The following is a 108854-nucleotide window of genomic DNA, read 5'->3' on the forward strand; positions in this document are numbered from 1 at the left end:
GTCAGGTTTAGATGTAATACAAATCTAGAGGGGGCGGGGCTTGTCCACACACACTCAAATGTTATAAGCATACCAGTTGGCTCCAAAAATCGTCTAAAAAAAATGTGCACAATGCAATTTTATTTCTTTTTAAATAAGTTGCACCTGAGTATAAGTCGCACCCCCAACCAAAATATGCACACAAAAAACAACCTGATTCTGACCCTAAAAAATACTGTAGTTGGAATGTTTTTTAGTTCATGCTAGCGTTTTGATCACAACAGTGTTCTTGAGTTATATAGATCTTTTAGTGAAGGAATACTTAAAGTCCCATTTCAGTTATCTTTTGATCTATTACAAAATCATCCGCAGTGGTCTTTTAATTATAATTAGAGTGGTTTTAGGCAAAATATAAAACAAAACCGTTTTTTTAGGACTTAGGCCAAATCTGAATTCTTCCCCTATCCTACGACTTCTCCCTACCCCTGCATTTAGCCCTCCTAATGGACAGTTTATAGAAAAATAGTTTCTTCTAATCCAGACGTCACTCCCACTAAATTATGTAATCCATAGTTGCCTGTGAGCTACGTTAGCGCGTAGATGCCAGCGCTCGAAAAAAGGCATAGCAACATCAGTTTCATAACTTTAAAAAGTCTTGCTAAAACAAAAAGTCAATACATACATTTACAGTACATGTAAACTTCTGTGCTTGAGAGCATACCCACGTGAAATGCGACGCAGTTCACCCTCACCCTCACCCTCTGCCGCTTAGGTTTCTCAAATCAAGTTTAGTGCACTGGGTCATTTCCCAGTGTGATTACACCCATAAACGTGCATGGATCTATTTATCTACTAGTTCAGGGGTTCTCAAAGTTTTTGTAGGAACTCGACATTAGACTGGGGGCCAGTTTTGGTAAAAAAAAAAAATTAAAAAAAGGATAAACAGAAAAAGGTGTTTTTAATAACTTTAATGACCAAGTGTCACTTACAGTTAACCAGGCCCTCCAGATGTTTTCCCAGTTGCAGTCAGAGGTTGCTGCCCAGATCTTCTACTCGTCTAGTAATTGTATCATTTGACAAACAATGTCAGCTACTTTCAGTATACATTGTTTTTACAAACTCCCCGTTACTTAAGGGCTACGCCGGGCCATTTCCAAAGCCACAACGTAGCTAGCTTCTCTCACAGCTTCACTGGACTTAGCCATTTTTGTAAACATTATCTACTGTGCGGCATAGCCTCGTTGTAATTGTCGGAGCTTATTGTTGCGCTCCTTGCCGGTACATTGGTCATAGGTTTTATGATTTGTAACATAGTGATGATTTATATTGAATTCTTTGAACATTGCATTTACCTGCTTGCAAATCCGGCACATGACTTTATCCAAACCATGAGGTGCGACAAAGCATTTAGTGGACAAAGAATTTGTCCACTTAGCTTGACAGAGCCTTTTCTCCTTGCCAACACGTTTTTTCTTCAAAGGAACCTGCTCTGGCTCTCTCTCCTTTCGCAGAGGCAGTGACATCGAAAATTTTGTCTGTCCTCTTGTGGTGAAATTAATACACTGTACCGTTGATAACCAAGTGTAATCATCTTTTTTCCTGCAGATGTCGCCAGAAACCACGAAACAATATTTTTCCAAGCAATGTAAAGCTGGCTTTAACAACCATCAATTAGGATTTATTGAGGGCTACAAAAAATCGGCCATTGGCCCCCCGGCCGCACTTTGAGAAACCCTGTACTAGTGGATACATCAGGATGGAGCAGAGCAGGAAGCTTCTGGCTTACCGTAGTAGCACCTACGTCACTGCTAGGCTTTTTTCAACTTTTTGTCCGCTCCTGATTGACAACGATTTTAATTGGAAAAAAAAGTAGAAATTGAGTTTTAATCATGATTTTCTTAATATGTGGTGAATGCTCCATTATAAACATGATTTGCATTGGGGTCTTTAAAAGAAAGAAATTAGATGCTCTTTTTTTAAACTTGTGATAATAAATGGGATCTGGAGGTAAACAAAGGACATTTTAGTGACCTAATTGACAACAAAAAAGAAAGGAGTGCATCATAGTACATGAAGCAAATTGTACTAAGAATGTTACTTTATTAACCGTTGTACTTGTAGTCTTGTAAAGTACTTTGGGCGAAAAGACTAATTTTTCATGGAAAACCAGTTTGAATAAAGATTTTATAACAATATCGATGGAAGACGAAAATCAAAATCTGGGTATTCATGAATGTTCCTGGGAGGAAATGAATGGGCAGTGGGTAGTGAAGGTGTGTCCACGCAGCGTGAGTGTGGTTGCCCACAGTGGTGTGCTGCAGTCCTCTCCCCGCCACTGTGGAGTAAACTGTTCGGACATTAGCGGCGCCGACCGCCGAGCTGGAGCGGATTAACGCGGCCGAGGAGAGCCTTTCCACCGCCGACCGCACAACCCGGAGGACCGCCGCGGCGACGCAGCAAAAGCCAAAAAAGCGGCGCGGAAACTCGGCTGGACCGCACATCGTGACTGGATCGCACAGAGGACAAACTCGGCGGGAATGGCTTCATCTCCGTGCAGCAACACTAACTTTGATTCCGGCCTGGAAATCAAAACTCGCTCGGTGGAGCAGACTCTTATCCCGTTAGTAACGCAGGTGAGGACCACAAACGGCGGCATTTAGACCGGAACTTCCACTGTGTGCAGCTTCCCAACTCTATGGTGCTTAGAAACACGCGAGGCTAACTTTAGAGTTTACCTGTTTGTGAAAGACTGCTGCGTGTTTTCTTCACGTGTTGCGTTTAAAGCCCCCCTTGTTGTGTGGGGAATTTAGAGAACAGTTACGACCATTGATAGTTTGAATACTCATGATGAAAAAACGTTAGTTCTGAAGTCTGCAGCCGACAAAAAAGTGAATATATGTTAAATTAGGTTATATTGGTGAAAACAAGTATTAATTAACTAGTATTATCTATCTTTAAAGCGATAATGAATGAGATGCTTGTGTAGGACTTTGTTTCCCATAAATTAGTTGTTCAGTTAATTGAATACTAGATTAAGATGATTGACTTCATGATAGACCTTTGTTAAAGTCTTCTATCTTCTCTTCAAAATTAAAAACAAAGAAAACTTTTTTTTTTAAACTTCAGCTTAGTCCATTAATTTGCATCCAGATTTTTTCTTCTTAACAAAACCATTGGAAGCCGTTCACAAATACTTAATTGATTTGCATTATATCACTTGTTTGCGCTGGAACCCAAACGTTTCCCAGATTCACTAATTGGCCACAAATCCTGCAGAGCAAAGACATGTTTGGGAAGCAATCATCTGGTAGAACCTAAAATCGGAACCATTGACTGTATATGAGCACTGGACTGAGTGACACCCCCACCCCTTGCGCTTTTAAAACAGGAAGTACCTGCTGATCGTAAATTACTGTAGACTTCTTATACTATAGACTTATGTTGGGGGAAAAAACTTTCTTACTTTCTCGTAATATTTGTCAGAATAATAGGGGTGTAACAATTAATCGAATAATTGATTATTGGACTTATCCAACCAGATTGATCTGTCTGGGAATGGTAAATCTGACAAATATAATGACTTAGTAATAGCTGTTTGTTTCTCAATAGAGGTCCGTTGGATTTTGGGTTCTTGAAGCCAATGAGTACTTCCTGTTTGGAAGCCAGGGGGAGGGGCCCCTTAGTCCAGTTACCTTGTACAGTCAATGTTTACTCATCCAATTTGGCACTATGAGGCACATGCTTTGTTTGACAATAACACCAAAATAAAACTGTATTATGACCCCTGCACTCTTTCAGTGGCTCTTGTCCAACTTAAGCTTTTATCAAGTTTAGGTCAGTCCGTCAGTGAATAATGTGAAATTATTGCATCAGAGAGTTCCTAAGATGTTTTCTGACATATTCATTCTTAACTTAAAATAAAGTTTATTTTATTTTAGCAACATTAGCAGATACTTTTTTTAAACCGTTGGCTTCCATTTTGTTTACAGTAATTGTTGAGTTCCAGGAATGGGGAAATGAACGGCTGCAATGCAGATGTTAATGCCCTCTTCCAGAGAGGAAGGGAAAAGGTGAAGGGACTTTCACATTTGGGCAGAGAAAAGCACCTCACTGTTAGTTTAGCAGGCCAGGAAGGGGGTAAAGCATGTGTCCGTGTTCCTTTCGGGGATGTGCGGTGACCATGACACTGTGCTCCTCTTGTGTGCTCTGACAACCAGCTTCCTCCCTCTCACTGCTCTGGCTCATTTGAAAGATAAGGTCATCATGTACTGAATGAATGGATTAGTTATCAGAACAGTACATCTCACCGAGCCCGTGCTTTCCATGTGAGCTTTTCTCCTATTTCTTTTTTTTCAGGATGTTCTGTCAGTTATAACTGTATAAAAAATAACTGTTCAACTAGAGTTTTCTCCTTAAAAGTTTAAAGCAAGTTATATCAAGATTATACAAACAATTTTATTAGTGTCTAATTCTCTAGTTGTTAGTGTTCTCAGATCACAACAAAAAGGCTCTGGTTCAAATCTGGGACCTTCCTATATGGAGTTTGCATGTTCTCTGGCTTCCTCCAAAAGTCCCGAAACATGCTTCACAGGTTCAGTGCTGTCTCAAAAATTGTCCTTAGGTGATTGTGTGAGTGTGTGGAGCAGCCGGATGGTCTTAGTTGGTCAAGCGCAGGACTAGCATATGGGAATGAGGTGCTACTGCCTAACTATGTAGCATGGAGCTTAACAACCTTCATTTAATTATAACTCTCTTCGGATCTAATAATGAGGACTTTACCTGCTTGCCTTCACCTTTCTTTCGTCTCTTTTCGGGAGTGGGGTATGTGGAGTCCAGCATACACGAGGAGGCTGAAGTTTGGATCTCCCTGTGCCGGTCCCCAGCCTGGATTAAATACAAGGTTGTGTCAGGAAGGGCATTCGGCATAAAAAAAACCTCTGCCAAACCACCAGTGCAAATCAGTGAAAGCTGATTGGCTGTAGTGGTCCCTGAAGGGGTAAGCCAAAAGGGGATCAACAAGTGTGTGATTGTGTGGCCTTGCAGCATAATGGTGACCTGTTCGGGGTGTACCCTACCTTCACGCACCAGTAGCTTGGTTGGCTCCAGCAACCCCCTGACCCTGGAAGATGGATAGATGGAGATGGATAGAATTCACGTTTCAATGAAAGGAAAATTGTCAAATGTAATAATGCATTTTAAAAAATCCTAAAAGTGTTTTGCAAATGAACAGATTTCTCCAGAAAAGGCTAACGGTAAATAGTGTATACTTATATAGCGCTTTTCTACCTACAAGGCCCAAAGCACTTTATAGTCACAGTCCCATTCACCCAGTCACACACACTGGTGGCAGCTCCGCTGCCGAACACAGGCGCCCGCCTACCACCAAAGGCAAGGTGGGGTTCAGTGTCTTGCCCAAGGACGCATCGACTCATGGGCGTGCAAGGCAGGAATTGAACCTGCAATCTTGCGATCATGGGTTGACCGCCCTACCACTGCCCCACGGCCACCCCTAATGGGGTCCCAGAATGCAGCATCGAAGGAAGAGTTTCTGGGGCACTCAGTGAATCATGCTCTACTGTAAAATAGATGGCCTAAAGTACATAGACACCTAAAGTACAATGTTTCTTAATTTTCTTTCTTTTTACTGTGAGATATGTCCTAATGGTAATTTTAGATGGTCTCATTTTCACTTGAGTGCCTCCCATTCTTAGTAGTGCCTGTTATATCTCCCCATTATGTAAGATGGACTTTATATTTATTTATATACACACAGTACATAGCACTCTGTCAAAGTGTCGGTCTGTTTGTTGTATGAGTTGCAAATAAGGTTGGGTGTTTTGTAAATATGCTAATGGGCAAACGTGTAGCGATGTTTTTCCACGAGTTACTAAAAAGGTTTTGAGTTGGCATCGTCCCAGTAACATTTGTTTTAGCGATATCAACCATTTTTTTAATGTGTTGCACACAAAGGTTGGGAGTTACAGCTATTGTGAATACGGTAACTTGGCTAACTCTTCTCATGTGGCTAACGTACTACAAAAAAGTTCTAGAGTTACTGTGAACGCAGTTATTAAAGTCTGACTGACTGATAAAAAGTCACCGCCTAATAATTCTGTGCACCTCATCTATGACATAAGCTTGAAAATAGAGCATTCATTGACAGTGCGCCTTATAATAGGTGCGCCTGATAATGCGGAAAATACGGTAGCTACTTTTAAAAAACTTGGAAACCTTAAAATTTGTCATATCTACAAAATGTAACTGCCACTGTGGATTTTTAGCAACTTTGGATGTGTGTATGTATGAGGTTTTTGTGTTTTATTTTTTGTCATCAGATATCTATCAAGAAGGAAATGAAAACAGCACATTTAATAAGAAAAAACATCAGTGTCTGATAAAAGGTTTAGCTGTATACCATCTCCTTTTCTTGTGCATCTATTCTCAATGATTTTCATCTTGTCAGGCTTTGGCTATCAGCTTTACTCTCACTAAGCTATAATTACAGGCCTGGTAGTTCCCAGCAGTACAATACTTACATGCACACACACCAAGGTGTAACAAGCCACTCATGGCTTTCCCCCCATGTTTTTATGTTAGGCTGTCATACTGGTTTTGCATGTTTTAACCATGTAAAAATATAACTTTCTCTACCATATGAAATTTCTTTGTTTTTCATTCAAGGGCTTGTTGAAAAGTTATTGATTTCATCTTTGTACTGTCTTTGTACTCTTAATCAGCCTACAGTTCTACTGTGTTAGATACTGTTACTTTTATCAACAGAAGTTTATTTGAAAGGCACAAGGAAGAAAATTAATAGCTGTGGTAGTAGTCAAAATCTACTGAGCATGACTCAAAGCTTTTGGAGCAAAAAAAAAATACGGTTTGTGTGTCCCACCTGTGTGGTATGTAAACCATCTGGAAGGTAATTTGTCATAATCTGGCAACTTTTTCTGGGAGATGAAGTAGCAGTAACATAAGGGTTTACCTTTTAAAGCTACATTCACACTGGCCTTGGCAACGTGTGTTCAAGCGACCACTTTCGATGAAAAGTCTATGTAAAAGCTTATATGTGAGTTTCGAGCTTCTTCGTTCAAAACTCTTGTATTAACACATCTTTATGCAAGTTTTAAATACTGTTTTCGGGCTCGACATACAAAGCACACTTCCATTGAATGCGCGCTGAAAGTTAAACTAGTTGTATTTTGACCAATGAGGGACTCAGATTTGGTAGTAACGTATGGGCGGTGTCCCTTTTCATTCACGGAAGAGCCAACTGTTTGAAAATTGATTATGGAGGAAGAAATGTATAATTTTGTTTTTTTCCCCTATTGGAGTTATATGATACCAAGTCTTTCATGTATTAGAATAGAGCTGTGAAAGTAAGATTTGTTAGATTTGGACCGCTTCAACATTTTGCACCAACTGCAGGTACATGTGCTAGTATTGGGTAGCGGCTGTCCAATGGGAACATTATGTGCGAAACGCGTAGAAGAACTTGGATTCTAGAACATGCCTTCTTGAACGCACATTCTTCAACATGTGCCACATACCCATTGTGAACGTAGCTTTAGGCCTTTATATTTGACGTGGGCTTTCTTTTTAAGAACATCTTGGTCTGTGTACAGACGCGGTGGTCCTTACTGACGAGGTGTGAAGTTCTTCGGTATGGGAAAGAAAGCAAGGCAGTTACTGCTGATACTTTGATCAGCCTGGTTCACATTTGAACACTCATGACACTGCTGCTTTGTGATTACACGGCACTGCTGTCTCCATCATTTTTCTGCTGGACTAAGCTTGGAGATTTTTCTGCTATAATTGGGGCCTGGAAAATCTGTTCTCTGTCCAAGTTTGTTAGCAGTGACCTTTTTTTTTCCTTGCTTCCAGGATACTTCGAGTTTTGCCTACTGATGTTTTACAGAGGAATGTGACTAAAAAAATTGTCCATGTTCTTTTCTCACAAATGGGATTAGAATGGTGTATTTCTTACATAAAACAAAGGCTCTTTTCCCGCTTCTAGTCAATACTTTCTTCAAAGCTTCAACAATTTTCAAACAGAATTCCATTTTAGGTGAAAAACGGATGTCAAAACTCTCCGTAAACCCTTTCAAAAATGTATCAGATCTTCAGCACAAGATTTCATCTACCATTTGAAAGCTCAATTGGGAAATATAGTTGTATATAGACATTAGTTCTCACTTAACAGTACATTTTTTATGATAAAAATAACATAACATAAAATAACAAAATAAGTGTGCAGATAAAAATATTTTTTGTTTATTCCAGGTCAGAGAGGACGTTTTGTTGCCTTGAGCCATGAAAGGTCTTCCACCTCTAACTGTATGATAAAAGTGAAGACAAATATCTCAGTGTATGAATTTGCCCGCTAATTAACAAAGTAAAGCACACTAACCTCATGAGATTGGGATACAATAAGCCTTTGTTGTATTAGAATGTGTGAACATGGTGGGTGGTTTAAATTGCAGTTTGTGTTTCTGAGTGTTGGGTATTTTCTTATCTGATTGATGAAGGGTTACAGAAACTAAACATTGCAGTGATAAAGAGGCTGTAGTTGAATGTGTTGTCACCACCAGCATGAAGAACTTATTGATCCAACCATTGACTCTATATGAGAAGTGTGACGTCAACCATAGAAAATGATTTCACTTCCAGCTCCAACAAACTTAAGTTAGATCAGCTGCCATTTTTTTTTACAGTTCAGACGCCGACATGTTGGAACCAAAAATTGTCAGGAAGCAATGATTGGTCTGGGTTGGTTTGAGTCATGTTTCTGTGGCAACCACTCTCACTTGTCAGGAGCGGCTTGATGTTACAAATAAAATAAGAAAAGCATTCTGGAGGCCCACAACATTGCAGTTAAATGTTTATAATGAGGGTATATTACACTTTTATAAACCCAGTTGACCTGGGTTTTTAAAACATTGTCGCTTCAAATAATGTGTTCACAAAAGATTACTTTAAGTTAAATTGTAATATTTTATGTCTTATTCGGAATTGTAAAAATAATCTTATTCTGTCCTTAAGGAGAAAAGTGTGTTTACATGTAAATGTCCTATCCTGTAAATTAGCTTATTATTGATAATAAATCCAAAAATGTCAACATTGTCTTTCCTCTCAAAATTGGCAACTTTATCTTTAAGTATAACTGTATCGTCATTTACTATTATGCAACTTTGCCAAAGTTGTTTAAACAACTAAGCAGTCAGTTTAACTGCAAACAATGCCATAGCATATGGTTTGTGGTGATTGTAGAGACACATACCCAGTTTTTTTTGGCTGTATACTTTTTCCTTTTGAAAACTTTATTTGAGAAGTTGTAAGACCTTTAAATAAAGTAATTTAGTGATCAATTTTTATACTAGTAGATAATCAGTACTAGATATGAAAAGTTGTCTTAAGCGTAAAAATCCTGCCTAAGATCCTTTCACAAGTATACAAATAGAAAATGTGACAACCTAAAAAAGATGAGCCGAAAAACAAAAGGAAATTGGGAAATGCTACCTTAAAGTTGTCCATCTTTTAGAAGTTTTTAAAGACAATATGACCCTTTTAATGTTTGACCTTGTATCGTCAATCAGGTCAACAGAAAACGGAACCCTGCTGTTGCTGGATTAAAAATGTATCTATAACTGTTTTAATCTTTTTAAGGATCAATTACATATTATAAGTTTGACATCAATGAGCCTGATGGTAAATTTCATTGTGCAATGGACAATGACAATAAAAGCAAATCTATCTACCTAAATATTTTAAGTAAATGAGTGTCTTATTCATTCTTTGAAGAGGTACAGAGTAAACAGTCAAACACCCTCTTTGTCAAACTGAAATGAGATGGTCACCCAGATATCTTTGTTCAGTCACATTGTTAGCAATCTTTGTTCAGTCTCCTTCTTTATGACTCCTCTCAGACCACTAACCAGCACAACATCACTGTTGGTTGTGTGTTTGGGAAAACTGGATTGCCCAATATTTACCCCATGTCCCCTCTGTATTCTTATCACTAGTGCTTTTAGGAAAGCCTTTTCGTAACACTTTTCCCTCGAATTGCACATAAAACGGTCAAATCGTTTGCATCTATTGAACTTGCTTCAACTTGTTTACTTCTAGATCTGAGAAGTGTTTGTTTTAGTTGAAAGTGAGACATTTCTCTTGTAATTACTTAGCCCTAAGGGATCAATGATCTAAAAATAACTTAATAGGGAAATAGAAAATTGAACTTGTTTGTAAGCTAAAACCAATAGCCTAAACTTATCTTAATTGTCACAATAAGAATTCTGGCCTCTAAAAAAGATGTATAGCTTTTGCTTAAAGGCTGACTAGATATTGATTGAACAAGTGACATTACCTATGCTTACATTGCTCAGAGCCCCCCTTATTGGGGAAATTGAAAACAGTTCTACAAAGTTTTTTTTACTTTGTGGTCTTGAGTCACTCAATTTACTCAACGCCAAAGGTCATGGTCCTTCCATTTCTTGAGATATCTCATTTTCTTTTTTTATTTTCAAGACTACATATGTAATTATCTTTTTTTCTTAGATAAAATGACAACTTATAAACAATGTTAAGCCTTAGTCACATGCACCTATATGAGCGGTTGACCAATATGGATGCTGTGGATTTTTGAGTTGTCCGGGCCAATTGAGGGTCATAGAGAGGAGTGGTTGCATCTTAAGCTGAGCCAGGGTGTGTCTTGCAGTTCCCTTGAGGCTCGTATGGCCACCTCAAAGGTCGTCATGAGAATGGAATGTACAATTGCTGTTCGTGTGGTAAGTGTATCGTGAAGTATTTGTAAGTTGTACACACTTATGGCATACGGGTGATGCTTTCGTAGTTTCCCTATAATCGTCAATGAGGTGTAAGTACTGGTCCCTCACTGATCCTGTGTGAATTCCACTTACACTGGGTGTGCCAGTGATATGCAAGTGCTTGTAGGATGCCCACATGAACCATGAACCACTTTCTGGTAGTCTAACTTTCTAATTTACAGGATTTACAGGACACAGGTGATTTACAACTTTTAAAGCATCTTAAGCAAAAGCTACGGTGGCCCTGAAGTGCAAACCATTAAACAAATCACTCGATACAAAAACATTTTTAAGATCACAGCAACAATTTAAAAAGCAGTATTACATTTTAGAAAACAAAACAAAATTTCAGAAACCAAAACATAAAAAAGAAAAAAAGATTTCAGAAAACAAAATTAATTTCCAGAAAAAAAAAAGAAATATTACAAAATTAAAACATTTCAGGAAAAAAAATAATTTCCAGAAAACAAAATGAAATACAAAAAAATGAAAAACATTTCAGAAAAAAAATGAAATTTTAAAAAATGAAAAACATTTCAGAACACAGAATGAATTTCCAGAAAACAAAACGAAATCTTCAAAAATGAAAAACATTTCCAAACCGGAAGAAGCAGGTACTATGGGACAACGCTGATTGGATGATGATTTTTGTCAATCATTTGAACTGAAAAGTATTTTAAATGAAGCGATGACGGATTTTATCGTCCAAACAACAATGTACTATAATAATCCACGTATTTCCCATTTACATATTAAATCAAAAATGCAGCAAATAGATAATGAAGGTTTAAATTATTTTTTTAATATTTCGTCTGAAGCAGAGCGGTCACCCGGAAGTAGTTTGTGTGGATGACGTCCGTTCTGCAGGTAAACAAAGAAAGGGACGGTAAAACGTTAACATAAACGTTAATCTTTGAATATTTAGCGGATGTGATCACAGAACGCACGCAGAAATATCAACACCAACCAGGTTTACAAATGTTTCGAAATGTCGTGAGAGGATTCTGTCTAAAGCAGCAGCTGCGAAGAAACGGGTGTTAAAGACGGCGCACATCAGGAAATGCAGTCCCGCCATCCACAGATAAGGTATGGAGGCACATTTGTTTGATCTAATAAATGTAGCGTTAAACGTGATTTCTAGATGGGTGTTTACAGACAGATCCAAGATCCTTCAGTCATACGTTAATGACAGGTTACCTCATCAGCTGGAGAGGGGGGTCACGTGGGCAGGATTCTCAGACAGGTGTACCAGCAGCATAAATCAGCAAAGCTGTCAGGTAAACTGCAGCAGTTTGTGTCTCAGAATAACATTTATGAATGCTTCTTATTCACACTATTAAGATCTGTGACTTTAGAGTGTGTCAGTGCACAGAAACATGACAGTAAATGACTGGATGTGCACATCATCAGACACGTCCAGGTGTGTAACTAACGGTGGCAAAGTCTTTAGTCTAAAAAAAATCTTATAAAAAAAATTTAGTCTTTCAGGCAGAGGAGGAATACCAAAGTGTTTTAGAATGTATTTTTATAAGACTGAAATAATGTATTTTATTCTGAGTTTGGTGTTTTGACCCCTCCCTAATGAATTTCTGGTTTAACCCATTTTCTCCTCATTTTGATGAACTCAACTTTTTCCTGAATGAAAGATGAACGGCAGCTGATGTTTTTCTGTCAGGAATTTTTAATTTATTAATTTATTTCCGTCAGGGATTTCAATGGCGCTGGAGTCCAGTGCAGAGGAAGCTGCAAGCATGTACGAGCAGGAACTGGGGTCCCTTACCTGTGCATCTTCCTCTGGATGTGATGCTGAGCAGCAATTTGGACAAACCTTCCCTGACATGACTCTTTTTGATATAGTTGTTAAGCACAAACAGACTTTCCCAGATGCATTTTTTCCTCTAATAAATGTGACTGACAGGTACGCTGAGTTAATGCTGATTGTAAGCACAACATTTGATTGACTGCATGAAGAAGCCCATAAAGGAAAATCCACAACCGTTTCTTTGTTTCTTTTACTGAATAACGTATTCATGTTAAGTTTTCAATAAATATACTGCATTGCTATGAAACAAATTTGTTTATTTTCATATCCATTATTACAATCCTCACGTCAGCATTCAGTTTTTTCATTGACAAAGAAACATTTATAAACAACAGCTTTGAAAATCAAACATCATCTTTGTTAATACACCTTTAAAACCTAAAATGGTAAACATGGAAAAACTCCTAAATGAAGCAAGCCTAATATGAACATTTTAAACTGGAGTTTTGCTTAAAGGAACATTAAGTTGTTTGGAGTTGTACAAGTGTTTGATGCGATTCCTCATAGATGTGATTTCCAGATCATCAGCCCGACGCTAAAGCCAGGAATTGTGCTTCGTTTTTCACTCCCCACTGCATCATTTACAACTAATCAGGCTTATGCAGCAGGTTAAAGACTTTTTTTTAAAGGACCTGCAATTTAAAAAAAAAAATTAGATATTAAGGTTAAATAATATTTATTGATTACATTGCACATAAATCATGGTGACTTGCCTGTACACTGCACAATGATATGAATGACTTTAGTCTTTTTGAATTCCCATGTAGAGCTGCCATCTGTTCTTCTGCAGCACAAACCTTTCTGGAACTTCGCTTTGAGTAACTTCACCTGCAGAAATATCACATGTTAATTCAATTAAGTATTTTATAAACTTTTAAAGTTCATTTTTAAGTTTCAGTATATGTGTATATGCATGGTTCAAAAATATACAATGCACTTAAATATTATTTCCCATAAGAACTTGTTTACTGATTTCAGTCTTAAAGTCGATTTTTAGCAACACTGATGCCATGTAATTACTGTATAAATCACAGAATCAGGCTGGCTCGGAGCTTTTTCTCTCATGTTGTCACCGAAAACGGGAACGGCTATCATGTGAAGACGGTTCGTCTCCATCGGGTTCCTTTTGCGCATGCGCAAGATAAAAGGAAATTATCTTTTCAAAACAGCACTTTAACATCCTAAAATTAACATCCTTAGAGACATGTGACTGACAAAAGAAAAGATCACAGACTTGATTCTTACCTAAAGATGATTGACAGCGTGAACCTCGCAGCCGTAGACATTAGCGCACAGCGTTCAAAGTAAAAGTGCTCACAAATTACTTCCGGGTGACCGTGTGTCAGGCGAAATGTTAAAATTTTTTTTTTAAAGTTCATTAACAGTTTGCTGCATTTTTTATTTGATATATAAATGGGAAATACGTGGATTATTATAGTACATTGTTGTTTGGACGATAAAATCCGGCATCGCTTCATTTAAAATACTTTTCAGTTCAAATGATTGACAAAAATCATCATCCAATCAGCGTTGTCCCATAGAACCTGCCTCTTCAGGTTTGGAAATGTTTTTCATTTTTGAAGATTTCGTTTTGTTTTCTGGAAATTCATTCTGTGTTCTGAAATGTTTTTCATTTTTTAAAATTTCATTTTTTTTCTGAAATGTTTTTCATTTTTTAATAATTCATTTTTTTTCTGGAAATTATTTTTTTTCTGAAATGTTTTCATTTTTTAATATTTCTTTTTTTTCCTGGAAATTAATTTTGTTTTCTGAAATGTTTTTTTTTTGTCATTTTTGTTTTTCGAGTTTTGGTTTTTTGAAATTTTGTTTTGTTTTCTAAAATGTAATGCTGCTTTTTAAATTTTTTTTTTTTTTTTAATTGTTGTTGTGATCTTAAAAATGTTTTTGTATCGAGTGATTTGTTGAATGCTTTGCACTTCAGGGCCACCGTAAAAAGCAGACCTTTCAGCGGAGACCTGGTGTCTAATGCAGTGTAACATTGTGTTATGCAGCCTCATTGAAAAATATAAATTGATTGAAACAGATTATAACAATACTACAGATGAAAACAAGGATATATTCTTTCACATGGATTTGCTGCCAGTGAAATATTTCAAACAAAGAACGCTTTAAGTCCTGATGCCATGATTCAACTTCAAGATGCCACCTGGATGAACGCTAACTTTTATCAACATAATCTAGGAAAACCTAAATGATATGATTGGACTTAAAAAAATTTTTGCACATCCTGGTTTGGTCCAGCAGGAAACCTTTTTAAATGCTGAAAAATTAAACAAAATGCATCAACAAAAATGCAGCTGGTTCTTGTCCCTTTTTTGTGTTTATTATCAGCAAGCAGAGATTTACTGTCATTGGTTATGTTAAAAAGTTGGTGTGGAACAAGCCAGCAAAAACAACATCAAGTGTGGCATGGCTAATATTAACTTTTTTGCTCTAGTAGTGTTGCTTGAGTTTCAACATTTAAATATTTGGGATTCTGGACAACTATGTGCCCATGCAGATTTATTGACATCACTGATGGTCTTGTCTTATTTATTATTAGATTGCTCAAATAATCTCTTCCTTTAGCTGTAAATATTTCAAACAACGGTACATTGGAAATCGGTGCATGTGTCAATTAGTTGTAACAATTTCCTCTCTGCTCTATAAGCATTAAAGATTAAGGCTTCTCTCCTGAGAAAGTGTTTTTTGCTTTAGAGAAACTTATCTTGTATGATCGAAATTCAGAATTCAAGCCCAAATTACAACCAGGTACTACAATGTAAGCCCAATTTTGGTTTTTGTCATCTCATGATTGAATTGGAAATGTGATTTAATTTTATAGTCCCAAAAAATATCTCATTAATATCTGAAGAACAGCTGATAATTTGCCCTACTAGTGTGATGAGGAAGCACTCACGTTGTCACAGTCTCCAAATGACTGGCGCCTACGAATGAAAGGTGGGGGCTCGACACACAGAACAAACTGCCTGCTCTTAGTGGCACAAACTAGGAGCCATCACTTATAAATAAGTTGTAGTCACTCACCTTCTTTAAAAAATATGTGGTTGTTAAGTATATTTATTTCTTGTTTCCAAGAACTGCTGAAGTGCTAAAGGAAACTTTGCATGTAATGGACACAAAGCCTTCTCTTGTGGTGAATAAATATTTTTATGATTAGGGCCTAATCTCTGGTACTAAAATGAAGTTTACACACACACACACACACACACACACACACACACACACACACACACACACACACACAAATATATATATATATATATATATATAAATGGTTTTGCTTGGAGTCTTGTAGAGAAAGTATCTCATTGATGTGTTTGTGTGCCAGTGTAGTAAAATATGTAGTCAGAAGGGCAGCATTCCTTCAAGTGCTCATATTTCAAGCTCTTCCTCGTGCAATAGTGTGTGTAGTGTCTGAAATTGTTCATGTGTATCCTTTATTGGGGTATCAAAACTTAGGTCAAGAGTTAAAAAAGGTCACACTCTCCACGCTAGAATTGCAGGAATTGTTTCCAGGGTATTGGAGATAATTTCTTTATTCCTGACAACTTCTATTTGGGCATAGTCCTATCTAGCTGTGGTCCCTCTCTAGTGAGTTCTCTGACATCTTCTATCACACATTTTGTTGTATAAATATTAGCTTTAAAAAAAACTTTTCAGACAACTTTTTAAAAAATGTCTTTTCTTAACCCTTTAAAATTTGAGATATCATCGGCAACATTGACATAACACGCTGTGTGGCGCAAATCTTTGACAGTTTACGCGATCAACGTGAATCAACTGAGGAAAGCGGCTTTTCATACTGGCTTTGTACCGTAATGCCATACTTTATGTTTGTAAAGTGTTGCATACCTGTACAAAGCCACTTTTGTTCGCGACACAATCAGCTGATTTACGTTGATTGCGTAAACACTTCACATTACTGTTGCATATCAGCGCAAGGCTGCTTTTCTCAACCTCAGAATCAATTGGAATTACGATCATTGTGTCAAAGGTTGAAGAGTTACAGTGGTCCAAAGAATGTCAACACTGGAACAAAAGTTCCAGTGTAAAAGGGTAAGGTTTTGTGCTCTGACACGGATTAACACTTTAACATTTTAAATGTCACTGGCAATACATAAGTAACACATGTTCTTTGTACTTCTGTTTCTGTAACTCTTCAACTGTTCACGCGATCAATGTAATTCCAATGGATTATGGCTCAGAGAAAAGGGTCAGCTATGCAACTCTTATCTAATGTAAAGTGTTAACTATCTGAACAAGGCTGCTTTTCTTTGTTTCAGAATCTGCTAGATTGATGTTAATTGCGTAAACAGTTGAAGATTAAGGTTAGTCAAAAACAATGTAAACACTTGAGCTAAAGCTCTAGTATAAAAGAGTGTGACAACTCCCACAGTTGTCATGAATGGAAAACAAAGCAATAAGTATAAAAGACACTATAAATGAGCTGTTTTTTAGTGTTAAATCTGACTTTTTAACATGGAAGTCAGATAAAAGAATTGCTCCCTTTAGGGCCTGCCTCCAGTGGTCTTTTGTGGAACTGCAACATGGGGTAGGATTGTGTCAAATTCGGGAACAGAAGGTGGGGCTTGGCCCTACTCTAAAAAGAAGGGCATTTTAAAATCAACACGACACAGCATATTTTTGTTTGTCACCTCAGCAAAAGTTTAAGTAAGTATAGAAATAAGTAAACCAAGCAGGCTAATGCTGAGAAGCTGTCATAAAGTCTAGTTGAGCCACTTTCACACTTCATTCACCATGCACTATTATTTGTCAATTACTTGCAATTATCCATCATGATGACTGATGGAATGTTGGCAAGCTTAGAGTTGTCCTGTTGAGGACTTTATACAATTAACCAGTCTATGAACATGGCTCAGTATGAGAACAACCTAGTCTGGAGGTAGACAACGGGCACTGCTGTTGTTTTGTAATCTTCCCGAACCTTTACTGAGCAGACGGGCTGCTGTTTCACCTTCCAAAATTCTTTCTTCTTTAGCTATTGTGATTCTGTGCTACAGTCAGGACCATAAATATTTGGACAGACACACATTTTTCCTAATTTAGTTTCTGTACATTACTACAGTGATTTTTAAATAAAACAACTCAGATGCCATTGAAGTGCAGACTTTCAGCTTTTATTCCATGGGTTGAACAAAAAGATTGCATAAAAATGTGAAAAACAAAAGCATTTTTAAACACAATCCCTTCATTTCATGGGGTCGTAAGTAATTGGACAAATGAAATAACTGAAAACAAAATGGTCATTACTAATATTTGGTTGAAAACCCTTTGTTGGCAATGACAGCCTGAAGTCTTGAACTCATGGACATCACCAGATGCTGGGTTTTCTCCTTCTGAATGCTCTGCCAGGCCTTTACTGCAGCAGCTTTCAGTTGCTGTTTGTTTGTGGGCTTTTCTGTCTGAAGTTTAGTCTTCAACAAGTGAAATGCATGCTCAATTGGGCTAAGATCATGTGACTGACTTGGCCATTCAAGAATATTTCACTTCTTTGCTTTAATAAACTCCTTAGTTGCTTTGGCTGTATGTTTTGGGTCGTTGTATTATGAAACGCCGCCCAATCAGTTTGGCTGCATTCACCTGGATCTGTGCAAACAGTATGTCTCTGAACTCCTCAGAATTCATTGGGCTGCTTCTGTCCTGTGTCACGTCATCAATAAACACCAGTGTCCCAGTGCCACTAGCAGCCATGTACGCCCAGGCCATCACACTGCCTCCACCGTGTTTTACTGATGATGTAGTGTGCTTTGGATCATGAGCTTCTCCACGCCTTCTCCATACTTTTCTTTGCCATCATTCTGGTATAGGTTGATTTTGGTTTCATCTGTCCAAAGAATGTTTTTCCAGAACTGTGTTGGCTTTTGGACATGCTTTTTTAGCAAAGTCCAATCTAGCCTTCCTATTCTTTAGGCTTATGAGTGGCTTGCATCTTGCAATGTATCCTCTGTATCTACTTTCATGCAGTCTTCTTTTTATGGTAGACTTGGATATTGATACGCCTACCTCCTGGAGAGTGTTTTTCACTTGGTTGGCTGTTGTGACATCATGGACACCATGAAAATGATTGTGTCATCATCCACCACTGTTGTCTTCCGTGGACGTCCAGGTCTTTTTGCGTTGCTTAGTTCACCAGTGCTTTCTTTCTTTCTTTCTTTCTTTCTCAGGATGTACCTCACTGTTGATTTTGCCACTCCTAATACTGTAGCAATTTCTGCCAGTTTTTTTCTGTTTTCTCAGCTCAATGATGGCTCCTTTCACCTGCATGGAGAGCTCCTTTGACCGCATGTCTGTTCACAGCAAAATCTTCAAAATGCAAGCACGAGTCCTCTAATCAACTCCAGGCCTTTTATCTGCTTCACTCATAATGACATAACAAGGGAATTGCCCACACCTGCCCATGCAATAGCATGGAAGTCAATTGTCCAATTACTTACGAGCCCATGAAATGAAGGGATTGTGTTTAAAAATGCTTTAGTTTTTCACATATTTATGCAATCTTTTTGATCAACCCATGGAATGAAACCTGAAAGTCTGCACTTCAACGGCATCTGAGTTGTTTTATTTATAATTCACTGTGGTAATGTACAGAAACTAAATTAGAAAGAATGTGTCTCTGTAGAAAATATTCATGGTCCTGACTGCATGTAGCAAGCAGTTAAAGGGAGTTTCAGAATCTCCAATATGACGTTTTACTCAAATGAAGTGTCTATATCTGTGTTTCCATTTCACACACAGTGTATGTGCAAAGCTTTATAGAAATTCTAGAAAGGTCAAAAAGCAATAATTCACAATTACATTGTTTCCATTAAATCGTACTTATGTGAATAAACACAAACCAACTTAAGCGATAAGCCATTAAAAAATATGGCAATGGATGTGAACAATACTTTGATTTACAACAGATTTATCCAAATTTCTGCCACAGCACTAGCGCTCATCATCATCTATCAAAGGAGACATCGGCGTCTTATTCAGGCCATGGAGGGGCAGGCTCCTTACACGTGGGAGGGGCTATAGATGAAGCAATTTTGGGATATCGTGGTTGGTGATTTTACAGAGGAGCTGTGGATCCAACAATTCTGCGCAACAACTGTACAACTCAAAACAACGAATTCAGAATGGTGAGAAGACAAATTGGCAGCTGAGAAATATGATTGTGCTTTGGGTTATATCTTTTGGTTGCAAATTGTGGGTTTTGGTTCTCAAAATAGCATTTTGATTCGCGGATTTGGAGTTTTGATTCGCGTCTTTTCGGTTTTGATGCGCAATACATTAGGCACTGAATTGACACCATAGACACGCTCCACTTTTGATGAGCTGTGTGATGCTGTGGGCCGTCGTCTGGCGCCTGCTGTGCAGTGCCCAAGGGAGCCAGTTCCCACCAAGAGGCGCATTGCCAACCGGTTGTTGGTCATGTGACTCATTGAATTTGTAAAAAGCATTTCCAATACATGCATTAAATGCACTTGCATTTTTTCAAGAAATGCAAGTTTTTTTCAAAATTGTTGTGTTTCCAATTTGTCAAATTTATGATTGCAAATCCTATTTGCCCAATTTCATAGTCAACAGAAACGCTGCTTTTGTTAGGTTTGCTTTAATATTGAAACCAAACTTTACTGATCCTTTTGGGATGACCTACAGGGAAATTGATGTCTAACATCTATAGAGTTACAATAAAGCAATGGTAATACACTGATAGCTATCAAAAAAGAGAGAAAAAAAAGGCAAATGTACAAAAAGTAAAATTCTGAAAAGTAGAAAATTTATAAAGAACAAACATAGATAATGAGTCAAGAATTTTTGGACACTATAAATGTTTTTGTGAATATTTATCTTGTCTTTAAAGGTTTTGCATGTTCTGATTAGGATTTTTGAAATAAGTAGAGAACAGCGTAAAAATATAAAAGAACCCTGTCTTGTGCACTTAAATTTCAACATAACAAAGGAGACATGGGTGTGTACAATCAATGTTCAGGTTGAAAGAGCAAAGAGTGCCTTTGGCCATAGTGTCCTTTTCCAGATCGTATGGTTCCAGACAAAATGATATGTTACAACTTGTGCTATTTTTCTTCTGCTAGATTTACTACAAAGGAGATTAATGGCAAATAATGCTTCGAATTCGAGCTCTAAAAGATTTACTGTAGACTTAAATCCAGGGTTTGACTTTGAGCTGCTTTTCTGCTCTTAGTTTGTTTGCTACTTATTTGTTGCATATTTTTTGTCTTTTTATAAGTTAAAAGTCACATTCTAAATTATTTCAGTCTTCAATCCTTTTGAAATGAAAAGAGACTCTTGTCTTTGCAGTGAAACAAAGTACTGCGGCAGACTATGTCATGAATATTATCAGTATTCTTCAAAGCAGATGACAGACGTAATGTTTTGCTTTGGAATCCCCATGCTTTAGTTACTTTTGATTGTTTTGTTGGGTTGTTCTTGTTCATTTTGAAGTTTTCTTAGGCAGAATAACGACCTAACTACCCCAAAAAGGAGACCCTAAAGAGGCCTGTGGGTCAGATCTCAAACGATTATAAAATATGTCTTTTATGTAAATCTTGAATGCTATAAAAAAATTTGATTTAAAAATTTGTGTCAGTGCTTTAAAAGAAAACTAAAACTTTATGAATAGCCAAGTTGTAAGGCCTGTTTTTTAATGAGTCATTGAAACACTGCAGGTAAGGGTGTAAGTTTACAATGCAAGATAAGATCTAGTAAATTGCTTTATGCATTTTAGTTTATGCATTAAATAATATATGAAAAGATAAAAATTGGCCTGCAGGAAAGCAGGGACTTGTTTTGTTTTATACTACAGACTAATAGCAGTTAGTAATTGACTGCTTGGTATATTTTCATTTTCTAACAAAAGATTAAATAAATAAAATTGTATAAAAATTTGATCTGGATGTAAATTGCATTTTTTAAATACAAGGTTGTGTCTGGAAGGGCATTTGGCGTAAGTATTTCTGCCAAACCACCTGTGTGAATCAGTTAAAAGCTGATTCGCTGAGGCATATCCCTGAAGGGATATGCCGAAAGGTGAACAATAACCTTTTAAAATAAACAATTCAATTCGATTATATTTGTATAGCCCAAAATCACAACAACAGTCGACTCAATGGGCTTTGTACCGGTAATCGTAAAATAAACATAAAACCAAAGGGTCATGAATACATAGAATTCATTAGAAAAATACTAAAGTGAACTAACTAAATAGACTAAACTAAACTGGGTATCCCTGCTCTTAGACCCTCCTTCATGGTAAGGAAAAACTCCAAAAAAATGTATTCCGGAAAAAAAACGGAGAAGGATGAACGGGCGATGTACCTGAACTCTTAGAGAAGAATTAGCTTATCTAACTCTACAACTACATGTTTAAATAGTCCAGCAGATGAGCTTCATCCAGATGAAGTTTGGGGACAACTGGGGGCACGAGATGAGCCAGAGGCAGGATCCACAACCAAGTGTTGGAGCAGTAGTAGAGACGAGGTACACGGTCAGGTACTGGAGCACGAACGAGCCAACTGGAATCTGGAAGCATTCCTTTTTCCCGGAGGGAAGTGGGAAAGAGGGAGATTACATGAATCCCACCTAACCAAACAGAGGCATGGAGAACGGTAGGGCAGTCGACCCATGATCATAAGATTGCAGGTTCGATTCCTGCCTTGCACACCAATGTGTCAAAGTGTCCTTGGGTAAGACACTGAACCCCGCCTTGTCTCTGGTGGGAGGTTGGCGCCAGTGTTCAGGAGCAGAGCCACCATCAGTGTGTGAATGTGACTGGGTGAATGGTTCTGTGACTGTAAAGCACTTTGGGCCTTTGAAAGAGGGTGGAAAGCGCTATATATACACCATTTACCATTCAGAACAGAATAGTGCAAATACATCTCAATCATATTGCTGGCTTGTATTTCAGTGTGTTCCTTTGTAAACAAAATGTCTTGATTTTTCTCTTGATCTCTTTGAAAGTCGGTTATCTTGAACTGCGGTCTAGAGAACACGGATTGGTGCACAGCCGTGTTTGTTCAACGTCAATGAAAGTGTCGTTTCCCTCTCGCTGTCTCACAGCGTCTGACTGCAGCGTCACTTCCAACAATATCATAAAAAGGTTTCTAGATAAGACAGACTGTTGGTTTGTTGATTCGTTGCCATAGCAGCTCCTGGCAGATGTGCTTTATTATTCTTGGCCTCTGTGACCAACCCTTTTTTTACTGTATGTCCTCTGCCATACTTCTGTATATCTATCTCTTCATCATGGCTGCCCATCTGCTTTTGTCCCTGGTTTATCATTCACTCTTATCAGCTTCTGGTTCCCCTACTCTTCCTGTACCTCATTTCATCCTGAATGATTACACTGTGGCAGCGCTTTACTGTCACAAGAAAACATATGTTTACATTTGGATCTGTGCTAACAGTCTTAAAGAGTGTGTTTGTTTCTCATTCTTTAGATTTGCATCTTTTTAAAACCTTGTACTTTCCAGAGTATAAATCACAGGAGCCAAAAAAAAAAGCACAATAAAGAAGAAAAAGCCATATATAATTCACACTTTTGGGAGAAAAGTCCAATTCTTCTGAACAAATCCACCATACCTGGTGTAATGCTGCATTCATTTACGATTTACGCTTAAAATTCGCATATGCTGCCTCTTTTGACACAAAATGCGTTCATAAATTAGATGCTCCTGTTGCATGTAGGAGAAGCTAACGTCAAGTTTTTAGCCTCATCTCTACATGGAAGCATTGACTATATGGTCGAAAGATCAGGTTTATTTGTTTTGAAGAGCTCTACAAAAGCGTTTGAAGGCACATCTCTGTGTCTGGGTTTACGAGATCATTTAGTTTTGTTTTTTGTTTTTTTCGGGAGAAGTTTTACCTTCTACTGTAGGAGCTGCATCTGAATGACGGCGCTTTCAGCGATACTTACTGTCTCTGTAACCCAGTTTGGTGACGTGCTGTCCCGCATTAGTCCAAAAATATGATAAAATTGTTTTGGACAGCGCCTCTTCCTGGTGTGTTTATCAGTATCATATACTGATAAACACACCTTCATTGCCCCCTATTGGCTGTTAGTGGGAAACAACCGCAGACGGGCAACCTGTAATTGGTGGAAAAATGACGAATATATGAGCCAATTTTTTTTTTAACCCTTGTGCTATCCTATGACCCACCCTTACATTGACGTGTTCTCCCTACCATGACAAAGGTGGATAAAGGTGGAAAGATTTCATGTAATCCGTGGACACCAGTGAATATCACAAATCATCGAAGAAAAAAGGTTCAGCGCACTGTCTAGTGGGTCTAGATGACCCAACTCCCAATGTCAAAGTGCCTAGGATAGCACAAGGGTTAAATAAGATGCTACTGATTAAAAGTCGATCTTCTGGCCAAACTATGCAAAAACTGCAACTTTTACTCTAAAAAAACCTGGTATGTTAGAGAATGGCTAAAAATGTCAGTTTTACCATTCCTTTGATTAGCCATGCCAGAGTTCGTCACTCATAAAAACTGCCCTAACCTCAAGTCAGAGTGACTCTGGAGAGCTTTCTGCCCTTTACACTGAAAGGGGCCACTTAAGACCTGATAGATTTTCAATTATTTTTAGACAGCAGTGATAGAGTACCAGGTAGCTTGCATCTCTCTCTCTGCTTCTTCTTTGAACTTGTTGAGTGAAAACTTTAAAACTTTGACAGATTAAAACAAGCTGCTGCAAAACCCCAAAGATTAATACCTCTTTATGTGAAATAGTCACAACATTTAATCCCTAACAGTCATAATTCCTCTCTGCTGCTTAAAAATGTCTCTAGATAGCGACCCAACTGCAATAGATTACTGAGGATTGATGCCAAGTGGTAATGCAAGAAAAAAAGTTGCATTATATTTGTTGTTCTGACAATCAAAACGCTCCTGGAAAACACAAGTTAAAATTTTCTTTTTCTCCTATGTGCCAAATTTTCAAAGCATTTTAATATTTTTGTGTTGCTTTCTTCTGTTTGCACTTACTGAGGTAGGTTCCTTTCATAGTTGTAGGATTACCCACCGAACCAAATTCAAGATGTTTATATAGAGAATTTTATAATCTAGCAAATATTTTTGCTTTTATTTCTAGATGTCTGACTCAAAGAATACATGCATTTTGGCAGACAAGGTTCTCTATTTTGCCTTTAATCCATTTTTAACATAAAATGTGTCATTTTTGTGTTTGAGTGTTTTTTTTTAAGTGAACTGAAAGATATTTGCATTGAGTCTGCTTATCTGGCTAAGACGGAGCTCATTAATGCAGAAGCGATGATGCACTCTGCAACAACTCTGGTGTTGTGCTGCGGTGTAACAAATGCTGTAGATCTTCCACTTTCGGCTTCTCCCATCAGGGGTCGCCACAGCGAACGAGTCGCATGGTAAATTTGGCAATGTTTTACGCCGGATGCCCTTCCTGACACAACCTTCTCAAACCGGGCTTGGAACCGGCAGAGGTAGAGAAGGGAACAGGGAGCAGCCCGGAGTCGAACCCGAGTTTCACGGACGGAAGGCGCCGCAAACCAGCACGAGCTAAACTGGCTCCCGTAACAAACAAATGCTGTAGCATGAGGAGAAAAAGCTCAGTCTGACACATTGCAATGCTGAGCCACTAAAACAGGGGTGTCAGACTCAAATTCACAGTGGGCGAAAAAGAAGCAGTGAAGTAAAGTCATGGGCCAAACTTAATACTTATTGAAAAATTAACTGCAATTGATATGTGATGTTTAACCTTTTCAAATGGAAACAAACTTTAGTTTTGCATAAACACAGAATCTGGAACAACAAAAGCTTGATATTACAAACACATGAGAAATGATGTCTCATGTCGTCCATCTTTCGTTTGGCCATTTTTGTTGAGGTTGACAATAATTTGTCCGATATACTGGAGCATGCCTGTCAGTGACTGTCAACAGAAAAAAGGAGCGCTTGCCGGTTTTGACTGCGCGCCAAAATACTAGCAAAGCATTGTGGGAGTAGTAGTATTAGCGGAACAGTATCTACCGCAGGCTAGCTCTAATGCACATCTGACATGATGTTGTGGGCCAACACAGGGGGCCTGAGTTTGACACACGTGCACTAAAAGAAACGCTTGTGTTGTCCATTCAAGGGTTAGATGGCATTTTAGGTAAACTTGAGAAATGGTATCATTGACAAAGATTTAATTGAGAACAGAGGACAGTTTAGCCTCTACATTATAGGTATGGATCAGAAAATATATATTATCATAACCATAAAATATTCAAATTGCTAAAAAAAAAAGATTGTCCTTTTTGAGTTAAGGGTGTATTTATACTGGTTAGCGTAAAGTGAACTAGAGTTCATTTTCCCTGATATTCTGAAACAAATTTTCAGTCTGAATACATCTAAGTGGACCGTGGTCCGGGACCAGGAACCCACTCTGACCCATCTTTGGAGGTGGCCTTGGTTCATTTCCAATAGGACTGAGCTTTGGTTCGCTCTGAGATTCCTCCTCTAAATGCAATCCATTCCCAGAGGGGAACAATTGAACCAAAACGGCCACCGTAACCGATCGTCACTGATGTAAACAGAGTAAGAACCAATGCGCCGCAGACAAATGAATGTCGTGTCATCTGGGTGAAGCTCATCTGCTGGAATATTCAAACATGTAGTTGTAGAGTTAGATGAGCTAAATCTTCTCTAAGAGTTCCGGTACATCGCCTGCCCGTTCTGGGGGAGGATCCCTCCTTCATGTGGACATCCTTGAGTTTTTTCTTTTTTTTTTCCCGTATTCTGTTTTTTTGGGGGGGGATTTCTTACCGAGAACAAGGGGCTAAGGGCGGGGATGCCCAGTCTAGTTTAGTCTGTTTAGAATTTACCTATTGAATTGTATGACTTGTATGATCCTTGTGATTTTGTGTTTACGATACATTTGAAACCTACTGAGACGACTGTTGTTGTGATATTGGGCCATATAACCGGTATATAAAATTAAATTGATTTAAAGCATCAAACATAAAAAGAGTCCAACTGTTTTATTTGTTAGAACATTTATTTTAACACAGCTGAAAATGGCTCTCGCATACTTTCTGTGTCTCGTTATGTGGCACGCACCTGGAGCTGCTGTGACGTCACCCTTAAAGCTACGGTGTAGCTCTTTAATAGAGTTAAGTTTAAAAAATGCCATAGCGCCACAACACTGGGACACAGCAACTCACTGAAATGTGGTTGGATAAATGCCGGCTCATTAAAGCAACTTTTAACGTAGACACATTGGTTCTCACTGTTATACCAACAATCTATGTGTAATAAATATGTGTCATCTGCCTGGCAGCTGCCTTGCATACCAAAAAGTAGTACCATACCTGCCATACCAAACGTAGCAGTAAAAAGTGTTCAGCCTGACATTTATACCGACGTTTAAAAATAAAGTTTGTATGAGTAAACTATTCCAACAAGGATTGCAAAGCAAAGGACTTCCAGTTGCTTTGCCCCGCCCTCATAATTCCTGGCCAATGAGTTAAGAGGTCTTTAGTCACATGGTTTGAAACAGGAATAGTCTGAATACAGACCAAACTTAAGGTTCAGGACTCGGTCTGAACCAAATGATTTTGTACATGCGCGTTTTACGCATCTGCATTCAAAGCTCTCACATTCATGCGTCGCTACACACATTTTTACGTTTTCAGGATTTGATTAAACAAGGCGTGGCTATTGAACGTGTGTTAACAGCTAAACCAGTTGAACCTCAACCAGTCAAGTTTTATATTTGGTATTAGCATATGGATAATTTTTTCTCTATTTTACCAACATTTTATCTACATCCTTTCAACGTGAAGCCTAGCTGTTAACTGCAACACCTCTAAACCACAAGAGTTTTGTCATTTAAGTTAAAAATAACTTTGGCTTTGTTGTGAGAATTCTTAGAATTCTGCCAAAAAAGGAATTTTGCCAGTACTAAGAAATGTATGCAATAACAGTGTGTGCTACTTTAAGTTTATTTATCTTTATTAGCAGTATACCCCCATTCACAGTAACAATTAAGATTGCTTTAATGTAATATTTACCTGAACATTATTATTAATTTACAGCTGCAAAATATTGCAAGTGGAGTTGAGCTCTTGTAGGCCTATGGTGACCATTAAAATAAAGTAAAATGAAACGGCATATAAAATGTTAATTCAAGAGATAATTCAAGATTACTAATGTAAATCTAATGTAGAAGTAAATTAAGTAAAAGATCTATTTTAAGTCATAATTATCGTTAAGGCATTGGGAACTTTAACAGTTTTGTTAGGTAATAAAACACCGGAAAGGGAATTTCTGGGACCACAGAAGTTCCCTTTTCTGTGAAATAATTAAAAAGTCTTTAAAGAAAACTCTAATTATTCAGATAAAAGTATGAAACATGCATAGTTCTATTGATAGGCGTTTGTCCTTGGTAGGTAGGTATAAGCTCAGTGAATGGGATTCAGCTATTTATTATTCCATAAAACCTTGCCCGTGCATTCTGCACGCATTCAAATGTCAGCTCTGATTGCTGAACCCAAGTTGAAGGCCAAACAGTGCCCTTTTTCTCAGACATCTTTGGTGGGTAAGGGTGGATACAACTATTTTCCACTCAGACTATCTTTGAAATGTGTGAGTCCTTTTGTGTGCTTCTCTTAGGGATGCTGCTTTCCATTCCTCTCTAGCTGACTCGTGCACAGTCCATGTTCTTTATTCAGCTGGATCCTACAAGAAGTCTCCATTGTTAGCAAAACGACTAATAATATGCAACACATAAAACAAATCACTGATGGTAAAGGCAGATGGAAGGTCAGAGATGTTAGACCTTATAAACAGAAGCTGAAACTGTTTAAATCTATGATTTATGAAATAAACAAGCACAATATAAGCTTAACATTTTTAGTAGAGTTTTTCCTCACAATATCGGGGTTCACCTTTGCTGTCTTGCTGTTTCACTGATTGTTTTTCAGTGCAAAGTTTGCAGCCTTCTTTATCTTTTTTTAAACGGCCTAAACCAAAATCTTTTTTATTTGAGCTTTTAGGTGTATTGTAATGTTCATTCCTCACTAAATAGAAACCCCACAGTGGTATTTTGATCCATTCACACATTTCTGAGTATTCTTCTAAAAACCGGATCTCTAAGCACCAGCCCCCTCCCAACCCGCAAAGAAGAGCGGATTCATTATGACGTAGATAAGTAAAGAAGCGGCCCTTCCAGGTGGCGTCTTTGCTAGCCGCACCGCCCCTGGGCTAAAACACACCCACTTTCTCAGCAGGGCTAGCGGTAATGGGCAAAAACGCTTTAAGGTAATCTGCACACTATGCACAGCCATCTTCCCATAAGTTTGGATGTTGTTTGTTTTTGTGGGCAAGATGCCGACATGCTGCCGAGTCTGCCTTCAGGTTAACATCATGAAATGGGCGGCACCCAAAAGCTGGTGCTTCGGAGATCAATCATCTTACGTTCGAGTTGGAAAGTAACTCATGTTTAATAAAGAAATCATTATTTTGTGTGCTATAAGTAATATTTTATTATATACATGCATGTTGTTTACTATAAAAGGCTTAAGAATAGCATCATATAACCCATTTAAGCAAGACACTGGATTTTGAATTCGGATTGGCTGTAGACCTTGTCAAACAATCTCCTCCATGCCGTGTCACCTGTACAGAATCAGTTTGCCACATTTACTTAATTCTTTGATCACGATCAGATCTTTGTTTCCGTTCTATGACATTCGACTTTTTTTTTAATAAAGGTTTGAGCTTTGAAGTTTCAAGTCCCATGCTGATAATCTTTTGCTCTATTTTAAAAATGTTCCCAGTGGTTTTAGCCAAAATAAAAGAAAAATGTGTCGTTTTCTAGGACATAGTTTCTGCAGAGCGGCAGTAGATCATTAGGCGGGACCATTGCAGTACATTGCACTTCTACTTCCCGCCATCCGTCATTTACACTCTTTACAGCCCCTCGTGCACCCAAGCTAACATTAGCGGTGTATACAGTTATTGTATCTTTATCACTGTAGTGTAATTTCAAACTGTTATATCACAGTTTTTGATGCCGTATAACCTACAATTATTCCTCAAAAATTCACCAGCTAAGCACAAGTCCCATGCTAAATGCTTCAGAGCAGTGTTTTGTCTTAAAGGGGAAGTTGCCGATTGCAACTTTGCCAGATGAAAGTCAGTGGTTGCCAAGAAGGGGAAACTCCTTGGGTTGTAGTAACATGACAAGATGGTCAAAGGAAATCACATGTCATTTGATATCATTTTAGGAATACAATGAGCTGCTCCTGGGTCATTTTGATTGAAGAGAATTAAAAAGTAATTGGTTGACTGCTATAAAACATTTAACCCATTGTTTTCCTGGTTCTCTTTCTTTAGTATAGCATCTTCCGACTTTTTTTGCCGCTTAACTCCATCTACAATTTTCCAGCTATTTTAACCATTCAACTGTTAAAATGTTCAGATCTTTCAGCTTTTTCCAGCTATGACTTTTGGTTCTTTTAAATCCTTGGACTTCTCAAGATTTTCCAGGATTTTTGCCTCCACTGAAATACATGGGGAATCCTTGGTGCTAAAGCTCGCTGGTTCGATACTCGCCGCTGGCATTTTTCACAAAAATATCTTTTTTGTTATTGTGCTGTTTTCAATTTATTTATGGTCAAGTTCGATAATTTATTTATTTATTGCCAATTATTACCCTTTAAGTTTCATTTTTATTCAGCAATATAGCATTCAACACTGCATTTTCTTCTGGAAATGCAGATCCTTCTAGTTGGGTTTGCATTCCGCTGTTGGTTAAGGAACTTTTATTTCGGTTGTGGATGACATTAAAAATCATACATTGTTAGACATGTTGTTAAGTGGCCATTGGCCTGCTTTATTTCATGTGTGATTTTCTTTTTTTTGCTTCAAAGAATTTGCCACACTCATTGCACCTCCCAGTTTTATGTCAGTGTGTTCACCCTTGACCTGAAATGAGAAGAGATAGGTTTGCTCAAGTCACTGGGGACTTAAAGGGCATATTTTTCCCCTTAGTTGTATATTTTTGATGTGAAAGTTGGATGATACATTAGCGCTTCTCTTTCACATTTCTGCTTTCCTGCACACAAGATTCATAGTGTTCCCTTTAGGATGCAGCTTAAACACTGCAAGCTGTTCCTGTTCTGCTGCAGTCAAGCCTTTGGGAAACACTTAGATCACTTTTTTACACTGAAAAGGAGGATTAATGTTGGAGAGATGCAGCCAGACAGCTGAAGTCACAAGGGAAGATGAATTCTGAAAGAGCAGCACGCCACTAGATTTTCAAAAACCAAGAAAAAAATAAACTACGACAAGATGATGAGAGATGTGCTCGCTTGCGTATCCCACATTTTACAGTTCTCCCAAATTTGTTCTTTAAAAGTTCCAAAGTTTCTCTTGTCTACTTTTCACTGTCTTGTCAAAAAAAAAAAAAAACTACTATATATACTTAGGTGCATTGTAGTTTATATACATATATACATATACATACTTACATAAATAGGTTCATTTTTATATGCTTTTTTCCAAAACTAATAATCAGAAATTACTATTTTTACTATATCCCTTATTCTTCCGCAACCACCACCATGGTCAAAGCTGCATGTGACAAATTGTTAAAAAAAAAAGGAAAAGCGTTTCAAAAATGGCGGCTTTTCTGTTGGTTTTATGTCCATAGCAACCATTACATTTTTTTGGTTGACGAACAGATCTCTGCAAATTTTAGAAGATTAGGCAAACGTAATTTTTTTCCTTGGCAACAGAGGTTGTTTTTTCTGTTAGCCATGTCCACATTTCTAATATGTTCATGTTGTTTCAAGTCAGGGATTTGTGTATGAAATGTTTACAATTCATTCATCTTCTAATCCGTTTGTTCACTTTCGTGGTCACGGGGCTACCGGAGCCTATCCCAGCCACTCATGGCCGAAGGCTGGGGACATCCTGGAAAGGGCGGCAGAATGTCATCATTTTTTTCTAGGGGGCAGGGGGTCAAAAGGGCTCAGTTCTTTGCTCAAACAGAAAATAAGAAAGAGAAATTGTGAGAACAACATGGTCGTAGCAGTCCAGGACTGCAACAAACCATAATAGGAACATTTCTGAAGAAGCTCAGCTTGGTAAAGGATTCTTTGTGGGTTCGACAAGGATTTTTTTTGTGCCATGAGCTAAAACTTACCTGCAAATGTTCTTTATTCTCTTTTTTTCACCCAGGATCCTGTTGTGTAAGAGCTGTGTGACAACCAAGAGCTGATTTTCATCAAGCGCTGACTCAAAATCCTATTTAAACTAAATGAAATGATGCCGATGGGTTTATTTATCCTGCATTCAGACTCTATCATCACACTGGAACCCTTTCATATCTTTTTTTTTCTCTTTTTATTTGGAAAAAAGTGAGGCTTTTACCTCAAACACTAAAATATATTTCGGCAAATGATTGCATTTGCCAACCTAATGCAAAACTACTTGCTTTCAAAGCTAAATTAGATGCTGTAGATGACGAGAAAAAGCTTCACACTCTTATTTTCACACTTGCTAAAACTGTAAGTATGCAGAGATTGAGTGAATTCATGATTTCTGCTTCATAAAGAAGAGCGGTGTGTACCACCTTTCTTATGGATCATATAGAGCTCAATAAATAACCATAAATCTCTCCCATAAATGTCTCCGTCACTACTTGCTACCTTTAAAACTAATATTTTTCCGTTTTTCTAGGAAAAGATTGACGCAAACAGCCCGAAAAAACAAACTCTAATGGTGAGACAGACAGGACTGATCACATCAACATTTCTCCTAGCTTTACCATTCACAGCAAACCAAGTGTGTCTCCATGGGAGGCAGCCACACATGCTTCCAGCTTTTGTTCTTCTAATTTATAGTCTGTGTCCTTGAGGTTCAAGTCTGAATTTCCTGCTAACCAGTGAGTGGACTTGGTTAAGAATTTTTGTTATTCACAGTGGGGCATTTATGTGTTTTTTTTTCTCTCTATCGGCCTTGTAATCGTCGCCCTAATTATTCGCCACCAAGAGAGTGAAAGTCAAGCAAATGTACGGTTTGCATACCAAAGGGAAAAGCTCTGCTGGTGTCATTGCAAAGGCTGTTTTGCATTCATTGGGATATTTTTTAGACTCTATTTAGATCAGTAAATCGATTGTGATAAATTACTGATAAAAATCCCTGAAATTCGTTTTTCCATCACTGAAACATATGAAATTGTTGGGGTTTTTTAACCATATTTTCAAAATTAGACTACTTCCAGTGTCCCAGTAGTAATATCACGTGCATGGTTACACGTTGGTATTCTGCTCCTTTTGAGGCAAGGTTGGACAAACATTGCGCTACAGTGTAACTTTACCAAACTAAGTTTACTTTTCTGACAGCTGTTAAAAGATTATGCATTTTTCTCTGTCTTTTTGCAAAAACAAAAAAAAAGTTCCATTGATTCATTCACAAAGGGTTCTCCTATGTGATTCCACTGTTTCAATATTATGCTTTCTCCACCCTGCTCTGTTCCTGTTTGCACAGGCCAGTAAATGCACCACCTCCTAGACCTTAAAAGAGGAAATCCCAGCCCCTGGTTCTCTGCTGTGCCTTAAAAAAATCACAAGATAGGTTTTCTTACTTACTGGTTGTAAGAAAACACAACAATAGCTAGCCACAGTGATCATTTTGTTAGACTAACTTTGGTATTTTTGGAGTTACAAAAGATTTTCCATGCAAAAAGTGTAAAGTTTTCCTTTATACTGTATCTTCTGCAATCATTGCCCCTCTTTTCCTCTTTCTTGGTTTCATTGAGATGTGTGTGCATGCTGCAGACAGAAACAGATACCACACGTCAAAAAAATATTAATCGGGTCTCTTGCATAACACTGTGTCTGCGTGTGACGTAGGTTTGAGCCACAGTGCCCCAATTCCCCTTTGGCAGCTGCACAATGTCCAGCCAGCTGGCGGTAGGGTTTTCTTAGCATTATCCCACTCTTTGTTGATGAGTCAGTGAGAAACACCAAGCTTGCGAGAAAGAAGCTTCAAGACTGAGATAATGAAGGCCTACTCGTTCAAAAAAATGAGTGACACTTTAAAAGAAGTGCTTAATGAGCACCTAAGGCTATGTGGTGATTTTAGCGTGTAACAATAGTTGAGCATTCAGACAGAAAATAGCAATTTGACAGGTAACAGCTGTGATATCTGTGTTGACATTTTGTTTGTAATAGGAAAATGACAGGTACACCTCAATTTAAAGGGCCTATATCATGCAAAATCGACTTTTATGAGCTTTTGAGTGTATTATAATGCTAATTCCTCATAAAAAACAATCCCAAAGCGGTACTTTGATCCATTCGTGCATTTCTGAGTATTCCTCTAAAAACCTGCTCACGGAGCACCAGCCCCTCCGAATCCACAAAAACAAGTGGGTCCTCACATTGTGATGTAAACAAATGAGAACAGCCCCTTCCAGGAAGAGTCTGTGCTGCCAGCTCCGCCCCCAGACTAACAAACACTCCCACTTTCTCTGCCGAGCTAATGGTCTCTAATAGTGCCGGGCTCCTTTAAGAAGAGCAAACGATTTGCAAACGATAAGCACAGAAAGCGAGTGACGAATTAGAAGAACAGGTTTTAACATGGATTATTGAGCAGAGACAGAGCGGTGTGCATGTCTCCAGTAAAATGATCCAGGAGACAGAAATCATCGCAGCTAGTGCTAATTGGAGCATAATACAATGATCTCATCATTTCACTAAATCCTGAAATGTTTATCAGGTGTTGTCTTCATTTTGTGAGCACATTTTACTGTAAAATAAACCCGTTAACCATCACCATTCTGTCTGTGATGAAATAAAAAGCGGGGCTACTAAAGGAAGATAAACGGGATGCACATTCATCTTTGCAAAAGTTTAGATGTTTTTTGTTTTCGTGGGAGAAATGCAATAACCCGTGACCGGCACTGGCTTGACGTCATGAAATAGGCGGCACCTACAAGGAGTGAAAGGCGGAGCCTCAGAGATCGAGTCGTCTTAGTTCCGGGTGGTCAAAGAATTCATGAAAGTAACTTATATTGCATAAATAATGTGTTCTTTAATGCGCCAAAGGTAATATATACTTATATATAAGGATACAATTTACCCTGAAAGACTTAAGAATAGCATGGTATAGGGCCTTTAAAGGAGACAATAAATAAATAAATAGGAAGACAAACTGTAGGTAAACCTACAGCAAAGTAACAATGCATGTGTGCTAAACCAGTGGTCCCCAACCTTTTTAACACCACGGAACGGAATGAAGTCACACAAAACTTTCACGGACCGGTTTCACACTTGTCGGCGTATACCGGTAACTATTGTAACAATACTACGATGAAGAATGAATAGGGACGTGACAAGACAAACCCTGAGCTTTTATTTTGAAAAGCATGACATTGTACATCGTACAGGTGTCATCATCCTCTGCCCTTCTCACACTCAAAAAGAAGTGCTGTCTATTAAATGTAGCTTTCTTTTTTTTGGTAGTGGAAGGCTCCTCTTCTGTCTCCTGGCTGAGCATTTTCCCCTTGGCGAAGACGTTTGTTTGTATCCTTTTTGCTAGCTCCTGGGTTTTATTTTAGCAGTAACCTATCACGTGGCCGAGAAGAGCGCCTTGGCCTGCGTCAAAAGTGACATAGACGGATGTAACACGGAATCGGGCAATTTTTCAAAAGAAAACATCTTTCAGATTCCGAAATAAATACAACGGAAGTAATCCAAGTTATTTATTCTTTCTGTGTTGGGGACCGCTGTGCTAAAGGACTGGGACAAGAATAGTTCCCCCTGGATGGAAGAGCTATGGCTAGAAAGTGACTTTTAAGATTTTTTGATGCATGATTCTAAATTCAGTAATAGATTTTCAGAGAAAGAATCAAAAACCAATAGAGCTGTAGATAGTAAGCTGATTTTTTTATTTTATTTTAAACACAAAATGAAAATAAACACAAGAGTTAAAAATAGACAAAGCTTAATTTTAATTTTGAATTTTAAGCTGAATTTTAAAATGAACTAATGTAGATATTACATTATGTTGAAGTACAACCAATTCTCTATTTTTTGGGAAGAAAGCAACAGCTCTTTTAGTTATGAGCCAAAATGCAGTTCTTGAAGACACAATCTGAGCTCAGTAGAAACATGTGTCCCAAAGCCCTTACTGTAACATTTTCCTTTCTTGGACCACCTACAGGCTCAGACCAATTAAAAGAGCCACCCACAATGAACCAACACATGCACACACTCACTCACTCACTTAAATCCTCTAGGCGGTTCTAGAGAGAGTTAAAACAATTAATAAATATTTGATCAACTCTACCTATTCATAATTAATATCTTCAATTATCACTAAAAGGTCCTGTCTGAGTTATGTGTATATTTTTTTCATGAATGTTTCAGCTAACTCCTCTTTTATTAGAATAGTATAGTAATATAGTAATATTACTATAATAGTAATATTATATTATATTCATATAAATAGTAATATTTAGTAAAATAGTGCATCAATGTTTTTGATTGGAAAAAGTATAACTTCAGCCATATATTTATTGATATTCATTTTTTGGGTTGGGTCCCTTCCAAGTCTATTATTGTATGCGATTATTTTTAGTTAAGCTTAACAGCCAGATAGATAACAGTTACAGCCTCATGACTGTATCACCTGTTTTGACAAAATAATTTTTGGTCATATTACCAGTCTTCCTTCAGCAATAACACTTTCGCAAATCATCATACTTCTTCTACCATGTTTCAAAGTTGTCTGTTATGATTTATTAAGTTTCTGTAGCCTAATGACCGTAGTTTAGGTCCCTAAAATAATGTTACATATTAGATAGATCATCTCTAAAGTCTCTAAAGTCTAAGGCCTGCACTGCACTGTGGCGCAGGGGTTAGCGCTCTTGCTCTACAGCAAATCCCCGGTCGGGACCTTTCTGTGTGGAGTTTACATGTTCTCTTCTGCGTGGCTTTTCTCCGGGGATTCCAGCTTCCTCCGACAGTCCAAAAACAATCGACTCTAAATTGTCCCTAGGTGTGAATGTGTGTGCCGATTGTGGCCCTGTGACAGACTGGCAACCATTCTAGAGTGTACAATGCCATCGGCCAACAGTAGCTGGGTTGGGCTCTGGCAGCCCCGTGACCTCGTAAGGGATAAAAAAAAAGAGAATAGAAAATGGATTGATGGATCACTAATTTCCTCTATTGGATTCTGAACGAAAAAAATAAAGCCTAGGGGAACTGGACATTGACTGGAGTTTATTCCACATTTTTCAATAATGTTCCAAAAAACGCAACCCTAAAATGTTTTGTCCAACATTTGTGGCATGCTCGCAAAACAAAAAATGACCCGTGTTTGGTCATGGATAGAAAAAAGGCAATATAAATAAAGGAGGCTGTAAATAGGTTTACTTTTGGCATAAAATCTGACTTTAGTTTTGGATTAAATGGAAAATTGTTCCCTTCTGACACCTGCCAACAGTGGTATTTTTGAGAAATTGGTATTTGTGGTACATTTGGTACTTTTTTGTTAGTGTCAAATTCAAGGTGGAGGTTTGGTCTCACCAAAACTTTGTGGTTTGTTTGTTTAGATGCACGGTTCAACCTTAAAGCCTTATATATACGTTCACACCAGCCTCCGCAGCAGACGTTCAATCAACCACATCCAATGAAAGTCTGTGTACACAAGTTTTTAAGACCGTTTTTAGGCTCTATGTACAAAACATGTGGCCATTGAAAGCATGTTGAAAGTTTGACCATTTGAACTTTGACCAATCCAGACTCAGATTTGATAGTGACATATGGATGCCGTCCCCTTCTCATACTTTGAAGTGCCAACCATGTAAAATTTGAATGGTTATAAATGCCTGAATCACTCCTTCACCCATTACCCTTGTGATTTGTAGACGTGTCCACTACGACCTGTCCCCCGTTGCATGATCATAGAAAAAATGTACATGAACAGTTTTACTCTACGGGCTCGCCGAGTGGTCTGCAGCGGGCTCACCGAGAGGTCTACGACCTGATATTTTGAGCGTGCCACCTGCTGCTCTGTACAAGTTTGCCCATTTATTTCCCACAGACAACCCATATCTAACTGTAAGGGAAGTTGTGATAAAGGCTTAAGATTGTTCCTTTATTATTTTTTTGTATACGGCTTCTATTGTTTCATTTGATTAAACAACTTTATCTCCTCTAAAACAAAGGGGAGTGAAAAATACAAAGTTGTGCTTTATTTTTCCTATGGCTGAATAAAAGCAGACTCTGTATCCCCAAGTTAGAATCTTGCAACACAGATAGTTTGTACATATTACAATCAGTTTTGCCACGGTACTTATCAGAGATTTGTTTTTAAAGACTTTTCGTCATTTGTCTAATCTGCAGTGAATCTCTGTCTTTTTGAAACCATTAGGTTGGTTTTTTTGTTTGATATTACCATCCTGCTCTCCTTTTACCTTTCAGATTACCACTTTAATAAACCACAAAGACAAGCCAAAGAAGTCAGAGCGCACCTTGACAGCCATTCACAGGGTAGGTCAAGCTGTGAATGTGGCAGTTGGACGCTTTGTAGCTGTCGGGGAAGCCATCGCTTCAGAGAATCAAGAGCTGAAGGATGAGATGGGTCAAGCCTGCTTTGAGGCACGAAGGGCAGGTAAGAACTAAGCAGAGCTTAAACAATTTAAGGAATCTTCAATCTAATGCTTAGGAATTTCATTATCTTGTTCTAGAGCTGCTTCTAGGGGTATACCTAACGAAGATTATTCAGGAAATCCATAATCCATAATTTCAAATAGGAAAGATGAAGTTCTCATTCATGTACACAAATCAATCGAAACATTACTTGATTCCAAGAATAGGTTTCGCATATCCCACCACTTTTGTTCTACTCACTACATTCTTTAACATCATTGTCCACAGTAGAACACTGACACTCAAATGAGCACCAGTGTCATCTCACCTAGGGTGGCAGTGGTGCAGAGGTAGGGCGGTCGACCTCCGATTGGATGATTGCAGGTTCGGTTCCCACCTTACCCGCCCATGTGTTGAAGCGTTTTTGGGCAAGACACTGAGCCCCACATTGCCCCTGGTACAGCAGTAATAGGTTGGGGTTGGAAGGCAGAGCCACCATCAATGCGTGGATGTGTGTGTGCATAGGTGAATGGGCCTGTGACTGTAAAGCACTTTGGGGTTTTCTAAGAACATGAATCAGCTGATTCTGGTTTTTAATTAACATCAAGTGTTGCAAAATGGTGCAAAGCTGCTATTCTCTGCTTCAGAATCTGCACAAATTACCTTAATTGTGTGAAGAATTAACGATAGTCCAAAGAGTGTCAACACTGTAGGTGGAGCTTCAGTGTTGAAGGGTTAATCATCCTTCAACTTCTTTACCCCCCTATCTTGTACCTATGTCCCCATCTCTATAAATTTATTCCCCCTCTGTCTTGCGTCCAAAAAAATTGCACATACATTTAATAAAATAGCGTTTAGCCTCAAATACAAAAGAGGTTTATGCAAATATGCACCTTGTGTGTTTGGATCTACATGAAACCCCCATTTTCAGGACAACACTGAGGCCCTCAGTCTAATCTGTTTGATCAGCTGCTGGACAAGACAAATAAAAAATTAAGGATGAAAAAAAATAACTTCAGGCCTCGCAGTGTTTTCAACTTCTAGTAAATTTCAATTAAGCTGCTCAGTTGTCAAATAGTGTTCCATCAAAAGCCCCCTAAAGCCATCTTAAGACATTCCTTTCAGCAGGTTTGGCATTTTGCTTGGAAAAAAACAAGCAGCTTCCACAGATGTTGACCACAGAGTGAAAGTCTCCTTAAGATCTCAGAAAGATTCATCAAAACTGACAAGTCATCATTGCTAAGAAAGTATAATTGCACAAGTCCATGCTGTTCTAAAAAATTGTAAACGATTTTTAAAGTACACCTAGATACTAACATTCTGAGATCCGTGATCAATCAAAAAATATGTATGAGTTGTCATCAGTAAAAGTACAGTATTGTTAAACTGTGACAAATGCAAGTATCTAAAAGAATAAGCAGCAGACTTGAAAAGTTCATGTATTGTAAAAAGTGTTACTTTTGGTCTAATTATTGGCTCTCATTGGTTCCATATTTTTGCATAAATGACAGTTTTCTCTCCTTGAGAAAGTTCTTTTGTGGCTCACAACAGAATTAACTGCCTGTTATGGGGATGTGTACCAATGATCTTGAGCAAAAATGTCTCATTTCTGTTGACACATCTTTGGAGCATTGCAGAAAATCAATCAGCTGTTTCCTCTCTGTCTTTTCAATTCCTGTTAGTAAAAGGTTGCAGACTCAGCTCCACAGTAAAAAGATCAAATTAAAAGAATTGTAAAATCTCCCCAACCCCTACAAAAAAGAAAAACTTAGCAATAACTTTAAAAACAATAGGGATTTCTGACAAACACAAACATTACTTTTACTGCATCAAGTTTATGTTTCTCCTAGTCAATCATTAATTTTTTTGATTTGATTTGAAATGGTTTATTTCAAGCAATTAAGTAGAAATAAGACACAACAGCAATATAATCATCAGTTATACATTCGTACAGTAACTTATCAAACTTAGGATAATTAGACATATTAATAAATATTGCTTGAAAGGGAGTGGAAGGAAGCGAACTTATATAATCCCACCCCGTTATACTGTAACCATTTTATTACATGATTTATCAATATCCGGTTCCCAGTTTTTATCAGACAGAATTAAAAATCATAAGATATCAATAAAGCACATGACAAAGATGAATTACTTAAGTATTACGTCAAAAATAACTATTTTAGAAATCAACATGGCAAATGCAGATCAGTCATCTGAAATATATGCAGATTATGTTACTTATAAAAGCCATTCATATGAATAAAACATAATACTTTATCAGTAAAGTAGACAACACTGTTTCAGGAATTTTCATAGCAAAAATTTCATCAAGTATCAAAAGTTAAAAACGTGCAAAATTATGCTACATTAGGAAAGAATTTTGAATCAATTTATCAATTTTTGGAGAAAGTGAAGTAATATCATTAAAAGTCAATCAATTTAACAATTTTCAATAAGTGATTAATCATTTGTTTTACTTTTTTTTAATATTTTTTTTGTATTTTTATTTTTTTTTATAATAAAGTAATGCTGTAGGGGAAAATTAAAAAGGGTCCATAACTGTCGATTGTCCAAGGTTGGTATTTCTTCTTTTACTGATAACAGCCGTTCTTCTGGGTTCAAAACAGAGTTAATAGTTCTCTTCGATGTTATGACTGCAGACATTAGATTCAGGTCCATATCCTTCTTCAGCTGATATCAGCGACGTTTAAAGTTGAGGTCAAGATGTCTGCAGGTCAGAACTCTGCTGTTATTCAGGTTACGTCAGACATACAGAGAAAGTGAGGAATCCACTTCCCACTTAATCTCCCCCATTAGATTTAGAAACCTTCGTGTCTGCTTTGAAGGTTCACAACACAATAACTTACCTCACAACACATTAACTCACAACACAACACAATAACTTACCTCACAATACATTAACTCACAACACAACACAATAACTCACAACACAACACATTAACTCACAACACAACACATTGACTATCAATGGAAATAAAGCTGCAATGGAAGTGCTTTTATTCTGAAATTTCCACTGGGCTGAGTGGCTAACTAACAGAAAGTAACGTCACAGTGAGCTGTGGAGGGAGCACATTTTTTCTATAAGAGAAGCTAGCAGCAGTGTTGCCAGATTGGGCAGTTTCGGTTCTAAATTTGCGGGTAAAAATGGCTTTGGGCGGGTATGCATAATTTGGGTTCTGTCAACTAACCTGTTGTTGGGGGGTGTGCAACGCCCCGCCCCGCCTCTTAGAAATTATGTTCTCTAAAGCTTGATTCCGCGGCCGCATGTGGGAGGAGCTACCAGCTAAAGGTATGGTCTGATCGCTACATGGAGCGGTGTCTGTGTATATCAATGCATGGTAGACACTGAGAATGTGGAGGGATCGGGTTTATTATTTTGAAGAGTTCTGCATGGTAATCATGTTTCCATGTTTGAGTTCATAAAATCATCCCAGAGAGAGTCTCTGCTTCAACTCCCACAGTTAATGTGTTGCAAGGAAAGTTATTGTGTTGTGTTGTGACCCTTCTGGGCCACCGTAGCTTTGTGCTTCCTAAATAAAACGATGACGTTTCCGTCATAAACTCTGCAACACACTGGCGACATGTACAGGGTGTACCCCACCTTCGCCCAACAGTAACCGAGACAGGCTCCGGCGACCCTGAAAGGGATACAACGGGTTGCCCGTTGAGACAACTGTGTTTTAATATTGTGCTATGTAAATAAATCTGAAATTAATTGAAGACAATGGGTGGAGTTTCTTTCACAAGTTGCTGGATGGCTCAATTGGCTGTGTATTGGTGAATGGGAAACCAGGGTTGTTTCCCTGGTGGCACGATGAGCTGAATCCACTTTGGTTCTTAGGCGAGACCCCTAATGGTACCCCCCCCCCCCCCCCCCACACACACACACACGTATGTAGCCATAAGGGGGGGACCAAGCCTTGGTCTTCCTTTGTCGGTCCCCAGCCCGGATAAAATAATAAAACTGTCCCTGAGGGGACATATCGAAGGGTGAACAACAACATGGAGGCTCCTTCTCAAAATAAACTTTGAAATCTTTCCTTAGAAATACCCAAACTATTCATTTATATCCCTTAATTATTACAACAAGACAACTGAAGCCTAGAAAAAAGACTTTCCAAAGAACTAGTTGATCAGAATTAGCAAAGACCAAGAAGCCGTTCTTTGCTTTATAAGAGCATTATTTTAAAGTTTGTGATGGTCTGTGTCCTGCAGAGGACTGGAAGAATCTTGGTGGTTTTTCGTACTGGGATGGATTCTTTATCTATATCTATATCTATATCTATATATATATATATATATATATATATATATATATATATATAAATATATACATAAGAAAGGATTTTCCTTTAATCTAAACCATATTCAACTGTTACTATTTTTCTTCATTAAAGCAAAAATAAAACATGATGAAAAAAAACGTCAGATTTTGGTTTAAAAAATTTCTTTATGTCAGCCACCTTTTATTCTTATTAGGGTGAAAATATTTTACCTTCTAGACTGCAAACTGGAAACAATATCTCCCTGGATACAAACTTACACACTGCTCCGTAATAATAGGCCTTTGTCTGTGCTATTAGTTTGTATTACAAAACATTTAATCCTGGCAGCGTCCTGATTTGTAAAGATATCTACAACTCAAAGAGGGAACTGGTGGGAAGAGAACAGACCATGGAGAAAATGTGCGTGTGAATGTGTGTTTGCATTGTTTCGCCTAAATAAAGTACATCTGAGGGCACCCATATGATAATGTGTGGCTTTCAGAGCACCAACCACTCCTTTTTGCCTTTGTTTTCTGTGTTTTCAAATGAAGGAAATCTTTAAAAAAAATAAATTTTTAGAACTTGGGAAAGTAAAGCAGCACTTAAGGAAGAACAGACATTCTTTAGTCACTGGGAGGGCTTTATCAGTCCAGACTAAATCCTATGAATGAAGGAATGACTGAAAAAGAAGCAGGCATTGGTTTGATTAAGCTCCACACATCCAGTAAATGGTTAGAAAATCCATTAAGACACATTCTTAAAGACCTTTTTTGTCTGTTCTCACATTCTCATCCTTTCTGGAAAAAGGATAAGTTTCAGACTGGACCATACTTTTCAAGAAGAAACACATTTGTTCTCATATTCAGGTTTATTTACAACAATGGTCAGCTCTCACAGCTTTTTTAATTGAGTTTTTAGGTAATGTTTTCCCTATAATTTTTTATTTTATTTTACTTATACATGTGGCAAATCCAATATGAGGTTTTGGTCATGCAACAAACTGGTGACTTGTTCAGGGTGTACCCTTCCTTCGCCTAACAGTAAGCTCCAGCCGCCTCATGCCTCCTTAAAGAGATACAGCAAATTCTGAAGATGGATGGATGCAAAATAAATTCTGTTTCTGTTAAAATAGATTTTTTAAAATTGAAAAATACATTTATTTTTAGCACTTTACTTTGTGGGCCTGTGCATAGTGGTGCCTGGCATCTTCCCTGTTTTACAAACTGTTCTCCAGAGGACTTTTTTTACCCCTTGTGCTATCTTAGAGGACCCCACCCTTACATTGACGTGTTCTTCCTGACAAAGGTGGATAAAGGTGGAAAGATTTCATGTAATCCATGGACACCAGTGAAGATCACAAATCATTGAAGAAAAAAGGTTCAGAGCACTGTCTAGTGGGTCTAGATGACCACACCCAATGGTAAAGTGTCTAGGATAGCACAAGCACAAAAGAGGTATTTCACAGTTACTTGTCTACACATGTCCTTTCAGATATCAAGAACCTGTCAAACTGTGGTTTTCTTACAAGGAATGATTTGACCAAAGTTAAATATCCAACTTTTAGCATTTCACTTTTTTAGCTTGGGCCTAATTCTCAGTAGAGATTTCTTTCCGTGTATTACAAATTTCATTGTGGGTAACGCAAACCAGACTTAGTCCAGATGCTACAGCCATCCAGTTTGTTCTTATTATACTTCAGAAAGTTATTATTTTTACATTGTCTGACAAATTCAATTAGTTTCATTTCACCTCAGATTTCATCATTCTTACCTCTCCTAATGTGATTTTTTTCCTTTACAATAGAGTTAGTAGAAAAACACAAACCAGGTTAGTATAAATTAACTTTACAGAATTCTTTATAAGAATTATGATCTGGTGGTGTTTGTACAATTCAATGTTTCCAACATTCATCCAACAGGATACAATCACAGAGCTCTGCAGTCAACCAGCAGCCTCAACAACAACCCATAGCATAAAAAGTTAGCCAAATTTCTTCATTTAGTTACCTTTTGTAAAACTACAAATTTGTTTTAAAATTCAATTGAAAGTTGAGGTTTTTGATATTTAATAATAAATAGGGGACTGTAACTCAATTAACCTGTAAGTCCTCAAAAAAATATTATAGAGACCTAGTGTCTACATCAAATTTGAGATGATAAATAAATATATAAAACCTATTGTGGTAAATATTGTGCACTTATACAGCGCTTTATTACCCTCGTTGAATGTCCTAAGGGTTTACAGTCACTAACTGCGTTTCCCTTGACTTTGAAGTTGCGCAAATTAGATTTGGGATACTAAATTTGTCTAATGGAAACACAGTAATTTCATAAAAACTTGCATTTATCAAACTAAAGTTTTTTGCGCTTGGAGGAGGTGGTTTTAGAGGTGTATGGAAATGGACATATTTCACAAAACTACAACGGAAACACTCTTTTTTGTTAAATGAGTCAGGTGACCAACAACCAGATACCACTGGCTGCCTTGGGCACTGCACAGCGGGCGCCACAAGAGGTCCCACAGCATCACACAGCTCATCAAAAGTTGAGCGTGTCATGCGGATTTGTTGGATCCACAGCTCCTCTTCAAAATCACCAACCACGATTTCCCGCTCCCACGTGTAAGGAACTTCCCGCTCCGTGGCCTGAATAAGACGCCAACGTCTCCTTTCCATACAAATTTGCGCTTATGTGGAATGAAAACCCAACTACAGTCCCATTCACCCACGCACACACACATTCACACACTGATGGTGTCTCCACTGCCTAACACTGATGCCAACCTAGAACCACCGGGGCCAGTATGGGGTTCAGTGTTTGCTCAAGGGCACTTCAACACACGGACAGGGAAGGCGCAAACTGAAAAAATCCTTCGATTAGAGGTTGACCGCTCTGCTTTATCACCACGACCGCCCTGCTATATCCAAATAATTTTACAGTTGCAATGTTTAGCTCAGGTTTTGTTTTTCCGGGTAGTTTACTTTTAACCCACCTTCAATTCTACCTTAAAACACTTTTGACAGAATTACAGCTAAAATAGTGCCAATTTTGAATAACGCAACAATTTTTTCCCTGTCATTTGTTGTAGGGGATGCTATAGCTCAGCTCACAGATGTGGGATCAGACACTCCAGCGCCCTCAGATGACCGCGTCACAGTGTTCAGTGACAGGACAGCAATGGTGAAGGCTGCACGCATGCTGCTTTCGTCTGTCACCAAAGTCCTAGTCCTCGCCGACCGCATCGTAATCAAACAGATCATCACCTCACGCAACAAGGTGAGGCACTAAGCTGCAAGAACCAGCATTGAATCGCACTCACGCATCGCTTGAAGGTATCCTCATTCACCGGCGGAACTGAGTCTTTTTCTTTCTAGATAAGCACTAGCTCTCTGAAAGAACTCTCTGATCGGAAGCAGCTCTTTAAGCAGCCACAGAAAAGCAAACTCTCTTTCTCCTGTTTGTGTTTGAGAAGGCCCCCCCCTAAACAGTGTGATATGGATGTAGTTTCAGAGGGAGCCAAGAAAGGGAAGATGAGGCCTAATTAGGACTGATAGGCTTTTGTTAGGATAACACACTGTCCACCGTGTCCATGTGAACACAATTAGACATTCTTCATCTTTGTACATCGCTGATAAAAGCTGCTGTTCTTGCTGCATTTTTCTGATGATATAGGATATATTTGAGAACAGAATTCATTTCCGAGTATTTCTAGATTCAAAATAGTTGAAAAAGCTGTCGAAAATTTGCTGGGCGTGCTACAAGCTTCTTGCTCCAAGCTCTCCATAATGGGGAAGGGTAGGGGGGGTCAGGGTTACTACGCCCAAAACAGTTTTGCCCACAACTCAGAGGTGAATTTCTAATGAACTTCTGCTGCTCTGCAGAAACTATATCCTCGAAAACACTGATTTTTTTTTAAATGTTGGCTTAAAAAAGCATAATCATGGTTAAACTGGGAACACTATGAAAATAGTGTAAAAGATGATCAGAGTGAGACATTATCTAAGGCTTCATCCAAGCTATGTTGTAATTACATATTTTTGAAAGGTAGTCTGGGAGGAGGATTTACAGTCATCACACGCTGACTGAAGAAAATTCTGATAAAACCCTCTCTGGTCCAAAACTTTAAATATCTTGGAAAGTAAATGTTAAGTTCTCAGATGCAGACATTGATTCTTTTTCCTGTTTTAATCCTTACTTGACTGTGATCCCCCCCCCTCACTCATTTCAGGTTCTGGTAACCCTCGACCATCTGGAAAGAGTGAGCACCTTCCAGGAGTTTGTACAGATTTTCAGCCAGTTTGGCAATGAGATGGTTGAGTTTGCGCACCTAACAGGAGACAGGCAGAACGTGAGTAGCAATGACACAGTTTTCCTGGAATTGACTGTCATAATTGACAGTGTACTGAAAATCTCTTTAGGTTAAACAAGAGCAGTTGCATGAAATCATTTTCAGGGTTGGTGGAAAAACCTGGTAAGTCTTTGGAAATTGAAAATGCAATTTCTAGGTCTTTGAAAAGTTTATGAAAAACAAAATCTTCTGTAAAGTTTTGGAAAAGTCCTGAAATTGGAATATTGTGGATGCAATAAATATAAAAAGTAAAATAGTTTAGCATGAGATTGGAATTTAAATTGTGGCAGAAGTTAAATCTCCCGCTAGTGTGGATGGGAGTTTACGTTACCGTAAAGCAGTCTGAGTTGTCGTCAGTTCAGCGCGTGGCGCTTTCAGCTTTTTACCGTGAAAAGCTATGAAATGCCTCGGAAATGTAGCTTTACCAACAAGTGGCTTTTCAAGGAGAGGTGTCAACTGTGGCGACTGAAAGACCCCGAAAGACATTTTGGACCAGAAATGTGCTAAATGACTTTGCTCCGAGTCCCTCGACATGAGCAGCATGAGAGAACTGGGGCTGGTGAGCCACATGAAAGGGAAGAAACAGCGACGGCTGCCGAAAGCTGCAGAAGCTAGTCGATCAGAGAATTTTTTTATTATGGAATGATGGCTTGACTATGTACAACAGAGTTTTAGAGCCACCTAATATTTTTTAAGAACTACAAAAGCAAAGAACAGCAAACAGGCTGGCCACTAACCTCATCTGCTCATGAAAACTATAAGTTGAGCTACAATTAAAAGTTGAAAAGCCACAATGCGTCCGTGCCATTGACATGGGCAGCTGTGGTGCAGCGGTAGGGTGTCGATCGGATGATTCCAGGTTCTTGCCCAAGTGTCCTTGGAGAAGACAATAAACACCATTTGCCTCTGGTGGAAGGTTGGCGCCAGTGTTCGTCAGAGGAGACGCCATCAGTGTGTGAATGTGTGTGTGACTGTAAAGTGCTTTGGGCCTTTGAAGAAGGTAGAAAAGCGCCATACAAGTATACCCCATTTACCACGATCCGTTTAGTCGTGATATAGTCACTTTGTTTTGTTCTTCCTACTTACTTTATCCACAATCATTACATAACAAAACGTTGGGAAAATATTAAATAATGACCAAGATGAACAATTTATTTATTTATTTCATTTGTGAAAATTGGGAAAAAAGCAACAAAGTCAGTGGGTGAGCTGCTGACCGCTCACGTTGTGGTCAACTTTGTCAACTTCGCTATCGTTTTTTCTGATTTTTGCTAGAAATTATTTTAGAATTCGCTTTGATATTTTTAGCGTGGACATGAGGACGCGTCTAAACCTTGCATTACTTGAACATGCTGGTTCACTATAAGAGAGAGAGTGTTGTTTTGTGCAGTTGTTTTGTCAGTTTATTTGAGGGTGCACCCACCCCCGGTTAGTGCGCACGTCACTACACTTGGCCAAAAAACTCCGGCTTTCTTCCCATCACTCAGTTGGATGCCACAACGAGTTTGGTGGGATAATTCCAGTAAGCGACGAACGATGAATATTTGGAGTCTTTGTCATGGGAGAAGAGCACGGCGGCATGTCTGTCACCTTCCTTCTTCCTCCTTTGCGCACCTTTTCCAACCCAATTTAATAATCTTAGGGCATCTCTGCCATGCGTCAGGTAAATAGTCCATAAAATAAATAAAGGTGAAAATCATAAAAAGACCACATCCAGCATTTTCATCTAATAACAGTCATCACACACAGAAAACACGTCTATCCCCCCATATAAAAAAAAAACAGGTAGGGCTAATGGGTTTTTATTCCATAGTCATAATGTGACCCTGTCACAGTATTGGGATTTGAATGGGAAACTGGAGATTTTTTAACCAATTGGTTGTGATTAGTTATTAGTCATGAATTTGGGGCAATTTGAACAGTATATTGTAAGTTGGCTGCTAAAATTTGAGCTCTATAAATGTTTGGCTGTCTGCCATCATTTATAAAGAGTTGTGGTCGATTCAATACAGAAAAACAGTAAAAAATGATCAACAAAGGTAAAATTATATTTTCCAGCCATGTTCTGTAGCCAAGGGTGAAAAGCAAAGATGCGGCTAAGACGTTCTGCTCGGGGATTTCTGGATGGGAGAGGATCAGAGGTATAAATAGATTTGTCAGTGTTCTTCAAAACGTCAAAAAAAAGGAGGAAGTCTTTCTTAGTGTGCTCAGATTTTCCTCTTCGTGTTTCATTCACTCCTACATGAACAGTAATTCTTGGGATTGTCTGTGAAAGCTTGGGAAGGAGGAGGAGGAGGTAATAACTGAGACGGTTGCCCCAGGATAGCAGCAGGTATTGGATTTTGCAAAGCGGATGTTTTTTATTATGGAATCTCCTATTATCAATGTTGTATGGGGGAAGATGGGGGAAAGACATGAGTGAGGCGCTGTCACCTGTTGATGTCCGGCAGAGAGTTGTCCTGAGATGGTGCCTGGTTTTGTGGAGATCGGCGAGCGTGATTACCGAAGAGGTTTGCTTGAGCGCCGGATCACAGCTGGCGGTGCGGGATGGCAGGGGCCATGCTGGCAGGTGAAGATGTGCCCCGTTCTTAGCCAAGCCCGAGCCCGAATGGAATGGCTATTTGATTGATTTTTCCAGTCTGAATACCCCCTAAGACTCATTGTACATTACGGTATATGGAATGATGCGAGTCTTTCACCCAAATACAATTGCCTCCTTATCCCAAAAGAAATTGTGTTGTGAAACAAACACTGTGTATAGGCTACGACATACACTTGAGTTTTTGAGTGGTGTATGTGCATTTGTCCTTGGAGCCTTAAGAAAGGAAGCACAGGTTAGCTGTCAATCAACCCTCCTGACATTTCAGATGGGAAGTAAAACATGCTTTCTGAATCCCACCAGTAAAGCAGAGAAACTAAACCTCTGGTAGGAACTTAAGGAACACTTCCCACACATGGGAAGTGCAGCAGCGGCCATAACTGTACAGGGACCAGAAGATAGGGGTGTGTGTGTGTGTTGGGGGGGGTGTTCAATTGTTGCTATAGCTGAATTTTACCTGGACTTGCATTTTGCACACTAATCACAAATCTCCATATTCCTCATTGTTGCCGTTGTTCCCTCTCCTCATTTGTCATGCTACTTTCTTTTTTTTGGGTGGGTGCGTTTTCACTCCTGCACTCTCATGCCTGTACAAGCGTGCATCTTTACAGAAAAGCTGCCATCTTTCCCCACTGAAGGCAGGAGAGGAATGCGCAGGCTAAAATTACGACAGATAATCACATCGGCTTTGTAATCTATGGCAAAGTGCCTGGAGAAAAGTTGATTCAGCTGCGATTAAGGAAAGAACAACAACAAAACAAGCTTTTTGTGTTACTGTCTATTTCTGTTGCAAACAAATTCACTGGGTAGTATCTTCCTTTATAATCTGGTGCACTCTGCCTTGTGCCTTTGCAAGAGTATGTATGTAAACAAGCACATGAATCAGGTCATTTGAGGTTTCTAATAAATTATGGTTAGTTTTATTTGCTGACGACACAAATGTTTTTTTTGTGATGGGGATGATCTGCAGCAACTCATAAAAATTGTTATGAAGGAGATGGAAAACTGAAGCTGTGGATTGATGTAAATAAACTTTCACTAAATTTAAGTAAAACAAAAATGATGTTATTTGGTCACCATAAAGGTAAAAATATTAATATTGACATGCACATAAATGGGGTGAAACTTGAAAGAATTTATGAAAATACATTTCTTGGGGTCATAATTGACAAAAAAACTAACCTGGAAAGCACATATTAGGTACTTACAAATTAAACTATCCAAAAGTATTTCTGTTTTGAATAAAGCTAAACTGGTTCTGGACCACAAATCACTCCACATGTTATACTGTTCATTGGTCTTACCATATATTTCTTATTATGTAGAGGTTTTGGGGAACAACTATAAAACGTTACATTCACTTTCAATACTTCAGAAGAGAGCAATACGAATCATACACAAAGTCAGTTACCTTGAGCACACAAACAAATTATTCATGCAATCAAAATTACTCAAATTTTATGATCTAGTAGAGTATTGTACAGCTCAAATAATATTAAAGGCCGAAAACAATTTATTACCGACGAATATCCAAAGGTTATTTATTAAAAGAGAGGAAAAATACAATTTTAGGGGGGGGAAAATACATTTCTCATACATAAAGCACATACAAATAAAAAATGATTTTGTGTTTCAATTCGTGGAGTGAAGTTGTGGAACAGAACCAGTAAATGCTTGAAACAATGTCCAAACATAAAAGAATTTAAGTATAAATACAGAAATATGATCATTGATAAATATGTACAAATACAAAATAATACAGAACATCAGCATTTGTAAATCTGCATACTTAGAAAATACGTTTTGTCATTCATTTGCATGTTTTTTGAAAACAAGAATTACATGTGCACTGTAACGGAATATAAACTTAAGTAGGGCACTGGACTTTGATGGTGGGTGTACTGGGTTTAGTTAGGAAAGTAAGAACTGAAGGTAAAGGGGGTGAGAGTTTATAAGATTTTTCTTCTCACTCCCTTTTGGACTTGTGTTTTTATATAATTTTGTCTTGTTTTATATCATTTTTTTGTGTTATATCATTTTTGTCTTGTTTTTGTCTTATTTTGTTAATCTACACTTGTCCAAAATAAAAAAGGTTACTTACTTATTTACTATTTGGAATTATTTTTGACCGTGAGAGTTTTGGAAGTTGTGCCATCTGTTGTCTTTTCGGTTCATTTCTCCATTAGGATTTGAAGGATGAGAAGAAGAAAGCCAGAATGGCAGCAGCCAGGGCTGTGCTGGAGAAATGTACCATGATGCTCCTCACAGCCTCCAAGGTAAGCCCTGACTGAGGGTTATAGATGATGTACACCTCATATTTAAGGCCTCCTCTGGTTTTTTTAAGCATGTTTGGAATAATTTTTCTATCTAAAAAAAATAAATATATATATATATATATTCCAGAAAAGAAGCAGAATTGATGAAGAGGTGAGCTTTGACATTTCAGACTGAATTCCTCTTGCAGACTTGCCTGAGGCATCCGGATTGCGAGTCGGCGAGGATCAACAAAGACGCCGTGTTCCACCGAATGCGCTGCGCCCTGGAGCAGGTCATCGAAATAGTTACTGAGGCGCGGAGCAGCGGGGAGAACAAGATCCTCTCTGCCAGCATCTGCAACGGCATCAGAGATTTCAAGGTAGGTTAAAAATAAAAAACAGCTTTAAACTCATTCGAGGTTAATACAAAGCAAAGTCTTACATATGCAGATACATCCCAGGAGATTTTCTTTTCCTCATTTTTCCTCATTTTGAGGTTCAGTACCAGGCCAGATGAAAAAGCAGCACTGTATGTGATCCTTAAATGGTTTTAATATTATCTGTATATTGCTTTGGGCTTTACTAACACCAGAAAACAACAACAAAGAAACACAAGAATCACACAAAAGAAAATCTAGATTTCACATGAAAAGAATCCCAAAACATAAACATAGCTTTCCAAAGTTTTAATGAAATATGCCAATTTTTCAAAGCCTACTTTAAAAAGAGGTGTTGATAGGGAGAGGGGGGAGGGGTTCACTAAAATGTGAGAGAACTTAATTTTTAGAAAATGCAAGACAACCTGCTGAAAATCCTTTAAAGTCCCACTCTGATTATCTTTTGATCTGTTGTAAACCGATCCCAGTGGTCTTTTCATTATGATCAGGCCATTTTGAGACAAATTTAATAAACCTGTGTCGTTTTTTAGGACATAGGTCCTGAAGAGCGGCAGGAGTTTATTAGAAACTCCCCCTGAGTTGTGGGCGGGACTGTTGGCACGGAGCAACCACGCCCACAATCCCTGCCATCCGTCTGTTTGCATGCTCTCCTGCTAGCTTACAGCCTCTCACAACCCCAACCTAACATTAGCGGTGCAACAAAAATGGTTAGCAATTTTAGACGCTTTCCATCCATACAGTTTTGAGCCACATGTCAGCTCGGATGGAGAAAACAAAGTCAGACCTAGTCGGGGGAGGAGCTTGTGGCCTGCTCAGCATATTTTCGACCGTAACCCTTGTGCTATTCTAGGCACTTTAACATTGGGAGTTGGGTCATCTAGACCCACTACAAAGTGCTCTGAACCTTTTTTCTTAAATGATTTGTGATCTTCACTGGTGTCCATGGATTACATGAAATCTTTCCACCTTTATCATGGTAGGGAGAACACGTCAATGTAAGGGTGGGGTCATCTAAGATAGCACAAGGGTTAATATGATCTTTTCCAAATGACTTTTTTTTTAGCTGCTCCGGACTTAGAGCGATTAAAAGAAATCCTCAAAAATGCAATTTTAAGTGTATTTTTCTTCATCATCCATCATCAGAAAAATGTCACGAGAACACGTTAAACCCACCAAAAAATACTATTTTCATCAGACAAGGTTATTTAAAATGTTTTTAGAAGTTTATATTCATAATATTACTGTATTGTATGTAAACTTTTTACTTTATAACTTTTCTAAAAACTGTTCTTTGCACTTCAGTACAGTCCAGGTCAGTTTTGTAGTAATAATTCCTCATTGAGACTTCATCTAAATGACAAAAAAAGTGTTTTTAAAAGAGACCTGGATCAGTTGTTACTTTCATAAAAGGCTTGCCATGTTTGACTAAAAGCTCATCTAGATGGTTTACACACAGCTTATAAGCAGACACCTTTACTTCTCTAACATCTAGGGGGGTGTAGGATAGCATTAGCTTTTATTTTGCTATACTTAAGGTTCTACTTGCTTAAGTAATTTGCGCCTTTAGTTTTAGGTCTTTATTTTTCTATTCATTTTTCATAAACTACTAACAGAACCTTTTTGTTTGTTTTTACATTTCCCACAATTCCATAATCGCCCCTCCCCAGTACACTGTGGAGTCGCTGCGGGAGGATTTGTTCTCTTTGACACCGCAGAGCTTGACCGGCCAGCTGGAGGCACTGGTGGAGCGGACGGAGGACTTCACGGATTCGGCCTACACCGGCCACGAGCAGCGACAGAGAATTCTGAGTCTGTGTCAGCTGACACGCCAGGACACCCAGCAGCTGGTGCACACCTGGGTTGGGGTGGTACGTTGTCTCACTCTCTTTACCTCGCTGTTTAAATAAGTCAATGGATGTTTGGTGGCTTGAGAAATACCAGGGACTTAGAGAAGAACTGGAGAAAGCATGGAAAGTGAAGGTGACAGTGGTGCCTGTGGTAATTGGAGGAGTAACCCCCAAGCTGGAGGAGTGGCTACAACAGATACCTGGAAAGAACTCAGACCTTTCAGTCCAGAAAAGCACAGTGCTAGGAACAGCTAAGATACTGCACAGGTATCACAGAACAGGGAGACTGCTGGATTCAAATGCAATAGGTTTATTAGCTCTACTAAAAGGCCACAAAGCTAAATTAGGGTCAGGCTGGCAGGAGTTGATAACAGGCATGGGAGTAGGATGTCCCGTTGGACACGGTCGCTTTGAAGCTTGTTTTGCCTTCATGAAGCAGAGTTTTTTGGCACGTTTCGGGGCGTGTGTCAACTGTCGCAGATCACGTGATTGATGATATTTGAAGCGCCAAATGCTTCGTTTGGTCGAACCACAGTTCAGGTCACTTGTGTTTGAACAGTTGGGCACGCTATTCTCTAGAAATACGAAATTAATCCCGAACATTTCCCGACCAGTTCTATTGTTTCCCCTGTATTGGAATCAGCGTCAGTTCATTGCACTTTACCATGACTGCTGGTAAAAAAAAACTAAAAAAAAAAAAAAAACTGTTGCTCAGGATCGTTTCAACTCAGTTTCTCCTAATAAGACAATATACTATGAACGTTATTTATAAAGAAAATTCTTTTATGAATGTATAATGGCGAAGGCTTTCAGCTTCAGTAGAGATAGCTCAGTGGAATCACAAGTCTGCAATCAGAGGTCCTAGGTTCAAAACTGGTTTCCTTTTTTTTTTTGCTTTGCTTTTATTTTTCTTCATGTGATGTGTGTTTGCTGTGTCAAGCACTTCTCACAGAAAACATCACACGTTGTGTTTTACTCATTAGCAACATTGTCTTGTTTTACGTTTTTTCATTATCATTTCCACATTGAAGTGTTACATGGAGCTTATGTAACGCTTCTCAGATTATGGGACTAGGCGCATTAATCAGAGTTCGTCTCAAGGAGCCCAAGGTGTGTAAATGAAAACACAGGACAGCGATGAAAGTAAAATGCAATCGATTGTATCAACAGAAAAACATTTAAACTTGGATATGGGTCTGAGTCCTATTGAGTTGTTTCCAAAAGTCTATTGGTGATGATGTAGTTGAGTTTTGCTGCAGCTGAGGAGTTGTTATTGAAGGTGGAAGTATCAGGATCTCAGATTTGGGTAGCTCGCCATCAAGTTGCAGATCAAAGAATACACAAAAAAAAACCTGACCTAGAAAGGGTCAGAAAAAACAGAAATCAAGAGTTGAACAAAAGCAAACCACAGTCATTTCGCTGTGTGTACTGATATAGATCAGATTAACCATCATCATTGTAGAAAACAAAAACAATATTCTTATCAAAAAAACAGCTGTTTCATGTTGAATTCTAATTGTGTGTACACAAGTCAAACAATTCAATGTCAAGGTTCAAGGTAAATGGATAAAAGTTTTAAATCAAAAATGTACTCTGAAGTTACAAATTAACTTTATCCCATTAATCAAAGTAGAATTATAAACAAATTAAACATTCAAATTTCAAATGTTGAACAACATGGTTGTTCAATCCATCATCTAATTCAAAAACAGTGGCCATTTTGGTATCATGGAAATAAAAGTAACTAAAACAGTTCGAAGTGTTCAATTACACAAAAGAAAGCGATTTCAACAAAAATGCTTTGGCTTTAATTCAGCCGACTAAATCAAAACATTTAAACAAGAACCATTAAATAAAGCAAAGCGTCAAAGGTGAGTGCAGCGTTAGCTTAGGTCTGCGGCTATGATAGAGCTTTTTCCAATTGTTTTCGGTGTCGCAACCGCAAAGACTCACCGATGAGCTCTTTAGAGTTAGAGAAATGGAAGCGTTGAGGTTTCCAAACATGATTGTATCAACAAATGCATCAGGTGTCCTGGTGTGGCCACAGCAGCAGCAACAGCTGAGAGCAGGAAGCAAGAAGTAGCAAGCAGAAAGCAGGAAGTGCACCCACTGACCTGGAACTTATATACACATTGACCCTTTCACAATAAGGGCGGGGCCGGGTGTTCCCACTTAGTCTGATGGCTAAGTGGTGATTGAAGCGTATGGTATACGTCCAGTCCGCCACCAGATGCCGCTGTTCTGTGTGGTTTCAAAGCCCTGAATGGGTGGTTCATTTTTCCGGCACAATTACATGAACCCCAAGGGAAGCTTCATGGGGCTTCTGTTCTCATCCCTACATGAGAGCATCAGAGAAGAGACAGGGGTAGTCAAGATCCAGGCGAGAGTCAGTCAGGCAGGCAGGCAGGCAGGCAGGCAGGCAGGCAGGCAGGCAGGCAGGCAGGCAGGCAGGCAGGCAGGCAGGCAGGCAGGCAGGCAGGCAGGCAGGCAGGCAGGCAGGCAGGCAGGCAGGCAGGCAGGCAAACAGAGTCCATGAGACAGAAGATAAGGGCCAAATACACCACTCAGTAATGAAGGCAGAGTGGCACAAACAAAACTTCACACTGAATGAGGCTCAGTGCAGTGCTTAAGTAGGCTGTGGTTGATTGAGTGAATGAGAGTCAGGTGTGTGGCATCCAGGAAGTGCTCATTGTGGTTTCTGGGAGATGAAGTACTTTCAGTACTCTGGAGACTGCTCCCGCCGGTGACCAGAGAAACAGAAAAGTTGAAAATAGTCAGTGTAATAGATAAATAGTCACAATATTTAATTGAATCTTAAAACAAATGGAATTTTAAACCTGTCAATCCAAATCTAATCAATCCTGTAATTTGGCAGCGATAACAGCTTCTTTCATCTTGTTTGGAAATTTCTGGAAATTTCCTTTTTTTTTCTTCGAGCTTTTGTTTATGTGTATTTTAATTAACAAGTTTTTTTTATTAGTACGGGTCGGGGGGGCTAGCGGGTCGGGGTCTCCGCTGAGGCAATCAGTGGTTGCCTCGGCCGGTTGGCCTCCTCGGTCCCGTCGAGGCCTGACCAGAGCTCTTCTAGTGCCGGCGTCTGGGGGTGGGGGCCTGGGCTTGCTCCGGGGGGGGGGCGACGCTTTCTGGCTCCTGGGGTGGGTGGTGCCGGGCCTGGGGTGTCAGCGGCTCCGGGGGTGGGCCCCTGGGCTGGGTGGCCCTGGCCCCTTTGCTGGGGGTGGGCTGGGGGACGGCTGTTTGACCACCGGGGGACAGTCTACCAGCTGTCCCCAACTTACCCCCTTCCTTATATAACCTCATATTAGGGTGAGGGGGTGGGGGGTCTAGCCTGCGATGCGCCTTGGGGGGGGGCTACTTGGGAGTGGCCCCCCTCCTATGGTTGCCGTATGGAGTGGGCCCCCCCTCTTTCGGTTTTATTTGCACCTTAGACATGTAGGGTCCTTGGTAGGGGGGGTGCTTGGACATCACTGCAAGCAAGCAGCAGATGTCCTCCTGGCACCCTACCCGCCAATTTTAACCGCACCTTAGACATTTAGGGCCCCTTGGTGTGGAGGGTGAGGGGACATCACTGTGAGTAATCAGGAGATGTCCCCTTAGTGCCCTACTCGCCAATTTTAACTGCACCCCCCTTAGTACACACACCCCTCCCCCTTCAATATATACATTCAAACATAAACACACACACATGCACACAAACACCCTCTCAAACACCCATACACGCACACACATTTTACAAGGAAGGTGGGACCTGGGTCCATCTGTCCCCTACCTCTTCCCTGGTGGGGGGTGCGGGCCCCTTGGCGATGGCGGCCGTGTCCCTTGGGTGCCGGCTCCCTGGGCCCGGCGGTGCTCTCTCCGCACGGTGGGGGGGTTCATATTACACCTGAGCCAGGGGTGTTCGTGTCCCTGGGGGGTGGGTCCTGGTCCTTGCCCCTGGGCGCTGGGCCCCGCCAAACTTCCAACATGGCCGAGCCTGGTCGGGCCATATTTATAACATCCCTTGTGGGCCGCCCTTTTTTCCCCGGGGTTCCCCCCTCCTGGGCGGGGGCGGCGGGCCCCTGCCTTGCTCCTACCTGGACCAACCGTGGGCCGGGTGGGTGGCTGCCTGGAGTGCGGAGCGGGTCTCCCTTGGGGGGTCCTGGCTCGTACCTGGGGTCGGGGCGGGGGGATGCCCGGAACTCCTGGGTGGTGGTGGGGTGCTCGTCTGGGGCTGTGGGCGTCCCTCTCCGGTGGGGCCCTGCGTTGGGCTCTTCCGGCGCGGCGGGGGGCTGCTTTCCTGGCTGGGCTGGGGCGGCGCTCTCTTTCCCTCTGCGCCTCCCTGCTCTCTGGCTCTGGGGGCCTCGCGGCGGTCCTGCTGGCCCTGGCCTGGGTGGCGGTCTTGGTCGCCCGGGGGGCGGTTGTTCCCTGCCTGTTCCCGTGTGGCGTTGGGGGAATTCCGGCTGCCGCTGCTGCTGCGGCGGGGGTATGGGTGTGGGGGTGGCTGGGCGCTCCTCCTCCTTCTTTTCACATTCCACCATCCATTTTAGAAGAACATAAACACTCACCTGAGCACAGGTGTTAGCTCACCTTTGCACTAATAGTTTGCATGATTGAATGAATGAAAGATTTCACACTAGTTGGTTTAAAGGCATAGGTATGCGTTCGTGAACACTATCTGTTTTGTGTGCATGTTGACATGTGGACATTTTTGCGGCTAGCAGGTGTGTTGATAATATTTGAGTGTGTGTGAACAGGCCCCGCCCTTTTTGTACTACATTTGAACCGTACCGTAACGATAAACAACCAGTAAACCTGTCTGCTCTATGCTGCTTCATGGTCTTACCCCCCTTCCCCTCCTATTATCACCCTCCTACCCCCCCCTCTCTCTAACGTCCCTCTCTCTTCTTCCCCTCTTTCCTTTTCCGTCCGGTCCAACACCAAAGATTTTCAAACATGATTGAAATTAATAAAGTTTGGCCTCAATTACAAAAGGGGTTTATTCAGACATACCTTTGGTTTGTCTGAAGATGAATAACCCCTTTTGTTAAAATAAAATATGTCCAACACAAGAGGCCCTCAGCTCTCATCTGTTTGCCTAGCTGTTGGACAGGACAAGTTAAAAAAAAAAAAAAAACAAGTTTTTTTTTTTGTTGTTTTGTTGTTTTAGAAGAATAATACAGAGCCCCTAATGGGTCATTGAAGAAAAAAGAAATTGAAGTAAAAAAACAAAAAAAAACTAACGGGTGCGCATCTGTTATTTATTTTTTATTTTTTTTACTTTAAATATTTTTTTTCACCAGTTACTAATAGCCATTAATATAAACACCTCATTGCTTTAGTTTGTCATAAAAATCCAAATGCCAAATATAAATTGGACCCTTTGGAAGCCCAAAAGGGTCCATTTGCAGCCCACCTTGAATGCACTTTGCATGCATCCACCAATATTAATAGAGTTTACTTGATGATCTTCATTCTTCCTGAACCTGTTCTAAACTGGTGTAATTCCTGGGCCGAAACAAACCACATGACTGTAAAACTCGTGTAACCCATCTGCTATCCTAGGCACTTTAACATTGCAAGTTGGGTCATCTAGACCCACTAGACAGTGCCTTTTTTCTTCGGTGATTTGTGATCTTCACTGGTGTCCATGCATTACATGAAATCTTTCCACCTTTATCCACCTTTGTCATGGTAGGGAAAAACACATCAATGTAAGGGTGGGGTCATCTAAGATAGCACAAGGGTTAAGATGACGTTCAGAGATTATATAATTGTGACGGTAAGCAAGCAAAGCTGCAATCTATTTCTAGACAAGGCACCGTTACTAACTGTGAAGTAAAAAAAAAAAAAAAAACTCACTGGTGCGCACCCGTTAGTTTTTTGTTTTTTACTTCAATTTTTTTTTCTTCAATGGCCCTTTAGGGGCTCCGTAGAATAATCAGTGAGAAGCAGTAACCTTTAATTTTTTGTGAATGTCCCCCAAAACAATCTTACCCTCAGCTGCATCTCAAATGCAATTTTTGCCATCCATCCCAGCCTAGTTGGCCTTTAAACATAACAGACTTATAAAACTCAAGCCTGTAATGTATCTACTTTTTCTGTGTTGAAACTTTTTGGTTTGAATGTTTCTGAGCGTCCAGAAAGCCTACATTTAGCATGACTGTACTGCGGTGCCTCGTCTATTCCTTGTAATTGAAGGTCGTGTAAAGATGAAAGGTACTAGTGGAGAAAAGGTGTTTAAAACAGAACAAAGAATTTTCAAATATTTTGCTCCCCGGTCAATCTGGCCTTATATGGTGGTGAGTTTAAGAAAAATGCTGCCTTTGTTTAAATTGCAGTCGCATTGAAGTTGGTCTAAAATTTACTAAATTGTTGTATGATGTTCAAATTATAGAGAGGAGCTGAGCTTGATTGTTTTACTTTGTGCAGATTGACTTTACTTTGCATCTGCAGACAAAATAGAGAGCAACACATTTACAATGGATCATTGGTATAGACTCAAAAATGGCCATATTCCGTATTTTCAGCACTTTAAGGCACACTTTAGAGCTTTAATTTTTTCAAAAAACAACAGTGCGTATTATAATTCAGAGTGCCTTATATGGATGAATTCTGGTTTTCTTTACTGATGTTGAAGCCATTTTGAGAAACACACTGCGTTCTTACAAACCGTCAGTCTGTTTTTTCTACATGTAGCAGTGCAGTGTCAGACTGTGGCTGTGTCTGAATTACCACCCTACCAACTAAAAAACTATATAGTCCGGGACTTTGTAATGCCCTGAATTTTTAAAGCAATTCGGACACCATGATCGGTACTTTTTTTTTTTTTCTTACGGTAATTAGGACCTAATCGATTTCACGAAGGTAAAATCTCATTGATATGATGATTTTTTGATGGTTTATTAATTAAATGTTTATTAAAAAAACACATTTTTTGGGCAAAAATTGTTCCGACGCAATGCATTGTGGTCTATATTCACCAATCTAGTGAGCATCAATGCACACTGGCTTTTCGCAGAGACTTCTGGGAAATTTCTAGGGCACTTGATTTTGGAATTGTAAATTCAGACAGCACTAGAAAATGGCGAACGCACTGTGTAGTGACTACTGAAGGAATTCGGACACAACCTGTGTATTTTTCTCTGTGTCTTACTACCAAGGTTTAGAGTTAGCGAAGTCACAGTAACATTTCTTTTAGCTGTATCAGTCTGGTTTCTTTTATGTGTTACTAACAAGTTTGGGAGTTACATCTATTATTAATACACTTATGTGGTTAGCATTCCCAAGACTATGTAGTTTTTACGTGTTACTAACAAGTTACTTACAAGTTACACAGGACTTTGCGAAATCCCAGTAACGTTTGTTTTAGTGGTATCAGTCTTTTTTTCACGTGTTGCAACCAAAGTTGTGTGTCACAGGTATTGCAAATTTGCTGACGTGTTGTGGATTCAGACTGTTTTACTGTGTTTTTTTTTCATGTTACTACCTAGGTTGGGAGTTAGCTTAGTGACAGTAATGTTTGCTTTAGCAGTATCAGTATTTTTAAACAAGGTTACAGATAGCCTATTGTGACGTGTGGCCTTTCACAAATTCTAGAAATACTGTGAATGCAGTTATTAAAGTTTGACTGACTGACTTATGTTTGCCTCCTTTTTCTTGCTAAATGTGGGCTCATAGTTCGGTGCGCCTTTTATATGACATCATTTCAAAAATAGACCATTTATTGACAGGGCGTCTTATATTCCGGTGAAGAATATATGTTAGATTTTGTGTTTGCATTCAAATCCACTATATTAAATGCATATTGTCCTCTTGCAGCAGCAGTCTGGCAGTTCCAAAGAGGCCACAGAGAACTTGGAGGTGGCCATACTGAAGACATGTCACAGCATGGGAGACCTGAGGCGGGAAGTGAGCAGCGGCCTCTTTTAGAGTCACAATGCCACCCTCCCTGTTCCACAAACGTCTCTCATTTCTGCATCCTCTCCTTTTATTTCTTATGCTATTCAACTGTGTGCCCTCCTCTCAGCTGCATAACGTGGCAGTGGGCCGGGCCTCGGATTTGTTGAAGGTTCATGGAGAGCAGCTGCCTCTAAGGGCTCTCAAAGCTGCGGGTGCTGAGGGAAACCTGGAGGCAGTAGCCGATTATTCGCGCAAGCTCACCGAGCAAAAGGAGCAGCTGGTGGAGGTAAGCGGTTGATGCGCAAAAGATGCTACAGAGAAAAGGAAAAATTGAGATTTATATTAGTTTCAATTGTTAATTTTTTTGTGCAACTGTAGTTAATACTTTACCAGCAAAATAAAAAAAACACACACACAAAATAATAGCTTTTATGATTTCCTGTGTTTTTATCCAGACATGCCGACTGTTATGCCATGTATCGTGTACAGAACCACTGGAGATTACCTGCATTCATGCAGAAGAGACCTTCCATGTTATCGGCCCACAGGTATAACCCACTGATTATTATCTGGAACAGGGGTGCCCAAATCCAGGCCTCAAGGGCCAGACTCCTGTTGGTTTTCCAAAAACCCTGTCTTCTCTGGTGCTGATTACCTGGATCAGGTGGGTTTAGCCAATAAGGAACTTCAATGGCAGGTTGGTTGGAAAAGATGTCGGACACCGGCCCTCAAGGCCTGGATTTGTGCACCCCTGATCTAGACTGACTAGCAATGCTGCCTAATTTTCTGTTTGAGTGGCAAACAAAAACATGATGGACTTGAGTTATTTTTAAAGCCCCTGTAACTCCAACATTTTATTGCATATTAGTAAAGTTTAATGGGTCAAAACTGGGATATAAAATGAGACACGATTCCCTAAAGAGTGCAGATCTATATCCTGTGCAGAGGGTGGGAAAAACTCTTCTGTGTCTGGCTTTGCCCTCTATTCCTGCCATCCATTCAGAATATTTGAGAACATGTTGTCCACCAAATCTCACATCTCACATATAGTTATATTTGCTCTCGGAAACCATCCGTACCAGTAATTATCCAGCAGAGTAGAATGTTCCTGTCCCATGGTGCTTATGTCAGGCCACACACGACTCTGCAGTAATGACTCAGCTCCTAAGTTTAAAGATAAACCAATCAGGAAAGGTGCCATTCAGGGTGCTGCAGGTGATTTCACTCTCCACATGCTCAGGTAATATTAGGGAGGCCAAAAGGATAATTGCCAATCAGATACAACACTCCATAGGATGAACACGGGAGGGCTGTGAGTACAGATATACATAATTTCCACATTTTCTTAATCGTTTTCTCTCCATTTATTGGGTCCATAGATTGGAATCGATTGCAAATATCAATATAACACTACACACCCAAAATAAAGAAAGGTGGGCACCTTTATTTAACACGACATCCCGTGATCGTGGAAAAGATATTTGAGTGTCAAATCAAGTAAAGAAAACATCTAAGGAGATTACGGAAGTTACCAGAATTAGGTTAGGAACGGTTAAACGCAAGATCAAAAATTGGAAGGATAGTGGGAATCTATCGTCTCCAAGAAAGAAAAAGTTCAGTTTAGTGATCGGCAACCCCTTAATGTTTGGTGAAATTAAATTGACGACATGACAGTAGAAAAGTGAAAGTAAGAGCATTACCGCACATACAATGCAAAGGAAACTCAAGGGACTGGGACTGAACAGGTGTTGCCTTAAGATAACCTCTGAGAGTGAGGCTAATTGGAAAAAAAGCTTCAAGCTGCAATGGAGTTTAAATATTGGATACTGGATCAATGGAAGAAGGTCATGTGGTCCAATGAGTCCAGATTTACCCTGTTCTAGAATGATGGACACATCTGGATAAGAAGAGAGGCAGATGAACTGATGCATCCATCATGCCTAGTGCCTACTCTATAGGCCTGTGAGGCAGGGCTATGACCGGAAGTTTAGGTTAGTTCAAAGAATGAGTTCAGCTGACTACCTGAATACAGTAGTCCAAAATAAGTACTCATCTTTACTAAATATTATAGATGTTTTAAAGTTGTAAAATCAAATCAACACTTTATACACCTTTCTCGAACATGAACATTTTCACACTTTTCTGTCTTGTTTAAACTCTCAAAGTTCAAACCTTTTATAGAAAAATTTATTCAGTTCTATGGAATAAAAGCAAACATGTGATCGCGATCGAAAATGTATTTAAAATTGGCAAACAGGACGCAGTCTGTACAGGAGACATGACAGAGGAGATCAATTGACAATGGTCTCCAGCCAATTAGGATGCAGAACATAGTCCGCTGTTAAGCTACCATACAATGCTACCGTAAGCAAACTTTTATCCGTCATAGTAAGCAGGTGATTAGAACCTTCAGCTTCTCCAGAACTTCTCACTAAGACCAGTAGGTGGGCTCACATCACCCCCGATTTAAAAATACCTGCCATTGTAAATGAGAACTGGACTGTTTGGAGGTTGGGGGGTTGGGGGTTGTGTGTGGGTCCGGGGGAAGGGCACAAGCTCTATTTTAACATTCTTTTGCTTGTTCCTATATAGGCCTGCACAATATACCGCAAATTTATCGTTATCGCAATATCCAGCTCTGCAATATGCATATCGCAAAAGACGGCGAATATCGCAATAAATCGCAAACCCAAAATGTGTTAAAACAATCTTCTAGCAGCTTGAAGCATTTAACGAATCAAATAAATCCCTTTATGCTTTGACCAATCAGATGGACGCCTTCCCATTGTTGACCAATCAGATGGAGGCCTATTATGTTAACCCTGGTCCTGAAGAGCCTCAACCCTGCCTGTTTTCCAGCTCTCCTTAACCAGCTTGCTGTTGATTGGCTGACTCGAGTGATTTCACATCCTGATTGACTGAACACACCTGATTTTGGTTATCATTATCGAGCAGTCTAGGGAGAATTGGAAAACAGACAGGGTTGAGGCTCTTGAGGACCAGGGTTGGCCACCCTGACGTTTGTCCCCCATGTCGATGAGGGTCATTTGGAGTATAATTTTTAAACTGTTGCAATGAAATGGGAATGATGTTTTTGTTTATTTTTCTATTTGTTTATTTACCGCAAATTTATCGTTATCGCAATATTGATCACTAATATCGCATATCGCAAGTTTTCCTCATATCGTGCAGCCCTATTCCTATATTATTTGTTTTGGTATACAGTACTTTGTATTATGTTACATATGAAAAGAAAACATAAATAAAGATTGATTTGATTTGATTTGATTTGATTTGATTTGATTTGATCTGATCTGATCTGATCTGATCTGATCTGATTTGATTTGATTTGATTTGATTCAACCATACAGTGTGGTAGAGTGTTCCAACAAAGTTTGGTTTGTATTATTTTGATGTGGAACAGAAACAGTGGGCTGAACTTGATGAAACAACAATGTGAATAGATTTGCCACCAGTTCTTGTTTACTTGTTTGTTTGCACACAATATATTTTATACTTGATTATCTTGCAAGAAATAAAAAGAAAACTTCACCTGCACTGTTCAGTACCAGCTATTTCTCTCTGAGTCACACTAGTTGAATTTTTGGCTAAAGATGTCCTGGGTCCATTTTAGGTCAGTGTATCAGATCGTTTAAAATGAACCAATATCGACTATGAATCGTACCAGAAACCACAAATTGTGATGTAAGTCAAATTGTTGTGAAAAGGAATCATTACATACCTAATATTTTATTTTGAGGTTTTGTTTCCTGTCGCTGTTTTTGTTCAGATCATCTCCGCTGCGCAGACTCTGGCCCTCCATCCTTCCAGTAAAATTGCCAGAGAGAACCTGGACGTTTTCTGTGAGGCGTGGGAGTCTCAGCTCTGTGACATGGGCCTGCTGCTGAAAGAGATCAATGATGTTTTTGAAGGACGGCGAGGTCTGTTTTGTAGTGCACACATTGTTGCCAAAACCTAAATACAACTCTGATACGTAGATGCTTGAGAAAATTTGGACTGTCAGTCAGTAAGACTTAGATATGTGAGGCAAATTTTGTTTTAGACCTTCACACTCACAACCAGTCTAGAGTTTTTTAATTTTCATGCTGGTAAATACCATTTTTAGAACAAAACTAGCACCTAAAACCAATCTGGCTTTTAATTTGCTTTGCCTTGTATATCTACATCAAAAGCCTGAAAACATTGACTGCTGGCCCCCACAGACCAAATTACCAAAGACAGATGGGTTCTCGCATGCATTGAGTCTTAGCCTGAAAGAATCAAACTCTAGTACAAAGCCTCACTTAATGATTTTGTTTGTGAGCATTTCTGAAACGTTATCGAAAGTTCATGATGAGGCCAGGCATGCTGTGTGAACATATCCTTTGAGAATTAATCACCGCTGACTGCAGAACGTTTCTTCCAATCAAGGGACAGATGTCAGTGGTATTGAACACCCGAGCATTCATTCCTCCTCTGCACTGCCTCCATTCATTGTCTACTTGAATTCATAGACTGTTATACTATCAGATTCATGTAGATCATGACGCCTGTGCACTCACAGCGCTGTGCTTTGGTTTCTTTCCATAGACAGGTGTGGTCACTTGTCACCTGATTCAACTTGTTGCATTCATTTTACAGAATTTCTTTTTTGACTAGTGTAGTAATTTGCTTATCCCCAATTATTAAAATAAAATAAAAACTAAAAGTATGTATTTTTTGCCTTCCTTACGTTTGTTTTTGCTGTTTCTTGCTATCCCTCAGCTACATAGTTTATTTTACCCAACAAGACAGTGTCATGTACTTAACCCTTGTGCTATCTTAGATGACCCCACCCTTACTTTTTGACATGTTATTCCTACCATGATAAAGGTGGAAAGATTTCATGTAATCCATGGAAACCAGTGAAGATCACAAATCATTGAAGAAAAAAGGCTCAGCGCACTGTCTAGTGGGTCTAGATGACCCAACTCCCAATGGTAAAGTGCCTAGGATAGCACAAGGGTTACACCCATCCCCACTTCCAAACATTTATCTGTGTACACTATCTCCCACTAGCTTACAGCCCCTAACACCCCAAATCTAACTTTTCCAATACAACAAAAACGGTAAGCAATATTGGAGCTATCCAGCCGTGCAGTTTTGAGCCAGATGCCAGCTCGTAATGAATAAGCTCTTTTTTAAACACAATTTTTTCGTTTGCTTTTAATTCACAACAATTTGAATGAAAAAATACTCAGAAATAAAACTATGCCTTTTATCATCAAAAACAAAAGCCATAAGGACATGTTTAGAACACCAAAAACACGATTTGGGTCCTTACAGGAGGCTGCCTTCCTTCTGTCAACTTCTTCAAGAAGGCAGCCAAGTGTTGGATCTTTGAAATGACCAAAACGCAGATGATAGTTACATTTAATGGTGAGAAACATTGTATTTGTTAGCTAAAAGGTCAAAGTCCTGCAAAACCCTTCTGCATCTAAACAGTTAGGATGAGGATTTTGACTGCACTGGAACAGGAAGTGACAACACAAAGAAGTAAAGTTGCCTAGTTTGTTTGTCCTTTATAAAATTATGCTTACTTTAACTAGAATGTACTGCCATTACCCCATGCTGTTTTTTAATTATTACATAACTGCAATGATTAATCAGCTAAGCAGTTAATCAGTTCTAATTATAACCTTAGAAAAGTCGAATTTGTGGCAGAGCTGCTGTATTGGATTGCATTTTAAGGTCTTCTGCCCTTCAAAAATGACTTGAAAGTACTTTCATTGGCATTACTTAAAACATGTCAACATTGCAGATTTATTTATACGGTTTCCATGCAGCGTTAAGGTGATGACAGAACTGCTCTCTTTTAGGGGATAGAAAACCATACTTATCACTTCCAAGACCCGGGGTATGTATCAAACTATCCAGCGTCACATATTTCCCAAATACAATGATTTTTTGCTCCTTCAATTAACCTTTTTTTTCTCACAGAAGCATTCTGCTAGCCTGAAAAGTGCTAAAGCTGTCAAGTTGGATGCAGAGGTAGTGTGTACGCCACCAGCTACCCTGGATAATTATTCACGCTGTATCTTGCGCTTGTGTTCTGTCAGCAGGAAGCTCATTTTCAAGAGACTTTGTATCTTCTTTTCTTTTTTTTAGCGGAATTGATGGGGTTTGTGTGGTACTTTTGCATGGCTGCAGTTTTTTTTTAATTTTATATTATATTATATTCTGCTACACATAGCAACATTTAAAAAGATGATGTTAAAACAAATGACAAAGTCTTCGTCAGCCAAACACCCACACTGCAGAACAGCACCTCTAGAAAAAGGTTAAACACTCTTAATATTTAAAAATGTCTTTAAATAAGCAAAAAAAAAAAATCTGCCAATGGGGTAAAAAAAAAGTTCTTATCAAGAATTTTTATTTTAAGAAAAAAACTAAGACATGTTCTCTCAAACTTTCTCGATAAGAATTTTTTTCCTTGCAAGAATGAAAATAAAGACAAGGCTCTTTTTACTTTCTAAGATTCTGTTTTTGCAGTGTGGCATGTTTCAGAATGACAGTTTTATCTCTGAGGGTGCAGGAGCAGACAAGTATGGCCAAGTTGGGTCTTGAACTGCGGTTGCTTTCATCGGATGTTGACGCTGAGTTAGAAAAATGGGACGAAGAGGAGCACGACATCATCCGACAGAGCCAGAGCCTGGCCAGCATAGCCTACAGCATGTACCTGTTCACCAGGTAACACGCTGCACATCACACCTATCAGATTTGACATGCTTGCTGAGCTCTTGCAGTTTGGCATTCCTACGAATATCTTCCAAAGGTTTAACGCTCATGAGATTTGGAATGTTTCCAGCTTTTAGTGTTTCTAGGATAGCAATACAAACTTTTTTTTATTTTGTTAGTTTGTTTTTTTTACAAATTTCTACCCCTCTTCATCATTTTTCTTATTGATTCCTCAGAGGAGAAGGCGTTCTGAAGACCACGCTGGATCTTTTTCATCAAGCAGAGGTATCAGCATCCGCCTCTGTTTTATTGACGTTTAGGATGAATGTAGCGGTATTTTATATTAAACCAAACATGTACTCAGGTTGACGGATCAACATCCATTTAGGAACGACACATCTGCAGATCTGACATTGTTTTGATAATTGTCAATGTGGTGGAAAATGTAGTGCAAAAGCTTCCTGGCTTGGTTGGCTATTAAGGGGGGGGGGGGGGGGGGGGTGAAGGGAACTGATCATTTTCGGTGAGTATAACCATTCTTAGAGTCAGAGCCCAAAATGTCTGGGAAGATTTGTTCATTTAGAGGCAGGACAGGTACATGAAGAACGAAAAAAAAAAGAGAAAGAAACCCAACTCTTTTTGTTAGTAAGTAGTTTTTTTTTATCAACAGTTCAAAGGAAGATATTTTCTTGCATATATGTATAGATAGATAGATGGATTGACAGACAGACGGACGGACGGACGGACGGACCGACCGACCGACCGACCGATCGATAGATAGATAGATAGGTTTATATATAAGTTTTATAACCCTAATCTTTCTGTGGTTCATTCCTAAGGTTCTGTCTGAAGAGGGACTGCAGCTGTGCTCGTCTCTACAAACATTTTCTACTCGGGTAAATATAAATGCAAAGAATTCTTTACGTCTTAGCACACGCACACAAAGTGAGGCTAAAAAAGCTGTGAAGTTTGAGATGATTTAAAGAGATTTGTTGGGTTTTTTTACACCCACAGCTGTGCAGTTCCAAATCACAAAAGTGTCAATCTAACTACAGTACGTTCACACCAGCCTCGACCACTTTCAGTGAAAAGTCTATCACTACAACGTTCAGGCATCGCTACCCAAGTTTCTATGACCGCTTTTGGGCTCTACGTACAAAATGCGCAGCCATTGAACGCACGTTGAAAGTTAAATCAGGTTTAACTTTGACCAATAAGGGACTTGGATTTGGTAGGAGACCTCTTTTCATTCACAGAGTGCCAACCGTCGGTAAATTGATTATAAAGGAGAAATGAATGATTGAGGTTTGTGCCCGCCTGGAATTCTATGACATCAAGTATTTTATACATCATAATAGAGCTGTGGAGGAGAAAGTCTGGAGCAAGATTCATATGATTTGCACCAAAAATAGGCTAGAGTCGCTACACCCACTTGTTGCGTGCACAAAGTTGGACGCCATATTGAATGTGTAATGGTAGCTCACTGGTGTGCTACCACCCGGACCTCACCTCTCACCTTTTTTTCATCTGCTGCTGATTTACAACAATTTAAATATAGAAATAGCCAGAAACACAATTTTAAGTTTAATTTCCTTCGTATTTGTCTTCTATCATTAGAAAAAGGCCACAAGGACATGTTTAAAACACCGAAAACACTATTTTCATTAGAGGGTGTTTTTAAGCTCAAAAGTCAGATTTTGACATCTTAAATATGGTTGCTTTGAAAAGCAAAGGACTTTTGATTTCATAAGATGAGAGTTACACAAAAAACTTGCAATGTGGACTCAAAACTTCTCACTTTTTCACAATCCTTATCACAAGCTTTGCCATCTCGTGTTACGCGGTCTGCTTTATCAATCACAGAGCGAGAACAGGAAATGAACGCTGTCACACAGGTTTTCTTCGCTCAGCAGCTTAGATCCATCAAACAGGGACGGTGCCTTCATCCCTTCTTCTGCAGGTCTTCCCAGTTTAATTAAACCAATCTTTCTGACACTCTTCAACACGTGTCATTTGTCATTTCTATCAGCCACTATGTATGTTGTATGTGCAGGACCACAACCTATTCAGGAGGATCTTGGACTTGCCTTGTACTTTTTTACATCAAACACATTGTTACTAATGAAGATATATATATATATATATATATATATAGATAGATATATAGATATAGATATAGATATATATATATATATATCTATATATATATATATATATATTTATATATATATATATATATATATATAGATAGATAGATATAGATATAGATATAGATATAGATATATTATTTGCTGTGTTTACTACTTGCCTGAGTGTAAATCCAGTCTAATAAATCAATGTATAGTCATAAAAGCCCTGCCCCCTCCTGCAGAAAATGTCTACTCTTTTTAGAAAAACTGTCCTTTCCTCGTCTCTTCCTATCTGTCATTCTTGCTGTTCCAGCTGGTTGATGAGGAGAAGGCTGTGGTGTTGACAGAAAATGAGAAGCTGGTGGCCCTGTGCCAGCAGCTGCAGATGGGGGCCAAGACCCCTGTTCAGGGCAAGACTGCCCCCTTCCAGAAGGTACCTAAACTGCATCTTTGGCTTCATTCATCTGGAGTTTTATGTGATCGTTGTTCATGTAAATGCTGTGTATCAAGGTGAAAATAGTTTGTGTGTTTATTCAGAAAGATTATTTCAAATCAATACCTTACTGTCCCACTAGCTGAAATCATCTTCTAAAGTCCTCGTTAATCTGTCTTTATTTTCTAATTAATGTATGAGTTTTATATCTAAAATGAGTTTGATATATCGGTTTTGTAATTTTTTTAAATTGTATTATTCTATTACCTATATATATTTATAGAGAGAGAGAGCAATTTGAAAAAAAAAGCACTGCTTATTAAAACTCCCCACTGTTTGTTTATAAATGCAAATATAATTACACACTCCATGTTATAAACACACTCACTAGTTTTTGGGGAATTAATAAATTAAATTGTTTTTTTTAACTTTAGAAATGTGTTATTAGTTTATCAAGTCAAATAGACTTTCCGCTGAAGTATTTTATTGTTATTTCCAGTGCTTTATAGCATTCAACCAATTATTATTAGAATAATCATCAACTGAAACTTTATAATTAAAGGGAATGACTGTTTTGCTTTGAAATACACAAATTATTTTTCCAGAGAAACGTTTGGCTTGTAGAAACCTAATTTGGCCGGTAAACTTTGGATGTTACCGGCGTCCCGACTGGTAACCAAAAAAGTTCATCTAGAATTTTAGGTAATTCCACCTTTGTAGGAGCAATAAAGTTTTTTTTCCAGTCTATATATTGTAAGGACAGTGAAAAGAAGCTACCCCCCTTGTTAGTTATTTTTTAGTTATTTTATAATTGTTTAGTTTTAAAACTGTTCAAGTGTTTGTGGGTTCATTACAAACCGTGTAGTACTGTAAATGGCCAGCAGGTGGAACTAGCGCCGTCGAGTAAGAATGACGTCATGCTGGAGCGAAGGGCAGCATGAATGAGAGGGAAAGAAAAGAGATCTGAGGAGCACTGAGAGTTTGTTTTTCCAGAAAAAAATAACCCACATGTATGTGCTTGCATAAGCTGCTTTACTTGGAAAAACCCGTGAGTAAAACTCACAAAATGTGCAGTGGTGTGCTGTTCATTTAAAGTGTGCAACAATATTCTGCCCAGACCAAATTCCGATGGAATTCTGTTTCAATATGTAGCAATTTTCTTTCAATAGGAGGCAGTAAATATCTTTAATATCATAGAAAGGCTAAATCAACATTCAGAGACCTTAATTAAAGCATGTGTGAACATCTACTTTCATTAGGCGCAAAACAAATGAACAGACATTTGATCTGGCAGTTTAAACACTTTTACAATATTTAACGTTTTATATTTCCCACCAAAGCCCGCCATCAAAAGAGGGAAAAAAGAAAGAAAAAATACCTTTAAACATATCAACTGCTAATGTAAAAGCTTGGGTAAATGAACCCAATTCAATCAATCTGAAACATTTAATTTTAAGCGAAAATGTCTTTTCTTTGTATTTGTCTGCAGGTGGACTCCACCATTCAAGCAAGCAGAAGTCTAATGACAGTGGTCGCCTCCCTCCTTCCACTCTGTAACAAGCTCATCAAAAAGGTGACATCCAGACACTAAACTGAACACTAAACTCTTTAAAGTGCCACTTTAAATCCATCTTTTGATCTATTCTAAAAGCCCTCCCAGTGGTCTTTTAATTATAGTTGTGTTGTTTTTAGACAAAATCATAAAACCTGTGTCGTTTTCTAGGACATAGTTTCTGCAGAGCAGAAGGAGTGCGTTAAGAATTCACCTCTGAGTTATAGCTGTGAATGTCTTTCCTGTTCTCTCCCAGCTATCCAGCCGTACATTTTTGAACCAGATGTCACTTTGGACAAGGAAAACAAAGACGTACACGGATCAATTTGTCTACAAGTGGATGCATCAGAATGGAGCAAAGCAGGAAGCTTGTGAACCGCAATCTTATTCCAACGGCATTTTTCCGTCTGCTCCTGATTCACAAAAGCTTGAATAAAAACTCAGAAATACAATTTTAATCTGAAGATTTATATATATATATGTATATATATATATATATAGATATAGATATATATATAGATATGTATGTCCCTCATTATCAGAAAAATGCCACAGGAACATATTAAAAACACCAAAAAGACCATTTTCATAGAACTGGGTCTAATGAAAAATATCCCAAAACACAAAGATGCCGTCTAGAACAACATTCACTTCATTAAGTTCTCAGTTGGGGGAAAAGCATCAGTGTTTAAATGTCTTTGTCCCCTAATCAGAATCTCCTCTGTTGCAGCATAAATCAGAGCGTACAAGCCTCAGTTCCCCTCAGGACTGGAGGGAGACGCAGCACACGTCCGCTCCAGTTAAAAAAGACGCGGCCCTGAATGGCAATAACAGCAACGGCTTTGGAGTCAAGTCCTTGGACGAGCACATGGCCAGCCTCAACCTACTGGAGAGCAAATAATTCAGGAGATGATCTCCATGTTATCTTGTTCTCCGCATCAGCAAAGCAACCTCACTTCTGTGGAGCACTCCTGATCCAAGAAAGAGTCACTAGAAAAGTGGCTAGAAGCTGTAAAAACAGACTTTGTTGGGCAGAATTTGCCTTAGGTGGAATAATTCTGCAGTTAAAAACATAAAAGCCCAATCTGGAGGTAGTCATGCACTGTTAATCTGAAACAGTTCCATCCCAGTCCACTAGAGGACGACAATCAAAACTACCGGTAGTATTGCGTTTCCAAGAAAAGTGAGGTCATCTTAAATCTAATTTTGGAGTAACCGTCATTAGTTGAGCTAATAAAATGATCAGAAGTCAGGAAATAAAAGCCCCCCTTCAGCCATACATCTGTCTTCACCATGTGCCTCAGTGTAACAGACCTGTGTGCTTTGTGCTGTATTGTTAATGTATTGGACAAGTTACATAAGGACAAAAAAACACACAAGCTACATGATGCAGTCATCACTACAACCTTTGTGCAATCTCAGCCTGGTAACATGAACCTTTTAACTAAATGTTTTATAGTGGCCATACGAGTATTTTACAAGTTCAACTTCATTTGTCATCATTTCACGTGTGATAAGTTCATTTAGCGAAAGAAAATCTGTTCAATGCCAAATATTCTGACTACTGCAAACTAATCAGAAGTGACAGCGGAGACTTTTTTTTTTTACCTTATTTAGGAACGAAAAGGTTAAGTAAAGCTTTTTAACCCTTGTGCTATCTTAGATGACCCCACCCTTACATTGACGTCTTCTCCCTACCATGACTAAGGTGGATAAAGGTGGAAAGATTTCATGTAATCCATGGACACCAGTGAAGATCACAAATCATTGAAGAAAAAAGGTTCAGAGCACTGTCTAGTGGGTCTAGATGACCCAACTCCCAATGGTAAAGTGCCTAGGATAGCACAAGGGATAACGAGAAATTATATCAGATGCTACCGTCTTAAATATTACAGAAATTATTCAGAAGTGCCACGCATTTGTGGATACTGGGAAGCATCTGAACCACTGACTGTAAATGAGGACTGGACTGAGTAACCCCTCCCCCTGGCGTCCCAAACAGGAAGTATCCACTGGTTCCAAGAAACCAAAATCTCATAGACCTTTTATAAAGCACTAGTTAGCATTTTTGTTAGTCAGAATAATCTTTCTTACCCTGATACCTTATTTTTACATAATCTTGATAATTTTATATGTTTTTTTCTTTTTTGCAAGTTATTCAACGTATAAACTGACCAGACACCTCAATAACAGGTAACCCCCCCACATGGAACATTTAACAGATTACCCCCGCTTTAGGTGGTATAATAAGCTCACTCCTGATTGGTTAGAGGGGTTGCCATAGAAACAATGACTCAGATCGACTTGGACCAATCACTTGCTTACTGACAATTTCAGGCTCCAACAGGCAAAAAAATGACTGAATCGACTTCGTTGGAGCCAGAAGTCCTTTGCTATGGGTGACATCACACTCAGTCCAGCTCTCATATATAGTCAAAGATCTGAACTCAACTGCATGTATTAATATGATATATTTCTAAGTATTTATGGTACTTGAAGCCTATTCAGTGATGGTTTTGCTATTTCTAGAGGCAGTCTGATGATGATTTAACTGTGTGAGAGCAGTTAAAGATGTGAAAAAAATCATATCTAGTTTTGGATCACCTCTTCTTTTGACAGCTGAAACGTGAAGAAAAGAAGAAATAAACAATATTTTTTTTAATTAAAAAAAAGTCACCGGTTGTTTTTTTTACAACAAAAAAATGAACGACTCACTATTTTCTCCAAAAGTAATTTAACAACCACAAAAAAAGCAAGGCCTGTTAGAATCAAAATCAACAATAGTATTGATTAATACATAATTTTTCAATGCACCATTCAGTCTGTACTCCATGTGTTTTGAGCTGATGGGGAGGAAAAAAAACCCAAAAACTGCTGTTCCAGCTTGAAGATGGCACTCTTCATCAGGACGCTTGTGGCTGCTGATCACGCTTGGAGACGATGCTCTCAAACTCTTTCCTGCTCAACAGATTTTCTGTCACACTCTTGCTTTCCTCAAACTTTGGGAGGATGACAGCGATGTATCCTTCAGTTGACGGCTGATTGAACAAAAGAGAATAAATGTGTCAAAAAGGATGAAATATTACAGGATTTTTGGTTTGAAAGTGTTCTGATGTAGTTCTGGTATCCAGACGGTAAATTCTACATTTAAAGAGACATAAATGTTCAGCTTTGATGACGTAAACAAACTTGCCTTTTCTAGTAACAGATTTGGTCTTTCCAAAATATTCTCATTGACCTCCAGCAGACGGCCGCGGATGCAGCTGAAGACAAATGTTTAAGTTACAAAAACGTTCCATAAAGTGGAAGATGAATCCAGGATAAAGGGCGGGAAATCTCACCTGTAGATTGTATACTTGGTCTCATCTGTGCATGTAATTCTACACAAAGGTGCAAAATCTGTAAGAAACTGACCTCCCTGTTTTGGGGAGAGGGGAGTAAAACATGAAAAAGGAAACATTTTGATACTAGAAATAAGAGCACAAAAATAGTTTACCCTCTTGGATTTTCCAGAAACTTTATTGTTTAAGCGACTGCAGCCGTTACTGATCTGGTAGTTTATGGTTTTGATTGTGCGTCCATTCTGGAGAACCGGATGGGTTTCTGCTAAAGTGACGACACATATTCTGGAGAGCAAAAAATATATATATGAAAGTCTTTAGACAATATTTATTCTAGAAGTAAATAAACTATAAGCTGAGTGGAAAATGACAGTAAAGTAACTGTCTGGTGTGTGTATAAAATGCAGACTTAACTGCAACTATAAATCACCTAAACTTGAACAAAAATGTAATATTTTCTGTTCAAGTTGTTTTAGATTTAGAGGATTTAGTCTTCTGTTGCAACTATAACATATATTGGGATTTTTACACTAAAGGAATTCTCAATGGTACCGAGACAACTCACTGCGCATGCGTAACGCGTTAGCAAAGAAAACTACTAATTAACTCCACCTGTTTGAATGCTGGAGAATACAGTGGTCCTCGCATGGTTGCCCCTTCATATCTAAAATATAGAAACAATTGCTTATTTTTAAGCCAATATACTTGAACATATTACTTATCCAGTTAAATAAAAATATCGACGGACATTAATTAATCAAGACTTTCTTACCTGCTCTGTACCACCGTGTGTAGTATCGGTCGATAATTGATGGCGGCTCTAATTCAGTATCTTTCTGCGTCTCGCTGTCCATTAAATCTTAAATGCAATAACAAAATTAAACACCTAAAACTGCGTCGCTGGTGTGTGTTCAACGGACAACTGGGGGCGTGACACGCTGGGTCCCTCCCTTAAAAACGTCCGACTACTTCTGCAGGAGTTAAAGAGTTCCACCCTCTACCTAAAAAGGAGTTTTAATTTTTTTTATTACTTTTTTATTTTTTTATTCCACTGAATAGTAGGACTTTTAAAAACACAAAAGATTTTTAGTAGTTCCCCACTAAGTTTGGTCGAAATTAGCTTAACATGTTAAAAGAAAAGGGAAAAAAAGGGAGCTAAAATCCACCAATTCTTTATCCCTACCATTTCTTAAAAAACTCAGTTAATCTAGTTTGTGTTTTTTACCCCTTTGTTTACATTCCCCATGTTAAATCTTATTAAATCAATGTTATTTTTTTTCACAAACTGTGTAATTCCAACTTTAAAGTCCTATAAACACTCACTTTTTAATTAAAATGATTATTGCCAAATGATCACTTCTTGGATCAATTTGTCTACAAGTGGATGCATCAGAATGGAGCAAAGCAGGAAGCTTGTGAACCACAGTCTTATTCCAACGGCATTTTTCCGTCTGCTCCTGATTCACAAAACCTTGAATAAAAACTCAGAAACACAATTTTAATCTTAAGTTTATATATATATATATATATATATATATATATATATATATATATATATATATATATATATATATATATATATATATATATATATATATATATATATATATATATATATATATATATATATATATATATATATATATATATATATATATTAGTGATGGGACGATGATACCTCAAGGTGTGTATTGACACACTAAACAAACTGTGTTGTCACTGTATTGATACTGTGTTGGTCACCCAATAGTGACCCCAGCAGTAGTTATAAAATCATTGCAGGTAAAGAAATTCCTTGTTGGTGTAAATGCTAAAACTGAGTTAGTATGTAAAATATAGCAAATTAGAGTAAAAATTCAGAGTTACAATTTTTTAACTTTTGTGCACATTTGTCATCTTAACTTTTAAATCATATGAAATAAAAGACAAAAAGTGATTAGTTCATGAATTTTTATTGAGAAACCAGCTCCCCAGCCGCATGGTACAGACGATGATGGTGAGCAGAGGGTTTTAAGTGCAAGTTGATAAAGATGTGGGTATATTTCCTGGTTCCATTTCCAATATTGCAAAGGATCTTGGTTTCTGGGTGTGTTTGTTTCTGCCAGGTAACGTTAGACTTCAATAATGGAGTCAGCTGTTGCGTTCCTCGTCTTCTGGGTCTCTGCAACCTCCAGATCTAAAGTTTTCCAGAGATTGTGCCCTAAAAAAATAGTTAATCATTACTTTATTATCACATGATATATCATATCACAAAGTGCCACTGAAATGTATTTTCATACCTGAACTGGGTTCTGACCCATGTGAAGAGCTAGGCTCTTCTTCTCTTGGCTCCTCATTTCTTCTGCACATTCTGACTGCAGTCTCTTCACCGCTTCACTTGCCTTTTGCTGACTAACAAATCCATTCTTTTTAAATCTGGGATCTAACAGAGTTGCCAGAGTCATCACACAGAGATTCCATGCCGCAAATAGGGTTAGTTAGCCGCTTCCTCAGGTTTTCAGCCAGTTGCTGAGCAGCTATTTTTGTTACAGTTGTGGCCTGACGTTGGAGCTCAATGTGGATCATTCTCATCATGGGAATGACCTTCGACCCAGAGACCCTTTTTTCCTCTTGAAGCTTGGTCAAAAGGAGCTAGAACCCTGAGCATCTCTTCAATGATCTGACATTCTTCTGGAGTCAGTGGAGTGATGTCAGGTTTTGATGAGGCCAGTGACACCCAGACTGCCTCCTTCTGCTCAGTCATTCCTTCAAACATGTAGGTACTGTTCCGTCGTGTTGGCACCTCGTTTATTCATTTATGGCCCCGTGTTCCCAGCTGTTGCTGTATTTGAGTGAGCTTCTCTTTAGCAGTCATGCTCCATCGAAAGTATGTCACAATGTGTCGTGTTTTGTTGCGTATTTCAGTTATTGTTGGGATTTGATCACATGATTTTCTCACAGTTAAATTCAGGGAATGGGCTATACAAATGGTATGCCGTATTTGCAGCATTCAAGCACATGCAGTCATGTTTGCTGCTGCATCAGTGACAAGACACCTGACCTTTCCTGCTATGCCCCACTCCTCCATGAGGCTCCTTTTAACCGTGGCAATGTTTTCTGCAGTGTGTTTCTGAGGAAAATGCTGCACTGCCAAGACTGATGAATGGAGTTCATGGCTAGATATGCCTCCATATTCATAGACGTCCACATATCAGCTGTTAAAGTAACAGCAACGGCACTCTGGAGGTCCTTTTTGGTTTTCTCCTTTTCCTCCTCATATTTCTGGCTCACCAAGTCCTTGATGGTCTGAAAACAACCATACAAATACTGTTACACCAATAAAATATAGTTATATAGTTAGTACAAACATATAATAAACATTCTTAAACATACCTTCCTGCTTGGTAGAGCATACGAGGGTAAAATAAGCTTCAGAAGCTCCCTGAATCCCTCATTTTCAACAAAGCTGAGTGGCTGACAGTCTTTGATGATCATATTGACCACTGCCTCATCCACTGCTTGCTTGTTAGGAACTGCAAGCCAAAAGGAACTATTTTGTCAAAAGCTTAATAAAATGACTGTAATTTTTACAAACAATATCAAATAGACATAATACGACGTGGTGGAGCAGTGGTTAGCACTGTCGCCTCACAACAAGAGGGTTGGATGTTCGATACCTGGCCTGGAGCCTGTCTGTTTGCATGCGTGTTTTTTTTTTTTAGCACAATTTTTAGAGAGAATTTAATAAATACCTGGGGTACTCTCACGAGTATCTGCCAATTCTTCATAGCCATGCGTAGCTCTATAATGCCTCAGCATTGATGAAGTGCTCTTATTGATATAAGATAGCTCTGTGGAGCAGAGCCGACACTTCACCTACAATAACACAAAAAGTTTATTTATCTGAAAACAATTCAAACCTTTTACCAGAACATTGCATTCACTTGTTAAAAAAAATAAACACCCTATCTCATGATTAGGGATAAGGATCTCATAATTACATGATAACATGAATAAAGCAACTGTAAGGCTCTCTAACTGACTATCATATGTATCACGGGTCATTCACTTGATAAACTGATAAAGTGAGTGCAATGCGCCACCGTAAAAAATAGTATATAAAGGAGAAAACGATTTACCTTGTATGGCGTCACGAGATCAAAATTATTCCACACCGGGGAACACTTCCTAGGACGATCCAGGATCAAGCAGAACTCCATCCGACAAACCCACGACATGTTGATACAGTTTGTTTCCTGATAAACACACTTTGGCGCGGCACATCCAAACATATATATATATATATATATATATATATATATCCCTTATCATCAGAAAAATGCCACAGGAACATATTAAAAACACCAAAAAGACCATTTTCATAGAACTGGGTCTAATGAAAAATATCCCAAAACACAAAGATGCCGTCTAGAACAACATTCACTTCATTAAGTTCTCAGTTGGGGGAAAAGCATCAGTGTTTAAATGTCTTTGTCCCCTAATCAGAATCTCCTCTGTTGCAGCATAAATCAGAGCGTACAAGCCTCAGTTCCCCTCAGGACTGGAGGGAGACGCAGCACACGTCCGCTCCAGTTAAAGAAGACGCGGCCCTGAATGGCAATAACAGCAACGGCTTTGGAGTCAAGTCCTTGGACGAGCACATGGCCAGCCTCAACCTACTGGAGAGCAAATAATTCAGGAGATGATCTCCATGTTATCTTGTTCTCCGCATCAGCAAAGCAACCTCACTTCTGATCCAAGAAAGAGTCACTAGAAAAGTGGCTAGAAGCTGTAAAAACAGACTCGTGTTGGACAGAATTTGCCTTAGGTGGAATAATTCTGCAGTTAAAAACATAAAAGCCCAATCTGGAGGTAGTCATGCACTGTTAATCTGAAACAGTTCCATCCCAGTCCACTAGAGGACGACAATCAAAACTACCGGTAGTATTGTATGGAGAGAAATTAGACTCAGTCGGATTTGTGCGTGCGTAATTCTTGATTTGTGCGTAAATTAGGATTTGTGTATGCATATTCTTGCTTTGTGCGTGCGTAAATTAGGATTTGTGCATAACTTTGGATTTGTGCGTGATTTGTTATTCACATAACACGTTTTGTGTATAAGTTAAAAAAATATAAAATGAAAAAAATACAAAATGCAATTTACATATGCACAAATTAAGATTACAACAGCTTGAAACTACTTACACACACACATCTTTAAAAAACACGCACGAATCCCTTGTTACGCACACACGAACCCAAAGTTACGCACGGATCTACCGTGAGACTCTTTTCGCGTCTCACAAATCCGTCCGTAAGTGCTGCGTTTAAATACCAGTGGAATGCTCGGTCATTAGAATCTTCCTATCAGCCTTCCCTTCTAAACGTATTTCCTTCAGTGGGTGTAGCAGGGCTTAAAAAAACTTTAAAGGAAAATAAAAATAATTATCTGAGAATATGACGTTCACTCTTAAACGCTAATATATATATTAAAAGTATATTATTCTCCGAGACACCGAATTGATACAAAATGCGTAACAGGAACGACCAGTAGGAGGCACTGTTTTTTTTTCCGGAAAAATCAAAGGCAGTCAGACTGAGAGAGACACCGGAAGAATGGCGGCGCATCTCGGTGGTCAGCGCCCCGAAGTAAGTAGCCTCTATGTTCAACACTAACATCTACTGTCTTCATGTATTGATTGAGTCATTGTCTGGATACGTTTAGAAGGGAAGGCTGATAGGAAAATTCTAATGACCGAGCATTCCACTGGTATTTAAATGCAGCACTTACGGACGAATTTGTGAGACGTGAAAAGAGTCTCACGGTAGTCAGATCCGTGCGTAACTTTGGCTTCGTGTGTGCGTAACAAGGGATTCGTGCGTGTTTTTTAAAGATGTGTGTGTAAGTAGTTTCAAGCTGTTGTAATCTTAATTTGTGCATACGTAAATTGAATTTTGTATTTTTTTCATTTTATATTTTTTTTAACTTATACACAAAACGTATTATGTGAGTAACAAATCACGCATACACAAATCCTAATTTTACGCACAAATCACGAATTACGCACGCACAAATCCGACTGAGTCTAATTTCTCTCCATAGTATTGCGTTTCCAAGAAAAATGAGGTCATCTTAAATCTAATTTTGGAGTAACCGTCATTAGCTGAGCTAATAAAATGATCAGAAGTCAGGAAATAAAAGCCCCCCTTCAGCCATACATCTGTCTTCACCATGTGCCTCAGTGTAACAGACCTGTGTGCTTTGTGCTGTATTGTTAATGTATTGGACAAGTTACATAAGGACAAAAAAACACACAAGCTACATGATGCAGTCATCACTACAACCTTTGTGCAATCTCAGCCTGGTAACATGAACTTTTTAACTAAATGTTTTCTAGTGGCCATACGAGTATTTTACAAGTTCAACTCCATTTGTAACAGATCATTTCTCGCGTGATAAGTTCATTTTGCGAAAGAAAATCTGTTCAATGCCAGATATTCTGACTACTGCAAACTAATCAGAAGTGACAGCGGAGACTTTTTTTTTTACCTTATTTTGGAACGAAAAGGTTCAGTAAAGCTTTTTAATGAGAAATATCAGGTGTTACTGTCTTAAATATTACAGAAATAATGCCACACATTTGTGGATACTGGAAAGCATCTGAACCACTGACTATAAATGGTGTTCCAAACAGGAAGTATTGAATAGATTTGCAATAACTTAGATTTCAACAGTAAAACATCATGTAAACTAAGAGCAGATGGATACGTTGATACTTTCAACCAGTACCAGGGTGATGTCCCAATGAAAACAAACTAGCATAGCATTTGTGAAAACTTGTTGGCAATCTTACTGATCAGGTTTAGATGAATCTTATTTTTCTTTTAGAGAACTTAAGGTGGAGACAAATGTCTGAGGAGCTTTAGGAGTCATTTCTGTGGGGATGATTTCCAGAATAGAAACAAGGAGTGAGCTGGAAAATTGCTGCACATGCTTAAAAGGTAGACAGAAATGAAATGTTTTATGCCAACATAAATAGATCAGGGGTATAGCAGGAGAGAAAAGAAAACAGAGCTGCATATTTTCACCACTTGTGAGACAAGAATTATTTGCAAAAGTTGTGTGATCGTTCAGAGTTACAGTTTTTAGTCTGCAGTACAAGAGGAAAAGCTTTAATCCTGCCATGCCAGAATTTATTTCCTAAATAAGAAAATATTCTCCAATGTTTTTTCCAATCAAGGTCATGCTAAATGAAGTGAAGTCCTGGAATTAATGCCATAATGCAAATTAGTGACACACATCTTGAAGGGGTTAAACCAGAGGTGGGCCAACTATAAAAACTCTTTTATGTTTTTGCTTTTTTTCTTTTACATATTTTCATTTTTTTCAATCAAAATTAAAGCAGGTTTTTGTCCACGCTCCATTGTATTTCCTTCTCCAATGAGATGGATTACCAAAACACTCCAGGCATCTGCTCCTGGCCGGCCCTTTGGTCCAATTTTAGAACCCTTTATTGCCCACAAGTCCAGAGAAATGCAAACAATTTGAACATGAATTTAAGATGTCAGATAACTGAGTAAAATGATGGTGAAATCTATAGTGGGAATGATTTCAATTAAGTTTAACGCAAATCCTCTAATATTCTGCAGCACAACAGTGTCTAGTTGCCGTTTAGATGCAAAGTCCTGTACATGTAAAGTAGATCTGCTGCAGCAGGAGGATCTTATTTAACACAGGGGGTATTTTATTTTATAAGGAAGGTGTGGTTAAAAAAAAAATGTAATACTAGTATTGTAAGTGTTTAAAAGCTACATTTTATAAACGAATACCATAACGGATTCAAAACGAAACCGGGAAGTATGGCTCTCGTTGGGCTATGGTTCAATAAAAAATGGGACTAAATGGATCTTGTATTCCCACAGGTTGCAGACCCCTGACCAGAGTAATGTAGGATTCAGGCAAGTATATAGGCACTTTAACATTGGGAGTTGGGTCATCTAGACCCACTAGACAGTGCGCTAAACCTTTTTTCTTCAATGATTTGTGATCTTCACTGGTGTCCATGGATTACATGAAATCTTTCCACCTTTATCCATCTTTGTCATGGTAGGGAGAACACGTCAATGTAAGGGTGGGGTCATCTAAGATAGCACAAGGGTTAAACCTCTGTGAAATATTTCTAAATACATTTCAACAATGCCCACCAGATGTCAGGCTGCTGCAAACAACAAACTTACATCATCCAGTCATCTTCTGCTCATGAAAGTGTATTGTTAAACCATTTTAGGTTTACCCACTGATCTGTCACAGTTAAATATATTTAAACGGTTTATCATTGTACTTACTCTACTGTTAGTTTCAGTATGGATGTGCCTTCCTCTGGTCCTTTCCATTCAAACAACATACCAAACATATTTGGTGATGAAATGTTCCACATTAACTCTTTGGACGCTGCTGAATAAAAACGTTCTTTTTAAAAAGGTGCGATATCAGCAGGATTACAGGTAAAATGACGATGACTTCATCTTTGTGGCATAATTGAGGGAAGAGAGTCAGCTGACACGTGGATCAAGGCTGATTTTTCCGTGCGCACACAACACATTCTCAAGACTTGGAAGGTTTTCCCGTCACAATCATTTCTAATGAGTTTTTCCATTACCTCTGTGGTGAGCTGCTGCCTGCAATTAATTTGCAGATGAAGAACAAAACTTGCATCAGCGGCGAGGATGTAAAGCCGGTTTACAACAGAACTTAAAATAACACCTTAACATTTATAATCGTTTTGATTAGGGCCCTGGAGCATTAGGTGTGTGAATATTTTAATTTTTGGTAGAACTCACGGTGACTCGTGAGGAAAAGCATCATTAGTTGCCTGCATTTTTTAACTTGATGAATGTTTCCTAATGTGCTGTAAATATCTGCCAGTCTGTTTACATTCCACACTACTACATAACAAGCGCTAAACATCCATCTTTTTTCAACTTTTTGAGGTTGAATGCGAGGTCCTCAAGCTGGCTGCCACTCGGGCACGGCGAGTGTTTCCAGCTGTGCAGATTTTGGCGTGTGTGTGGGTTTCGAATTCACACGTTGATCCACGTCAGCAGCTGTTAAAGCAAGCTGCAGCTCTGCTCTGGCCTGCTGTTAGGTTCCAGCTGTCTGACTCTTCATGTGGACATTGTCCACATTCCTTCTGCTGATGTTTCCCTGTTCCAGGAGACAGGATGATAAGGGAATACCGGAGGTCTGGCCAAGAGGATGGGCAGCACTTTGTAAGGCTAGACACTTTCTTCCTATTAACATGAATAGACCTGTGGGGCAGACTAGATCCGACTAAAATCAGATATTGATACTGAGTTTGGCTGGAGGGATTTTATATATATGTAAATATATATATATATATATATATATATATATATATATATATATATATATATATATATATATATATATATATATATATATATATATATATATATATATATATATATATATATATATACACTTGTATCTGTGTCAAGACAGTATTAAAAAACTTTGCAAAAGCCCAAGATTCCAAGATTTCTTGTGAGGAGAGCTGAAACAGACTCTGTCTCCAACAGCTCTGCGAATGCCTGTCCGACCTCCTATTTTATTTAGAATTGGTTGCCCTGGTTGCAGAAAAGAGTCATGAATCTAAGAGATGAAACGTCAGTATAGTTAACAATACACATGTTTAAACTTCTTGCTGCAGACATGGGAGTGTTGGATCACAATTCTTGCTTATCCCAAACTCCCTCTGCTTTCTCAGACATCTCCTTCCTCAACATGGCATTTGGACAAGAAAAAAATCCCAACACCCTTCAATGTGTAATAGAATTGCAGACAATCATTAAAATAATTACAATCATTAAATTATTTTAAAAAATTAGAATCATCAATTGAATTTTTTTTAAAAGATGTGCCCAGTAGACATACACAGATACCAAAAAACTACAGTTCTATCCTGCTGCACCCCTTTTGGAGTCACAGGGCTCCCGGAGCCGGTCCTGGCTACTGTTGGGTGAGGGTGGTGGACGCCCTGAACAAGTTTTTGTTGTTAATTTACCTTTGGTTTTAGGGAGGCAAATTTAGCACCTGTCCAGTGACCACAGATAAAAAAAAAAGCCTTTTGGCTAACTCTGGTGCATTTGAGATGCTTTTTAATGTGTAATGTCCCTGTCAAAAACAATAATGAAATAATTCTTTTTTGAGTTGGTTGAAATTCATGATCAATGATGCTAAAAAGCTGAACTTAAACTGATTATGCAAAAGCAGAGCAAAAAATGTTCAAAGAATACTTGGAATACTACATTTTTAAATTCTATAATTATTAAAAGAAGTCAAAGATTGTAAAAATATTAGGAGACAGTTGAGTTGTGAAAGGTTCTTTCTGAGGCTGGTGTCACTGTGGTGCTTACCCAATCCCCGTCTCTCCAGTGAGCAGTTCTGCGGTGGGCTGAAACCACCACACTAGCCATTTTTTTACGTGGGTGTTTTATTTTTGACTTCCCCTCAGCAGTTCACACCGGCGCTGAGTAAGTGTTAGTGCAAGTTTCCGGCATATTCTCGATGCAACTTGAACAGGAAAACTGTTTGACTCCGTGAGAAGTTACTAGCTATCAGCTCTTATACTGATAAATTCTCTAATGTGCGGCAAATTTCTGTATGACAAACACCAGCATGAACTTTCCAGCAGCTTTTTACCACCTGTACCATTGAACTCTAATGAGCACATCAATGTGTTATTACTGTACTGGCCTGATAGGCATTCTGCAGCTGAGGGTTGAAATACATATCATAATGTCAGAGCTTTTTTATTTCATTTCTGACCTTCCAAGCATTGACAAGTGCGTGGATGTGAGCCACAAAAAGAAAGATAGATAGCTAAAGACACATCTGTAAGAATATATGAAACAGATGAACATAATTTGGTAACAGCTGTGTCAATTCTGGGATTCTGGAAATACAAAAATGCTAATATTTATTCTCAGTTTAATCACTTAGAACTTACTGTATTCACTGAACTTTAGATATGGTAACCTAAAACCTTTTGGCTTCTTGAACATCTAGGGATGACAGAAACTGTTAGAAAATGTTATTTGTTCCTTTAAATTGAAGAAACAATTTTTTGGCATGGATTAAAAAGTAGTATTGACAGTTTTAAGATCCTCTTTGTATATTCCTTTTAGTCGGCTAAATGTGTTTTTCATCTTGGTTTTGCTGACTTTCATCCGTCCATTTTCTTAGATGCTTTTCGGGGTCACGGGGTTTCTGGAGCCTGTCCCAGCTACTGCTGGGCTGACTTTCAAGTTTTTGGAAAATGAAAAATACTTTTTCAAGGATCTATATTTGAAAGTGCAACATGGGATCTACAGTCAGGACCATAAATATTTGGACAGAGACAAATTCTTTCTAATTTTGTTTCTGTACATCACCACAGTGAATTTTAAATAAAACAACTCAGATGCAATTGAAGTGCAGACTTTCAGCTTTTACTCCATGGGTTGAACAAAAAGATTGCATAAAAATGTGAAAAACAAAAGCATTTTTAAACACAATCCCTTCATTTCATGGGGTCGTAAGTAATTGGACAAATGAAATAACTGAAAACAAAATGGTCATTACTAATATTTGGTTGAAAACCCTTTGTTGGCAATGACAGCCTGAAGTCTTGAACTCATGGACATCACCAGATGCTGGGTTTTCTCCTTCTGAATGCTCTGCCAGGCCTTTACTGCAGCAGCTTTCAGTTGCTGTTTGTTTGTGGGCTTTTCTGTCTGAAGTTTAGTCTTCAACAAGTGAAATGCATGCTCAATTTGGCTAAGATCAGGTGACTGACTTGGCCATTCAAGAATATTCCACTTCTTTGCTTTAATAAACTCCTCAGTTGCTTTGGCTGTATGTTTTAGGTCGTTGTCCATCTGTATTATGAAACGCCGCCCAATCACTTTGGCTGCATTCACCTGGATCTGCGCAGACAGTCTGTCTCTGAACACTTCAGAATTCATTGGGCTTCTGTCCTGTGTCACGTCATCAATAAACACTAGTGTCCCAGTGCCACTAGCAGCCATGTACGCCCAGACCATCACACTGCCTCCACAGTGTTTTACTGATGATGTAGTGTGCTTTGGATCATGAGCTTCTCCACGCCTTCTCCATACTTTTCTCTTGCCATCATTCTGGTAGAGGTTGATTTTGGTTTCATCTGTCCAAAGAATGTTTTTCCAGAACTGTGTTGGCTTTTGGAGATGCTTTTTTAGCAAAGTCCAATCTAGTCTTCCTATTCTTGAGGCTTATGAGTGGCTTGCATCTTGCAGTGTACCCTCTGTATCTACTTTCATGCAGTCTTCTTCTTATGGTAGACTTGGATATTGATACGCCTACCTCCTGGAGAGTGTTGTTCACTTGGTTGGCTGTTGTGAACGGATTCCTCTTCACCATGAAAATGATTGTGTCATCATCCACCACTGTTGTCTTCCGTGGACGTCCAGGTCTTTTTGCGTTGCTTAGTTCACCAGTGCTTTCTTTCTTTCTTTCTTTCTCAGGATGTACCTCACTGTTGATTTTGCCACTCCTAATACGGTAGCAATTTCTGGCATGTTTTTTTTCTGTTTTCTTAGCTTAATGATAGCTCCTTTCACCTGCATGGAGAGCTCCTTTACCCGCATGCTGTCTGTTCACAGCAAGATCTTCAAAATGCAAGCACGAGTCCTCTAATCAACTCCAGGCCTTTTATCTGTTTCACTCATAATGACATAACAGGGGAATTGCCCACACCTCCCCATGCAATAGCATGGAAGTCAATTGTCCAATGACTTATTAGCCCATGAAATGAAGGGATTGTGTTTAAAAAAGGCTTTAGTTTTTCACATATAAAGGAAATCTTTTTGTTCAACCCTTGGAATTAAAGCTGAAAGTCTGCACTTCAATGGCACCTGAGTTGTTTTATTTAAAATTCACTGTGGTAATGTACAGGAACTAAATAAGAAAGAAAGAATGTGTCTCTGTCCAAATATTTATTGTCCTGACTGTATGTGTTAGAATTGTCTTAATAACTTCACCATTTATGGCCTGGTCTGTTTTTAACCCTTACTTATACCACAGTGATAACTGCACGCCTAAAAAAGAAGTGCTGGCCACATAGTTTAAATGTTCTATATCACTGCGCTGGCATCTTATAAACAAACTTTAGCTTCATCAAGCAAAAACAAGCAGTGAAAGGAGAACTTTCTCTCTGAACTAATTTACCCATCATGACGATCAGCAAAGATATCGCTTTTCTTTGCTGCTGCCCTCAAGGTCCACGCCGGATGAGCCGGCTAAGGGGTTCAAGTGGTGTGGCACGTTGTCACGGCGCCACACCATGTAACTAATCGAAACAGTAAAAATAACAAGAATAAAGTACTAAAAACTGGTTGAATGATTTTTGTTTTGTAAGTGACCATTGTATAAGCGGGTTAATGGCATGATCAGAATTAACGCACTGCGTGGAAGCAACCGTCTGATGCGAAGCGGGGGACTCAGTTCAAGCTTCTTAGATGACCACACCCTTACATTGACGTGTTCTCCCTACCATGACAAAGGTGGATAAAGGTGGAAAGATTTCATGTAATCCATGGACACCAGTGAAGATCAAAAATCATTGAAGAAAAAAGGTTCAGAGCACTGTCTAGTGGGTCTAGATGACCCAACTCCCAATGTTAAAGTGCCTACGATAGCACAAGGGTTAATCAGTACAAGCTCATAATTCCCATTGAACTAACTAAAAAGACAAAACATTCATCTTTGAGATCTAATGACATAAACTAGTTTGTAGTTCTTTGTACTGGTCCCAGCTTTGTGCTGCTATCTCAGCAGTATTCAGCTGCTTTAATATAAGATCAGTGAGTGCCCATAGCCTGGTCAGTTCTGCAATGGTTGTATTTTCTTTGAACATTTTCTCAACATGGCCTGATTCTGCCTACTGTAATGAGAGCAGACTTAGTGTTTGTTCCCAGCAGGTCACCTTAAGCCACCGCATTTCCCAGCAAAGACCTTGATTCTCTAGAACTTTCATTTCTCATGACTGTTTTCTCAAGGTTTCTTCTTCTTTGGCTGAACTGAATATTTGTTGTGTGTATTGGCTCTGACTCTTGGACAAACATTTCCTCATATACTGTTTCAGCAGTCACTTCCCAGTTTTGTTGACAGAGCTCCATGGAGGAGACTTCTACCAGATTTTGTTCAAACTGAAGCATTTTTTTGTGTTTTTCTTCTGTTTGTTTAAACATTGTGCTTCAGTCTTTTGTTCACATCTGGCCGTTTTGTTAAGAACTATAAAGTTGCTGGCATGTTTTTTGTTCTTCTTCACCTGATTGAGAGTTTAACTTTGTTCCGTAAAACACTTTGAGGATGTGGTTAAAGTTCCAATGAAAATGCAGTACTGTATTTTCTGCACTATAGGACGCACCAGATTATAAGGTGCACCTTCTCAGAATGGTCAATTTTTGAACGTATATCATATGTATAAGGCGCACGAAGCAATACTAAAGAGTCTGAGAAAAGTCCCTCAGTCCGACTTTATTAACAGCATTCACAGAAACTCCAAGACTTGTTTGTAACACGCTACACATTAGCTACACTAGCTTAATCACCATAGCCGTAATTCCCAACCTATTAGCAACGCATAAAAAAACAGACTGATACCTCTAAAACATATGTTACTGTGACAACAATTACTTCCAACCTTGTTCGTGACACGTAAAAAAGCAGTCTGGCTTTGTCCGAATTCCCACCCTAATTCCTAAAAAACCATCTGGTGCTCTGGATTTCAAAAGTAGTTCGGACACCATGCTCACTACTTTTTTTTTTTAAACTGTGAATATGTCGTCACTGATTTCACGAAGTAATAATCAAACCAATACGAGCGTTTTACGACGACTATTTGTGAATTAACTGTATTCTGATGAGGAAAACGTTGGTGGTTTATTAAAAAATACATTTAAATACATTTTTTGGGCAAAACTTGTTCTAACACAATGCATTGTGGTCTATATTCACAAATCTAGTGAGCATCGATGCACACTGGTTTCTCGCCAAGACTTGTGGGAAATTCTTAAGGCACTCGATTTTGGAATTGTGGATTCAGACAGGACTACAATACGGCGAACGCACTACATAGTGAGTTGTGAAAATAGGAATATAGGAATTGACCAAGCCTAGGACCAAGCCTATGACACAGCTATATGATAGCCACATTAGCATATTTACCATTCGTCTGACTCGTAACCTTGTTGTGACATGTAAAAAAACATACTGACAGTAATCCACATTATGTCATGGCTACAGAACACTTTTCGAACCCAGATGCTGGAACCCAGAAGAAACACAGCGGGAGGCGAGCGTGGCAGGTAAGAGATTTAATTCGAGGAGCAGAGAGCAGAGCGTGAGCAGGACTGGATGTCGGTTCCAAACTGGAGACAGAGGTTAGCAGCGTCACTGGTGGATTTCTCCGTAGGCAGATGCTGGCGAAGGTTGGGATCCTTGAGGTGGCAGAGGCTCGTGGTGGGACCGCAGGGGAGGACAGATTGGCGAGACCGGCTGGAAGCTGATTCAGGCGACCACTCGTGGTACTGGATTCCTGAAGGTGAGTAGAGAGAGACAGATTTAGTCATGGACTTGACGTAGCAAACGAACTATAGCTTGACTTGAAGACCAACTATGCACCATCAGGGGCAACGGACTGGCGAAGACTGATGATCCTGTGGCTCCTTATGAAGGCGGATGAGGTGATGAGGTAAGTGGTCGCAGGTGTTGAGAATCAGCAGCCAAGCGGAGAGGAGAGGGGGAGGAGGCCGACAGAGGCACCATGTCACATTATCTGCTTTAACATATTCACTATTCCTCTAACTCCAAATCATGTTTGTAACATGTAAGGAAAATAGACTGATACCGCTAAAACAAACGCTACTGTGACTACAGTAACTCCCAACCTTGTTGGTAATTTGTAAACAAAACACGGTCTGGCACCGCTCCACGTTAGCCGCGTTAGCGAAATCACAATACAACCAAGGCTGACATTTTGACAGAGTATGTACCTCTCAAAATAACTTCAATATCAGTAAGCACATCCAGAATGAATCCATATACTGATTAAAAATCTAAACTAAAAGGCTCACTGTCCTTTTTTGATGAAATTAAGGCTTTTAAATGTACCTTATAGTGTGGAGAAAACAGTGTTCATCACTACCATTAAAGACTCGCTCCAAAGAAAATCTTGTTTTTAGTGTTTTAACATGTTGTTGTAGCTTTATCCTCATGATGGAGAACATATTCAAAGAAAAGTAAGATTGCAACTATGTTTCTGTGAGGACTGTGCTCTTGGATGTGGTTGTCAGTCTTATTTCCTTGGTTTTGGTCAGGTTTTGAGTTGTTCCCCCAGTAGTCACTGCAGGTTCATGTTGATCGGTCACAGCTGTTTTCCTTTCTGTCAGTTACCCTCAGTGTTTACAAGTGCCTGCTTTTCAGTTCTTCCTGATCAGATCATCTGTTTTATCACTCTTTTGTTGCTCCCTTGGGTTTGTCATGTTTAAAGTGTCTGCCACCAAGCCCAGTCTCCTGCATGTATAGGGTCATACACTACCAGTTACTGACAGTTTGAGGATTTCTTTATTCAAATTGTTTTTACAGCAGCAAACGGAAAAATGCAGTTTTAAAACTATTCTTGTTGGATCATTGAAAATGTTCAATCGGCAGGCCACAATCTCCCTGCTCCATTCTATTCTGATGCATCCACTTGCAGACAAATAGATCCATGAATGTCTTTGTTTTCCTGTTTTCTGGAATCCGGATCAATACTGCGTGGCTGGATAGCCGTACATTTTTTGTTTTGTACCACTAACGTTAAGTTGGGCCTGTGAGGGGCTGTAGGCTAGCGGGAGAAAGTGTTAAAGAGAGATAAAGGGAAATGAAGACAGATTCACTCTACGCCGACAGTCCCACCCACAACTCATAGAGGTAACTTTCTGAAGGACTACTGCTGCTCTGCAGAACTGTGCCCAAGAAAATGACACAGTTTTATTCATTTTTTGTATTTTCGTTTTTGTTTTGTTTTTTACCAAAAATGACAATCATGCTTTAAGTAAACCAGTCTCTACTAGCTGGAAAATATCTGCCTGCTACTTTACTCAGATAAAAAAATCCATAATGTTTTTAGAATCAACAGATTAAACATTTTACTTTAATTCTCTTTGAATAAACCCCTTTTTATGATAAGAGCAAATGAGGACAAGAAGCCATTTTTCCAAAGTCTGAGCATTTTTTTTGGCCAAGCAAGAAAAACTACAATCAGAAGTCGAAAGTTTAGACAGGAAGTTATGTTGAGATTAGAAGAAGTTAAATAAAAGAACTATGGGAAAGGTTTGCAACTCTTTGACACTTTAGCCTACTGTCAGATTTAGACATCCACTTCTTGTTTTTACTGAACCAAAAACAATCCAAACTAGAGTGCATTCCTGGAGTTCTTTGCTTCTGACATCTGATGCAAAAAGAGAATCAAAGCTATGCAGAGAAAAGGTCAGTTTAACTCATCTGGAATTCATTTACCATAAAGATGCTATTTACTGTAATTAAAATCTTCAATGTGATTGCATGAAGCACGCAATCACATTATTAATTTTGTGAAATTCCAGCCAGGAGTGATCAAAAATGTTTTTGAATACGCCAAATGTGATGTATGATTGACTATAATTATGGCCCACAGAGGTCACTCACTGCAAGGACCGTACTGTTTTCACAATGATAGAAAAAATGAAAAAGGACTAAGACCAAACAGACACCAACAGTGACAAGGCACACACCAATATGGCCACAAAAACTGCTATATGACAATCCTACCGTTTCATTCTTCTTCTTCGACTTAATTTTTTTAGATCAACCAATGAAACCAAAACAAACGGATCGGGTATCTCCAAGGGAAGCATTAAAATATTATGGGATGGCCACAGGAACTATGGGTTGTAGACCATTTTGTGGCAACGTGTAAAATTTGGCAAGTTTCACATTAATCCCCAATCCAGGAAAAGAAAAGTTTTGCTCAAGCAATCTTCACCAAATTGTACACACATACCTCCATAAGTATACAACCAGCCATGGAGTTTCATTCACCTTTGACCTCAGAAAGAGGCCGCCATCTTGAATCTTCAATTAAACACCTTTAGCACCAGCTACAACATTAAAACTTGTCCTAAGGATTTTCTTCTATCGTCTCCTAACTTCTCAAGCATCATTGGAAAGCAACTGGGGAAAATTAGAAGTTGAAGAATTTAACCGCTGTGCGCTTGGCAAGCTCGCAAAAGTGGCTTTCTTCTGTAAATCCCATATTTTTTAACGGGATATTGTGAAAACTCAATGCATGGATCCCTGGTTGGAGCTGAACAGATTGTATGATAAAGAATACAAACATATTAGAAATGTGGGTGTGGTTAGCAAATAACCATCGTTGCTAAGGAAATCAAAAAATTGACTTTTGCCAATTCTTCTGAAATTTACATAGATCTGTTGGGCATACCCAGGCTACCAAAACATAAAATGGTTGCCATGGAGATAAAACCAACAGAACAGCTGCCATTTTGAAAAAAGTGGGGGGTTTTTTATAACTCAATTTTTAACATGCAGCTCTGACCAGGGTGACAAAGGCAGAAGGGGCGGAGTCAGTAAAATATCTATGGAGGCCATGAGGAAGGGGGCGCATAGCAGCTGCTTAGGAAGTGAGGCTGGTTGGAGGCGAGTGGCAAGGGCGGGTAGAGGCTCGTGGTGGATGTGGAGGTGGGTAGTGCCTGCAGGCCATACAACACTGCTCCCAGCTGTTATTAGTAGTTAGTCCAGCAGACTTTTACCAACAGGAAACACTTGTACTCCAAGGTTTCTTTACTGTATTTTCCTAATTGATTGCTCACAGAAAGGTGGCTTTTTGAGCGAGACAATTAATGCTGACATCAAGAGACTCTAAATTGAGTAATACGAAGTAAGCTCCCAGATGTGTGTTTGATGTTTACCCTTATGCTATCTTAGATGACCCCAGCCTTACATTGACGTGTAATTCCTACCATGACAAAGGTGGATAAAGGTGGAAAGATTTCATGTAATCCATGGACACCAGTGAAGATCACAAATCATTGAAGAAAAAAGGTTCAGAGCACTGTCTAGTGGGTCTAGATGACCCAACTCCCAATGTTAAAGTGCCTATGATAGCACAAGGGTTACTTGATTGATTTCACTCCTGCCAATTACATGCCAACTATTTAAATCATAATTTTGTACAAAGGAAAGTTCGGATCTCTTTGCCCCACAGGAACGTCTAGAAACATTATGGTGCATGTTTTTGAGTCTCAAGCTTCCTGGAGTTGGACTTTGTCAGCAAGTTTTGTAAGATTGCATGTCTGCTGCATGAAAAAAAGGCTGTTCGAGCTGCACATAAAAAGGCACATAAAAGCACATAAGCAGCTCCATTTTAGGTATGTTCCATGTTCCTTTTTTGATGTTTTATTTTCTATTCACGTATGTTGAATCTTGACGGGGAAAAAAAAGGTAAAATGTATCTCTCAACTGGATTGTTTATCAATATGCTAATAAAACATCTTTAAAATAAATAAATAAAGCAACTCAATTTTTCCCCTAAAAGTGCTGCAACCAAAGCCACAAACCTGAAACTTCCTTTAGTGAAAGTTTAATACACTACTTAATAGGAGCCCAAAAACCCTTATGAGGGAATTCTACCTGCACGGTTTGCCGACAGGCATCTAAACTTGGTACTATAGGGATCATAGTGATCGAATCACATGTGCAGACCAAGAAACAGCAGACTCCAGTTTTTGCTTAATCTTCTTTTTACAAACAGTATTAAGTTAAATTTGAAGATTTGCAGTGCAATTTAACTTTATAAATAAAGTTTAAAAATAAAACTTTATTTTACATGTTCTGTCCAACAACTGAGCAAACAGATGACAGCTGAAGGCCTTTTGTGTTGGACAGGTTTTGCTATTACAAAAAGGGGTTATGAATCTTCAGATAGCCAGGGTGTAAATTTGTATGAACCCCTTTTTGTTTTTTTAAATTATTTTTTATGTATTTGTTACATTTTGTATTTTAAGTAGTTATACATATTCTTTTTATTAAAAGGGAGGGAGAGGGGGAAGGTGTGTGTGTGTGTGTGTGTGTTTGGGAGGGGGGGCAGAAGAAAAAGAAATAAAGAGAGAGGGGGAAAAAGTGAAGGGAGACAAGTGCCGAGTTGCTAATTTGAATATGTTATGATTTTAAGCTGTGAAACATTGATGCTAGATCTGCAGAAAGACAAATATTACATCCAAACGTGAAATTCTGACACTAAGATAAGCGGAAGAAATCTGTCCATCGATACACTGTGGGTTAGGAGGAGGGATAAAGCAGACAGGGAGCAGTGTGCCAGTGTGCACATGCACATGGGGGTGGAGATGCATGCATGCTGCCAAAGTAAAACATTTGATCGTTAGGGGAACCAGATCCTACCCAACCCGACCAGCCAGACCAGGGGGGGGGGGGGGGGGGGGGGGGGGGGCGCGCTGGACCAGGAGGGTCCCCAGCGACGGGACCTACGCTGCCCAAACGGAAAAACAATAGTGCAATAATTTTCGGTGCATTTTACTGTGCAAGCATACATTTCTTTGCACTTCAACGTGCACTTATGTTTGTTTTGTTCCTTTTTGCACTTTCACATTTGTGTATTTTCCCAAAAATGTTTCCTCTGCATCATTTTTTCTTCTAATATGCTTTTTATGATTTCATTATATGAAATGAAGTGTAGGTCAGTTGTCTGTCCGTTTGCAACCAATCAAACTAACACTTGAAGTCAGAGAAAATGATTCCTTATTGCCAACTTAACTGTCAAAAACTATGGCTTAAAACATGTACATTTTTTCTTCTGTTTTCTGGTGGAACAATATTTCACACTCAGATGACTTCAAAATATGTGTTTTTACTATGTGAGTCACCATCAGTTTCAGGGCAGTAACATTCAGGTTTTGGTTTAAAGCACTGAATGTCCTTTTATGTGGTGCACTCTTTTTTAGAGTTTCAAAGTGTGTTTTTTTTGTCACAAACAGGAACTTGAGGGCTCATGTCAATCTTAAAAATAATATGTTTGGATCTTACATGTATAACTCCAGCCTTATTTGAGCTTTTATAGTTTCTAAACCTTTACTTAGAGATGGCAACTCTTTGCTCAAGACTTCCGCATTCTAGTGTGGGACTTTACTTAAAATTTGGTTAGCCTTGTGTAAAAGCAGAAGGAAGTCATTTTCCACATGTAGTCTGGTCATTGGTTGCACACAGAAACTGTTGCACCACTGTTTAGTTATATCTCAGGTAAGTGCAACATTTGTTGCTGAATTTACAAATGTCCAGACACAAAAACACTAATGTTAAAAGATCGGTTTAGTTCCTACTGTCTACGTCTACAAAAAACTCGATAACAGGGAAATGACAGACTGGACATTTTTAAAAGGAGCTCTTATTGCTTGGTGAAAAATGTAAACTAGTGTAGACTAAGACCAATAGTAGGGCTTGGAGATCAACGTTGGGTCATTGACACACTTTGATTGGCTCCCCAGTGACACAAAAGAAAACACATTGGTGCGTACATTTAGGTCAGAATTACAACTTTATAAATTAACTACAAACTTGTTGGAGCTCAGATTTATGAATACATTTGTGTTACTTTGCACAAAGACACTATTTTTTTTCCAAAAAAATGTTGGTCTTTCTGCCAAATTTTAATCAGTCGGCTGCTGTTCTACATGAGTTTGTGTCTTGCAGTTTTCCTTGAGACTCGTATGGCCAGCTCAGGGGACATCATAAAAATAGAACGTACCATTGTCGTGTGTGGTATGTGTGTCAGGAAATACTTGTAATGATATGACGTACAGGTGATGCTGGACACTGGCACAAAATTACACTCTGATCGTCTAATTTCCTCATTTCTAACAGTCAGGCTGTGCTACAGGGATGCACCAGGGAGTGCACACTTATCAATTCCACAGCACTAACAGGCCCCTTTATGGCAGTTTCACCTGTCTGAAACTCCACACAGAAACTCACACACACATCATATGCTCAAGTATCAAGACCATGCTGGTTGGTTGGGTGCACACGTTCAACTATGAAAATATCTGAGCGGGTTCCCTGATGACACACGACATGCACAAGTTTTTCAACTGTTGGGTGGTTTGTTTGGGTGTATTATGTTTATGTATTGTGTTAATATGTTTTGTGTCTGCTTACCTTTTCAGTTTTACTTCCTGGGTCAAAGGACCCAAACTCTTGGTTTGGTAGGCATTTGCAGGGCCTAACCAAAATTCAATCATTAAGCTAAAGTGGAACAACCTGACCCAGGGTCTTATAAAAGATCATGTTCATCGTGGTTCAGGAGGGTCTGTGTTTTCTAGCTGGTTCTTAAGTCTCTGCTGGTTACCTGCTGGAACCAAAATGGTTACCGCCATTCTGTTAGGCTGTCCAGATCTACAATGCCAAAATCCACTGCCCTGGAAACTGCTGTGCATTGCTGCTCAGTAGAATATACACTCATTGGCCACTTTATTTGGCACACCTGTCCAATTTCTTGTTAATGCAGATTTCTAATCAGCAACTCAATGCATTTAGTCATGTAGACATGGCCAAAATGATCTGCTGCAGATCAAACCGAGCATCAAAACGGGGAAAAAAGGTGATTGAAGTGACTTTGAACGTGACATGGTTGTTGGTGCCAGACAGGCTGGTCTAAATATTTCAGAAACTGATGGTCTACTAGGATTTTCATCCACAATATCTCTAGGGTTTACAGACAATGGTAAGAACAAGAAAATGCCTTGTTGATGTCAGAGGTCTGATGAGAACGGCCAGACTGGTTCCAGTTGATAGAAAGGCAGCAGTAACTCAAAGAACCACTGGTTACTACCGCGGTCTGCAGAAGAACATCTCTGAATGTACAACACGTCCAACCTCGAGGCAGATGGGCTACAGTAGAAGACCACACCTAGTGCCACTCCTATCAGCTAGGAACAGGAAACTGAGGCTACAATTCCCACAGGCTCATCAAAACTGGACAATAGAAGATTGGATAAAGGGGTGAATGGGCAAATGGGTGGCGTCATATATGTTGTTTAAATAAAAATAGTGAGGATGTGTCTGAATGGCGTTAAAATCCAGAGCACAGTCCTGTGCAATATTGTCTTTTAAGGGTTGGGGAGTAGTGAGGGGAATTGGACAACCCTCAACAAAAAAGAAATGTCAGCTTTTTCACAGCCATTGGCTGCACAAGACAACACAACATGAACAACTTGTGAGATTTCAGCTAAATTTGCCACGGGTGGCAGCTTTTGGCCCTCAACTCTCTGAGTCTTTTGAGGGTAACAGTTTGAGCAGCCCTAGTGGAGACCTTTGTGGGAGTGGCCTAAGAAGATGCCACATTTTATGTTTTTGTGCTTTTTAATGAATTTCTTGGTGCATTTGTGTGTTATGAAAAGGTTAGATTGCACCCCCCTTAAAAAAACAATTAATAATTAAGTCAGGGCTATAATCACCTTTCTTTCAATTATGACCACTGAGCAACATTTATCAATAACAAAAAGTATTTTAAAGGCAGTAATACTAGTAATGCAAAACAACAACGAAATATATATAATATTTTAACATTTTACACAGTTATGATGCAAAGCCCTGGTTTAGTTCAATCTATTTTTGCCATAGCATCTGCTAAAACTGTGCCATAATTGCACTCTCATAAAGATCAGCTCCATTTTTTTTCATGAATCATGCCAAGCAATTATTGTTACAATACTTCAAAGTGCTCCCGGTATACACACCTTGATTTCTAACATACACGGACAAATGTGAGGTCATAGCAATTCTGCAGGTTTCAGGGGTTTTAAGCAGACATCAGAGGATGGTTCCGTGGTCCAGCCTCCGCTGCAACACTTTCGGGCCTCTAAAAATCCTCGCTTTCAGTGTGTCTGTGGTCCATTGCATGGTTTATATTCACAGATTTGCATTTCCTCTTCCTACGGTCCAATCTCTCTGAGGAGTCATCAGGAGCAGTAAAGGACAGATATGCAGCGATGCTGTTCCTTACTCCGTAGCTCACAATGCTGTCATCGCTGTTCTCCACCAGTTGTTTACTGCAAAAGAGGAGGTAGATCCAGATATGAATAATGATTTACAAACTTTGAAAAAAAAAAAAAAATTGCCTTTTGATTACATGTTCTGCTAAAAAAAATATTTTTCAGGGTGAAGATTGAACATTTGGTTTCTTATATGTTTTGTGTAAAACTTGCATTTCTAATTAAGTATAAATTTGTCACCATTTGAGTGAAAACTTCACCTCCACAGACTCAAAAACTTCCCAAATTTTGACTACACCCTGTACCTGCTGAAAAATGAATGTTGGACATAGTGACCCCCCCCCCCTAAAAAAAAAAGATATGATGACATCACAGCAGGAAGGACAAATCGGTAAAAAACCTGATTTAAGCAAAAATCTCTTTAAAAAATTTCAAAATCCGCTAATAAAACCAAAAAACGTGTCAGAAATATTCATTAGAAAGGTTTTTTTTAATTATTATGGGATGACTACAGAACCTTGTGTCATAGTATGAAATTTGGCACGCAGTGTAATAACAAAAAACTTTCGAGCGAACTTCATAAAATTTCACACACAACCACAGCCAAAGTGTTGTTGACCTTTGACTTCTAAAAGAGGCAGCCATATTGAATTTTCTAATAACATCACCTTCTACAAATCTAAACCCCTCCCATAGGGATTTTGATTGATCATCTCCAAACTCCTTGAGCATCATTCAGTCTTGGGAGAAAATATTGGTTTTAAAGGTTGCAGATTTTTAATGGCGTGGCAGGCTGGCAAAGCGGCATTACCCTGTTGTTTTGTACAATTTTTGACCAGAATATTGTGACAATTTATTACATGAACCATTGGCTCAAGCTAAACAAAACAATGTGATGGTATGGATATTTTAGAAAGGTGGGCGAGGTTACCATGGAAATCTAAATATCTACTTCTAAAAATATATATAGACCTGTTTGCCACCTCCAGGCGACCTAAAGAGGAAACGGTTGCTATGGAGATACAACTAACAGAAAAGCCGCTGTGAAGGAAAAATTTTTATTATTATCATTGTTTAAATGTGTTGGTTTAAATGTATTTGTTTAAATATTAACTCAGATTGACCTTTTTACCTTTTTAGAAAACAGTTGTGTGTTTTTTCATCTGCTTCCATCCCCAGCAAGGATGGGGGGGGTTTACAACAAACTGTCCTGAGTTGATAAGGAATACTGTTTGAAGTTGGAATCCAACCAAAGGGGTCATTTTACGACACCCCCTAATGAACTTTTTCTCTTTGTCTTGAAATTGTTACCTCCTTCTTGTGTTCTTAATAAAAGCAGCACGAGGAGAGGCAGAACCTTTGAGAAGAGAAGCGTGGTAGACGTTTTCTGTCACACTTGTTTTTCTCCCTTGTCCATGAGAAACTGGATTCTTGTTGTGGTCTGTTGTTTATAATTGTGTTTTTCTTTAATGTCTAGATGCATTTATCTGACAGCGGCCATTCTGAAAAAAGTGAATTTGTCACGTGCAGCTCTGACCAGGGTGGCTGGGCCAGAGGGGAAGAGTGAGGGGCATGTAGCGACTGCAGGCCAGACAACGCTGCTCGCAGCTTTAATTTTAAACTTTTTCTTTTTTCAAGACACTTACTAAATGTCCCTGTGGAAATTATTTGAAATTCTTACGTAACTTGTGTTATGTTCAAATAAATAAAGTGATTTCCAATAATTAGAAAAAAAAGTTTTTTTTAACCTGTCCACTTTCTTCCAGTCAAAGTTGCGTCGCATGACCACGGGTGGAGTTCCAGGGTTAATGTTTCTGCCCGACAGACAGGGAGAGGTTAGCGTGCAGCACAGCCCATCTGCTGAGTCTGAAAATAGAAAGAAAAGGGAAGGTAAACACTTTTATAAATGTGTGTTTGAGTTGCATAAAAATAGTCCTACACTCTACTGCTTAAGCACACACAAACCTGACTTACTGAAGGGGGAATTGTTCATTTTGTTCTGAAAAAATTCACCTAACATTTAAAATACCTTTGAATGACTGGTCATTATCACTGCTCACACTGTATTTCTCATTAAAAACGTTTTCTAAGCGCATGACTGGTGACACAGATGAGGTTAGTAAGAGTACAGACACTCATTCATCTATTCAACGCACAAAACCTTCACATCTGCTCACCTGAATAATGGTTAATCATGTCTTCAAGACACTGGAAGGTGAGACTTGGGGAAATGTAGTACCAGCTGTTGTCCAGTCTGAAGATACGATAGTGCTTTATCATCCTGTGCTTTACTGAGAGTGAGTATACACCTGAAAAAACAAACAGACAGCATTTATAAGATACGTTTGACACTTAGATGCATTACATACTTATATATGGATCGTAAATTGTTGAAGACAGCTCTCTACATTACTATATTACAGGGGTGTCAAACTCATTTACACTGAGGGCCACTTCTTAATGTTAAATTACTCAACATTTATCAATTATAACTTTAAGTGACAATTACAGTGGCATAAAAAACACAGCTTGTTACTCTCTAGCTAGCATAAATCCTTTAAAATTTTGTCCGCTTATTAAAACCCACATAACTCCATTAATGAAGGATCAGACTGTCCGAATGAATAAAGAAAAATAACATAAAACTGAGCTAGAAAGAACATGTATTACACGTGACACATTTTACAAAAAAAGCCTGCACACAGCCTTGCATCCAACTGATGGGTTGATGACAACAATTTGTCTGCATACACACATAAGATCTGCAAACATTGAAGAATTACAACAGCAGCTACACATAAATAATGTGTAATCAACTAAAGAAAAATATTATTTTAAGAAATTAAAAACGTTTATGCCGTTAGGCCACATAAAATGACATGGCGGGCCACATTTGGTCCGCGGGCCTTAAGTTTGACACATGTGCTCTTTTACTTAATTACTAATCTCACAAATAAAATAAAGGACTAAAAGTGAAAGAGGAAATAGTTCGTGACAAGAACAAATAAATAAAATCCCAGCTCTGAAATTGTAAACAGTGTTTAAGAACAATGTTTGGACACACCTTGACTTTGATTAGAAGATTAAACAATCAGGCAATATTGATAACTAAATTATCTTTAAAACTCATAAAATATCTTTGACTATGTACATTAGTTACTGTCTTTTTGTTTCCCAGAGTAACAGTCTCTAAATATGAGCTTAAATCTTTCGTACCCTGATTTTCTTTGGCTTTTTTGTCCTTTAAAGCTTTTGCTTTACATCAAAACACCTGCTTCTACATACATTATAATACAAACATTTTTTGCTTGCAGCCATGTAACACAATATGAAACTTTATCGAAGCGAAAAGCAGACAAATGTATGGATGAACAACCGCCAGACCTATTCATGATATTTAAAATATATACTTTGAAAGAGAAAACCTTTTAAATCTTATTCATTTTGTTTTTGAAGTGCAAGACTGATGGCCATATTAAGGTAAAAGCAAAAATAAATACATGAATAAATAAATAATTGGGCTCAAAAGAAACATTCTTCAGGTTGTATGGTTCTAAAAACTGAATTGAAGCTACCAGGCAGTTTTTTCCTATGCCTGATCTTATGTAAGTAATTCTGATATCATGTCAAATGTCCTCAAAAATGCTTTATGTCCTAACAACTTATGCTACAATGTCGTAACAAAGAAACTTAAATATGGCTTTTCTTGAGCATTTTTTTAAATCTCTGCAGAATTGTTTTACTTTTGTCGATTAAAACGTTGTATTCTGAGCTGTGTGAATGGGGCTGCATGTTAATCAATCATGAAGTTATTCTTTTTTGACATTGGGATAATCTTAACCATTAATAAATATGCCATTCTCTGTTGTCTGTAATTTACTGCCTTAAAATCCAGTTTAAGTTTGCTGAAAAGATTGAACGCAAACCACAGACTTCTTAGAAGCATGTGGTCACTATAACCATTTACTTTCCCTGCACTGAGATGTTGTCAGTGCAGTTTTTATTCCAAGCCACAAAGTCAGAGTCAACATTGTAAATTAAGTGGCTGGCACAGACTAGGGACGGTTAAAGAACCACTCTGATCATCTTTTGATCTACTTTCAAAGCATTTCCAATGGTCTTTTAATTATAATTTTGCTGTTTTCAGCAACAACAAAAAAGGTGTTTTTTTTTAAGGACAGAGTTTCATAGCGGCAGGAGTTTAATAGAAATTTGTTTCTGAGTTGTGGGCGAAAACCACAAATGAATAACTTAAAACTGTTGTAGTTTTCCTCTTTCAAAATAATTCCATGACTTTCTTGACAACAGGTAGGGCTTTGCATTTCCCACCGTAAAAGACCTTTTTATTTTCACAATGTTATCACAAATTTCTTTAAAGCAAACACTTTGAATTTTGACATTTACACTATATCCATACATTATATTTATTTATGCTTGACGAACTAATTAAGCTTAGTTTTTTTTTGTTTGTTTGTTTTGCATGTGACCCTACCTCTTTCTGAGGAGCTCTCCCTCACCAGAAAAGAGCCCACCCTGTTCTCAGGTAGAAGAAGCAGCTCTTCCGCCTTCTTTCTCTCCAAGCCTTCAAACAGCCATCTAGACAGATAGTGAATACAAAAAAAACAACCTCAGTATTTGTTTATATGTGGATTTACGAAAAGCATCCATTAAGAATAAAATGTCTGAGAAAAAATTTTGCATTTTTGTGTTGGAAGTCTGTTCTCATGTGGTTACTTACCCATGGTAGACTTTTGCCACGTGGCTGCCCGGTATGTAGTTCTCCTTTCCAGTCGCAAAGGAACGAACTTTCCACCAATAAGCCTCACTGATCACCAAAAGCAAAGAGGAATTATCAGTAGATCTCAGTGTAATCTAAAACTTCCAACTTACTTAACTACGTACATTCTGTGCATTCTCCACGTATGTAATTTCGGTCTGATACATGTAAAAAAAACAATGGGCGTTAATTTCTGATAATGCAGACTTCGAGAGCCAATATCCCGCTTATTCCATGGTCACTTACAAAAGAAATAAATATCTTTTTTCAACCAGTATTTAGTACCTTCTTCTTGTTGTGTGTTCGGTTTAGATCCCTTTGTCACTGTAACATGACACCGAGCTGAGGCGGCGCCAACCTCAATTGCAACAGCAAAGGAAAGTGATATCTATCCTGATCGTCATGCTGTGTTACGTAAAGCATCAGTTCAGAGACAAAGTTCTCCTTTTACCTCTTGTTTTTGTCCAGATGATGAAGCTAAAGGTTGTTTAATAGAAGCCAGCGCAGTGATGCAAAACATTTCTTTTTTAAGTGTGCATTATAATTGTGCATTGTCACTTTTTAATCCACACCTAGCAGCCAATCAGAATCTAGTATTCACCCGGAGCATGGTATAAGCGTACTTTATGTAATCGATGTCATTTGTCGATGTGCCCAAACGTCCGTCGAGGGTTTCAGCTGACGGGTGTTTACGTGAATTTGGTTTTGACCTTTTCAAAACTTTTGGCCTGTTGGTAATTGCGTAGTTTATGTGTATGTATTTTACGTAGTTTGTATGCAATTATTATGTAAAGTTTTTACAATTGTGCGTGATTTTTGCAAGAACTATGCACAATATTGTGGCTTTCAATGACCGTTCCATGTGTCTAATAGACTTTTCACACATGTACCACCCATGCTTAACTTTTATATCCCGTTTAAATTCAAAAGTATCATGTTTAAATTACATAATTGACATAAAAATCCACAAATAAATTGCATATAAACAGTGCAATAATCCCTGATTTACGCGTTCTTTGCATGGTTTATTCGTACTTCTTCCGTGGTTTTTACCTGATTCGTTCGTGATACATCTTTGAAAAACATTTCTCCTTTTTTCCATGTATATTCGCGTAAGACCAATTATGCAATATGTGCAATATGCAGTATGTAGTGGCTGTGTGACAAGCACAGCCTTTAGCTTTTCTATTTCTGTCAGGGTTGTTTGTCAGCCTTCATCATGCATGTGCAGAATACAAAAACGTACTGCGCAATGACTCTGAGCTTCTCCCCCATTTTGTAGATGGGCTCACTGATTTCAGCCGAAGGGTAGTCCTCCAGCACCACCACAATTTCATCTTCTGAACCTGCCAGAAGGATAAAGCACGTGAAAATACAATGAAATGGTGATATACATTTTTTAAATCCAACTTCTGTTGCATGTCATGCAATTGATTTGCATACATCCTATTATCTTATGGGTGAGGTGTTTAAAATAGCATCATAAAATATTTCGAAAATGACCATGAAGTGCCATTTGTCTTCACAATGTGCTTGTACCTTTCACATCACCATCATCGATGTTTTCTTTTTGGATTATGTTCCTGGTGCTCCCAGCTCGCATCATATTACCCATCCTCCACCTGGCTGACAGAAAAAGTGAAAGAAAACATTTAAAAAAGACATTGGACTTGAACCTTTTCACTTTTTTGTGTTGCAGTAACTTCAAGTTTTTGTGTCACTATGAAGAAGCTCATGGTCCACCCAAAGCAGCCGTGGATTAAAAAAAGGGAAGCTGAGGCTAGATGTAATCACACAGAATTTTCCATTGTAGCACCAGACTGACGACCAACACTGACACATTGATCTTTTGTTAGATTCCGTCGGCTAAAACCTGTTATCTGGCGACATTCATATTATGGACATTTTCAAATATTCAAAAAAATCAACTTTCTTTTCTAAGTGATGACATGTTTCCATCTCTGAATTTCAGTTAAGTTAAATGGGGAAGTGACGTCTATGGCTCTGCATGAGGGGTAAACAAGGCAAATTAGAAAGACTCACCCATAGAATTTAAAGCTCGCTGCATGTAATGGTACCAACGTGGCGAGAGGGTCAATGGTCCGAGCGGAGCATGTTGGCAGCAGCCGTCTGATACCAGACACCCACCATGTCCGCACCGCTTCACAGCAATGACATGCCACAAACAGTGACAGCGCGTCTCTGACAGAAATGTTACTTCCTGTTATGAAATGAGGAAGAAGGAAGGCAAATGTGTTGCTGAGACAATTTGTGATTATCTTGGCTGCTGCTGCAGTTAGGTCCTTCCGTCCATCATTATGCTCCAAGGAGTGGAGGAAAGACTTCCATTGACTTATGTTGATTGTAAAAAGGGAGGGGGGGGGGGGTAATATTATTGGAATATTATTATTATAGAACGTACAGACAGTAACCAATCTAAATAGGAATCTTATGGACTCATGCATGGTTTCTGATATTTTTACTTATTAAAAGGTAAAATATGTTCTTTTTTGGAGGAAGAGAATTAGAACTCTACATGTCTGAGAGCCTGTAACCCTTGTGCTATCCTAGGCATTTTAACGTTGGGAGTTGGGTCATCTAGACCCACTAGACAGTGCTCTGAACCTTTTTTCTTCAACGATTTGTGATCTTCACTGGTGTCCATGGATTACATGAAATCTTTCCACCTTTATCCACCTTTGTCATGGTAGGGAGAACACGTCAATGTAAGGGTGGGGTCATCTAAAATAGCACAAGGGTTAAACAAGGCTAGGGCTTCTTAATGATGCTTCTTCATTGTTTTACTGGAACATTGATGTTTTCTAAGTGTGAATGCATAGAAAATAATGTACTGGTTCAGTCTTTATTTGTGTATCGACTTCAGACAACCATAATTATGAATAGGTATTTTACTTAAAATAATACTTAGGAGTACAGGTCAGACGTCAATGTCAACTTAAAAACATATTGGAGATGATAAAGGACAATGAGTAAAACATTTAACCTCCAGGATGATGAGGGCTTTTTTTTCTGCTGTAACATCCACTACTAGTTTAAAACTCTCAAATCCCCAGGAACTTATTAAAAGTCCCACTCCGATCATCTTTTTTTTTAAGCCTTCCCAGTGGTCTTTTAATTATAATTATGCTTTTTTTTAGCCAAAATCTAAAAAATATGTTGTTTTCAAGGATGCGGAGTGGGAGGAGTTCATTAGTAATTTGCCGCTGAGTTTTGCACGGGACTGCTGGCACAGACTAAGCCCGCCTCCACTTCCCGTCACCCATGTGTTTATGTGCTCTCCTGCAAGCTTATAGCCTCTCACAACCCACAACCCACATGGATGTAGTCGTCCACAAGTGGATACATTGGAATGGAGCAGAGCAGAGGAGCTTGTGGCCCAACCAGCATATTTTTTACATAACATATGCGATTTATTACAAACTACATTTTTTGTATGCTCCTGATTCCCAATGATTTGAATAAAGAAATACTCAGAAGTGTAATGCTTACGGTTAATTTTATTCATATTTGTGTCCTCTACCATGAGAAAAATGCCACAAGAACATTTTAAAAACACAATTTCCATGGCAGTAGGTCTCTAAATCAAGTCTTAGAACCAATTTAAGTTTGAACAGACCAGAGTTCCTCAAAAATAACTGTTCTTACTTATATTTTGTGATGGCTTTATTGTTCAAATTCATTGTGATGTTAATCTTCATTGTGATGCTGCAGCAACAAAAATAAATGTGTACATCACTGCTACCACAATAGCTAACAAGCTTAGCAGGGTTTGTCAATGCAATATGGAGACATCTAAAGCTAGACTAGATGTGAACACTAATGATATT

General features: G+C 38.8%; 4 protein-coding genes and 1 long non-coding RNA gene across 8 annotated transcripts; 1 reads left to right on the top strand and 4 right to left on the bottom strand.

Annotated features, from left to right (window-relative positions):
- Positions 1 to 2151: 2151 nt before the first annotated feature.
- On the top strand, positions 2152 to 75434 carry ctnnal1 (catenin alpha like 1). Of its 3 annotated transcripts, none has more exons than XM_023959783.1 (19): positions 2153 to 2612; positions 38133 to 38322; positions 45677 to 45864; positions 46817 to 46936; positions 51722 to 51811; positions 52000 to 52170; positions 53856 to 54056; positions 61854 to 61940; positions 62059 to 62217; positions 62387 to 62479; positions 65722 to 65872; positions 67790 to 67827; positions 67911 to 67961; positions 68506 to 68660; positions 68885 to 68933; positions 69488 to 69544; positions 71091 to 71210; positions 72700 to 72783; positions 73493 to 75434. In XM_023959783.1, exons 1-19 carry the CDS (start codon positions 2517 to 2519, stop codon positions 73661 to 73663), a joined length of 2271 nt encoding a protein of 756 aa, XP_023815551.1. In that variant the 5' UTR covers positions 2153 to 2516; the 3' UTR covers positions 73664 to 75434. The 3 variants fall into 3 exon arrangements, with proteins under 3 accessions (XP_023815552.1, XP_023815551.1, XP_023815550.1); XM_023959782.1 differs by having other exon boundaries at positions 2154 to 2612; positions 61851 to 61940; XM_023959784.1 differs by lacking the exon at positions 73493 to 75434 and having other exon boundaries at positions 2152 to 2612; positions 61851 to 61940; positions 72700 to 72852.
- Positions 75406 to 77070, bottom strand: fam206a (family with sequence similarity 206 member A). The gene is made up of 6 exons (XM_004073807.4): positions 76876 to 77070; positions 76716 to 76767; positions 76259 to 76388; positions 76104 to 76180; positions 75956 to 76025; positions 75406 to 75800 (listed from the first exon to the last, which is right to left on the bottom strand). The coding sequence occupies exons 1-6, from the start codon at positions 76955 to 76957 to the stop codon at positions 75666 to 75668; spliced, it is 546 nt and encodes a 181-aa protein (XP_004073855.1). The 5' UTR covers positions 76958 to 77070; the 3' UTR covers positions 75406 to 75665.
- A 1008-nt stretch (positions 77071 to 78078) lies between these two features.
- On the bottom strand, positions 78079 to 80364 carry LOC110015879 (zinc finger BED domain-containing protein 4-like). Its single transcript, XM_023959785.1, has 3 exons — positions 79835 to 80364; positions 79476 to 79615; positions 78079 to 79388 (listed from the first exon to the last, which is right to left on the bottom strand). Exons 1-3 carry the CDS (start codon positions 79899 to 79901, stop codon positions 79152 to 79154), a joined length of 444 nt encoding a protein of 147 aa, XP_023815553.1. The 5' UTR covers positions 79902 to 80364; the 3' UTR covers positions 78079 to 79151.
- Positions 80365 to 91484: 11120 nt separating this feature from the next.
- Positions 91485 to 91852, bottom strand: LOC105355062. The gene is made up of 2 exons (XR_909571.3): positions 91807 to 91852; positions 91485 to 91720 (listed from the first exon to the last, which is right to left on the bottom strand). It is a non-coding gene; the product is annotated as an uncharacterized LOC105355062 (long non-coding RNA).
- A 5903-nt stretch (positions 91853 to 97755) lies between these two features.
- Positions 97756 to 107216, bottom strand: LOC101163669 (src-like-adapter). 2 transcript variants are annotated; one of them, XM_020707087.2, is made up of 9 exons: positions 107050 to 107216; positions 106546 to 106632; positions 106253 to 106352; positions 105132 to 105164; positions 104968 to 105054; positions 104722 to 104825; positions 102407 to 102538; positions 101978 to 102095; positions 97756 to 100286 (listed from the first exon to the last, which is right to left on the bottom strand). In XM_020707087.2, exons 1-9 carry the CDS (start codon positions 107072 to 107074, stop codon positions 100097 to 100099), a joined length of 876 nt encoding a protein of 291 aa, XP_020562746.1. In that variant the 5' UTR covers positions 107075 to 107216; the 3' UTR covers positions 97756 to 100096. The 2 variants fall into 2 exon arrangements, with proteins under 2 accessions (XP_020562746.1, XP_011479092.1); XM_011480790.3 differs by lacking the exon at positions 105132 to 105164 and having other exon boundaries at positions 107050 to 107215.
- Between the last annotated feature and the right edge of the window lie 1638 nt (positions 107217 to 108854).

Source organism: Oryzias latipes, chromosome 11 (genome assembly GCF_002234675.1).
Source record: "Oryzias latipes chromosome 11, ASM223467v1".
Taxonomy (NCBI): Eukaryota; Metazoa; Chordata; class Actinopteri; order Beloniformes; family Adrianichthyidae; genus Oryzias; species Oryzias latipes.

Coding starts and splice junctions, on each gene's coding strand:
- ctnnal1 (XM_023959782.1), top strand. CDS start 2,517: ATGGCTTCATCTCCGTGCAGCAACACTAACTTTGATTCCGGCCTGGAA. Junction 54,057..61,850: donor TGCACACCTGGGTTGGGGTG/GTACGTTGTCTC, acceptor GTCCTCTTGCAG/CAGCAGTCTGGCAGTTCCAA. Junction 65,873..67,789: donor TGTTTTTGAAGGACGGCGAG/GTCTGTTTTGTA, acceptor GCTCTCTTTTAG/GGGATAGAAAACCATACTTA.
- fam206a (XM_004073807.4), bottom strand. CDS start 76,957: ATGGACAGCGAGACGCAGAAAGATACTGAATTAGAGCCGCCATCAATT. Junction 76,768..76,875: donor CACACGGTGGTACAGAGCAG/GTAAGAAAGTCT, acceptor TCTATATTTTAG/ATATGAAGGGGCAACCATGC. Junction 75,801..75,955: donor CAAATCTGTTACTAGAAAAG/GCAAGTTTGTTT, acceptor TTGTTCAATCAG/CCGTCAACTGAAGGATACAT.
- LOC110015879 (XM_023959785.1), bottom strand. CDS start 79,901: ATGCTGAGGCATTATAGAGCTACGCATGGCTATGAAGAATTGGCAGAT. Junction 79,616..79,834: donor TACTCGTGAGAGTACCCCAG/GTATTTATTAAA, acceptor TTTGGCTTGCAG/TTCCTAACAAGCAAGCAGTG. Junction 79,389..79,475: donor ATGCTCTACCAAGCAGGAAG/GTATGTTTAAGA, acceptor GGTTGTTTTCAG/ACCATCAAGGACTTGGTGAG.
- LOC101163669 (XM_020707087.2), bottom strand. CDS start 107,074: ATGCAGCGAGCTTTAAATTCTATGG. Junction 105,165..106,252: donor AAGCTCAGAGTCATTGCGCA/GTACGTTTTTGT, acceptor TACATGTATCAG/ACCGAAATTACATACGTGGA. Junction 104,826..104,967: donor GTGGCAAAAGTCTACCATGG/GTAAGTAACCAC, acceptor CTATCTGTCTAG/ATGGCTGTTTGAAGGCTTGG.